This window comes from Seriola dumerili, unplaced genomic scaffold (genome assembly GCF_002260705.1).
Source record: "Seriola dumerili isolate Sdu_G_001 unplaced genomic scaffold, Sdu_1.0 BDQW01000066.1, whole genome shotgun sequence".
NCBI lineage: Eukaryota > Metazoa > Chordata > Actinopteri > Carangiformes > Carangidae > Seriola > Seriola dumerili.
In genome coordinates this window covers 3,868,785-3,976,219 of record NW_019174321.1, presented here as the reverse complement: position 1 = coordinate 3,976,219, position 107,435 = coordinate 3,868,785, and the positions used below count along the sequence as shown (strand labels likewise).

General features: G+C 40.7%; 1 protein-coding gene across 2 annotated transcripts; it reads right to left on the bottom strand.

The window, feature by feature from the left end:
* Positions 1-5,428: 5,428 nt before the first annotated feature.
* On the bottom strand, positions 5,429-96,638 carry LOC111219414 (solute carrier family 12 member 5-like). Of its 2 annotated transcripts, none has more exons than XM_022742081.1 (26): positions 96,323-96,638; positions 48,401-48,501; positions 47,739-47,876; positions 33,345-33,491; positions 23,622-23,676; positions 22,533-22,663; positions 19,333-19,580; positions 18,748-18,959; positions 17,259-17,426; positions 16,869-16,967; positions 15,505-15,562; positions 15,216-15,390; positions 14,965-15,083; positions 14,570-14,668; positions 14,351-14,470; positions 13,277-13,381; positions 12,800-12,968; positions 12,451-12,646; positions 11,739-11,908; positions 11,294-11,425; positions 10,628-10,735; positions 9,963-10,088; positions 8,802-9,034; positions 8,580-8,594; positions 8,218-8,351; positions 5,429-5,947 (listed from the first exon to the last, which is right to left on the bottom strand). In XM_022742081.1, exons 1-26 carry the CDS (start codon positions 96,375-96,377, stop codon positions 5,856-5,858), a joined length of 3,405 nt encoding a protein of 1,134 aa, XP_022597802.1. In that variant the 5' UTR covers positions 96,378-96,638; the 3' UTR covers positions 5,429-5,855. The 2 variants fall into 2 exon arrangements, with proteins under 2 accessions (XP_022597802.1, XP_022597803.1); XM_022742082.1 differs by having other exon boundaries at positions 8,802-8,995.
* Positions 96,639-107,435: the final 10,797 nt, after the last annotated feature.

Genomic DNA, 107,435 nt, shown 5'->3' with positions numbered 1-107,435 from the left:
TCATATTAGTGAAATTTTGATACACGTGTCTTTCTGTGTAAATCATCCATATCTACATCCATTACATTTTTAAAGCATCCATACAAAATGTTTCCCACGACTCCAGTGAATTAAAAACAAACCCGCACAGTGATTGGGTTCCTCTGGGGGGGGAGGAACTGGTTATTAAATAAAATAGTGAATTTACAAAGGCCATAAAGTCTTGAAGGAAAAGACATTTTGGGAAATACACTTATTTCCAAGAGTTGAATGGGAAGATCCATATAACTCATGTCTGTCAGTCAAATATGAAGCTCTAAATCTTAATAATTTATATTGATTAAAGCTGTATAAAAGGCTAACCATAAAAACGATTAATTTTTGTCCTGTGAGGGGTCACATGGCAGACCATTAGCTTCTCGTGCTGCCTGGTAAAGGTTACCATCCAAGATAAAGTCCACTTAACAGCTTTTTATATTTTGGTTTTTGTACAAATTAAACCAAATTAAACATGTCAATTAGTGAGCTTTTGGACCGTGCTAGGGCAGCTGTTTCTCGTTTCCTTTCTCTGTGCTAACTCTCAGCAATAAAGCAGAACAAGCAGCAGATTTCCCAAAATGCTTCACTTTTCCTTTTAAGGTTGACTGGATGCCTACATAAAAAATAAAAAAATAAAAATTTTGGCGATTGGAAATGTTTATATTTATAGACAGTTATAGAACCAGGGTGACTTTTCATTTAAATTGTGGATTTGCAGGCAACACTTCCAATAATTTGGCACGTCCGGACAGTTTTATCCTTTTGAATAATTTGTATCCATTAACTGATAAATGCTACAATTATTTACAGCATTTACGCGTCTGTCTAATTCACTGGAGCTCATTTTCACACGATCATTTATGTCGTTAACTGAAATATACTTTGGTAGTCAGATATTTGACACAATGAGAGGACCTTGTCAACAAATCTACCATAAAAAATAGAATATTGTACTATAATAATAATAATAATAATATTCATCTTGGATACAATGATTGGCCAGTCCTAAGGAAAGAGAAAAAAAACTATAGTGGTAGAAAGAAAAGTTTGTAACTGATATAAACAAAATACTTTTATACCACAAACACCCAATATATTTTCAATACACCTTGTTCAGGGTAATTGCATGCATGCACTGAGTTACACAACATAACTGGAACAGGGCTCTGCTTGCACTGCATGGATAGCCACTTGAGTTTTTCTCATCTGACTCCCAGAGAGATAGACTGTGTGAAATGTAGGTGCAGCTGCTGTTTTACCTCCGGCATCAGGCACCTCTGTCTGATGCTTCTGCGAAGATACTGCAGGGTACAATCTAACCTCAGCTGCAGACTGTGAGCCCTCTCTGCAATAATCTGGGATTTGTTTTGTTTTTCCTCTGTTGGTGTCTTAAAGGACAGCCTCCTCAACCCGGTAACAGATGTGTTTCAGAGCCCTTAATATCCATTTAAGGATGGAGACTGAGTAATGATCACCGGCAGGTTTGTCTCATGCTACAGTTGTGCAGGCGAAGGATCTGATCTAAATCATGGATCAGTTGGGGGGAGAGGGACATGCTGGTTTCTGAGTCGACTATCTCGTGACGTCCAAGCGGAGCCACTGCCAGATTTGGAAGCGCGAGTTTTATATTCTTTGATCATTTTTCAGAATTATACTGCAATCACATTTAAAATACAGAGCTGGGGTGGATTTAGTGGCTGGGATGGGAGAGGCCAGGGCAACTTGGGGCAGATGGGGTTGGATGGGGTTGGGGTCGGGGTGGGGGTGGGGGTGGGGGGGTGGATTCTGGGAAGGCTCACCTCACAGATTGAGTGACAAGCACTATAAATTTAACAGTTACTATTATTCTTTTAAAGAAGTTTGGCAAGAGAAAGGAAAGAACGCGATGCATGCTAATGTGTGAAGAAAATGCTCAAATGATGAGATGTAAACAAAATCAGCAGGTAGATCTCTGGGTTGTTGCAGTTCAAAACTGCAGCAAATAGTGGGATATGATTCTATTTGAGTCTGAGCTGTCAGACCTCCACAGCTGGCTGTAATACACTCCTGTGCCACCAGAGATCACTGTGGGATAGAGTCTGTACAGAGCAGGCTGGCTCTTGTTCGACCCCCACCCCCATTGCAGACTGATCCCGTCACAGAGTGCCCCCTCAGTGTAAAGTGCTTTGCTGTCTCAGCCACATTTGGGATGAACACTTTAGATCTTTAGGGTCCGTAAGACCTGGTGACAAACATTCTGATGAAATAAGTGACTGCTGACACCTCCAGTTTATAGAAAATAAAAAAGCTGTGAGAACAATATTGCACATAATCATACAAAACTCTAAGACTTCGTCCACAGTGATAGAACAGTGTACAACAAAGGACAACACTAGTAGGTTACAGTGTCTCTGACTTAAGTGATATATATTTACAAAGGTGAAATGACCATTCTCAAGGCCCATTCATTCGTAAACTCAAAATCTCCTATTACGTTACATAAGACTACTTGAGCAAGATTGAAATATAACAAGTAACAATATAGTGAACTCATACGTTTTCTTATTTTTTGCAAGAGACTTGTTTTCAAGGTCTAGCCATGTCGCTGACTGTCTGGCAAACACTCCCGAGTTCTCAAAAAGTCTAACTCAATGAGAACATTTGACGACCTTCCTCCCAGCTCTGCACCTTGAACATGTAAGTCATCACTATAGAAACCACTAAAACAAATATTGCCACATAGTACCATGCAAACAGCAATTATAAAACATTTATAATTCAATAAATAAATTCATTTCCAATAAACGTCTCCAATAAACATCAGATATCTTTTCTTTTGAATAAATTTAAAAGGCTCAGTTGATGCAGGCAATGTTGTGGAGACAATCCCAAGATAGCCATGTTCTTCAAAAACGTATGTGAGCGTTAAACAACCCCTTTGTCAGAGTTAAGTGTGACAAGCTTAATAAAGAAAATCTTCATGACTTGGCACCCTAAAATCTTTGAAAACTAGGAGTGGCTGCTTCTTAAGTATCACAGGTGTCAAAGGTAGGTGTGTTAAAAATTTGCAAACAGTAAGGTTTAGCAGATAAGCCATAAATATTCATATTGAAACATATTTTGGTATTTTCTTGAAGTAAACGATGTAAATTAATCATCTGTTACCTTAAAATTGGTTCACTTTACTCATGGGATTAAATATGAGAATAATGACGAGAGCATTTCTTTTTAAAAAGAGAATAAAAGGGTGGAAAGGATTTTGCTCTCAGACGTAATATTGCATCAAGGTATTCAGTATATTTCTCTAATAAAACAGAAAGCTAACCCTGTCCAGAGATCACAGGCCAAATGTTTACAGGTACAGCCTCGTCTTGTTAGACAGCCACCACCACTGATATGTATGTCTATACCCTTTTCACTTGATCTTTAATGTTGCTTTAGTCTTCTCTATTTACAGTACAAATAAAACTATAGATACTAGCAGCATTCACAACATATGGTCCAACATTCAAGCAACACTAAAAACATTTAATACTGCTTTTAAATAGTTCTAGAAACTAATATGTTTTGCTTTCCTATATTGTATATACTGTATATATATACGGATTTGTTTATATTCATATTTCTACTACAAGTGCAACTGACCAAAAACAGTTTTCTTTAAGAAACGAAACAGAAATAATCAAAGTAAAGTGACAGCTGTCCTTGGTCAGAGTGAGATGAATCTGGATTTTATAAGACTTACGAAATCTACATATACAAAATATATGTGTAAAAAAATAAATAACATGATCACATGAGTCCGGATTTCAACTATTGCACATTCCTTCCAAGATGCACTTTTTTTTTTTTTTTTAAACCTAAATATGATTTTGCTCACAAGTCATTCAGTCAGGGACATGTGTGGCTCAAATCTTAGCCAATCTAGAGGATATAAAATCTCACTGGAGAGTCTACTGCATAGAGTTCAGTCTTGTGGACAAAGTGAGTTTCCTAGCTACAGAAGCCATTGTCCTCTCTATTTATTTAGACTAGATCCCATAAACAATCAGTGAACAGATGTTCAGACTCTCACCTCTGTAAGAGCTGATACCCTCAACAGCTGGGTGTTGGTCGCTTTATGGAAGTCTGAACATCTGTCCCTTTATCATCTACAGGGCGACTCCAACTACAGTGTCATCACCATGCTAGTTTCATGTAGACACCTCTGTTTTTAGCACACTTTGTTCTCTCTGATTTAATCAATAGAATTTTGTTCACTATGTCTCTTTGAAAAATACTTTCATATGGCACATTTAATGTATCTAAATTTGGCAAAGCAACAATATATCTTTGAGTGACAATCAAAATGATTACAACTATTTCATCAATATGTGTAACTTCTATCTATAAACATAAATACATATTTGTTCTCTAGATGAAAAAATAACATTTAGTATTTTTCTTTTTTTAAATTGAATGATCTTGATGAATTCATCAAAATTTCACTTGTTGCACAGTGGCGGACAGTGCAGGTGCAGTGCTTGTCGAGGTTACAATGACAGTTACCATAGTGACAGGAGCCTATGCCATCCAATAAATAAATCCGATAAATAAATAAATAAATAAATTTTAAAAACAACGTTTTTGAGCTGTCCCTCTGAGCGAAGGAACGTTTTCTCTCCACTAGAAGCTTTTTAGTATGTCACAAAAATACTACACTCATACTGAACAACGCGCCAGAGCTTGTACATTATTTACAGTGATCCACACTAGGGTCGAGGGGTGCTGGCAATGATAATCTCCTCGAGGGGGGGGTTGTACTGTCTCCCCACTCCACTGTCACACCAGCCTTCTGCTAGGAAACGCACTATTCACAGTTTAATTACGTGTCAATCTCTAAAAACTAAGCTAGCCTTGTTGTATTTTTTTTTTTGGCACTAACAGTGGCCACGGGGATAAACAGCCACTAAGAGATGAGTTGAAAGGAGGATGGGTAGAAGACAGTGATGGCAGTAACAGAACGAGTGGAGTAAAAACACACACAGTTATAAGGATCTCATGCTAAGGAGTGATCAGGTTAAAGATAATACTGCAGGTTTGATCCACGTGCCATTTCAGTCTTCTTCGAATATCGATGTGAATTTCACAGTTCATACTTAACTATATTCTCTGTCTTCCAGCTGGTGGTCCAGACTGTGGGTCGCAGTGTCTTTTGCCTTGAAAGATAAATCACATCAAAGACAACAGGCTGGAACGCTGTGGGAGGTGTCTGATCACCACGAGGGAACTAAACAGAAAACCTACACTGAGCTCATTTCAGCTGGCTCTCGTTCTTTCCAAGCAGAAGCCGCTTCTATGCCACATTTGTATTTGAAAAGAAAGAAGAAGAATCTGCAGAGATTAAAACAAAGACGGACACATACATGCATGTGCGCTCACACCTCAGCTAACAACACACACCCACCACCACCACCACCTCCCTCCTCTTTACCGAGTGACTCCGACTCAATGCGAGTTACTACAGTAGAATACAGACTAGCAAAGAAAAAAAAATGTCTCTTTAAGAACAAATCTAGACAGCATCTAAATTAGTCTAGAGCCTACGATAGATATAGTAGCTTATGAGACTAAAATGAAAGGTTTACTAGCTGAGCATGTGATACTGCTCAGTGGTCTGCTGGGGATGGAGCAGAAGGAGAGGTGCTGAAGCTGAGCTGAGCTATTGGTTGAGTGTGAGAGGACTATCTTACAGAAATAAACGGTAAGGGGCAACATGATGATGAAGCAGCGTTGATGAGAGGGCGGGAGCATAGGTGACACAGGAACAGGGCTGAGGGAAGGGTGGAGGGATGGTACAGGGGGAGGGGGCTGCTCTTTCAGGAGTAGATGGTGATAACCTCGCGGCCGCCGCCGCGGACCAGGAGGACCCGGTTGAGACCCTCAGTGAGGACCTCCAGGAACTCCATGTCTGAGAGAGAAGCGTTAAAGAAACTAGAGGAAACAAATACAACACTTACATATATATTATACAGCAAGTGATTCTGGGTCCATATAATATATTTTTGTATTAACAGTGCATCATGTGACTGCTTGTATGTGACACGTATCAGTTGTGAGAAAAGTTTTCACTTCTACTTTGTCGGGTCTTTCAGCTCATTGTTGGGTTTACTCCAGACAACTTTACTGTTTTGGTTCAGTCTTCTCACAACTTTTTCTTCAGCAGCAGCAGGTAGTTGTTTTTAGCAAAAAAACAAAAAAACAAAAAAAAACTAAAACTTAGGAAACTGACTCTCTGCTCAGCCCCAAACTGTAGTCACACAAAGTTAAAACTGGCTGGTGAACATGAACACAGTGGAGCCTGAAAACTAATAGGAGATTAAATATTGGACTTCAACATGTGGCCGAAAACACGACTCCAAATGAACGATAATGTTGCTGCGTGTGTGTAAATTTCTAAAAAGACACCTGTTTGCAAACAAGTTCATCACGTCAACTTAAAAGGTGGTAACATGTCAGTGTTGTTCACAGCTTGTTTCTGCTGCCCACAAGTGGCGAAAAGTGCAGATGCACCTTTTTGCTTTTATCTATTAAACACTAATTAGCTGGATAACAGCAGTTTATTCAGCACAGTTATCAACCTCACCTCTTCATCCTGCTTTGATGCTTCAGTGTTTATTCTGCAGTAGTGGTGACAGCATTATTTGTTTGTCAGATATTATTAGTCAATAGCAATTTAGTTTGTGGTGATCTACAGTTGCAGTAAATATCATTTGCAAAACATTTCCTGTGACTAATTTAAAGCTGCATTCATTGATTTTTCAGCGACACAGCAGCAGCGGAAACGAGCTGTAAACACAACATGGAAATATCACCTTTCACAGTCGTTATGGCGAACATGTTAGCAAACAGTTGCCTATTTACATCTGACACAGACCAACATTAGCATTCACCTGGAGTCGTGTTTCTTCCATTGACAAAAGCAACTCCAATATTCACTCTCTCTTAGTTGTGTTTTGATCTCCACTAACTCCAGAGGGAATATCTGACTCTAACTGCTCGACTATGTTCCCCAGTCAGTTGCTAACTGTCGGTCTGCTGCTTGGTGTCGGACAGGTAGCACACACTGGGTTTATCAAAGCTTTTTTGCTGAATCCAAACAGTGACTGCTGGTAACAGGGTTGATTAGAGCAGAGACTGAACCAAACAGTAAAGATATAAACCATAAAACTTGAAAGACATTCAAAGCTCTGCGGAGCTGAGGAGAACTGCAGGGTTTTGTGATAATTCTCTGTGGGTTCATCACTACAAGTGACACCTTTCACATTGCACATACTAATGATACATTGTTAATATTAAAACATAGATTAGATTAGTATCACTTTAAATAAAAGATAAACTCCTTATATCATCTCCCTCTGACGGGAGATAGAGTACTACAAAATATGGACAACGTATTTCATAATGTGATTTATGTATTAAACTGTAACTGACAGAATCTATGTGAATCAAAACGCAGTGTCAAAAGAGTAATTAAAAAGAATTAACCAAAATCCTAATTACTACTTTGTCTCTGTTGCCATCTTGCACTTATCTTCTGATAACAAATCACAGTGCTTTTTTTTTTTTATTCCTGAATCCAAGTCAATTAACTTATCGTTTATTGCTGAAACACAAAATCCAAGTAAGACAGAGCCTGGAGGCTTAGACTAGAGTTGACTGTATCTACAGAGCACCACTAAAACTTTCACTGTTTTGCGCACCACCTGAATATCAATTTACTTACTCTGTTCGCCATAATTACACCTACGTGGGTCAGTATATCTGTGCCATGGGATCTTTGGCCTCCATTTTTGAGCCCCCACATTGGAGGTATCCAGAATTCCCAGTTTAGTATTGTAATGGGACCAAGCCATCATCATTCTATAGTCAGGATCAGAGTGCATCCCGGCAGACCATCACACAATCACACACACTTTTAACTTCACTGTTTCAGAAGTAATACTGATTAACCAGGAACACATAAAAAAGCTCTACGCTATAAATTCATGGGGTTATTATGAAGATCAGCTCTACGAGTGATTCCTTGGTCCAAATTCTTTTTGTCGGTTTATGGATGAGCGGTTCATTGTGACTCAACAGTGTTGCTGCTTATTACTTGTGTTTTAAAGAGGAAGGCAGCACTGTCTCCAGCATCTGTAGGACTCTCAGTCGACCCGCTTCTCTCGAGGTAAAGGATACAGTTCTCGTCACCTGTCCGGTTCTTGGGTGGCCCGGGCATGTTCAGGAGGACTAGCTTGGCCTCCGAGGACTTTTTGATGATGACTTCATTCAGCCGGAGTGCTGTGTGCATACGTCGCACGTTGGACTGGTTCCTGAGTGAGAACAAATTAAAACAAAGAACTGATTAAGACGCACTGATTGAGGCCTAGACACGTTATATTTTAAAGTGTGGTATGCAGCGTTTCGTGATACCGAGCTGGTCATGGTGACAGATGCTCATTCACACGCAAGTATTTCATCCCCATCTGCTCATGAGACCAACTCGGTCAATATGAGATGTGAATGGACTAAATGAGGTTTATAGGAACTTCAATACTTACAGGTTCTCCCACTCACTGCAGCGTGGCAAGGAGAGAAACACATGAATATCAGTACTAAGCTATAAATTCAAAGTTCTTCTTTAACAGCGTTCTGGCAGACCTCTTTGGTCGTATATTATACAGCAGAAAAGACTTTGGAGACTTGAGGCTCTTTGTCAGGAACAAGAAGGTAATTCACCTTTACAACAGGTAAAGGTTCACTGAACATTTCAAAGCACTCACGGCTTCATGTTGAAGATGTCTTTGATGCCCTCTGGTGTGGCTGCGCCAGGCGGCTTGGCGGGCTCCCCGTCACACTTCTCAGTCCAGGTCATCTGGATCTGATCCCCGGGGCTCTGAGCCCCCTCTGCGGGGGTCAGCGGGGTGGCCGGGGTTGCGGGGCTGGTCGGGGTGGTGTTGTCGTGGATGAGCTGGACCTGAGTAGGGGAGGACACAGGGGAAGAGGCCGACTTTGACTATGAGACGAGAGGAAAAGAGGACGGATGTGGATTTACATGTACATTACATGGAAGAGTCACAGTTGAGGTGGAAATGTAGGAATGCAGGTTAAGTCACAGAGAGCCACAGTTTGAGAGAGGGAGAGGAAAGAGAAGTGTTATTAAGAGCCTTGTGGTGTTTCCTTCTGTACATTACCTGCTTTCTTAGTCAGTAACAAGAGCTATTAGAACAGTGATATATAACATCATTCAACAGAAAACTGAAAATACCAGAAAGAGGACGAGTGTCAGCCTGGGCTGAATGTTTGTGTGTTGAAGGGAAAGTTCAACATTTTGGGAAAGATGCTTCCTCGCTTTTTGCTGAGAGCTAGATGAATAGCTTGATACCACTATGACTCCCATACCTTTACAGTAAATATGGAGCTACTGCCAGCAGTTGCTTGGCTTAGAAAAGAAAGAAACAAAAACAGCTGGCCTGACACATCGTCTGTGAAACAGCATCATTTTCACATTTGGTTTTTGCACAAATGAAACAACATGTTCATTATTTAGATTTAGAGATGCTGGTAGATGGAAATGGGGACAGAGCCAGGCTATCTGTTTCCTTCTGTTTCTAGTCCTCATGCTATGCTAAGCTAACCAGCAGCTGTTTACTGTACAAACATGACAGTGGTATTAATCTTCTAATCTAACTCTCTGCAAGAAGTAACTATATTTCCCAAAATGTTGAACTATTCCTTTACATCATTGGAGATATTAGTATTTCTATTTTGTCATTACACCTTCATATTGCTATTTTTAGTTGTACATTTCACAAAAAAAAAAATCTCCTGTGGGTGTTTAGTTTTATCGCATCACTCATGCTCTAATCACTTAAATCAGAGCTTGTTTAGAAACTTAACACTTCAAACTGAGGTCTCTTCTCCACTGGAGGAGCTGACCCTACCTCCTCCTCAGGTTTCTCCTCCTTGCTGGCTGCTGGTGGATCCTCGGTCACGCTCAGCTGGGTGGTAACAGCGGCCGGGTTCTTACGGCGGATAGACCCACGGGATGAATCAGTGATGCTCTGGATCTGTGATGACACAGATGAGAGAGAGGGAGAGGAGAGAAGTGATATGAGCCGAGATATTTTTGTCCAGTGTTCATGAAAAACAAAACAAGTCAGTAATATGTTTTTACAAGAGATTTGTTTACTGTATATCAACAATGATTCACTGATTCAAGTAAAGTAAAAGTGAGGATAATTTCACAGCACTCATTAACTTTATTGACCTAGAGGACCAAGCAATCTTACAGTTCAACAAAAACTATGAGGGAGGTAATAATGTAAGATCAATATCTTTCATTTTCCACATCTGTCAAAACACCATCATGCCCCACGCACAAAAGCAAAGCAGAGTCTGCAGTCAACAGTGATAGAGAGGGTAAATATGGTGTCCCATCGCTCCCATTTAAGCGTAGATATGCTTTTGTCCAGAGGGGTTTTTGTGTCACGTTAAGTCAAATCAAGTTGAGTCATGCCAAGTTGGCCCGTTGAGTCGTGAAGTTCATGTGTACATCTTTGAGTGCGTTTCAAAACAGCAAAACTTTGACATAAACAAACTTCCTTACCTCTCTCTCGCGCTCGTTCTTGGTCAGGTTGATCTGTTTAAGCATCTGCGACCGTTGTTCCATCACCAGAGTCTTCTCGTAAGTGTAGGCTGAGATGTCGCTGTCGTGCTGCGATGAAAGAAAAAAACAAAACAAGTCACTTATGAGCGGTTTCATACGCTTTCTCCCAGTGTATTTTGAAACAAAGTCCTTTATGAAACGTATCGTCTGACCAAGTCTCAAATCAAATGTGTTTATTTCTGTTCTAAATGGCCATGTTGAATGAGGAGTGAAAAACCTGCTGTCATAGAGAGGGTAAGAAACGATTCATCATTCAAACACGGGATAATGAAGCATACTTTCGGTTAGCCTCGGCGTGGAGGCGTTTACGCTATTGCCCTTGGAAAGTGACAAAAGTAATTGTGGGAATAATGAACAGCTTGAGAGATTTAATTCATTTCCTGCCCAGTTTTCCAGTTGCACACATCTGGCCACTCAGTGCGTTAAGTGGATCTGCAGGTTGAATTGTTGATTTTGGAAAGTTACAAAAAGTGTTGGACACAGCTCGCCTCAATTCCAACCTTGGAAAGGCTGAGTGGAAGTATCTTTATATAAATCTTTTTACTGATATAATTGTTGTTACAGTCAGATATTAAAAAGTCAGTCTAGTCTTGAGAAAACACTCACCATTTCTACAACTTCCACCATAGCGTCAATACGGAGGTGATAGAGGAATGTGGTCAGGTCCTTCTTCATCTGGATGCTGTTGTCGTCCATCTGGGCCACAGTGAAGATGCGCATCTTGCACTTCCTCCAAACCTGAGGAGCAAAAAACATAATTTCTGGTATAAATGTATCCACATAATTCAACTGCTCTCTGACTACTGTCTGTAGTTTTATTTACTATTAGTAAACCTCATTTTATTTCATGTTATGGACAAAACTGTGCTAAAGAAACTATGTCTGAGCTACATCTACTACAAGTTGAACTTCTTAAAATGTTTATATAATCTGTAAGAAACATGAATGTGCCTGTAGGAATCCAGGCTGTGCTTTGTCAGTTTACTGAGTTTTGTAATAATAATGCATCCCTGTTTTGTCTTTTGTTGTAGGAACGATTACTGCACAGTACCTTGTGCTGGCGGAGGAGGAAGGGCAGCAGCATCAGCATGCCTCCATCGTGGACGATCCACCACACGTCGATGTGACCCTCAGTGAAGCGCTCGCCATTGGACGGGAAGGCCGAGATGTTCTTTGGGACGAGCAGAGCCAAGTGAGCAGCTGTGGTTTCTCTCACCAACTCTGCCGAACACAAAGACAGATGCAGCGATAGAGGAAGAGCGTCAGCTGTACTACTTCTGCAAGCTCTCTTCATTACTGAAACTGTTACTGCAGTTTTCATTACACTTTTAAGTTGTTTTGACTGGTTCTGGTTGACTTCATCAGGAAGTTTTGACACTGATTAGATATGATTTTATCATAGGCATGTTTCTCTTTTCTCTTCAGAGTTTTTGTTACTGATAAATAATTCTGCTGTGCATGAGCAAATCCTCTTCTGATTCATTATGTTTCCTATTTTTTAAAACAGTGTACTGTGTGATTAGGAATTTTCTTTTGACATTTGAAAAGAAGGATCAGCTGCTCAAAAGCTGGAGCTGGTAGGGATTTTGTCTTGCTGATGTGCTTCAGAAGCAACGTTGCTGGACATAAAAAAGAGCGTGAAGCCTGCAGGAGTCTTTAAGCACCACTTCACTTGTCCACATGACAAATGAGCCTCAAAACAAAATCAGATTTCAGCCTTTTTGGATTGAATTATCAGTTTCTTTTCTTTCCCAGTGACCCACCGATGAAGTTCCTCCAGGTCTGGTGCTCGTCTCCTTGCTTCCAGTTGCGTGGCCAGGAGACCAGCAAGGCGTTATGTTTCAGGCCGCCCAGCCCACTGGCCTGGATTAGGTGGGATGTAGCATCACGCAGGTTCGAGGACACGGTCACTTGACAGAAGCCCTTCACCTTCTCTGTTTCCATCAGTTTACGCAGTGCCTACAAAGGTATGACAGAGAGAGTAACCGTTACCAAGGTGCAGATTACAACTGAAAGGGGCCAAACTGGACAACATCCTAAAGTTGTGACCTTTTGCACATTTTGAGAATTTAAACTGTTAACGTTAGTTATTGATGGTTCAAAGCTCCCTACCTGCTCTGCACGCTGGACCTGGTCATGGTTCTCCAGGTATGTGCCCTCTAGAGCTGTCCCAACAATGGTGAGACCTTTTCCCGCCTTCAGTTGGTTGGTCAGAGACAACAGACGAGGCTGCTCCACGTTCTGCTCGCCGTCTGTACTAACCAGGACCAGCAACTGAGGCCTGAAGAGAGATAAGATCAGAGGGGAGAGAGAGTGAAAATACAGTGCAGAAAAGAAGTAGGGAGAGTTAAATAAAGGCATGAAGAAAGAAATGGCTGGGTTGGCCAAGTAAAAGTCCTAGTAGGGAAAGATAGAGAAAAAACAGCATGAAAAGTTGACATGTTAATATGAATTCACAAACACTCTTTGCAATTTGACAGCTGAGATGAGGACAATCACTTATAACTGAGAGAAAATGCCTGAACATGTACAGACATGTTCATCTCTGTGTTTATTAGAACCACGATAAAACAGCTCAGTGTGTCATACCTCCAGTTCTTGGTGTGTGGGGGACCTTCCTCCAGCCGCATGAGAGCGTAACGCGCGGCACTCAGAGACAGACCTCGTATTCCATCACCCCACTCTTTCTCCGCACTGAAACACAGACAGCACCAATCAACATTTGTCACTCAAAACATGAGCAGTAGTTGTGCAGCTTCACTCTAAATTTAAAAGGGACAGTGATACAATCAGCACACTGAAGCAAACCTACTTTTAGACGACAGTTTGACATAATGCAGAGTGATTGAGGATTGGGCATCGCTGGTAAATGTCAAGTTAACATGATGTCCCTCAGCAGAGGGAATCACAGCACTTAAATACACTGCCTGAATGGCTCTGTACCACTCCATTATAAGCATGGGTGGATTACTGAAAGGGTCTTCCACTCACAGGCACAGGGGCCTGAGGGGTCAGGGGCCCCCTGGGCTAGAGCCAACATTTGTTGTTGGAAAGTTACAGAGCTCAGTTAAAAGCAGGGGCCTCCTGATAACATTTGCCAACCAAATACATTCAAAAAAATGTGTTCTTGTTTATTTGTTACAGTAACATTTCATTACTCACACTTCATATTTAGTGTGAACTAAATATTAAAGTTCAGTGGCAGGTTTTGAACCAGCAGCAGAACCTGAGAGACAAACTCTTTCACTGAAAGAGACGCAACATGACTACAGAGAGACACACTGCGACTAGGAGACACACCACGACTACCAAGAGATGCAAAATTGCAACAAAATAATAATTATTATTAATTATATAGAAGGATATAGGATGTTAGTGTAACACATGGTTGCTAGGGTCTCACATGACAGGAGGTGACAAGAGCCCAAAACAAACAGTGAAGCTATAACCCAAAAAACAATCTTCCTTTCAAACCCCCCGAACAAAAATGATTGATGGTGTGGACTTGAAAACACACATTTACAATACAGTATGCACACACACACACACACACACACACACACACACACACACACACACACACACACACACACACACACACACACCAGCCAAAACTATGGCAGCCAGCGAATCTAATCTCTCCTGGGGTTGCACTCCACTCACCCTGCAAACTCGATATACTTGTAGATAGAGCCGGCAATAACCATGGCGACAATGGCGTAGTACCAGGAGCAGAGGAACATGAGTGTGAGACACAAGCTCATCCCCAGGAAGGACAGAGCCCTGTATAGATGGACAGATACAGAGACACAGACAGTAAGATAGAGATCAAGAGAGGTAAACATGTTTGTTTGTGTTTCTCTCAGTAGCTGCTGAACGGACCAGTGGTAGAACTTGAAGCGAGGTCTCCAGTTTGGAGTCCTCAGCAGTGTCTGCAGGGCGCAGGCCAGGTTCACAAACATGTAGCACATGAGGAAAAACCTGCAGGGCGCACACAAGCACAGAAACGTAGTAAATCAGAGCTGTCCTGGTGTCCTGTGACACAACAGAGTGATTTCACTAAATGCAGTCCAAGAAGAATGCTGTCTCAAAACCTGTCACATTTACTGGTATTTACATGTATCAACAAAGCAGAAAAGCGGTCTGCCCATTCGTGTGATGGGCTAAATCCCAATCCCACAAAATTTGGCATTTGCATTGTTTAAGGAATTGTGGGGGAGTGGCTGCTCTGAAATCTCCCACTGAAATCTGGTAGAGTTTGTTGTTTCACTTCTCACATGGAGAGGATGGGAGCCACTGCATCCAGGGAGGCAATGAGGATGCCGCTCTCGCAGATACAAGCTGTCAGCAGGAGGGACCATGTGGGTTCTCCATTGGCCTTCCCATGGCCAAAGATCTGCAGGGATGACACAGAAAACACATTCACACCACCGCTATGGTTGAGGTGATTTTTCCTGCTTGTTGCGGCAGTCATTAGAAAGGATGGGAACATTATGAATATGATATGCAAATTTGAAGACAGACTGACCCGAAGGGCGGGCACGATGCCGTCCTTGGCGATGGCCTGCATGAGACGAGGAGCTCCTGTCAGACTCTGCAGCCCTGCGCCGCAGGTTGAGAAGAAGGAGCCGATCACAATCACCCACGGTGACGGCCAAGCTAATGTGCCAATCACAAGGTTCCCGTGCACCCCCTCCCCGAACCTAAAGGAGATGAGAAAAGGTTGCTTGCCATTTCCAATGCATGAAATCTGGATTTTTTTAAATTGTATAATTAATAGCACGTTGTTTGTCTCAGCTAAGGAAGAATGAACTTACTTGTCTCTGAGGACCACACCCTCGATGCAGGCACCAAACAGAATCACGCTGGACATGTCTGAACAGTTATAGATCAGGAACGTTGTCATACAGACGAGTGCTGTGTTTTCTAAATGGTGGATGTTTGATATTTGTTTAGCCAGCTTACATATTGACCTGGTTAGTGATTGGCAGGACTTAATTAACATTTATAAACCTTTGCTTTGAAAAACCACGTAATGATCTGATAAATCAATTAACTATATTTGCTGGGGAAATACATCAATCGATTTTGTTTAGGATAATATCTGATAGATCAGTGACATTGTAACTAATATCTGTCTGCTTTATTAACTTGTGATTGCATAGGCAGCTCAATGATGCGATTAGAAGTCCTAATCAAATTTGGTTAGACCCCCAAGCTCATTACTGTGAGATACATTCAACATGGCTGCTTCAGAGGCCTGTAATCACCAATGCCTTGTATGTTGCGGCACTTGTGTAGCAGCCAAATCCTGTTTCAGATCATTTAGGATACAAAAACCTTCAATTTAAAACTTTCCAAAACAGTAAAGTCATCATCCTCCACAGTATAAGACTGTGTAAGGAAAGTTTGGAGGGAGAATGCAGTCTTAGATGTGCCAGAAAAACAGTTTACCCACCACTTCACACCACTGCTTTTGTGCCATAACCATGATAGTATATTTTAGATCTGTTACAACATTACAATAGCAGCATACAAATACATAAGCAAAATATGAACATGGTGAACAGAAGTCTTTGAGTGGAAAAAAATGAGCGAACTGATTCAGACGTCACATCACCAAGATTTAAGAAAACAGTCACCTTCCATGAAATATACAGGAATACTTTGGGCCAGACAGAAAAACAATGCATTACCCCTTGTCAAAATCAGACTGGTATTGTAGCGGTTCTGGCCTGTCACCGTTTAAAACATTGACCTTTAATTATGGTGCTCCCTGCAGGCCAATCAGTGTGTTTTTGTTGCGGCAGAGCAAAACACCACGGTGCATCATTGCTTCAAGTCCTGCCAAAATTGGACCAGAGCTGTCTGACATATCGTCACTAAGCTTAAAATACCATTTGAGTGGATATCTGACTGGAACTCAAGGAGTACTTTTAGATGTCTAGTATAAAGAAGGTCAGAATTAGGGTTTTGTGTATCATTAACAGTCCTGGGGAGTTCATTCAGTTATTAACTTAAACTTGAACATATTAGTATTGTGTCCTAACTGCAACATCTTATGGAAATCAGTGCATTTATATAATATTTGTGTCAAAAATTGACACTATTTCAAATGTTTTTTTTATTTGTCTGTGCAGTTATTCCTGTTATCCTGCAGGGGGCAGTAGCGAGAGGATACAGACGGTGGAGGTGGTGGTGATGGCCGCAATGGTTCCAACGGGGATAGACTTCTGGGCATCACGCAGGTCTCCAGAGCGGTTGGAGCCGGCCATGATCCCTGAGCAGAGAGTCGAGACGCAAACATCATCAGGATCAGAGATTTACACACATGAAAACAAAGGGTGTGTTAGAGGCAGCGGAATAGTAATTAAATTCTGTACATATGTAACATGGATACAGAAGTGTTAACAACAGAAATCTTTTTTACAGTCCTTTTTTTTTTTTTTTTTTTACAGTTTTAGTCAGCATCTATTTCATCATTTTGTTTCGTCCTAGATAAACTTCACACATCAAAAACACAAGAATTCACTGGGGAGTTAAGAATTTTTTTTTTTTTTTTAAATGTCACCTGTCACAGAGGGGAAGTAGATCCCGACCAGCAGTGTGAAGAAGCTGGTGATGTCGGCCAACACGTAGCGGTTAGCGTTGGTCAGAGGATCGTCCTGCTCTTCCACTGAGTACGTGTCCTTCTTGGCAATCAGGTCCCCCTTCTCGTAGTAGGTCCCAAACAGGTTCTCTGGGTAGATGAGAGGGATGAAGGGAAGAACAGAGGAGATCAATGTTCCATGTAAAAACATGGTGTTGAAATCACAAGCATGAACTGCAGCTGATTATGTTGTTGTCTCATAAAGCCACGTCTTTTAAACACAGAGTGCTGAGAGAAAGTATTCACCTCCTCTGAAGTTGTCACGTTTTACAACACTGAATCAAACTCGATTTTAATGTGGTTTTTGTTTTACACTGCTCCGTTTCAATGTCACAGTTCGTCAGAGACTTGTGAACCAACTGCTGGTGACAGTTGTGTCCTCTTAAAGAAGGTGAATACTTATGCAAACATGTATTTTGTATTCTATAATGGTAATCAGTTTAGATCTGTATTCACTTTGACATTGAAGGGCATTTTTCTGTTGATTAGAGTCAACATGAAAACTTCCTGGGGGAGGGGGGGGGTGAACACTTTTTGTTGGCACTGTATTAACCATGGACTCTAATCTACAAATGTGAATCCTTGACACAGGCTTTACTGTCAGCCCAGCAAATAACACTTGAGTGAAACAAGGTCAAGCCAGCTCCGGACTTCCTCTGGCTAAGGGCTTTTTGTTAAGCCCAGAGCTGAGAAATGCAAAGTGCCGCTGTTACTTCCCTCTGCTTTGTCTTTGTGATACTTCATCGCTTCCTACAAATACTTTCAACAGGCACCGAAGAATGAACTTTATCTTGTTTTATCTAGTCACATATACAGAAGGAGGAATGAGCAACAGTGATGGCATCTTTTCAAATGTAAACGTGCATCACGGACTATTAAGGCAACTCTTGAATTATGAAATGACATGGATTGAAATACAGTGAAAATAGAGCATCTTAGTATAAGACATACAGTAACTAATGTATATAATGAAAACAAAATATATCAGTGGGAAGCTTTGTTATAATGTCATTATTCACTCTTTCCTCTTAATGTCCTCTGTGCTTTTCCCATAAAAATAAAAAAAAATCTGTAACCACTCCTACTGGAGACATTGTTATCTTTCCCCATTTGACAACAGACTTTTTCTACAACAGGAAAAAGCAGTATTAAAAGTTACACAGACTGAACTTGTTTTAAGTCAACTTTTGCATTTGCATTCTTGTACATAGCCAGTAATGCATTCTAAAACCAATTTGAGATGCAAACACTACAAATAAATTGTCAGTGAATCAGCAACACAGACAGATGAGATAAATAAATATTTGTGAACTGTACATGTGTGTACGCATGTGTATGGATTGTGTTCAATCAAACTGAAAATGACACATTGGTCTTCACTTGTCTGCAGATCCAAACTTTATGAACCAACCTGCCAGGATCCCGCTGGTGACCCCCGGGATGCCCTGGACCCGCGTCACATTGTTGTCGGTGAAGAACTTGTCGCAGGTAGCGTTGAGGTACGGTGAATCACAGAACATGCGCCACAGCTGCGTGGTGACTGTCCCATTAGCTGTCTCGACGGTCTTGGCACACACATCAAAGGTCTTCCACACCAAAGTGCGGTTCCCCAGGAGACAGACACTGGAGAGAAGAAAGGCACAAAATGTCTGGTGTGTCTGGTCGTAAGCAATTTGTTTTGACCCCTTTAGTAAAGATTCAAAATATCAAATGACAAAATGTCATTCTGCCTGCGATTTGATTCAATTTAATTCACTTTGATTTATTTGATCTGATTGAGCAAGCACAAAATAAACCTAAAACCACTTAATCATTGATTGTAATGTGATTTTAAATTTCAAACTTCAAAATCATTTGAATTAAGAGAAGTTTTACTCATATCCAAGCTTTCAAATCAAAGGATATGGCTGTCTAGCATTCAACCAATGTAGCAGCTGTGTATTATTGCCCAGGTGTGTTTCTCTGCGTGGCTATCAGTCTTATGTTGGCCGCTTACGGGAAGTCTGGCGCGTCGATGGCGGTCTTGATGACCCCGGCGTACACAGCCAGGATGGAGAGAATGACGCAGGCCAGAAACACCAGGGCCAACTTGTTGACGTACTTCACGCCGACAAACACCACCGTGGCCATGGAGATGAGGAGGATGGTCCCGTACACGCGCATGTTGTTAAGCAGGGCAGCCTCCGCCTCGGCACCTTCCAGTCCCTCCAGGGGAAAGATGGCCGCTTTGGGAGCTATGTATATCTGAAGTGGAGAAATTACATTACTATTTCTTTACCTTTTTGTATCCAGGGAAAACACACCTGTATTTGTCTCATAACAGCTCCATACAATCTCATTGTTGCTTAGGGGCATCTTGATGGTAGTTGTTTAGAGAGTGCAGGTGTTACTCATCCACTTTCCCTCCTCCCTTTTCCCCAGTCTGTCTGGGGATATAAACTGGCAGTTCTCAGGTCACAAGCCTGCTCTTGTAGCTCATTGTTTACTACTGAATTTAATACATTTCACCCTGGGTAAATAAAAAAAAAAAAAAAAAAGATGAAATAGAATAAAAGAGAGGTGAGAAAACCAGTGAGGGATGAGGTCAGTGAGGGGGGACAACTATGTGAAGTGTGAAAACATGTGATGCTCACATTAACAATCCTCTACTGGAGCTTGAAGCAGCACACATAGTACTGACTGCTATTTTAATTCAGCTTAATTAAAGAACTAAAGCATGGTATTAATATTTGAAATTAACTGCCATTATTACACTGTTACTACGGGTCAATCTAAGAATAGTCCCATCATATATAAAACGGTAAACCCTTAATTAGCCTGTCAGGATCTGCCATCAGCTGTAGATGATTCATGACGAGGCGGTTACATAAGCATGGGAATTTCTCTCTTTTTTAAAATAATCGTTTAGTTTCCACACAAACTGTTTAATCACCACAAAGGGCAAAGACTATTGAAGCGAACAAGCGGGGAGTCGCGGCTCATTTCGGTCATTTGGCTGGAGAAAGTGGTCTGATGCTAAGAACAGCATATCACTAGGCAAACAAATCTCCTGCTTCACCGTGAACTGTTCATGCTTCCTAAAATAGCAGCATCAGTTTGTGTTCTTGGCTTGGGTGGAAGGATGAAACATATTCAAATCAGCCTTCTCCAGATCCGCTCCTTACAATTCTGCAGGGATTGTTATTTTACAATGGAAACTAAGCCAGCTTTGACCCAGAAGACAGAATTAACCTCCAGGCATGATCAAACTCTGCATATCCATTAGAGGCATCCAGAAGGAGAGTAACGAAAGAATTAAAAAAAACAAAAACATACTCTGGTATGTTGATAACAGTGGACCAAAGTGACGAGAGCTGTTTCAAGGAATGATCTTGTTACTCCGCCAGTGTCTTGATCTCCCACTAATGCAGTATTTGCATAATTACCCAGTACTCCATGCAGCAGGGGCTGCAGTGGCAGAAGTGTGTAATAAAAGGCAGAGGAGGTGGAGGTGGTGGAGGAGGAGGAGGAGGAGAGGAATGAAGATCGAGATGAAAGATCTCTGCATTTCATCAACTTATCAGAATCCACGTTGAAGAACACACAGTTTGAGAAAAAATAGCTTCAAAGCACTGAGGAGGAAAATAAACTGAAGGAGAAGAACTGTATTTTCACTAAGACATGGCTCATGGTGGTGCTGTGCTATGCTCAGTTTCAGTTTTTATAGAGCACAGGGTTTTTGTCACATTTGCTAATTCACCAGTAATTTTACTGCACTGAAGTGTCAGCAATTAAGCGGCACAGAGTTTTGCTTTCAAAGATTACAGGAATATCACAACCTGTTCCTAGATTATATTAAAAATCTGTTAAGCATAAAAAAAGAGCATTTTCCTGATGCAGCTATAAAGGTTGTTACGGGTGCAGAAATAACAACTTTGAAAGTAACATATTCTGATCAACTTGACAAACATTAAAGGAATAATTCAACATTTTGGGGGAAACGCTAATTTACTTTTTTGTTAAAAGTTACATGAGAAGATTGGAGAGGGAGAAACAGTCAGCTTAGCTCTGTACAAAGATAACAAAATCCACCTAGCAGCCACCTACAGTACCTGCTGCTGATGGTATCTTCACATTGAACGTACTGACATGAGAGTGCTATCAATCTTCTCATTTAACACTCAGCAAGAAAGTGCGTTTCCAAAAATGTCTAACTGTTCATTTGGGTTAAATGCTCCAAGAAACAACTACTGCGGCCTCCATGTCTGCTGAAAATGACATCAGTGAGAGTGATATGGACAAAACCCAACAGAAAACTGATGACATGAACACAATATCACTTTGAATAATGAAGTGAAAGTAAAAAAAAAAATCAGGTCTCCCTGGAAGAACAGATTCTGATCTCATGAATCTTTTACCTGCTTAAATAAAGTTATAGAAAGGAAGAAATGAACATGAAGCACCGCAGGGCGATGCAGCTGTGCTCTCAGTAGACATCACTGCCTGGCTTCTGAGAACCTCTGTGTGGCTGGTTTTGTTTGGCTCCTTGCCTCTTGTCATTGAACCATTTCCAACACTGGCACCATTTTTTTTGGACCTGAGCAACCTGATAGCAAATCTTTTATGTATTCCCAACATAATTTAATCTAAGGGGTCATATTCGCTCGTGGTAATTGTGCAATCGCTGCACAATGACATCAGCTTCCTCTTGAGAGTATCCTTTGTGACACTGTTATCACCATGACAAAATTGTCAGAGTTTGATGTTTAAGAGTTCACTGCAGGGAAGGAAAAGCTGTGATTTGAGCGGTCATCCTCCGCTAACCTGGCAACCGCTGTCCTATCATTTTCCCTTTAGCTCATTGTGGATGAATTAGCTTGAAATGGATGTCATTTCAAGTGGGCTGTACAATAGAGGGTTGACAGTTCTCTCCTTTACTCACATCAACATGAACCCACTCACTGGGATGTGATCTGTCTTTGCTTTTAATTTCCTGTCTAAAAAAACAAAACAAAACATGCTAGCTGTTCTGGAAACGTGAAAAATGATAAAACCAGAATCAAACTTAAAATAAATCTGTGGTGAGAAATAAACCACGCACCTGCAGAGGAATGCATTCTTTTATATCTACAACACCTAGTGTGAATTATTTATTATCATGTAATTTTCTTTTTTTAAAGCCGATACGCTGAGAGGAGAACAGAGGATGTTTCTCACCAGGAGGAGCTCTATGGCCCCCAGGATGTACATGGCTCCAGCGAAGGTGGTCCCCAGGTAGAAACAGATCCCCACTGCTCCACCAAACTCGGGGCCCAGCGAACGGGATATCATGTAGTAGGAGCCTCCAGCTACGCAACAAACACATCAAGGTTAACAAACAATCAGAAGTATGTGTGTGGTCTGTAAGTACGTATATAATTTACACGCTACTGACAGTCTTTTATGTCCATGCAACTGTATCAACATGTGTTTCACTAAGTGTATAAGAGAAAGAAATTAGTGATTATTTAAGTTTGATATGTGTGCCACCATTTTGGAGCTGCTGTGCAACTGTCAGTCCAAAAAGTGTTAGTGTAAGAAAAACAGCTTCACACCCAGTGAATATTTATTTTCACTTGTAAAAATGACTAAAATGAATTGTCACCTGGAATTGATTACATTCTCATAGATCAATTAATAATCTGGTTTAAAACATTTGTGTAATTGCACTAATTTACATTGGTCATATTGTTTTCCAGTAGTTGTATTTTTGGTTGTGCTATTTTTGTTACTAATCTTTCCTCACTGTGTTTTACCATAGTGTTTGTATTTACTACGAGTGTGCAAATAAATTAACTGAACATAAATAAATAGACTTTAATCAGCACTTTGCAGCAGCTAAAGGCTGGAACCAGTTATAACAGAGACAGTTATAATTGATGTACAGTCCCACACTTCTCTACCAGCCTGTGTTTCTGCTGTACGCACATCAACTGGTGCGACGCAGGCCATCATTACTATGTAAAAGCACATTATAATATATAGCTATACTGTTTGATGTGTACATTAACATGTCTGCAGACAGATACACACACATATACTCAGTTTTATATTTCAGGCATTTGGCTGGTGCTTTATTTTGTGTAAATAATGTTGTGTGACAACAAGTTAAAGTGCACAAGATCCCAGACTAAAGCTTTTAATGTTTCTGGGGATATCAAGCTGCGCTGGGTGTAATGTGCCAAAAGCAATCAGTGAAAAGAGAAATTTAGAAGCGGACAGCTTCAAACAGTGATGGCTGTGTGGTGCCAGCGTCTGCTCACCCACCTGGCACTACTCCATTGGTAGCGATGGCACTCATTGAGATGGCAGTCAGCATAGTCTACACAGAGAGAAGGGAGTCGACAGGAAAAAGAAAGTTAGATCATATTTACCAGATTCCACATATACTGTAAATATGATAAGTTGAATGCTAAGCTTCTCATCCTTTAATCCTTGAAAAGTGTCATGTCAAGTATCAAGTGTCAGCATGCTAACATGCTCACAAAATGACAATGCTAACATGTTAGCAGGTATAATGTTTATCTTGTTCACAATCATAGTTTAGCATGTTAGCTTGCTCACATTTGCCAGTTAGCACTACACATGAAGTACAGCTGAGGCTGATGGGAATGTCTTTAGCTTTGCAGGTATTTGGTCATTGAACAAAGTATTTGACAAAAAGAATTTTGATGGTCAGAGAAGTCAGTGAATCACCAAAGTTATCATCCTTGAGTTCTTCCTGAGGGACACATGAATGTCTGCGTCAAAGTTCATTGTAGTCCATGCAATAGTTATCAGGACATTTGACAAAAAAACCACAAATGTGAACCTACGGAGGCAGTGGAAAAAATGTCAAGGGGATTGCTAAAGTCCATCAAATAGTTGTTGATATTCAACCAACGCTGCCATTTTAGCACAGCTAAAAATCATAAACTGTCTTGAATTTTATGTTGTCTGCCAAAGTCGTTTACTTTAAAAGTAATCTCTCCATATTTAAATGTCCTTCCAGTGATGTCCATCATAACTGCATCTGGCCTGTGGTGTGTGACATCAAAACACCCTGTACTGGAGTTTACATGGGGACAGCAGCGATTTACAGCAATGCTAAATGCTAAAGCTGCCTGGTTGTTGATTAGATAAATAATAATGCTACGGGGCCTGTCAACAGCTGTCAGAGCACATTCAGACAACCAATGACAACTCTCATGTAACTCCGATACTGAGTGGGAGAGAAAAAAAACACCGGAAGAAATGTGAGGGCATGCCAGAGTGGAGATCACTAGTTGCCTGCAACGCAAACAGCCAGCCCTCATTGCCCTGCAGAGGAAGAGAGGGAGAGATGCAGGCAGCGAGCGGAAGAACAGACCAGAAAAATAAAAAATGACAAAGTGAGAAACAGAGAGGGTGAGTGAGAAAGAGAGAGAGAGAGAGATAGTGCGTGTGACAGTACAAAGACAGCATTAAGATTTCATCATTCTTTCAAACGCTATTGTTGAATTTCTGAGTGTCTTTTTACATTGTCTTCACATGAAAGAGAGCGATGGAGAGAGAAAGAGAAGCATGAGGAGATGTAAGAGCAGGCTGGTAAAAAAAATCAGTGCCTCCTTCTGAAACAGCTCCTACTTTTACTTGTTCCCTTTTCCCAGCCTCACTGCTGTAATCACTGCTGATATTACTTGCTATTTTTTAGCAAGAATTTTTTTAGTTTTAGTCATTGTTTACATATTCAAAATACGACTTTTTATTGTCCACAATATTAATATATAGTGTCAGTGATTCAACTTCTGGCCAGTTTATAAAAGCGTTCAAACTGTTGATGTATGTATTCGGTATGGGGTAGGTATTTCCTGGCTAAAATTCTTTGTAACACATATTTCACATTTACCACAGCAGCAACAGTACAACAGAAGACAAACTGGGTAATTAACATTTCAACCGTGACACGCAGCTACTGTATGTCTACAGAAACCTTGGCAATGAAAAATCCCAGGGAAAAGACATCACATTATAACAGCACCTGTAGTATATCAAAGTATATGAGAATATGAACTCTGCAGCAGCCAGACACTATGCTCGAGCAAATCATGGCTCTACTGCAGCGCTCAAACTCTCCTCCCCAGAGAGGAGGAGATACGGTCAATATACTACTGAGAAGCTGAACCACATGGACTCAAGATAGAACTGAGCATTTCATGTTATCTGAAATCTGTGTCCCAACAACAGTGATAGTGTTATTCCTTTTAAGATTTAGTTATGTAACTGTTGTTTCTTGTTATGAATAATAGTGGGCTGTTTGTTGTTTCCCACTGCAGCACCTTCCCTCTTCAGTGAGTGCTGTCATGACATCGGCTCACAGATTGATTAACCAATAACAGACTGTTCTCTACATTTTTTTCAAATATATAACAGTAAATAACAGTAAATTATAACAGTATATTAAATGGAAAAACATTGACCAAAATACTCCTGATCTTGCAGATTATGAATCAAAAGGATACGTCTGCTGGTTTTAGCTTATCACAGATATATTGTTATCAGCGTATATGTAAGCAGATCAATAACAAAGATAAGTCGTTTATTTAATGTTCATAATACAGGCTTGCCCACATCACAGAGCATTTACTTTTCATGCTCATTGTAGTTAAAGATCCCATTTAAACATTTTTTTTTTAACATTTTAAATACTTTGCTCGAAAAAACAATTCATGTCTGAAGTGTTTTTTCAATGAAACAAAATCAATTAGCTTCCTTCTACGTCATTGAAAAATCTATAATAAGCTCTATATATAATATATGAATGTGCAAATATTTTTCAATTTATAAGCAGCATACAAACATTTTATAAATGGTTTATAAAGCACTGTAATATAATCAAACACAGCTTTAAGGAGATTTTTGCTGTGTTTAATGTACAGTATTTGTCTCCTTATAATTGTGTATAATTACAGCTGAGTTTCACTGTATTGTCATTCATTATACACTAGCCTCCAGTTATGGGTGAGGGGGAGTTAAAATTGTTGACAAATACACTAATAAATAGTTATGCTGCTTAATGCTTACAACTACATTACAGTGCATTATAATCCATTTATTACATGTTTGCATACAGTTTATAAATGCTAAATATACGGACATAAAGTAAAGTGTTACCCATATATCATTTGCTCAGCTTTAATATATTTTTGATGTTAAAAAAATAAATATTAGCAGATGAATAAACCTTTCAATAGCAATGTTAGAATCAACCTAAAAAATCCAGTGTATTTGGATTAAAAACTTTAACTTCTGACTCTGCTTTGCTTTTGTAATAATATACTAATACAACAACTACTACCATTAACAAATTAATAACATATGTATAACATACTATTATCATTCAGTGGTCATTGCTGTGGTGTTCCTGCACTGACGATGAAACATTTAAGTATCTTAGACACAGCAAGACAAAGAAGAGAGTGAATGAGACTTCTAATGGAACAAAGTGTGGTGATTCCCAGCCACAGGACGACATGCTGGTTATGTTTGACTATCATTACATCTGTCTCTGTGAAGACTGTAATGTGGTTAGTGTCACCTGAGGGCCTGGTGGACTGACGATCCGGAGTCAACAGTGAGTGGGACTGGGCTCTGTTCCTCTCTCTAATCTGGTCCTAATGAGGCCACAAGCTCTTCTCCCACCACAGCAGATAAGACAGTAATTGTTTAAGTGTTTTATCTGATGTGGGCAGCAGCCACGCAGAGGTAGTCCGTCGCATACTGAATCACTGAATCACCACGCACCCGCACAGAACAGCCACGAACAGACTCATATGACTTACACAAGCAGTACAGTCAAGCACCACATAATATCCTGTGCATTAGAAGTATGACTGCGGATTACATACGTTTCAGTAATGGTAAGGTAAAGCAGCAATATTATTAGAAAGGAGCCATTCTTTTTCCCCAAAGCCTTGATGTTGTCCTTAAAAACACGTTTAACAACTGCTACCCTGAACAGTGATTATGTTTGTGCGATTGTAATGTAGTTCGGAGAGTGCTTGATTTTTTTAGCCTTTCCAAAGGTAAAAACATGAGGGAAAGAGTGTAAGGGATGGATTTAACAGCGTGTTTATGTGGTCTAAGGTAAACTGCAAAAATTAGCATGTCCAGCTAACTTGTTTACTAATGTTTTTTACTACCTACAGTGGTAAGGCTAACGTAGCGTAGGCTGACATTCTACTAAAGTTTATAACTGGCTATACACATTATATATACTACATTATTGTAGTATATATGTAGGTTTCTATAGTTAGCATTCAAACAAGGGTCTGTTAGAATAACACAATAATACATTTTTCCTTATCATTTTGCATTGTGAATTATACTTGGGCTAATTAGCTCTACCATGCAGTACAAACATAATACTACTCCTGTTGTCTACATTGAGCATCAACTGGTGAGTGTGACTTTTTCCCTCTGACTTTATCATATCATTAACGTAGCCATTAATTGCATATGTGAGACTTTTTCACATGCTTCTCATTTCAAAACAACTCAGCTGGACATGGAGTTTTAAACCTATTCTCATGGACTTAATGATAATAAGCCACTGTAGCTAGCTACGCCTGATAAAGTATAGTAGTGACAGTTGTTATGGCAGCTGACAATATCAGGAGTGGTCAGCAAGAAATTAGATACCTGCCCATTGTGGTAAACCTGCCACCATCATAACCATGACCTCTCAGAGCTCCAGTTTGTCTCCAGTGAGATTTCACTTCTATCCTCTGGTTAGTTTCTAATGGCCTGTCTGTCATTTTGTTTTGCCTGGATTTTTTTTTTTTTTTTTGTGGTTTCCCATTTGGGCAATTTACCTTTACTTTTGGCAGTGTCCTACTTTTATTCCACATGACCCTCCGGGCGTCACTGCAGACAGGAACATTAACAAACGTCATCAATCAGCTGCTGTCACAAACTCAGTGGATTGTTCCTGGCCGTCCTGCAAAGTTTGCACTGACCTCAGAAGGTCACAACCAGTTTTTCAGCAAATGTAAATGGTCCAAAAGTCAATGTTAAAAGTCAAACACTAAAATCTAAGACTTGAATTGTTTTAGTGTTCTTTTGTCTATTTTTTTCCCTCTTCAGACAGTTGAAACCCAATAACTGTACCCGATGTACTTGTGTTTGAATTAGCAGATGATTGGTGGACTGGCACTGGAGGCAGCAGTGTTCTGCTGTAGTGGGCAGGATGAGCAACATCTTTTTTCCCACTGACCCAGAGCCTGTGGCCCGTTTAATCGTCCCACTTTCAGGCAATGCAGGTAACCTAAAACTGTGATGTTTGGAGAGTTTGTGTGATAGAGTGTGTAGCCTACTCTGGTTTGCTAACACTGTCTTTCTCTATGAAGCCTGGAGTCAGTGCCTGTACCTCCAAACTCGCACGTACCTACACACTCTCTGGCCTGTGAGCATGCCAGCAGACAACCTCAGATCATGCCGCCTGCCATCTGTCTCCTCCATATGAGGTGCAACAGCAGACAGCTTATATATCAGACAAAAGAGGTAAGGCAGTCTGAATGCTAGCAAAACTTGAATAATTGCTAAGCCTTCACAATTATGGCTGAGCCTGAGGAATGTGTTTATTGAAGAAGCTAATTTTAATTCTTAAGAAAAGTCTGCTAGCTGATATACCCCCCGACACTGACTGCAAAGGACACTTTAGGTCTGTTTCCTCCAGACAAACTCTGATTTGGCCTTTAGTCGACCTCGGAGTTGAGCAGAAATTGGTTTTGACAGGAATGGAGCTTTCGCGCTGCCCTGAGAGTGTGCTTCATTAGCATGCTTCATTACACAAATGCAGAATAGTTTTGTCAAGTACAACTTCATCAATTCACATCCAATGGTAGAGTGGAAATCTATGTTCAGCGCACTGTTTATCACTTGAAATCCCGGTGGATTGGTGCGCTGTGGAAGGCAAAAGTGTCAGGTGAAGGAGATGGAGGAGATTTTTTCAGACTGACATTGGGGAAAGAGGGTGAACACAAGAAGACGTTATGCGGTGGTGTGAGAGAGGAGGAGGTGGCAAAGCAGGACAAAAATTGGACGGTAGGTAGAGAGAGAGAGAGAGAGAGAGAGAGAGAGGGAGGAAACAAAAGAAAGGAGACGAGAGGGGAAATAATGAGACCGTAAAATGAAAAAAGGGTTTGAGAAATTGAGGAAACGAAAGAGATGAGAGTAAAAAATGAAAGAGATGGAGGGAGAAAAGCATCCTTAGCATTTAAATGAGTCACGACAGAGGGCAGACCACCCTTCCTCTTGCAGCATTTGGATTCAAGACCTGGAAGTAATGAGGAAGGCCAAACAACAGATGACTTTCCATCTAGAATATTAAACCTCATTTTATCTTGGTGACAAGCCTGAATTCATTATCTAGGCTAAAAAGACACACACACACACACGCAGCACATGTTTGAATGTACCAGCTTGGAGAACACTTGTCTGCAGAAATATACTGACTTTTAAAATGGGTGGTTGTGTGTATTCGTCGTTGTTAATGGTATAATGTGTCAGAGCTGTTCCACGTGGAGACACATTCTTCATATAATCATGATTCACAGAATGAGTGAGGGTCTGGCGGCTCGTTAATGTTCTGTCAAAATGTTGTGTGACGGAAAATAACAGTGCAGAAGTGTTGGACAGGTTCAGACATGTGCTGCTGTGACTGAGCATCTAGATGAAAAGTGCTCTGTCAATGATATACAATCATGTGAATAAAACATGGGGTCACGCTGTACATTATCGAGCTTTACAGCACGCGTAATTCCTCCGCTCTTCAAGTCCTGTGGATTTCACTAAGGCGGGGATTGCTGCATACATGTATGTACACACACACATACACACACTCCTGCGGTGTGTTGTTGGTAACCCCTGGAGGGCTGGGTGGTTATGTGTTATGTAAGGAGCTCAGGAGGAAAGAGGTGGGGGTTTCTCACCCACCGTTCACGCTCAGGCTTATCGCCCCAGGGCTCTGCAATGAGCTTGGTGTGACTGATAAGAAGTAAGTGTGTGTGTGTGTGTGTGTGTGTGTGTGTGAGAGAGAGAGAGAAAGAGACAGAAATGGCGAGAAAAAATGAGAGCGAGAAGCAAGAAGGAGCAGAATATATTTTTAAGAATTCAAACATTCACTGGTATTTGCATGTGTGGAAAGTTTAGTATCTGTGAGTGTCTGCCAGCATGAGATATTTGGATATCTGTGTTTGTGTGTGTTCGTATGGCTTCCTGTCAAACTGAGTCTGAACCAGTTTTGATCTTTAAAGCACATGACACTATTTTTAGCGTAAACGTGAGCGTGGCATATTTTTCTTTTTTTCCAGAAGCTTCAACAGAATAGTTTCTCTTTTGGGAAATTAATACATTGATATTAAAACAAATTAAATTCTTGCTGTTTTAAGATGGGAAAACAATTTCAAAGTGATCTTTTGTCCAATATAAGTACATTCAAAAACAGCTTTGGTAAAATTACCAGTCATTTTAAAATATTTATTTTTTAGAGAAGCGAATGCTAAAATAATAAGATATTTTATATAACAGCGTTGACATGTTATATCAGTTTCCATATGTGTACAACAAAAATAGTAAAAAAACATACTGCTTTCCCGCAGTCTGCCGTTTCACAGCCCTCTCTACACTGTCACACAGAAACATGATTGGGAAGCATATTGCCTGTGTGTCTGTGCAGGCAACTTTGCTATGGTTGGGATTTGAGGGGGTTGTTCTATAAATACACTCTGTGCTAGAGGAGAATCTAGGCTGCACAAACACACTGACATGCCAACATACAGTCCTGCAACAACGCACAGTGCAAACCAGGGAGAAGATTCACAACCATGACAGCTGATAGACCACACAGTTTGAATTAAACTGCGCTGTACAATAATATAGGGAGGCATCATTATACTGCTCATTGAGAAGCAAAATTCAAATTGAAACATAATGCTTCTTGATGCCTGACAGGAAGCTCTCCAGCTGAAGCGGGATATTGTCATGCTTTCAACAGAAAAGCACTGCAGGTAAAACGCTTCCACCTCCTTTCTACTGAATAGATAACATGTTAGGCATTCAGGGAAGAGGCACAATATATGTTCCCTGACAATCAAATGCATCAAACAAGTCAAACACAATCAATTTGCAACAGCCACTCAGATCACTGACAGCAGCGCTGTCGATCCTGTAGGACAGTGTCTGTTGTAATTCGAGTCTCAGGGCCACGACGGAGTGTCAGTCTTACACCAAAGTCACACTGACACATGACTACAGCTCTGTGGCATTAATGGGAACATTAAAGGGAACCAGAGAACATCACAGTGTCATCGTCCATTTTGTTCTTCCTACAGACTGAATGCGTGCCGTCTATAAAATACAACTCTATGCATACCTCAAAGAGAACCTTGTTTGGAGCAAGACAGCCTTCACAGGTATCATCATGTGACTGCAGCTGCTACATTATAGTCCACCAACGGCCAGTATGAGCAAAGTGGCTAAAATAAGATAAAAGTTAAAACCTCCTCCCTTGAAATGCTGGTGTTGAAGCAGGGTCACTATTGCCAAGTAAAAATAGATATCATGTCCCACAGGCAATAAAACTCTTAACTATGAGTATCTTATTGTGTGAGGTAAGAGGCTACCGTGTTAGTCAGATGTTGGTCCTCTTACTGTATCAAGCAGTGATAAGGAACCTTATGTACAAATCTATGTGTAGAAAGAAAGGCAACAGTCTAGTTAAAGCTTCACAGTTGCACTTTGAGCTGTGATCCTAACTAGGTTTAAATTGAATGTTTTTTTTTAACCTATGTTTATACAGTATTACAGTATGGAGGTTTTAAATGTAATAGCGGTGTAATACAGTATGTATCTGACTTTGATTTTTGATTTTTTTTAAAGGATAAGACTAGTAATAATCTCTGCTTTTTCTTCCTATCAACAAATCCCATGAAAAAAGCAAAACCTTTAGCCAAAGCCTTGTAAAGTTTACTTGGTTTCTCTGTACCTCAGAGCTCCACTGTCCAAAAACTATTAAAAACACATTAAAATGAGCTTCCCTGTTGCGCTGGCTGACATGTTCCTTCATTATGATGAACATGGCTGTGTGGTTTATTCTGAGTACATGGATGACTTGGTTAAGAACAGCCAGAGCTGACTCTACCTTCTGAGGTGACTAACGTCATTTCAAGACTCTGAAAGACAATTTATGAGTCTTTGCAGAGCTCTGTGCGCAGTTAAATCTCAGCTTCAGACGGGAAGAGACTGGGCAAAATAATTAGGAAGGCTGGCTCTGCGCTAGTGTGTTTTTTTTTTTTATTTATTATTCCACAGAGGAGGGAGTTAATTATGACCAAAATACTGCCTATCTTCACGGTAGGAGTGGATGATAATGAAATCCTCCATTGTGATATGATTTTATACTATATAATTTGTAATGTATTAGATTTTCTGGAAAATGAAGTGAGGAACTATTGATGGATAGAATAACCACTGTTTTAATTAATCCAGTGAATTAAATATCTGACAAATCGAGGAACTTCATTCCATTCATGCAAAAATCATATAAAAATACAGTTTGTTGATTAGCAGCATTGCCTTTAATGGCCAAAATCAGCCACAGCTGCAGGTGTTACAGCGATAGCTGTAGTAAAAATGACAAACTTAATTTCTCACAATAGACAAATTGCCGTTGTCTGATGGGATTTATTGTCACATTGCCCATCCCTAATCCCAGCAGCTCCTTAGATCCGTTAATCTCCACTGTAATCAGCAAAGGTAATAATGGTGAACATCTGGTATCTTTCACTACTGCACAGCTCATTACCACTGCATCTGCTGCCATGTACAGGGTGCTATAAGAATGCTGCTCTCCACTCTGAGGTCACTTTTTGGTGCCTTTTTCAAACATGTGGACTTCAGGATAAACCAGGCCAAATCCCCCCTAGTGTGTTTGAACAGACAGGCTACAGTAAAAGTAGGTAACACACTCACTGTGGCACAGCACATGAAGACGATGATGAAAGTCCCAATGACGCCTCCAATTCCCACCAACCAGGTCATCCTGAGGAAGAGGATCACTCCGAAGATGTTCTGGATGCACGGCAGATAGACACCCATCAGAGTACCGAGCTGGGGGGCCTGGATGAAGACGAGGAGAGAGGTTATTGTCATAAAAATTTTGACTTGTGGAGAATTCATGGACCAATAAGGTTAATTAATAAACTTTATTTGCAGTCATCATGATTTGTTCTGCACTGTGAGTTGGCCTGCACTGTTGAGTGATGAGTTTAAGTTTTAATATAATTCTGAATCTCAGACAGCAATCAGACTACAGACAGTAAAACGCTAATAAAGCTTAGCGTCATTTGTCTGTTGCTGTAACACCAACACACCAGATGTGAAGCATCGACTGAATGACTCCGTTTGACTGACTACATTTGAGTGTCTGTGTGAATCAGTGAAAGTCAACACAGCAGCCGTGCATGCTGGGAAAGCACAGTGTGCAGATTTGTTATAGTTTGTGAAGAAAACAGAACAATTCAAGGAAAACACACTGCAGATGGTCACACTGCCATCGAGGCAAAACAGACATTTACTAGTAGGACTTCACAGATTAGTTTGGTATTTTAATACTGTGCTTTGGGTTGAAATAGCTGCTGTTGCTTTATTACTAGCTTTGTTTATTTTCATTTGTTTTTTCTTTCTCTCTCTCTCAGCTTAATATTCATTTTAGACGGTAATGTTTGCAAATCATTCGAGCATAGCTGTAAAAAGACGCTGTATTTTGCAATTCAACATTTTGATAAAAAGGATCACGTTTCTTCCATCTACATCATGCGCCCAACTATACTTTTTAATAGCCTCTTTTTTTTTTCTTTTTAATTTAAGGGTTTCCCACATTGCTTTCTGCAAATCCTCTGTTGATTTCCACAACAATAATTACTCAGAGTCCAGTCCAGAAACAAAGAAAACTTTGAGATCAGGAGGTAGCCAGGGGACCAGTCTGTTCAATGGATGGATGGATTATTATTTTATTTCTTCATAGGCTGGGTTTTTTTTTTTTTGTGGTGGATTTGTTCTAGTTGGTTTTGCTGCAGTGCCGTCCCTGCTGTGGATCAGTGGACAAAGAGAGAGCTGCACTCTACGTCCTCACACAGTATGAAAATCAGTTTCAAGGCTGTTCCACTGAAGGCAATTACTGCCTGAAGATGTATAGGAAGTTTCTTTTCCTTAAGAGTTTTGGGATGTTCTTGATGTGTGTGTGTGTGTGTGTGTGTGTGTGTGTGTGTGTGTTTGTAAGCGTCTATTTGTTTGTGTACAGTACATGTCCTCTATGTGTGTGTCTGTGTGTGTCTGCACCATCATGATAGCATGTATTAAATCTGAAGGACACATCAGCTGACCCTGTACATAATAGAGAAATATTCATTTCCCGCTCAAGGACAGCTTGGCCAATGAAGGGTAATTATGCCGATATCCAGCCATGACCCACTTTACCAAGTGAGAGCGCAGACCTTAACTGTCACATCATGACATCACCGATAACATGGGAACAAACCTTCGCTGCTGCATCTCTGCTTTAACAAACAGCATGAATAGAGGGCTGATTAGCTGCGCTTTATGTCAGTGAAGACGGTATTACACACGAGGATTTGTCCTAAAAAGGTTTATAGTTCACTAATCAAAAACTAAATGTAGCTGTGTGATAAGAATTCATCTCAAATGAGCAATTTCAGCAAAATGGGGATTACAAGCTCCACCAGGCTCCACACACTTGAGAGCTTACTGAATCAATGTTATTTATTGGAGCTGCTTGTTAGATTACTTTAGTTCTGTCAACCAAATACTAATCTTTTTATGGATGGGATCATATATATACTGTTAAACCACTGAAGCAACAAGCGAAACACACAAACATCAGCCCAGCTGATGCCATCCTAATGCAGAACTGCAGTACCAGCAGGTTAAAGGAATAGTTTGATATTTTTGGAAATTCTTTCTGGCTGAGAGTTAGATGAGGAGATTGATACAACTTTCATGTCTGGCTGGTAAATATAAGGCTACACCCAGCTGTAGCCGTTTAGCTTAGCTTAGAATAGCATGGAGACTGGAAACAGCTACAAACAGCTGTTTTTAGATTTGGTTTTTGTTCAGATCAAACAAACAAGATATAAAATGTTAATTCGTGAGCTTTAGAGGTGCTGGTACAGGCAGGTTTAGTTACGTTCGCACACTCAGGCTAGCTGTTTCTGTCTTTTTTCAGTCTTACCATACACACATGAGAGTGGTATTGACTTTCTCATCTAACTCTTGGCAAGACAGCAAATTAACATGCTTTCCAAAATGTTCCCAAAACTATTCCATTAGAGCATTAACAGCAGCAGCAGTTTACCTGCTGAATGTGTCATCTTCAAGTAAATGAAGTAATAGCTTCGACAATTTTGACAGTCGTGTCACCTGCTGGCGTTGACTGTTACAAGCTCTTCTTTTTCCATTTCTTTTTTAATTGCTCTGTGTCTGCCTGTTTTCAACATGCACAATGTACGGGTTTTGCAAATTGAAGCAATTAAGTCAGGATAACAATAGCTGCTATGATAAGAAATTTCAACTAATTTCAAAGGATGTTTTTCAACTGTAAAACATCCTGCTCGTTTCTTGAATAAACAAATTGGCAAATACATCAATATCGGTATCAGTCAAGCTGATTTATATCTACCTTTTTATCTTCTGCCTTCAAAATGCATTGTGAAACAATGATGTTGTTTGGAGGGAATCTTGAACACTTCATGGTTATCGTTGCTGCTCACCAATATATTTCTCCAACAGTAGTTGGTTATTAAATTTGCTGTAACAGGATGGACACTACACAAGATAGAGGATTTAAAAAAGAAGCTCTGCACCGGGACGTGACAGCAGATGCTGAATTCATAAACCAGACTTATAATCACATCATCCTGACAAGTGGCTGACATCAAATGAATAATATTGTGTCTGATGCTACAGTATGTGATTTGTTTGGAGAGGCTCGCTTTCCAGCATTAATAATGTACGGTTTGCAGAGAGGAGAGAGAGCGAGCAAGAGCAGGAGAGAGAAACGGAGCGAAAGCAAGTCCAAACAGGTCTCACAAATATAATTATCTTCTAATTTTCTTTGGATAAACAACAGCGCAAGAGCTCACACTCGGAACTGTAATTAGTGAGCGTATCACTTTGAAAACCCCTGATCCAGCTGAGAACAGCAGCAAATGGCTGATAAACATTTCGAATCATATCGTATCATATATTGCATCACGTGTTTCTCATCTTTATGTGACATTACATTAACGCAGCTTGATATACAGTAGCATGACTAGTCGTAGTCTGCAGCATTTGTAAGAAACACTGTGATAAAACAGAAGGGATCAGGCACCACTTTTAAAATTTTAAATAAAATATAGTGTGTTTGCTCTCATGTGTTCTCTTGATCCTACGCAAACTGCACTTTTTATAATCGACTTAACAAGATCATAAACATAAGAAATTACTATGATTATTATACGGTCCAGAAATGTAAATCATTGAAGCTGTAAGTACTGTTCCTTTGTATTTAAAGGTGCCTTGTTGAGTTATCATGTAAACAAACAAGGTTTCTGTTTGAAATCTGCGTTCTTCTTCACTGCCTTTGTTGGCACATCCCTGCATTTCTGTCTGTAAATCATTGCTCCATAGTGCTACTAGTGTAGTGGTACAAAAACACCGCAGGAAACCTTTAAAATGACAAGAAATTGAGTTTGATGTGAAAACTGAGGCAATATGCAGAGATGTGAGGTGTGAGGTTTATGTTTTTGATGCCGTCATTAGTTTACAGATCCATCGCAGAATAAATCCTGACCTTCTCAGTAATAAGTTGCGAATTTGAATGTTCAAAATTGACGGGGCAACTTTGTCACGGTGGAGAGTGAACTCATTGGTGAGCTGCAGCTTGTCTGTCAGACATTTGTGGTAAACAAATCACACAGAAAGTTAAATCCATCACGGCAAGACAAGACCATCCTCTTTTTATGGAATTTGCCATCGTCTGGTCAGATACAGTTTTCTGAAAATTAAACACAACAGGTTCAAATTTAAAAATGCTCATGCCTTTTGGTTTCTATGCACAGCGTAGCATTTTATGCCTATTCTTATTGCTGCAGTGCTGCTTTGCTTATCACATAAACCTTGTATTGTATTCTGTATTATGTGTTTGGAGTCTGCAGTCTTAATATCCTCAATTGTCTTACTTTGCTTTTCTTTATGTTTGCTTTGTTGCGAAAATAATTTCCTCTTGTGGAACAATAAAGAACTGAAATTGAATCTAATATTCTGTATGCTGTTTAATTTTCTATTGATTGATACCTATAAACATCCTTTTCTCCTTTTGTCACATCACATTTGTCACCATTTTCGTGTGTGTGTGTGCGTGTGTGTGCGCATGCAGTTATCTTCCACAGAGCTGAAATGTAACCTACAATCTCGCCTCCTTTACAAGTTAATCTTCACAGGAGGGGATCTCTCAACCTTCAGCCTCACTGAGCTTTAATCAAAGATCCACATCGTGGCCTCCGCAGGTCGCTGGATGGAGCAGCGGAGAACAAATCTCGTCCATCTCCGTCACCTCCCCCATTATATGACACTGATTTGCACAGTTTGTCTGTTGTCTAAGCTATGCAAATCAGATTGTGACTCAGTGTGACTGTGCCCTTCAGTGTGTGGCAGAGAGGATTTTTCATCATCTGCTTGTCAAGGTCTTAATAAAGTTTTTTTTTTTATGAATACTGAAACCTTGAATGGGCTCTCACCTATTCGTATTATCTAAGAGATGTTTACATACAATATATTTACAGAATATTTATTATCTCTGTGCAGTTTTCTAAATGTTGGTGGCCCAGTATCCAGTACCAGTTATTCTAAGGTCAGTCTAAGTTACATTTACTAAAAAACCAGTCAGTCTACCTTTTTAAACTGAATTTTGTTCTGAAAGGGAAGGAGACAGATTTTAACCCACATTTACAGTAAATAATTACAAGAATAATAGTTTACGTAAAAATAAAAAAGAGAAATTGATCTGTTAAAATTAAAAAAAGACCACATGAGTCGTTTCATTTCTGACACTGTCACTTCTTTCTACCTCCAAATTCTTTGCTTTTCACACCTCTCCCCCTCAGTAGCAATGCTGTAATTAAAAAGACTGAGTTTCCATTGGCAGCTCCTTCGGGGACTTGGTGTGTAATATACATTAGCAGTCAGGTGTTGCAGGCAGAAAGGTTCCCCTGCCATCAGCACTTTGTTGCTAGACCCTAAACTGCTGCCGCTGCACAAAGTGGGCTGAGGTCAGTTTGTAATAACAGGTTATTAAAGGGAAAACCTGTGTGCATTTACATACTGTAGTGTACAATAGCAGACTTAACACCTTCAAGAGGATGAATGCTTTGTAAGTCCTTTCAAGGTGGGTGAATCTAATTAGGAAGGATTTCTAAAACTTCACCGACTTTGTTTTTGTGGCTTTTGAAGTCAAAAAGGTGAACGCATATATTTCACAGGCCCTTTTATTTGGCCAAATCCTTTGCAGTTTCCATTTCAAGTTTCACACATCAAAACAGAAACAGAAAAACTTCCCTAATTGTTGATTTTTATCAAAAATAGATAAGAAAAAAGTATGGCTTCGAAAATTCAAACAGCACATTAAGGTTAGACTGTGGGATCCAAAAAAGATAACATCTTGGCAGAATACTTTGTCAGAAAAGCTTAAAGTACAACTGTGAAAAAAATTAAGTAAGTTAGTTTTGCTCTGTTTTCATTCACTCGTGTAGACTTGGAGAAGGGCAGGTTAAAAAGCACACAGTGACTGAAAATGATAATTACAGATTATACAAATCTGCCCTTAAAAGGTGTGTATATACGATTCAGTGTTACAACAAAAAGGTTTTTATGCCCCACAACACTGCACAGGAGAGTGGAGTGTTGTGTCATGTCATGTCTCGCCTGCTCCCCAACACAATGGAGAACCACAATCAAGCAGACCTTGTATGTTGGCCCGCTGAACGAGTGTCTCGCAGCTGAGTGATAAATTATAATCCACATTCAACAACAGGCTTTGAAAAACAGTGTTTGTCTGCTAGAAATCCTGGGTGTTACATAAGATGTACAGACACAGATAATAGATACTGAGAGGGCTTACATCGAGTCTGAGGACCTAAACATGATAAAACACCTCTGCGGCTTTGGTAAACAGCCTCCGAAACAAAAACATCTGGTGAACTATTGGATGCTTCTTATGACTTTGCACTGAGAAATCGCCGGAAAGTGAAAGTGATGTACCGCTTGTGTATGCATTGAATCAGTGACCCTGTGGGGGAAAAAGGCTGAATGTTTATTGAAATGCCGCTTTTCTATTTTCATTCAATTGGCGTTTCATTTGTTCATTTGTACACAGGGATTGCGGTCCCGACCAGTGTCCGCTCTGACAGACACACATGGTCTCACACACACACACACACACACACACACACACACACACACACACACACACACACACACACTGTATGAGTGTCTGGTTAATGGGCTGGGAGCCAGCGGTGTGATGATTTCCCTGGAGAGCGAGCCACCATGAGCAAAGGGAACACTGACTGCTGCAGAGCCACAGGTAGGCCAATGTGGCACCGCTGAAACTTGGAAGGAACAGCTGCCCACCAACCCCCTGGGAGGTGCAGTCACCCCACTGAATGGATGGCTCAGGTGTGTTAGACGCACAACAGGACCTTTCACTACATCTGTCCTGGCATCTACTTCAGATTCACTGCCTCCTGCTGCCCTACCACTTACCACTAGCTTCTCACCAGACCCCGTCTCTACACCCTCTACATCTATATCAGATGCACTTCCACTGGCCGATCCACTGAACTCTGAAGCTCACTGAAGCAATATCCAAACAGGGTATTGCAGAAAGAAAAAAAAAAATCCTCCATTTCTTTCAATTCCAGGACTGTCCTCACTGTAAAAATAACAGCACGGAGTTATTCATTCAATTATTTAAACCAATCTGTGTTTAAACCTCCTGACAAGCAAATGTAGAAGTAGTGGGACCTTTGCTGTAGTGTTGGATTTGGGTGGATGACTGGGTCGACAAAGTGTGTGACTGTGACATGGGAAAAACCCAAATTCAGTCCATCAGGGTAACCAATTTCCAAGACTATCAATTTAATCAAAAATATAGTACATAATGAAAAAGTGTGGCTTTGTAAATTAAAATAGCAAAGGGAGGATAGGCTAGGTTTTATAAAAATGAAACCATTAGTTGACTAATAGACTGAATTTGAACCTCAACCAGAGAAGTGGCAGATTAGAAAACTCTCATATGAGTCACTTTGGAGCGATGCTGACAAGCATAGCTTCCTTTAAAACTGCAGTTTCATACTGTATATTATTTATCATGTATAGACTGTATTGATCATTATTTTCCTTTCCTTCTCTTTGCTCACACCCCCACAGTTTTATCTGGACCCTCCGACGGACATCTCCTGAATTGCAGAGGTTAGCAACGGTGGCACTTCCTCTCTATCAGACGTAAGAGCTTTTAGAAGAGAAGAATTAAAAAGGGAAGGTGAAAGGAACTCCATATTCTCAGCTAGCTGCAGGGGAGAGAAAATGAAAGTGAAAGAGGGCAGAGGAGGAGGGGGAGGAATGTGGGGAGACTACATATACATGTACATCTAACGTTACAGTAGAGGGGGAAGGAAGTGCCCAAGCCCTCGGGCTCTGGGACACCCTGCCAACCTGCTTAGGCTGACAAAACCAGTGTCATCTGTTAAATCGCTTCTTACAGGGATTTTTACATTTTTATGCTCAGTGGCAGGACCGGCATCCACTGCACACTGAAATCCCCAATAGCTGTGGTGTCAAATTTTTATTAATTCCCTGTTGGAGCTGCACCTTCCCTCAAAGGCCGGCTGATAGCCACGTACACATGGATCACATCATCGAATCCAACATCATGAAAGTTTTGTCTGTCTCCATTTCCAACAGGTCAGAGGATTCCCATCAATCCGTGTATATGATGATTAATTCATCAATAAGTTAATACATCAAAGTACCATGTTAGGAGGAGAGGAGAGGAGAGGAGAGGAGAGGAGACACGAAGAGAGGAATGAGAGGAGAGGAGGAAGAGGAGACGAGACAAGAGTGAGGAAGGAGGAGAGGAGATGAGACGAGATGAGACAGAAGGAGAGGAAAGGAGAAGAGAAGAAATAGAATAAGAAGAGAAGAGAGGAGAGGAGATAGAAGAAGAGGAGAGGAGACGAGACAGGAGGAGAGGAAAGTAGAAGAGAAGAGGAGAAGAGAAGATAGAAGAAGAGGAGAGGATGGACATTTGCAGTATCGTCACTGTGGAGGCAGAGACAGAGGCGTGAAGTGGAGCGGGTGAGGTGGAGGAGGTGGAGGAGGTGGAGGGGGGGGGCTGGCTAATGACAGCGAGGGAGGCAGACTGGGAGCTCGTAGCACCATTTCCACGCTCTGCTGGCCAAACAGGAGCTGATAGGGGAAATGTGTTTCTACTCAGGTGTGCTGAATTATTAAACAGACAGCGAGAGGAGAGGCCAGCGAACATCAGCCTCACTGACCGGCTGTGGACGAACCAGTCACTCAGCGGTCAATGCTCTCTCTATGTGTGTGTGTGTGTGTGTGTGTGTGTGTGTACACATGTGTGTGTAAAAACGTTATTCACTGGTTATCTGTAAAACACTGACTGCTGTAGCCAGAAGTCCTCTGTGGTGCTGAAGGCTCACCACCTCGAAATAGCATCTTACATGTGTTACTAGAATATTCTAGGTTAAAAGACTCCACAAAGCCTCATGTGTTACCACCAGTTGTGAAACCTCTATTTAGCCGCACTATCAGATTCAAGGCTAAAAGTCTCGTTATCCACTAATGGACATGTTCTTGTGAACAGTAGCTACACCGAATCTCTTGCTATCTGAGATCCAGGTCAGCAGCAGAGGACAGGTGAGCTGAAAATCTTTCCACTGCAAAAACACACAATAGTGTTTTAATCCAGTTGAAATATGAACAGTGGTATCAAACAAAAAAATCTGCCAGTAAAGTCAGGAAAAGACGCTTGATAAGACCTCAACAAAACACTATCTGAACTAAAACCCTGTAAAAACAAAACAAGAAAACAAAAGTATCAAGACTATTAACAGATTTAAGATAAATCTGGATCAGATCAATCATCAATAATTTATCTTGAAAAAAAGTTTGATGATTTTATGCAAATGGCGACAACATAATTTATCTTGAATGAGAAAAAACAAGATTAATCAACTAATTAATCAATTGATTGATAGAAAAAAGAATCTGGAACTATTTTGATGGTTGGTTAATAATTTCAGTCATTGTTCAAATGGAAATGCCAAAGAAAATGTTGGTTCAAGTTTCTCGGAGTGTATTTGCCGTTTTTCCTTCTTCACGTCATTTAAAACTGAATCTTTGGTTTTGGGACGAAACCAGACAAATAAAGATGATTGACGTTTCATAGACTAAGTGGTTAATTGATAATTATAAAAAATAATCAGCAGATTACTAACAATAATAATAATTGGACTCCTACATAGAACAAATACCTCCACTAAGCCTGTTAGCCTGGTGTCTTTGCTAAATGGCTATAAGCTGTGATATTTCTGTTTAGCACCACAATGAACTCACATGCTCGCTGCTGTGATATATAACATGAACTGACATTAATCAGGATACATCCTTCAGAAGGCTGCTGATGGGAATACTGATCCGATGCACCAAGTTTAAATGAGAGGGGGGGGGGGGGGGGGGGGGGGGGGGGGGGGGGGGGGGGGGAGGGGGGGGGGGTGCGATGGGGGGGGGGCTAAGAGCGGGGATCATAAAACACCCAGAAAGGAAACAACGTTTATGTGAGGGAACATTGCCCTGCAAAAAGCAGAGGCAGGGAGCGTATGGAATTATGTTCCTGTAATTCTCGGTGAGAGCAGTTGTCCAGAAAATGACTTGAATAAAAGTTCATGGTTTGTATTGTGTTTAGTTTGGTTGATTTGCAAGATATCATAGAGCAAATATAGTACAGTATATGTTAAGTTGAATTTTATTGGATAAACAAAATATATGAAGCTACTTCAAACTGACCATCAGTTTTCATATATTGTCATTTTGCACACTGCCACTGGAAGGTATTACATATAATATTAAACACAGTGAATGAAGACATAAATCACTACATTTGGCAACGAGGAAAGAGTCAAAGTAATTACTGAGATGAAAAGCCAAGGTAAAATTCTTGGCATTTTTATAGACCCAAAAGCAAGAATTAGAGATTTAGAGAAGCTAATTTTGTCTATTGCAAAGGTCTCTTGTCTTGTCCTCCCATAAAGATCATTTGACAACTGCAGTGCAGTCAGGACGCTGGTTTCTAATAAGAACCAGGGGAACCGAACGCGACTCCTGTTTTTAAACCATTACACTGGCTTCCATTTAGTTATGGAACAGATTTTAAAGTGCTGCTTACTTTACAAAACACTACGACCCAGAGCCTAAATATATTTCTCACGATGAAGAATATAAACATGGCAGAACCCGTGACTCTTGTTGGAAACGAACATGACGATGCTGCACACAGATGGAACCGACTTCTTGATGATCTTGAATGCGTCCCCATGTTCGCCGCTTTCAAATCTTGAATAGAAACTACTGCACTTTTATTTCTCCTATTGCATTTGGGACAATTGTATTTCTTATGTATTATTTTTTGTTTTATTTGTATTTCATTTCATTTTCCTCTTCACTGTTTTTTCTAAACCTGCACTGACATATTGTCAGCTGGAGACAAGTTTCTGTCCAGCCAGCAAATCTTAAGTCCAATATTCACTATTTGTTTTTTAGCTTTGTTTTGGTTTCCACCAAATACCTGGTTCTTTAGCAGCTACATGCTCCCACTATGTTCACCAGCTAGTCACCAACTTTGTCTACAGTATTAGTCGTTTGGTGTCTTGCAGGTAGTGTTGAGTGGATTTTGCTAGAAACAGTGCTGATGAAAGTGGTGAGGGTGAACTAAAACAGTAGAGCTCAGGGCTGAAAAAACAAAACAATGAGCTGAAATGCTGAGCAGAGCTGGGGGGAAAGTGCAGAATCAGATAATTCTCAGTGGGTTCATCATGAACAACCCCTTTCACATAAAAGAAATCATTTGATTCAGTGTTATAAAGCTTTAAATGTTGTTCTGAAACACTTTGAATCACCTCTGAGTTTAAAAGGTGCCTTCCCTTCCTGTGTTAAAGGAATAAAGTCAGAGAAGAGAAAATCGACAGCAGATTAGCAGTGACTGGTTTCCATCTTGACCTGTGCGACCTCCAGACTGCTCCCTCATGTCACACGCCAACCAAATCTCTAATCTTGGCTTTCACACTGCGACAAAGAAAGCCTGCTGCTTTGCTCTGCCTCTCTCACAACTCACTTACTCCCTCACTCGAGGGACCGATGATGAAGGAGATGGAGAGTGAGGAAGAGGGAGAGGGAGTGGAGTGAGAAATAGAAGGAAGGCGATAGGGGGAGGGGGAGGGAGAGGGGTCGTTGTGTGAGCGATAAAACGCCACAGGCTGCCTTAATGAAAAGCCTCTCATGGCGATGGAGAGATTGCCTGTGGAATGTGCTGCTGATTGGAGAAGCAGCAGCTTGGTGTAGCGTGCAGACTAATTAACGTATTGAAGGGGTTGAGGTGACAGGGGGGAGATTAGACCTGCTCCCAGGGTTAGCTGAGCCGGGGACTGAGCCAGACAAATACACCTTATGTCTGGGACAACTGGGAGAACTGGAATAATGGAGGACTGTGCAACTAGCAAACAAAGTGAAGACATGTTGGACTGATGTTGAATTCCCACAGGCACAGTTGCTGGTTAAAGCTGCTACCTGCATTTTTTTGTACAATCAGGACATAATAGAAAGAGCTTTAAAACGTGTTTGAAGGTTAGGTCAACTAAATTACATTTGCCTTCAGAAACAGTGTCCCTATTACTCTTGATAATCCCCAGAACAGTTTTCATGTATTTCTTCAGTATAAAGTTGTTCCAGTGAAAACTGTTATCTTCATAAACTGAGAAGCTGTTTCTGGAAAATATACTATCTGTTTTTCTAGATATCACCAGAAGCAAAAAGAAATATGTATTACGTAAGTGACAAGACGGGCCGGGTCTAGCTGGTTAGCGTGCTAACTCTAGTAGAATAAAATATGTGATAAGAGACAACATTAGTTGACTTATGTTATTATTAAATTATAAATTGTTGTGTAATGAATGGGGAAAAGAGCTAGTAAGAGAAGAACAACGCCTGACTCCTCTCTCACCTCCATGCAGCTGGCCAATGACAGCATCAAGTGGGTTTGAATGTCGGCTCATCTGTCTCGGGAAGTTACAGACAGACTCCCACCCACCTACCCCCATCTGATGTTGGAAAGGTGTCAGGAAGTGTCTGACACTATACGACAATCTGATATGCAGTTTGGAAGGACTATAAATCCAGTTTACAGCTGGCGGCTCTGTGGGGCAGACTTGAGAGCAACGATACTTTGAGCTAAATGTTAACATCAACATCCTAGCAATGCTCACAATGACAAAAATTAAAAACATCTCCAAGACAAACGAGCAAACTCAACCTGACGATAAGATGTGGCTGAAATCTACAGAAAAACCAAGTGGACCTTGGGATGAGATTTATTTAATTAATTTTTTTGTCAAAAATTGATTTTTCCATTTTTATGCACTTTGACTTTCTGTTTTCTTTAGATGATGCTGATTTTGCCACAGTATTTTGTGTAAGAGAGGTACACATGCAGAAATCACTACAGTCATGAGGTCAATTGTACTTATAAACCTTATCTCCACTGTCAGTATAAAATGTTTTTTTTTCCCTGAGGATCCACTGTTTATCTACAGGACTCATCTGGATTCACAGTGGATAAAGAGGACAGTGTATCAGATAGATACTCTGGCATCCAAGGTCATCATCAGTGATTTGCTTCAAGGTGAGGAAGGAGGAAGACCTGAGTGAAAGCAAAACCGCACAAGAGGAAAGGAAAGGAGTGATTTTAAAAGTGAGCGTGAAATATGTTAACATGTGAATCAGCCTTCCACAATAACTTGGCATAATGTCTTTCATTATTTGCATCATCATCATCATCGTCATCGTCTCTTCTCATTTCAGCTTTGCTGTATTACATCTTGCTGTGCGGCTAAAATCACCATTTCCCACAGGATTAATAATGTAGCTGCCTCTCTGTCGATCAAGTGCTGAGGAAAAAAAAACAGTAAACTCCTTCCTGCTGGCATCTCAACACCCAACAGCAGAAAATACCAAGGGATGATGTGGAAGGAAGTCATTAGTGAGTGGCATTTAAGATGCAATCCAGTAACACAAGCAGGGGATTTATAATATCAACAAAGAATGACTGACAAGTTCTAAACCACTGGAGTTTTTCTGGCTCTCCAGTGAGTGTGTTAACAAAACAATAAAAAAAAAAAGGATTTGTGATGTAATCTAATGGAAATCTATAAATCTATATTTGGTAACACTTAACGACCAACGCTTGGCAACAAACATAACAACCTTTCTTAGGTGAACAAGTTGTCCAGAGCACACCATAAACAAGATTACGGCAGCAACAGTGATGCATCTATGCACACAGCGTCAGACTGGTGTAAGCTAATTTTAATAATTTGTTTAAGAAGGAAACATTTTTTCAGAACTGGAAAACCTGCTCTTTTTGTGCCGACAGTTTAAACTATCATTTCATCATTATTATTTACACTGTAGCTGGTAACATCATTACTCTGAGCTGTGTCAAACTGGTACTGCAGCAACATGGAAACTGCAGCATACCGTGCATATCCCATTAAACGTGGTTAAAAGCAGCTTAAGAATATTTAAATGTTTTTACAAATAGATGATAAACACTTTAGCAGCTACATGCATTATAATCCATAACCATATAATGCTTATTATACACAATGACTCTAGAAACCCTGTTAATGTTTTTTTGTTTATTGCAACACATTTCGAGCTATGTTTGCAGTTTTTTTTTTTTTTTTTTACTGATTTTCAGAAGAAATACAAACTTTTTATTATTTTTTTTATTAAAAGGGAGATGGTCAGTGTCACCTGATTTTTACCCAGATCGTACATCCTCATGCAACCAAGATTTGTTTTCTAGTAAACAAACAGATGAGTGATAACTAAATCTATGTACTGTGAGTTAGACTGTGTTAACTTTAGTATACAATATTCCTAAATACAGTATATTTGCAAGCATGAATGCATAGATTTATGTTCTGTGACGCTTGTTGTATTTCTGTTAAATACCTTGACGGGTTTCTTGCGCGATGACTCGGCCTCGTTGTTCTCGGCCTCCTCATGCTCCTTGCTACCTTGGGGCAGGTTGGAGTAGTTGGCCAGGCTGCTGAGAAGAGACGACACCATGGGGCTGGTGTCCATCTCCTCCTGCAGAGAGACAAACACCGGCAGGAAGGCTGGAGTCAGTGTTTTCATCTTTGTTTTTAACCCCCCTCGGCATGTCATGAGTGTTTCATCAGGCCACAGAAGATCAGTAAAAATTACTTTTTTTTAAAAAGTACTTTTTTGCTAATTCCAACCCACAACCCCCAAAAAACAAAGAGCTTACACACTAAAATGTTCATTGACTGATTTTGTTTAATTTTTCTTGTTTATTGTAGAAATCCCTCTGAGAACAAAATGTAAATACACTAATGTAGATCTGTGGCAAATTGCTTTGTTGAAGTTCTCTCCTGAAGCAGTGAGAGATTTGCTTGCATTAACCTGAGGTCCCCACATGCCCTTCACACAGTAATTATCCTCATTAATCAGTGTCAGAGCCCCAATTCAATCACTGAATTGTGAGAATGAGTGTATCCTGTTTCTTACTATCATAACTGTTAACAAACCAGTGTATGTGTGTGTGTGTGTGTGTGTGTATGTGTGTGTGTGTGTAGAATATCGGACTGTACCTCAAACAAGGCCATGTTCTTGCCGTCATACTGCTGGCTCTTCTCTGCGGCAGCATCACTGCTGTTGATGAAGGGGCTGCTCTCCTTGGGGTTACTGTCGCCTGGAAGAAACACACACACACACAGTTCACTTTTAGACTGCACTGAAATAAAGCAGAGCATGCAGCAGGAGTCGTGTTACAATAACCCTTTCATGGGCTAACAACCAATTTAAGGAACAGATTAACTTTTGAAGTGTTTATTTATTAATTAATTTATTGATTGTTTAAGCAAAGAGACACACATGCACAAGGCTTGAGCAAGAGGAGCTCTGCCAGAAAAGGAGGGGGAGGCTTGTCGTCTCCATAAAGCGCCCACAGAAATGCAGAGAAACAGAACCAAAGCTAATGGAGTGTGCGTTCACAATATGTGCAGTGCTATATATTCCATATGGCCATGGGAAGAAAGCAAAACTGGAAGATCTCAATCAGTTTGTCGCTACACTGACAAACCAGATCACAAGTCTGAGCGCTAACGCAGAGAAAATAATAAGAAATGTTCAAACAGCTTTTTACCCTCAAAACACACAACAGTAGAAACAACGTGATGTTATTTAGGTGACAGCTTGCTGCAGGCATCACGCCTCCATTGAGGAGCATCTGCCCACAAGTTCACAGTCTAAGACACAGGGCACATCTCCAAAACAAACTATTTCTGTAGGACAGCATCCAACTCTTGGGATATTTATTGATTGGAAATTCTACAAGATGACTGACAAGCTCATTGATTTGAAAATAGATCACAAACAGCACCAGACTTTGGTCGATCCATTTTTACAATGTGAATGTTCAACTACAACCATATATGGAATTTTTTTTTTTTTTTTTGACAATTTAAATTAATTAAGCCTAAAGAGTTAATGAAACAAAAGTGAGCATGAAAACACAAGGACACAAGTGAGAGAAAAGAGAAAATGAGCCGACCTTGGATGTTAACAAGCTTATAATGCAAAACTTTCTGAGGCACTTTTATTTCGTTTTTTTTTTATTAAAGCCTTCCAGCGAATAAACTTCTTTATTGTGAAGTAGACACAGGAAGTGTTGAGTAATTGTCACAAGCAGTAACTAGTTCCCTTAGTTAGGATTAACAAGAAGTTGGAAGTTTTGGACCTTTAATCCTTTTTTAAACTTTTTTTTTTTTTTTTTTTTAAAAACCACAGGTGCTCATTGCAACACACACATTGAGGAAAAGAAATACCTTCACCTGTGCCGTCGCCAGAATTACAATGGTTGAATTGTGATTCTAAATGAGATACTTGTGGAGGCTCTGTGTATGTGGAGAATCCAGAAGTTGTAATGGTTGGCACCCTTCATGTACTGTTAGTACAAATGAGAGAGCTGCAGCTACACTTTAGTGGCTGATGTAAGGAAGCTATAAAAAGTGCAGCTGGTCAGTTCGGGTTGCCTCATCTGTTCACCTTCATATTTCTGGTGCAGATATGTTTGTTTACAGGGAAGAATCTCCTAGGAAGCAGATTGAAGAAAGGCTCAGCAATCTTGTTCTTCATTCTTGTTCTTTTGTGTGAATGACTTTGCGTTCTGTAATCTAGCAAAACACTTGCCAGTGCAAATCCAATCCACACTGCAAGTGTGCTTTTTGTTAGACAGAGAATAAGAAAATGTAAACATGATGACTTTTGGTATAATTATTTAAAAAAGAAAAGAAAAGCATAATACTGACTCATCTTTCACATAGTGTTGAAGCAGTGCTATGACTCTGGTGCATTTGCCCATTATTTTTGGATCATTTAGGCTGGGAGTGACCTCTAGTGCGGTATGTTTGTGGTGTGAAAGAATGTGAAACTAACTACAGGATTTTATGGTCTTGACTTGAGCTAAACCACTAAAAATAATCCGGTCTGATATATTGGCCAATATTAGTTTATTGTAGATATACTGGTATCAGTGTATATGACAGCAGATGAGTGGGAAGAAGTTGCAGCATAAAAATGCCACATTAGATTTGAGATAACTTACAGTGTATATACACTATACTACAGTTTGTATCAGAGAGCGAGAGAGATCTGAGAAGTTGATGATTCAACAGTAAAATGTCCCCCTTCCTTACGTGTTTAAACTACCACTAAATCTTTATAACGGTCTTATAATGGAGCTGTTGGAGCAGCTTATAGAAGATCCTTTATTAACTATGGTAACACATATACATGTGACTATGTGAGAGAATGTGAGATGAAATGATGTACAGGTGTGAAAGCGACTTACATCCAATTCAGAACTGTCAACAACGCAACGCTGAAAAGATCGGTTCACTGTCATCGATCACGCCTTCGAAAGTGACCAACACTGAGACAAGTCAATAAATAATCTCGCACATTCTTAATTATGTGTAGAATAGAAATAAATCTACATGGCACAACGATGAAAACAGCGACAAACCAGAACCATTGAATGAGTCTGACTTGATTTGACGCAGTAGATCACAGAGGCTGTAACCACCACTCCACCACACAAGCCTCATTTGGATTTTGTTATTTTACACCTCACTATTTAGAGCCCTAACCTTTGATTAGCCTTAGTACTTGAACTGCCTCCTGGCCAGACGTTTGCCCTTGTCAAGAAAAATAATTAAATTCAGAATCACTTTGTTCACCAAGTGCAGTGAAGGTCTTGGTGGTGAAGGCGGCGCAGAGTACGCCGTCTTATTTGCGCGTTCTCCTTCGAGCATCTCTTGAGGGAGACAGCAGATTGCTCTCCCTCTGGCTCTCGGTCCTGTCTTGGACTGAGCACCGCGAGACCAAGTTATTTATAGCCAGGATGCCGCAGCCATGTGCCATGACGTCGGGGCACTGCTAACAGCCGGCACACTGTTCTACAGAGACAGAGCAATAGGGCCACTCAGACAGGGACACTGAGAAAAGGGGCCGTGCATGAAGATTCAGAGCACGAAAAGAGCACAGAAGCAGAGCACAGAAGCAGAGAACAGAAGCAGAGAACAGAAGCAGAGAACAGAAGCAGGCAGAGGAGAGGTTAATGGAAAGAGATGAAAAGTGAGGGAATGAGGGTGCGGACGAGAAGATGGAGAGAGACGCAGATAGATGGGGCGAGAGCGAATGGTGACACGGAGAGAGATATGGGCTTGGACAGACAAAGACGAGGCAGCCAGACCTGAAATGGGAACCTGCAGCAGGAGAGAGGGAGAGGGAAGAGAGAGACACACTTATGTCTCTGGCCGCAAAATGTAAAAGCTTCTGCTGCACTTAAGGTTGAGCTCACTTTGACCTGCAGGTTAAAACACACACAGTGGTTAAAAGCGAGAGCGTCCTACAGAAGGTTTTCAGAACACGTGGATTATTTAGTTGCCTCTTCAGACCATGTGAGGATGATACGACTCTATGAAACAAGACCTGCAGGAGAATAATATCAGGCTCGCTGTATGCTGCAGAGACGAGATAAACATCCATGAACACAAATGAACAGGTGAATGCAGCGTCTGCACGAATGTGTGCATTTAAACATGGACTGATTCTGAAACCACCACCTACAATCTTCCTGTATTTACTCTCTGGCATTTTATTTGAATAAAACAAGTATAAAAATTATGGACAATAAATCAGTATGTCCATCCTCTCTGATGTGAGGATTTGCTGCTTCTCTATGTTCTATACAATTTCAGATTGAATGTTGTATGTAAGACTGTGCGTCTGGAAAAAAATAATCTATGGCCTCTTTTTCAGTATTTCCTGACATTTTACCAACTAAACAATTAATAAGTTAATTGAAAAAATAACATACAGCGCAAATCATAATGAATATTGGAATAACTGATAACACTTAAATATCTATCAAGTTAGACACATGAATTCCTCTGAGGGACGTTTAAGTTCTACTTTCTGATATTTTGAATAATATTTGTATTCATATATTTGTAATTGTTTTAACTGGTGTGTCTGTGTGTGATCTTTTTTTGCATGACTGAATCGGTCTGTTGTGATCTTGTATATATGTAATTTTTTCTCTCTTGTAAAAGATGTTGGGATCTCAGTGAGACTTTCTGGACAAATAAACCTTTAATAACTAACTCGGTACATGACATGAACAAGCAGTCACACAGTTAGATTTGGTGTAAAAAGGCTCTTAAAGAATCCAAGCAACGACGAGGATTGTGAGGGAAAACTAATCCTCAACAATAGAATAAATGCAGCACATTAAGGAGGAGGCTGGGGTGGAGAAGAAAGCCGTGGCAGCGAACAGCGTCTGTCAGGTTACAATAACCAGGCTGTAAAACCCGTCAGCTGGTAGCCAAACAGAATGAATGGGCCTGTGGTGTTGAAGCATGAATGAAACAGATGACAATCAGCTAATGCATGTGTGCCTTAAGTTCTCGACCTGAACTAACACTATGCATTATGCAACACTGCACCTGTCAGTGATGGCCGGAAATGACGAAGCCTCTGAGAGCTCATGTCTCACTACAGATGACCCTATGCAGTACTTGCTATGAAGGGAATACACACACATTAACATGCACTCAAACAGAGCACTAGTTAAGGGATCAAAGGGACAAGTTATCTGAGCGCACGCACATACACACACACTCCCACAGTTGAATATCTGAAGGGCTAATGCCCCAGAGAGAACTTCTCTATCCTATCACTTATCTCTCCACAGTCCATTTCTCCCCATCGTCTAATAATTAAAACTCCCTCATCAAAAGAATGATGGATACCCCCTTTCTGGAAAAATGACAGAGCCCAAAAGAGTTTTTGCTCCGACCGCATCCCCCAAGCAGCTTATCCTCCTTCAATCTGGTGGGATCCGTCCAACAATGGCTCTCACTATCAAAGCCTCTCGCTATCTATGGTCAAAATCCAGAGCTTTACTGCTCACTGAGCATGTGATCATCTTCTAAATCCTCAACAAAACAAAAACACGGAATCTACACTCGTCTCTCATTTTCATGTAGTTGACATTAACAGAAGCAGCAGTTTATTGTGAACATATTGAAACTCATGCTTTGTACACTCTGGTTTACAACCTAGTTACTCTTGTGCCAAGCAAGACAATGAATGGGGGTTTTTTACTATAACAGACACATTTACTGCGCTGTCCGTGATCATCATATGATTGTTTTATGTTCAAAACGACTTGCAAAGGTGCCTTGTTTGTAGCATTGGAGAGATGCTGCATTTGCACAGTGACACAGTGGAAGGCCATTCACCCCCAAATACGGCGACTACCACAACGCTCCTCTGATGACACCGACACTGAGAGCTGAAACAATCAGTCGATCTACAGAAAAATAATTTTCATAATCACTGAAGATATTTATCAACAATTCTTGCTCCAGCTTCTTAAATATACGAATTTGCTGCTTTATAAACTGAATATGTTTAAGTGTGGGAGAAAAAGAATTAACTTTTTGAAAATGTCACCTTGAGCTCTAGAAAATAATGAGGATTTTTCACTTTTTTCCACATTTTGCAGACTAAATCTTCAATTTATTATTTGACAAATTAGCCACACCGCAACTAATGATTATTTTCATAATGGATTCATTTGTAGATTATTTTCTTGATGAATCTATAAATCTATAAAATGTCAGGAAATAGTGATAAACTGTAACAACTTCAGTCCAAAAAGCAGCAGTATTTCGTTAACTGTCACACAAGATAAAGAAAAGTTAGAAGCTGGCATGAACTTTACAATGTTTGGCATTTTTGTTGGAAAAAAATGATTTAAGCTATCAATGGATAATAAAAATTGTTGTTGACCTTTGTTATTGTTATAGCTCTAATCAATAAATTAATCAATACTAAAACAGGGGTTATAATGGCACCGGTTTCACTATAGAGAAATACTGAGTTAATTTAGTCTGTTTTTGAATTCCACTGATTGACGAATGAGTGACGTGAGACTGCGATACCAAATTTTATAATACATATATTTAAAAAAATAATGTTGCTATTGTTTAGATTATATTTCAATGAGTAATACACTGTATACAGTATGTGATCGTACATTGAGTCTAAGATAAAAACATCCAGTGCACATGAAGTCAGACTTATAAACTAACTGTTGTCCCACTTGTGCGTGCGTTTCTCTCATGTCTGTATTTTCCTATTGTCTGTGTACTTCCAGTGTTTGAGTGTAAATATAACTTTTACTACAAAGGACTGGAGGCCGGGTCCACTGCTCTCACTCGGACAATTCACAGTTTTCCAACAGATCTTTGAACAGAGAAGCCACGGAGGATTACTTGGTGAGAAATATTTGACTTTGTTTTATTGATCCTTCTTGTTCTGTGTTGAGGTGGCGACAGTCACAGAAGCTGCTGTCTCTCTCTCTCTCTCTCTCTCTCTCTCTCGTTCTCTTTCTTTTTACTCTTACAGCCTGTGGTGCTCGTTCTCTCTCCCTCTTTCTTCCTGCTCTGTGTCATGCTGCCATACTGCTCTTTCTCTCTAAGGACTGACTTCAAGCCGTGCTACATGTTGATTCTTGAGGAGCTGACTCAACAGAGGCTCAGGGACCACTTGTTGATTTGGTGTGTGTGTGTGTGTGTGTGTGTGTGTGTGTGTGTGTGTGTGTGAGAATTTGTGTACATATATTATATATATATATATATATATATATATATATGATCATGCATATGTTTGGCTCAGACCCCACTATCAGTGTTGTGCAGCAGAAGAAGAACGGCTGCAGCCAATTAATCTTAGTCCGGGCAAAGATGGCTGGATTTCAACCATTTTATGTAAAACATGAAATATGATAACCACACTCCCGCACAGCTGAAAAATGAAGCTATTTATACATGCCCAAAATGTATTCACAGCAACCTCATGCATGGAAGTGTGTGTGTATACATATATATATAGGCTACACTTTTGGCTGTTAGTCAGACTCAAACTGGAGTAAACAGTGAATACATGTGCTCGCAGACACATTAAATTTGCATCCAGAGAGAAATGCTTAATGTGTCGGAAGAGTGAGGAATTTAAATGGAATCAGTGGGATGGAAACAAACAGTTAAAAAGTGACAAAGTTGGATTTTCTGGCTGTGTTCCCCGCCATTGTTCCTTGGTGCATCGCCAAAATCCGAGCAGGTCACGAGTTCAGTCGCTGATTCTGTTGTCTTTTCTGAACGCCACCACACAGACACAGTAACTCATGTTCGGCAATCAATGCTATAGGTCTCTCCCTCCCTCTCCCTCTCCCTCTCAATCTACCTCTCCCTCTCTCCCTCTCTCTCTCAGCTCGCTGACATGGCAAGGGGGATATTGGGTGGAGTCAGGTGAAGGATTAAGGTCACTTTAATCTAAATTCCAGTCAAATCAGGACTGACAGTGTATTAACGCGTACCCAAACATATCCATGTGCGATTCTGGAAATGAAAAGGGTTTGCCTAAAACCGGCCTAAATCTAAGAGCTTCCAGTTACAAGGCAGTATAATATAATATTATACAGATCACAGGGGCAGAGTTCAACTTTAGATACCAACAAATGAAAAAAATATCAGATTTAAATCAGTGCTGGTTGCCATGGCTGAGATCAATTAACAAGAATATTTTTCCAGCAATGATACATTTAAATATGTCAAATCTATATAAAATTAAATTCAACTTTTGCATGAAATTTTTCATTGCAATTTCCTTGTCTCCTCACTTTATGACCATTTTGTCTCAATACGGTTTAATGGTTAATATGTTCTCTGTTGTTGGCCCCTTTTATTTTGTGTTTATGCTGCATTTGTATAAAGGACAGTAGATCCTTACAATGTATATTGTATCTTAGTCATTTTTAAGTGTTGTTTTTTTTTTATTATCTATGCATCTGTTATTGTATTTCTGCCACTGTGACACTTAAGTTCCGCTGCATGGGATCAATAAAGTTTGTCTTACATAAATTAGTCTAGGCCTGCAACTAACCATTATTTTCATTATCAGATTACTTTCTCAATTAGTCGGTTAATTTTACAAAATAGTGTCTTCTTTTTCACCTTCAAATGTCTGTTTTTGCCCAAAGAAGAAGCCGACAAATAAAAAAAGCAAATGTTTAAATTTCAGAAACTGAAACCAGTGAATGTAATTTTTTTTTTTTTTTTTGTATCGGCTCTAAAATAGTCAACTCATTGTTCAGTGCGATTAACTGTGTCCCACTGTTTGTATTACATTAAACAGGTCAAACAAGTCTAACATGTACAATAAAATTATACATAAACTTAATTTGTGAGTTTTTAATTACAAGTTTCTTGGAGTCACTAATTTGTAAAATGATGACAAGATGTGATCTTATCATCCTAATAGATGGAAGATAATGATAATACTGAATTATTGCCCAGCCCCTTGACCTATAAATTGGCTTAACCTTTCAAACTGATTGAAACTGAATGTACTGCCTCCTTCAGCAAGAAGTCAGACTTGTCAGTTTGTTTAAATCACTGACAAACATCTATTTGCAAATACCATGTATGCCAGGTTATGAGATAATTATTGATCATGTTCTCTATCAGCCGTTGGCATCTATGTATAACAAGATAACAAGGCAAGAATAAGTGAAAATGTAACTATTAAAAAATAATAATACTGAATCTACAGGAGATATACACGTTTTCACACACATAATGTACAGAGGAAAAAATAGCAACAGCATATAGTTACATGCCCACATCTGCCCACACACATGGTCATAAATAGATATTCTCTCACTGTCTTCCCTCCTATCGTGGCTCCAGCACCACATCAGAGACACAACAGCCTTGTATAACGGGATCTCACGCTCTGTATTTCTCTCCGTCTCCCACTCTCCTCTACCTAACTCTCTTTATTCTTCTTCTCTCACGCTGCTGCTCTCACCCATGATGTGTTTATTGTGATGTGATATGTTTTTTTATATAAATATATTTATGCAGGGTACACAAGTGTGGCTACCTACTGTACGCAAAAGCCCTTTTCCCTCACTGTGCTGCAGGACAGGACCTGCACCCTCATCAGTATTCAGGCTGGTGCTTCAGCTCAGTATAAATTTTAATGTAGCCTTGCCTCACAGGGTACGACTTTGACACAGTCCCTCCGACACAGATCCTCGCTCCCGATTGGTTCCCGAGCTGATGGCAACTGATTGGCTGAGTGCAGCGGGGACACAGGAGGATGCCTGTGCATGTACATGAGAGCATATAGCAGCTCTTAGCATGTTGACCGGGATTCCACACTTGTCAATGTCTGACATCTGATGATGAATGGAAGGTTTGGTCCAATTTCCCCTCGCCGTCGCTGCCTCGCCTCTAGCCGTGCACGTCAGGATTAATTTTTGTTTAATGGCAGGCCCCTGCAACGCCTTCCCAGCAGCACCCTCTCTATCTGACATCAGGCACAGAAGGTGATTGTACACAGGAGGAGACTGACAGACAAATAAAACTAAGCCATCCCTCCCTTTATTTGTTAATCTCTGCGACAACCAGCCGACTGGAGGAATATCTTGACAGAGGAAGATACGCAGCATGTTGCTGGAAGGTGACGACTGCCAGACTCAACCTTGAAATGATGCAGAGAAAACGCAGATTGAGAATATTATTTACTGTATATCATAAGGAGTTGATACTTTTTATTCATAAACTCTTATCGTTTTACGGCAGAATTCAATTTATTCCTCTGCTTCTGTTTTCACATTATCACAGTATGCTGTTCAATAATCTCTAGAGCTAATATTTGAAAGATAAGAATCTTCTTCCAATTGACATGAAAACACAGATTACAAAACGTTTCAGTACCCTTGCTAAAGTGTCTAGAATTTCTATACATCAGATAAGAAGAAATAGAGAGCTGGCAGCCATGAAGACAGTGGCTGCTGCAATATAGAAAAGCAAGTTAGATCAGGACAGCAAACATTTCTGGCCGTAAACGCTGCCCTTAAGATAAACGCAGTCTGTTGCACCAAGGGCGTAATCTGCCGCTGGGTTTTACAGTTTCAGTTTGATTCATTCTCGAAAATGTGTCTAAACATTCTTTCACTGTCCAGCTGCCAGTGGAGAGAAGCTCTGAGATGATTAAAATGTTAATATGCTCATCTGAGTGGCCTTCATTACTGCGCACTCACAGCAATTATGCTTTAAGAGCAGCAGTGAGTGGTTTTTGAATTTTTCTGCCCTGGGTTTTGCCCCTCAGGCAACATCCAGACTGCCCTATCCTCCTATTGGAGGTTGTTTGTGGCTGAATGCAGCTTGTGAGGAGGACTGCAGACATTACTCAGGGCTGGGGGATAAAAAAGTCCTGCCACCTCCTCTGCATTTTATGTTGAAAAATAAATCATTAAAATTTGTTTTCATTTACAGATAATTCTCCTAAAAGGGTGTAAGAACTGATAATGCAGTAAATGACAGCGGTCTTTGTAGTAAATATGGAAATAGTCATTTATTCAGTTTAAAGATTAATTTAACTTTGCAAAAATATTTTTATATAACATTCTTACACACTAATCAAATAAACTGTATGTGATTATAGGGGTAGTCCACTAGTAATGTAGCAATTTACAGTGGCTGCACGTTTTTTCCATTGTTGGTTAATCTGCCAATTACTTTCTTTATTACTCAATTGTCTATAAATGCCAACAAGAAACAAAAACTGTCCATCAGTTTTCCAGAGCTCAAGGTGAAGTCTTCAGATCTTGTTTTGTCATAGTAACAGCCCAAAACCCAAAGATATTCAATACAAAAATGATATAAAACAGACAGAGGCAGCATATCCTCACATTAGAAAAGCTGGAACAGACACGTTTGACATTTTTCTTGAAAGATTACTCAATTAATCTATTATCAAAATGATAGATTAATCATTTGGTTGACAGTTTTTTAAGAACCGCATAGATACAAGAAAGACACAGGGGCAAGAAGCAGGTGGGAGCAGTGGGCGGGGGGTGTGTGACAGGACAGGAGAAACGATAGCAGCTGGGAGAGTGACATATTTTCATGAGGTCATGGATTAAAAATTCACCCCAACTTATCACATGCCAGGAAACCAATTTAACTCGGAAACATAATTTCCTTCTTGGTGCTCCGGTGCCAGGTCCAGACGTGGAGCCAAGCGCTATCACACGTTTATTACATTTGGCACATTTTGGGACAAGGGGCTCCTATAAGAGGGTTCAGTAGCCTGTGACAGGACGAGAGAGGTATCTTGGCTGAGTCAGAACATGAGAGAGCATGGGGGATAGAAGAGGAGAGGGGGGTGGGAGGTGGGGGGCATCCAATCGCCAGCAGCAAAGTCTTATAGATGGCAGGGATGGTTTATGTGATCGCTAGGTCTGATCGAAGGTGACAGGGCTATCATCTCAGGTGCCAGGTCTGCAGCTTTCTGGCTCTCTGATGGAATGCTGGAGGTGTGAATGGAGGTGCAAATTAACACCTGAGTGTCTTCTCTGCTGACCAACACCCCCCGGCTGTAACCATGTTCTCCATCCTTCCCCACCTCCACTTCCAAGTCAGAGAGAAAGCAATCTAGCCAAAGCCCAGAGGACAGCGGGGAGGAGGGCACGTCCTCCTCCCCTCTCCTCTCTCTCAGCATCTTCCCTCATTTATTTCATTCTCTGGTCACCTCCTCTCAGGTGTGTTACCACATCTCTGTGGTCCCTTCCCTCTCACACTTCTCTTCACTTTCTCATCCACACTTCCATCCCTTTTGACCTTTTTTTCTCACCCCTTAGGTCTTCTCTCCTGAACTCCTTTCTCCTCCGGAATAATAACAAAGTCAACAGGCAACACACACACACACACACACACACACACACACGAATCGCCATTCAACTGAGAGCAAAATGAAACCACAAATCGAGTGGTGAGAACTACAAAGAGATTAAATTAAAAGGAAAAGGGAGTAAGTGAATAAACAATGGGATTTATGATAATCTGCAGCCATTTTGGCACTAAATTGACTCAAATGCGATGAAATCCTGGCATCACTGACGTCCTGTAGGTGACTGGAATAAAAAATTACAATTAGAGCCAGACGGGTTAGAGCCCAGAATTTACTGTAAATATAGGTGATACAATTTCATCAAATAGATATGAGAAAACTATTTTATCTAAAGATAAAACGATTAATGAATTAATCAATTAGGCGAGCGACAGAAAAATAACTGGCAACTATTTTGATGATCAAAAATCAATGTTAGAATCACAGTCCAAGTAAAAATGCCCCAAATTCTCTATGAACTTCTCAATTGAGAGCATTTGCTGCTTTTCTGTCTCATGTGATAGTAACATGAATATCTCTGGGTACTGGACTGGACAAAACAAGCAACATAATGATTGTGAAAAAGCTGATCTGCATTTTTCACCATTTTCTCTTAACTGGGAACGTCAATGCAACTGGCAGATTAATCAATAATGCAAAAAATTGTTAGTTGGTGGTAGTTGGTCTCTATGCTCTTTCCATATCACATCTATGTAACCTTGGGGTTAAAGGAATTGCAGAGTATTTTATATAATGTTTATTAGGTGAAGTCAGGTTGTCATTTCTGAGGATGATTCATGTTTTATAGGCAGTATAATGTTAATTTGTTAAGTCTGCACCATGTTGGTTTATGAAAATAATGATCAAGGTGGCTGGTTAATCTAATGCAAATCCACTAAACAGCTTGAGACTTTATGTGTTTACTGAACGTGCTTCTGGTTCTGGTTCACAGGTCGACTTGACTGCTGGGAAAACTTCCACAACCCCAGATGGTTCGCCTGCCTCCACTGGCCTCGTAAAGCTCCGACTTTCCAGCTGCTCAGAAAGTCAGAGTAAACAGTCAGTGAGCTGTCGACGTCTTAACAATAGCTAAAGTTTTCTAGTATTCTCAGGTCTGACTGACAGCCGCTGGTTGGAGGTAAAAAATCCTTAAATATCTCTATGACACACTACTTCAGTGCTGACTGGCCTGCCAACTGTGCAGTATCATACCACTTCACGAGAAGAGACAGAGAGATAGACTTATCATGTAACGTGGCCAAAAATAACTTCAATGAAGCATTCCACCACCATCCTCTGTGAAAGTCAAGGCAAGCTGGCATGGCGGGGTGTAAGGCTGAGGGGGATAAATCTACATCAAACTAATTTGCAAGGAACTAACAGCATAAATTCAGCTGATTTGCAAGGCAATGAGCAGAGAGGGTCATAAAACTCGTGCAAACCAACTCATTGGCCTGTTCAGGTGTGTGATGAACAGCAGTTTCATCATGCCCTGCTCCGAGACTGGCACACTAAGTATCACAGTCCTGGTTGGCTAACAGATGTCTATACCACTTTACACTCACTTAACATATTTGTTTTGGCTAAGATGATTTGCCTGCTGTCCAGTGAGTGTGTATTTTCAAAATCCAAACTTCCTGGAATTAATTCTATGAATGACTAAGTGTCCAGTTTCCAGGACTGTGATATGCAGTGTAATGGTCCTGAAATACATCTTTTTAACGGTATTAATTGATAATTGAATTTTTGGCCAACAGGGGGCAGCAGAACAAGCTGTGAAGGCAATGTTGACATATTATCACATGTCAAGTAGATATGCAGATACAGAGCAGATTTAGAGCAGCATTAGTTAGTTTGTTTCTGTTCACCTGATGAATGTTAAGTCCAATATTTACTTGTTCTTTAGCTGCTAACTGCTCCACACTGTTAGCCAGCTAGCCTACTTACTAACTGTCTCTGACATTTGATAGCTTTTTAGCTTAAAAACTGCTGCGTGTTACCTGCTGGAAACAGAGTTGACAAGAGCAGCGAGAGTGAACCAACGGCTGTAAAAAACAAAACAATGATCTGGAAGATGTTAAAACACAGCACAGAGCTGAGGGGAACTTCAGAGTCGAGTGATAATTCATCACTAAGCGTGACACCTTTCATTGTCATCTGACCTGTTGTTAATACAAAAATACTGATTAGTGCACCTTTTACTTGAGCTACAACTTGAGAGGCTAGCAGCCCTGCATCAACCCAGAGCCCTGACATTTCAAGGGAAATAAAAAGCAGGCAAAGGAGCAAGAGGGAGGGAGAGATCATCCATAATGAGGAGAGTTTATAGCCTATCAACTTCAATGGGAGAAGTAATGGGGTCGGGAGAGACAGACTGCAGACTCGAGCACTGCAGCAAGCAGACAGAGAGACCGACACAAACAGCAGGACAGACAGACAGACAGACGGAGCCGCACACAAAAAAGACTGGAGCCTTGTTCTTCAATCTGGCCTGGGCAGATAAGACCACAGCATTCAGGGATTTATCAGGCGCCTCAGTACAGGTGCATTACCTGGACGGCTGAGCGCAGTCGCAGTCATTTACTGATAGTGTACAGTATATGTGCCTCAGTGTGTATGTGTATTAATCTCAGTTTCTAACACTTGTGTGCTGCATCTACCCCTTTATTTGAGTGTGAGTGTGTGTGTGTGTGTGTGACTGCTCTGCCCAGAGACCCACCGCAAGGCCGAGGCTCATCTTGTCGAAGACGGGCAGATGTTAGCGGATATTTCTAGTCTCTGGCAGATAAATAAATAATGGAACACTGGTTTGATTTAGAGAGAGATGAAAGCTTTAAGAGCTGAGCTTTTTACAGCTGTGCCCTGGGAGACAGACAGAGGGAAAGAAAGAGAAAGTGGCACCCCGCAAACATACACAACCATGTCCCATCACTCCACAAATAAGTCCATCTCGTTAAAGTGCACCGGTAGCACACCTTGAATTATTGTACATTGTATAATGTCTGTGCTAAATATGGCTTATTAAATTCTTATGGGTGCTAGTCATCTGCATTTCATAAAACATTAATGCAGTACGCAGCCCAAAAACATTTTTTTAACTTTAGATCTTTAGCACAAGCTCCCACAAAAGCCCATTTCTCTGTGGATGCACTCTAGAGAAAATGTACAGAGGAAAGAGAGGGGCAAATGAAACAGGAAGTTATAGCCAGCGAGCACGGGGAGTTTATCTGCACTCCTCTGTCTCTTTTGGTCTAGACAGAACTATTTTTTTTAAATAAAAAAGGAAGAGGAAGTTGTAAGAGAGAGCCTCTAGGCAGAGGAGGGAAGTGAGGGGGCTGTTTGAAAAATTATCCGTTCTCTCTCCACATCTTTTCCTCTTATTCACCTCCTTTTCTCTCCGTTACCCTCGGTAGACTGCTGCCTGGCTGGTAGGAACCACTGCTCACTTGAACAGAGAGAGAGTTGTGTGTGTGTGTGTGTGTGTGTGTGTGTGTGTGTGTGTGTGTGTGTGTGTGTGTGTGTGTGTGTGTGTGTGTGTGTGTGTGTGTGTCAGACTGTGTCCTGGTGGGCCCACAGACTCAAGGAGTGTGGCTTTTGTCTGCCTTTGATTACTCCTATGAATTATGCATCCTGCACCTCACTGTGTGTCCATGTGTGTTTGTGTGTGTGTGTGTGGAACCGAGCCAGACACTGCAGTGTTTAGTGACAGTGACTGATACTGCTTCGCCCTTCTCAGACTCTCTCAGCGACTCACACATACATAAAGTCACACATACTCACACAGACACACACTAGCACATACAGTTGTCAGTTTATTAGGTACACTGAACTAAAACTGATGTCGTGTATTGCAACAGTCCTGCAGTAAATCCTGATGTCATGAAGGGAGGATTTTTCATGTTTTCCAGTCTTTACTGAAACTGTGTTAAAGTGATGTTGATTCACTCTGAACACAGTGAAGGTCAAAAACCTGTATTACTATGACACATGATGTGGGTCTGTGGTGCACTCTTGTTACAGGGACATTGTTAAAATTACAATATGTCAAGTAATAGTAAAAACAATTCTCCTCACAAGTTCCCAGAGCCCAAAATAACATAATGGCAGTTGCTTCTTTTGTTCCGTCCAGACTCAATTCAAAACGATATTAACAAGGAGGAAGCACCATGACTTCACATTTCACAAGTTGAAATGAGGGATATTTGTTTGCCTGATAAAGTTTCTCTCAGTTGACTAATAGACTAAATAACCTCAGCACTAATTTTGATGTAAGATGGTGATGGTGACAAACACTAAGTTCATCTGTGATGTTTCCTTCTATTCTCAGACTCGTTTGAACAAAATGGTGTTGATGCTACACTCTGTTAACGATGATTAAAACTTTTTTGAGCACTGTTTTGTGGCTTAAAATGTTTCGTACAAAATCATCTGTTAGATGAGATGCGCAGGAGCTGCCAATGTCCATTAATCTACACAACACACAGTGTTGTAAAAATCTGGGCTAGACTGTCATTTTTGCTGCTGGACAAGTGGCAACTAGAGGATAATGGAAAATGCTTAAGTGCAGTATAACAGTAGCACAGGTATACAGGTTAATCATACCACACAGTTTGTAAGATGTGTTGTCTGACCTCAAAAGAGGACAAAAGTTTCTTAGCTGCTCACAATGGCTGCTTTCAAAGGCAGGTTGACAAACTGACCGTCACAGAGAGGGAGGAGACTCGATAAAGCTTCTAATATGGGAATAACACCACACACTTTCAGACAGTCTCTCCTGGAAGACATTTATAGTGTTGCATTCAATTGTTCACACAGAAATAGTTGAATAACAAATGAAAAAGGAGAGCTAGAGGGAGAAGTTCAATCCTTGGCTCTTTTCTCTACACAGCTGCTCAATCACAGCAGGAAGAGGGTGTGAATGTCAGATTGTTGGTTTTTAGAGAGTTAAAGTTGTTTTTTTTTCATTCCTGGGTTTCTCCTGGACCACATGAGAGTTACGACCAACTTCCAACTTCGGACTGAATGCACCATTTCGGCGCAGCACTCTTCTGGTCGTAACTTTTAATAAAGTGACCTTCTGCTGTTGCAGTTATATCACCACATCCATCCATCATGTCTGTCTCATATCTCCTGTGTCAGGCCTCCACTGCTGAGCAGGACGTCAGGGAGAGTCTGGAACATCCCCTCATTCACAGCCGAGGAAATCCCTCAAGACAGTGTCTGCTGTGCATATAGACAAATGGGGACGGCTGGGTGAAATATGCAGTGGTTTGTACTGTAGCTGCTGAGACGCAGCACAGTCATAGCTCTTACTGGCAGGCTACCAGGTGATGCATCAAGACAGCTGTCTTTTTTCTCTCTCTCTTTTTTCCTCTGTTGCAATCTGACTCTGTGTCTTACTTTCCTACAGTACCTCAGTGCCCACGGCACGATATTCAGGAGGAGATTGAGGAAAAAGAAACAAAAAAATTAAAAAAGCGGAGAGAATATTCGAGTAAAAGAAAAAAAGAAAAGAGACATAAAGGTTGGAAGGGTGACTGCGGTGTTGGTTCAGCTGTGGAAGAAAAATGGCTGCAGTCGAAGGAGAGATGGAGTGTGGGATACGACTACAGGGGAAAAAGGCAGAGCCGAGATAGAAATTGAGGAAGAGATCAACAAAGGGAATCTATTCAGTCCAGACACTGGTTTTCACACTGACATTGTGCTGCTATCGAGATCCATCCATCTCAGACACAATGCAGCAGCCTCTTCAGCACGCACCACATTTACACTGAATAAATGATACAGTCTTTAAGATACAGAGCTGTGATGTCTCCCTGCAGCTCGGCAGGGGGACAGCAAACACAATGTCGAGCCTCCTCCTCTGTTATGGGTTACATTCTCCCCACACCTCTTTTCACTCTCACCAGCTCCCATGGTTCAGTTTTTCCAGTCTCAACAGGAGGAAGAACAAGGTAAGATAAGCAACTGGAAACCTTTTTTTTTTTTTTTTTGCATTGCTTCTGCTCATACTGCAAAACAACCCTGGATTTATGTTAGTCATTCTCTATCAAACTTAAACATTCCCTGTAGACATTGTAGAGAGATAAAATTGGTCTTTTAGCTCAACTTACCATATGGCAGCAGAAACAAAATAAAGAAACCTTTAAAAAAAACAAAAAAAAAAAACGGTATTGCTCAGTATTTACATACACAGAGACTGAAATAAATGAAGCACAAGCAGGGCCACATATGTGGTTATCATCAGCAGTGAGGCAGAAGACATTCAGTGAGTTGCTGCATTAAAATGCTGCCCCTCTGCAGAGCCAACGCTTTCTCCTGGAACACTGCAAACTTTGCACTGTTGCAGAAACCAAAAATGTGGCTTGGGCTGAGTATAGGGACAAGACAAGAGGCATCCTGTGTGGGTTAAATGTTACATAACTTTTATTTGTCCTTTATTTGAACCTTTCAAGCATACAGAGGCAGACCATCTGTATCTGCAGCAGTTTGTCCCTCGGAAAAACAGTCTGCTTGTTGTGCAATCACAATTTAACCAATACAGGAGGTTTACAGGTTACACTGTCTCTAAACGTAAGGTCAAAAACTGCACAACTTGGCTCAGTACACATGACAGCTAAATGACAGCGTGATGAGGATTTATGTGAACCTGTATTTGGTACATTTACTCATTTTCTCATATCACCTCAGAGTCATGTTGTCTATTTTCTTTTCTCTTTTTACTTATCAGATCGACCTTTGAACTCTCCTTTAGTTGCTCTTATACATTCTCCATGAGGACTAAGCCCCTGTGTAATGACACAGCACGTAAGGTCATAAACACTCCTTGTGGATACTCAAAATACAGTGGAACATAAAAAGTTCACTCTTGATCTTGTAAATACTAACAAAATTGTCTTATTGATTGGTTTAGTTTTCTTCAGAAAAGGAATGAATTAAGATGATTTTATGCTAAGATGCCCATTTGCTTAACTTACTCCAGGACAGTGTTCTCGTACCCCTATATATCTTCACAACCAACAGCTTTACCCAGCACTACATGCAAATGTCAAGTATATGAGCCCATACTGTGCAATATTAAACTAAATTAACAAAAGCCAAGCTCATGTATCATGAATCCCTTTCAGCACATTCTGCATGTGCTCACCTTGAAATACTGAGAGAAACTTTGTGTATTGCTGCTGCCTAATTAAAAGAGGTGACACATCCAAACCTTTGTCCCCTACTGCAAAATAAGACACATGACCAGTCCACAAAAAGTAAAAAGAATCAGAAACAGCTACAGATGTTCATACAACTAAAAAATTACCAATTTGTGTTTTCACAAGAGAAAACTTAATTGAATTAACTGAATTTGCTCCTCTCTTGAAACTGCTGTCAGTCTCAGATTGAAATGTAAGGCCAAAATGAAAGAAGACAAGATGATGGTCAAAGTCTTGTTGGCTGCCAATATGAGTCATATACTTCCATTCAATACAATCCAGCCAGCGTGCTGCAAATCTCTCCCTGTCCTCCCTGCTTGTGCTTGTGCGTTTTGTTTAATGTTTGACAAGCCACCTCTGCCAGGCTGCAGCCTCCAGCCACAGGACTGGCAGAGCCACCTACGAGCCTCCCTCAGTGAGATTTAATGGACTCCCACCAAGAGGCAGGTAACCAAGCCGCCATTTTGGGTGGTCATTGTTGCCTCTGTGTAGTATTGTCCTTTTGGTAACCACCTTACAGCTGGTTGGATTTCACTGGTAAAAACACAGACTTCTTTAACTGGAGTGAGCCCCGTCATTCTGGTGTTTGGTTTGCAGATGTCCATAGTCAGTGACACAGAGGTCCTTAATATTTTATTGGGAACCTTTTGTCCTCTAAACTCACAGTGAGACTTTAGAGGACAAAACAGTGTGAGGTATCCCAGCATGCTCAGTAGAAATTTTTTGAAATACCAAGCAGCTGTGGGTGAGCAGTTGATGCTCCTCTGCCAGTCGGCCAGATAGAGAGGTTGAAATGTGTCAAATGCTCTGAACAATCATGGTGTTTAACGAGGTAACCTTAGATGTGATAATTGTGTTTTGGTGTCAGTCATCTCCCCATTCTTTCCCACGTGTAGAGTGGAGGGGCTGTGTGATGAGTTACTTTGTCAGTGGTTTGTCGTAACTGCTGAGTTCTTTCGCATCCCTCCGCTGCGTGCCTTATGAATACTGAGCATCCAACTGTGTGTGTGCAAGCGTCTGCGGTTCTATTCTGAATACTTAGTGTTGCACTCTGTCTCACTGTGTGTGTTGAGAGAGTGTCTTTGCCTGTGTGCATCCTTGAGTTTGAATTGGTGTGCATGCGCATGCATGTGGATTAAGTTAGGTGGTGACTGATGGCATGTCCATGCTTGGCTATCTTCTTAGCCTGCCTGAGTGACGGGAGGGAGACACACTCCAGCTGAATAAAACATGAATTCAGACACACTGTCAGCAGACACAAGCCTCCGCTGGATGACATGACAGATGTGCATGTGCATGAGAAAATAACAGCTCCTCAATAAGTTGAGGACTGATCATCTGACATCTCATCAGCCTTAACTGTATTGTGTGTTTTGTGCTAATTATCTAATGTTAGCATGCTAATACACTAAATTCAGATGATGAGCTTGGTAAATATTCTACCTGCTAAACATTAGCATTGAAATTGGAAGCAATGTTAAAATTAGCACATAAGAATGTGGCTTTAGCCTCGTTTTAGCCACGATTCTCATTTTCAGTTCAATCAAAATGTATTGTAATGTTATGTTGTGTCTGTATGTTATAAATGTTCTGTCATAAGTGGTAGTTAGTGTACTGTTTGTTTAACACCCCATAATTTTATGTTATCATCTTGTACTCAACTTGCAATAGGCAGTATTATTTTGACATTTCATGGACTAAACTTTCAGTTCAATAGTAGCAATACACTTATCAATAATTAAATCAATGGTTTATTACAGCCCCTACATACATAGTTACGCATAGATATTCTCAAAGTGAAAGTAATGATTAGAATCTGTACATTTAACATCGCAAAGAATTGTTTGGGTTCATGCAGAACACCAAAGTTCACTTAATTAAATTTTTTCTGCAACCACATCGCCTCAGGGAAGGGAACTACATATGCAGCCAAACAAAAAAATATGTAAACCCTTTAATAGACATAGACAATCTCCTCCATGTTGCACAGAGGTAAACATCACGCACGGCTGAGTCATTTATGACTAAAGTATGGTACACAGTGTTCTGTCTCTCAGCCTCGCTCAGCTTAACCTTGCCACATCCATGAGACATCATCTCGCCAATATGTTTTCTGAGTCTAATCTCCTCCGTTCCCTCTGACCCAATCCTCTTCTTTAATTCTCCTGCCGCCTCCTCCTGTCCTCACCCCTGGCCTATTTTCCTATTCACGTTTTTCTCACGTCCTTTCCCATCATTCCTCTTTCCCGCCTTTCATAAGCAGCTGGTGGTCTTCTGTTAGCCCCTGTCGGTGGATTCCCACTGATGAGACGCTGGCTCTTGACACCAGCAGCACATCTGCCGAGGCTCAGATAAGTACACTCTTCCTAAGTACACTTCAGCTTCACTTAAGTACACATCTGACAGAAGCCTTGAAAGTGCACGTTGACCGGGCCAACTGATTACTGCAGGTGCGCTGACACCAGATCAGTCTGGCTTCTTAACTAAAATGAGCTGTATACTGAAAACTTTAATCAAGCAATCAAGCCCTTTTCCTTTGAATCAAAAAGGCAATGAGCATAATTAAACGACTTGTTATCAGATTATTTAAAAGACTGGAGGGTGACAGATAATTTTATTTTAGCTTGATTAAGGAATTAAACTTGGTGTTCTTCTATATTTGTCTTATTGTCAACATACAGGCTTTATTCTCTACCCTGTCTGTGGCTCTTAGCCCCAGGACAACTTCTTCCTTCTGGAGACTTAAAACTGTAAAAAATAACAACTACTCCGAGGTTAGGTTAGGCTGAAGCACAAAACAACTTGGTAAGGCTGGAGAAAGATCACAATTTGGGTTGAAGTAACTGCTTGATTATTTGTTACTCATGTTCATGGTTCGTTAGTTAACGATCAGCAGTCTCCAATGTCAAAGTCTATAACAGTTTCTATAACAACATCTTGGTGCTTCTGTCAGACTAAAGTCACAAACACTGCTGCTCGAGGTCTTCGTCACTTCACAAATGACTGATACTGTGATACGGTAAACAATCAGTTTCATTTATATAACTGGCAAAATTTCCTAAAACAGTCAGGCACTGTAGTTTTCAGCAAATGTTAATCAAACAGGAGTAAATAGTGCATTTGCTGGTGACTATTTTCAGCAGTGTATTAACACACATTTGGTGCCCTAGTGAATGTTTACGGCTGGACGGTGTGTGGGATTGACTAAAAATAAATTACAATGCCCATGTTCATTGTACTAAAGGAACATGTCGCCTAATCAGCTTTAGGGAGCAAAGACGATACTTATTAGTCGATCAGTTTATTGGTGGCTTTGTTATTTAGCACATGACTGTTGTCAGTCTTAGCCTTGAGTTTAGAGTAAAGCAACTATTTTATAAAGCATGCTAATGATTATTAATTGGACTGGATTGATTCATTAATCATTATATTGAGCAAAAATAATATACTGACCCTGCTGTATATATTAAGGCTGTAACTAATGACTATTGGCAATATTGATTAATCTGCTGATTACTTTGTCAATTAACAGATCAATTGTTTGGTTTGCAAAATGTCAGAAAATAGTGAGATTTCTTGAATCTCAGATCCATCTTCAAATAGTTTACTGTCAACAGGCCAAAACCCCCAAAACATACAATTTACCTTTATATAAGACAGAGAAAAAGCTAATCCTCACAAGTGATGAGCTGGAACCACTGAATTTTGGGCATTTTTGTTAGAAAAATTATCTAAACAACTGATCAATTACTGATCAATTACTGAATTTATTTTTGTTTTGTATTGTTTTCTATTGGTTGGTTTGTATTGTAATGTAGTTGTGAGCAGATATAAGCATCTACTAATATATTTGTTTACAACTATAACTCTCCTATGGGCAGCCATACACGATGCTGAATAACAATATGGTAAAAAACAGTTGTAATAATAAAAAGTAATGTACATTAATAGACACAAAATATCCTTAAAGCTGCTTTACAACATTATAGTTCATTATAAACCATTAATTAAATGTTTGTATATTGCTTGTAATGCTAAATAGGGGAATTGTTACCAAAACAAACAAACTTTACATTGATTGATTAATTAATCAGTTGTTCCAGCTCCACTATGTTTAATATTAATGCATTTACTTTAAGTATTATCATGCTGGATCACATTGTCCTTGAGCTATGTTTTGTTTTCAGGGGCGCGTGAAACGACCTGAGCACGTCGAACGTTTAACTGCAGCAGCTTTTTAAACTGTGACATTAGACCTCACCACGGAGGACAGGGGCCCTTTTGATATGAACGTGCGTGTGCGACACTCCTTGCTTTCCCTGCTGCCTCTGAAGATGGATGCCGGTAAAATGCTAATTACCCCGGGCCATGAGGCTGGACGCGTGCACAGTTCAAAGGCTGGTCTGGGCACAGCCGAGCCTCAAAGTGCGCGGCTGAATCTGTTCCGCTCCGAGTCTCTTCAACTACCAACAGCCAATGCCTCAGCGGAGACACCCTCTCTACTCGCTTTCACTACATGCGTTACACAACCCCCCTCCAGAGCGTGTGGGTATGAGTGTGTGTTGTGTGTATGTGCGGAGGGGCTCTGTGCGCATATGCTTTTATAAGCATAGTAAAATGAGAGGCCCTTGTCCTCAGTGGCTGTATATTGGAAGATACTTTAGTCTCCATGATGCTGCAGATTTGAAAGTCTCTCTCTCTCTCTCTGCTGGTCTGTACGTGGTGTCCTTTTGAAAGCAATGCCTCATTCACTTCACATTCAAAATTTGTTCGTTCCCCCATCCATCTCTTTCAAGCAGATTGTCTTAGTTGAAGTGCTGGACCAATCCCTCTGGTTTTGAGCTGGTAATGTGAGCACAACTGGAATGAATAGCCATAACTTGATGCTGCATTGCACTGCAGTAACTGTGTGCATGTGTGCGTGTGTGTGTGTGTGTTGGGGGAGGTAACGATGTATGACAGGTAAATAGAGGTCACTTCCTGAAGGAGGATAACAGAGGAGGATTCACGGGCAGGGAAACAACATACACACACACACACAGTCACACACAGCAACTCTGCCTCCTCAGGTGATTTATGAAACGTGTCGGCTTTGCAAGTGTTTGTATTTGAGGGAGATTTTGATGTATCACCCTTGTATGCCCAGTTCCAACAAGTTACTGCTGGATGCATTTTCATTGCTCTTGACAAAATGTGCATGTGTCTGTTTGTGTGTACGTGTGTGTGTGTATTGACTGCATAGGATAAGGACATGTAGTATAGGAGACTCTCAACATTAGACGGAGCTTGCTGTGTCATCAATCAGTGCCGAAGAATAATTGCACCAGTTTGCTTCTACTGACAGTTTACTGTCTGTAACCGTTTAGGAAAGTCACACTACTAGAGAAAGAAAGAAAAACACACACACACACACACACACACACACACACACACACACACACACGAAAAAATCAATCAATAAAAGTAACGAATTAAGTATTTTTTCACATGATTAGAAGACTGTGATCTCATGTCTTGTATCTGCAGTGGCATCTAAATGATTCAAGGAAAAACACATGCAGGGAGGATCACAGACACACATGCAGAATGTCTGCAGAAATGACATGTCCATGACCAAGGAGCCACATGAGTATAACTGTTTAAAAATGGTAAGATGATGTGACTGTGCTATTTTTGGCTGACTCTTGTCCTGGTTTGGTGTCTGTGACTGAAGCAATAAGTGATGCTGGGATGATGAGACATCATTTCGAGTTTCATCTCTGAGCTTCGTCCCATCCAGCAGAGAGACTCTGTCCCCAACAGAGGTCTGAATGAATGTTTAATCATTTTACATTTTTTAGATACCTGTGTCAACGACGGCTCTCTAATTAAATAGAAATGCATCAACATGTCATCTCTACTTACATCTCCAAACTGGAAAGGTGACTCTAAAAGTTTCTTGGGTAAGAACAGACTACAGGGGCTTGGGAACAGCAGCAGGAGGACCTGCTATGTTAAAGAACTTTGAACATTGTATTTATTTTCACAATGTTCTGCACATCTGAGTCTACAACCCCCTTCACAGTCTGCTGCCTCTGACCAGGCTAGAGCCAGGTCAGTTCAAGCAGAGCAAATTCCTCCTGTCTGTCCCTCAGTCTGACTCTGTCAGAGGAAACATGCAGGCGAATGGAGATGAGGTGCTGCCACACTAAACAGCTTACCAAAGAACCATTTCACAGTTTGTGGTAAGAATATAGTTTACAATGGCATCCAGAGGTGCGAGACCACTTCACTCTCTCGTTAGGAAAAGTCCGACAGAAGTTAGATACTTGACTGAACGTTAAACATCCTAGATTCTTATAGTTGTTCCTCATCAAAAAGAGCTGCTCAGGCCCAGCTAGCCTGTACAGCCATTCCTCCAAAGCTAACTGTTGATTCTGGTTCTTAGGCTGAAACACTTGCCTTGACTGAATCCATCTACACATTACTGATTACACACAATGACACCCATTAATGAGATGTTGTTAGTTGACTTATGAATGTTGGACTACTAAGGCCTTTCTATTATTCATGACCTCTCAGGCAGCTAATAATCCAGATGTTTAGGGCAATAAGAGAATCCTGACCTGCAGGTAACTAGCCAAATCACAACTACCTTTTAAATCCCACGACAAGGCCAAAAACCAACAATAAGCTGATTTATTGATTGATTTGGATCACCATTGGTCACTGCCAAGGTAACTAGTGTTCCTGGGGCCCACTCATGATTCTGGTAATAAATAACATCTACGTGGCCACAGACCTCCATGGTATCGCGGTGATGGTGGTAATAAACGTCCTGAAGAGAAAAGGTGTTCCACTGCTCCGTCAACAGTCCTTCACTCGTCACCATCTTTGGCGGAGATTCAACAGGCTCAAGGCCAGAGATTAATCAAATCAGCTACAGACAGAAGAGGAGGGAAGTGAGGAGGACGGAGCAGCTGTTGCCATGACATTTTCAATCCATTGATAGATCACTGATTAAGAGTTTTTTTTTGTTACAGAACTGTATACCTTCTTATTCCTGCTGCAGTAGCTGATGCAGTACTTAGAGAGGAAAGGTGCAGGCAAGATACATGATGAGAGATGTTTCAGTGTTCAGCAGCGTCTCTGGAAAGCCCCAGTCAGATAGCTGCACACCTGCCATGACAAAAGCTGGCAGAAACCTATCCAGTCCATACTACATCCACGAAATGTGGCAGACTTCACTTGCTCTCACGCTCTCTCCTCGCTTCCTGCCCTCGTCACTCTCGCCTGATTCTGCCCCTGCTGTTAGCTGAGCGGGGGGGCTGGAGGGCTGCACAGCCTCTGCATGGCAAACAGTTCAAGGAGAAGGAGGAGGGGAGACGCAGCTCTGATGTAAGTGATTCCATTAGAGGGCGTTGACACTGGCATTACAGGCTATTGACACGGCCACAGGTATTAATAACATAATGAGGGTGTTAAACTGTCACAGTGTGCTTGGTTAACACTGTGTGTGTGTGTGTGTTCTTGAAAGGTCTTCCCTGTGGAACACTGGTCACATGTATCGCAGTGAAGATGCTCAGGACAGACGTAGTGAAAGATAGACAGGAGTAAAGAGAGAGAACTGATGTTGCACAGTCTTAATGGATCGAAGGTAGACGGTATCCACCAGAAAAGAAAAATGTCTCTGCTTATCAGACCTCACAGCTGTGTTAGTGGAGCTACAGTAAGGTCACTGTTACAGATATGCGTCTGCGTTGTTCCGATGTCCGAGAGCCGGCAGTCTGACAATCAATCTTAACACCATTTTCTCTTCTTTGGTGCCCTTGACACGGCGACGCTTATCCAGAGTCAGAAAAGTACATCATTTGTTATCTCAGCTGACATGTCTATACCTCTTTCATTCATTTTACTTTCAACAGCATCTGAAAAAAACTCAAATCTTTGTTTTCTTTCATTCATTAAAGCCACAAGATGTTCTTCCTCCTTCAAAAGCCACAAACATATTGGAATATAAAGCTACACTGCTGCACATAGTGGATGTTACTTATCAAAGCTTACATAATACATTTTCTGGTGTGCCAGCATTCAGAGGGTGCACATAAATGCCAAACTCAATATTAGTCTCAGTGCTGAAATCTATTTATGTTTTTTTATCCATGTGTATGTGGAAAGAGACCGGTTTATTTGTCAATGCTATACATCACTTCAGTTGGTGATACATTCGTGTTTTTTGTTGGTCAATGATATTTTTACTGCATATCAACATCACAGTGAGTCGATTGACACAAACAACAGCAACAATTTTGATAATCAGTTAACGAACAGTAGCCTGAATATAGGAGAGAGGGGTGAAAACACAGTGACAGCTCAAAGCCTCACAGTTCTTCCTCTAACGATGGTTAAAGATCCCAAAATGTTTGTTCCTGTGTAAATTTGTTTGTTTCACCCACACTTATTCTGACCAGACTGGAGTTACCAGTCAGAGGAGACCAGGATTATGACATATCAAAATGTTGAAAGAACAGTAACCATTTTATTTTGGGTATGTCATTTTTGGGCTTGAGACTGGTAATTCAGTTGTAAGCAAACATGCCAAAGGATCGTTGGTGACAGCCTCTTACATGTGAATATTTGCTGGTTTTCTTAGCCTTCTATTATAGTAAACTGAACATCTTTGGGGGTTGGACTGAGCAAACTATTTAGTACAAACCATTAATCTAGCAATTGTGGCAATGAAAAGAATTGCTTGTTCCAGCCTTAAACACGATGAAACAACCTCAACAATACAACACTAGATGCACTCTCGTGGGTTTAAAGGTTGTAATTTTGTACATCATTTGTGCCTGGAAATGAGCGCACAGGTTGTGGCGACTGATCGTGTGCGTCACTTAGTAAAGCCACAGAATTAGCACAGATGACTGGGCCGTGTGCTGTGTGCTTTTGACGCAGTCTGAGATGGCGTGGGAAATCTCTGTAATCCTTGCACCCAAAATTACTTTGTGAAGCTCATTTGCAAGTGACACAAAAATAACCAAATGCAGGCAAGAAAAAATGTCATCACTTGGTTTGTGAACATTACTCTTAAAGTATTGAACCAAATTCTTTCGTTTACAATGTTCACATAACATATAGCTTGGAGTTAGGAGCCTCATTTGACGATTTTTAACCAAATTAATGTTTTGGAAATTTCTGCACCATGGTACATTCTTGATGTAGCTGTCTGCCTCAAATGCACCCAGAAAACATTCTCTTAAGATTGCACACTGTTTGCTGAATAAATTGAATGGCATAACAATACAGCCTTTTTGGATGAGAACATCAGCGCGATGCGTCGGTGCAGATTGGGTGTGCATTTCATCTGCCTTGCCATCACCTTCTAAGCACGCTGCTCATCTTCTCTCAACTTGCGTTCCCTCTGCATGTCAAATTGTGCAGCAATCTTGAATTATCATTGCGTTTCTAAAAATCCACATCTATAAATCAGCCTCTCTCCTTTTGTCATTCTTCTGCCTCATTTCCAGTTAGCTGCCATCTCTCCTCAGTCAGTGCTATCAGTTCTCGTTCCCGATCTCCTGGCTCCTCCCTCGTCTTTCTCTGCTCATCTCGTTCCTTTATCTTCTGTATCGTCCTCTCTCTTAAACTCAATTTTGCCTGCCTCTCCATCTCTCTTTTCTATCTTTCATCTTTCTCTCCCCGTCTATCCCTCTCCTCCTCTTGCTCGGGAGCTAGTGTGACTGCAGTGTGACCTACTTAGCAGTACTGCTGCTGCCGCTGCTGCTGTTGCTGACGACTGGCATGGTTGAGAATTGGCATAGTGATGTAGGCACCAGAGAGGTTCCCATGATGGCCACTGCCAACAGAAACTCACCAAGCACCAAGAGACACAGAAAACGCATCAAACCCTGTATCTGTGTGTTTCCTGACCTGGTGAAAAATCTCAAGCAGAAAATACAACGTATCCACCATTTTGGATGAGAAAGGATTGCATGTAAAATACTAATACTTGAAATACATTGGTGATAATTCATTACAGGTGCATTTGAATCTTTTGGTCCATCATGGAAATGTTTCCCTGTGTGATTCAAGACTCATTACATGTCCCCCAGTTTCCTAATAATCCAAGTCATTTACTGAAATTGGATCGTTTCATTTAGGTTCACAGGGACGTAGAGGACGTAGCTTCCCAGCTGGGAAAGAAGTACGGGTCCTTACTTTTAACGCTGTATACAAAACTGTGATTGGTTGACTGTTTCTCAAACTAATAGAAAAAGCCAATAATCGGCTTCTTTATTACAAAATTATTATCCATGGTTTTGGACTGAAACCCTTCATGTTACTCCTGTTTACTGTGGCCTACCTGAACCAGATTAGTGACGACAGTTCAATTAGAGTTGAGCGAGTTGCTCATCAGTGGCCCAGTAATTAGACATGAATTTTGAAAACTCTCCAGTAACTTTCTTTCACTTACTGTTTTGTCCCTCGGGGCAACAAATTGTTAAAAACAAAAACTATCTGGCCACACTGAGGAAGTGAGAGCTCATCAGGAAGGGAAAAAAACAAGTAACACTTCGACTGTTTTGTTTTTTCCCCTGTATAATTTATCTCCTGTATCGCTCCAAACATCTACGTCCGTACTGAACGCAAGCTGCCTCTACAAAAACACCATTTAAACCCAGATGGGGATTAATGAATAACCCTCTACCATAAACACAAACACACTGCACCATTCATCCTTACCCGAATAATTGTGGGGAAACCCAGGAGTTGTGTAAATGACACACAAGATGCTGCTGAGCTGTGTTTTTCTCAGCGCTGCTCTGTACCTGCACTTGTCGGTCACAATCCACAGTCTTACATGCATCAGCGATCGAGGCACAGTTTCATTTGTTTCAATGGAAACCCGGAAGAAACTGCAGAGAGTATAGTTTCACAGAATGTTTACACGGGTGTGTCTGTGCTCATGCATGTGTATGCGTATATGATTGTGTAAGACTGTGCATGTGTGATTATATATGTGGTGACAAAAACAACTCCCCTGTGAGAGGCTGGAGTACATTTTCCTGTCACTTCCTCTGTTTGCATTCTGGCAGGATTGTGTGACCTACTCTAGATGTTGTGTTAATGAGTTGGGACATTAGTGCCACCTTGTCATACCATGTGCATTAACTTTGAATAGCAATGCTCTTTTTTTAATGTTTTTCCTCCATGTAAACACTTTTGTTTTGATTCTTATGATACCACTCTCCAGTTTTTTTTTTGTTTTTCACCATCTTTAAAATTTAGGCAACCATATTCATTAATTTCCTTATGTCTGCATTCCCTACCTCTACAATTTCCCAGTGAAATCACCTCTACGCACAGTCCTGTGCGGTGCAACTTAGTGGAACAGAACAACATGTAATAGGATCCAATTATCCATCTAAACAGCCAAGTCATCAGAGACGTTTTATGAAACAACTGCAGATCATTCCTTCACCATGCTTCATCCTAATGATCAGTTCTGCGGAAATTCATGTGTGCATTAGTGGCACTTGCATGATTAAACAGCATGCAAGGAGCAGGGTGGAGGAAGATGGGAAGGGACACATTTCATTTTGCAAATTTGAATGTGTGTGTCTGTGCCAGTGAATGAGAAAGAGAGAAGACTATACAGTCAGTTTTATGTATATTTTTTTTTATCAAATGAGAAATGCAGAGCACACACATAAATCCTGTGGACACACTGCTGTAGCTCTATGCCTATAGGTGCTCATTGTGCTTATATGTTCACTACATACAGTACATTTGAACAGAACTGTAAGCAGATATCACTATGTAGAAATGAACTTTTTAAGTGAGAGTCGAGTTATCATGCCTCAGTGCCTCCAGCTCAGGCTTTACTCCCTGCATGCCTGGTTTCCTCACGCAGGACTGACTGTCACTATCCATCTATACACCCATTATGCAGGAGCCCGCACAGAGCTCTTCTTTTCACTTGCCTGATTAAAACAGGCTAATTAGCACGATACCATTCCAGGAAAACAGCGCTCACATTATAGAAGCTGTGACACATACGCATAGTTCAAATACGTTTTAAAGGGCGTGTGTGTGGCACATAATTGGATGCATCTAACCTCTGGCTGCACAATTTCCTTATTGTTTCTCATTTTCTCTAGAGAAAAAATGATGCCAAATGATTATAATGAAGGTCCGGTCAGTTTATGTCAAACACCTCTGTAATTGATCTGTAAGCCCATGATGGACCATACTGTAATGTAGCCGAGGTGTTCCATGGACACATGGAGTCTCTTGGCCCCTAATAAATCATTAGCTTGGGGCTTGATTGGCTCTGTAGGAGTTTTGCTGCCACACACAGAGCGCTTTCTAACTTAAAAGGATTGTTTTAGTCAGCATTAGTGCAGAGATAATGATGGTGTAGCACTATGTGGGTCTTATTTTACTAAAGAGGTTTAGAGTTGGGACACTGACATTGTGCTGCACCTTAGCAGTTGGCACTGGCATGTGTGAGGATGAGGATCCAGTGCACCGTTCTGACAATCAGACTGTATTAATTGCCATATGTGAAACTGATATTAGAGGTATGAGATCAGAAAATGTGGTGGCAGTCCTCTCAAGTAAGTCAGCCGCAGTGGCGAGGCATTTCAGGACAAAGGAAGGTTGGCGAGGGAGTGGAAAGAGTGAGAATTGATCAAAAACGGCAGGTGAAAAGGAATGTGAAGTCATGTTGCTATAGCAACTAGCCATGCAGCCGAGGATAAGGGCTGGAGTTGCATGCAGTCCCTTTCTCTATCTCTCCCTCCCTCTCTCATTCCAGAAATATGAGCAGAGCTGCTGCTTGACCATCTGAGCAGCTTCCTTATGCTCTCGGTGAACAGATAACACATCAAGTATATTGTCCCATCTGACTGTGTCACCTCACATTTACTCACGAGGGGAGGGGAGAGCACTTTAATCCCGCAACAATGTTTTTTTCTTGTTGCCGAAGCTAGAGAGCGCGGTCCATTCCAGGATGGATCACATGCTAACCGTCCCATTTGTATGCATGAGACAATGTTGCTGCCTATATCATTTCTAGAGGCAACTGCCTGTGTTATTGAATAATGGAGCTGGGAAGACTGCTGGTTGCTACAGCAGCAGTGAAGCTCAGAAAAAAAAAAAATTCTCACTGCGGCAAGATGTACCTGTAGCATGGAAGATACTTACGCTTAAACTAACACTAATAATAGTTTATTCTTGGGATAAAACAGACTCTGAATGCACTTGAGTGATTTGGGGGCCTGTAAGAAGTCAAACATTTAGATTTAGTAACCCTGGAGGCTGCAGAGATGTTTGCGTAACATTTTGTTTGATGCCATCTGTGTCCATATTTATGAGTTGAAAGAGAAGCAGCCACATAAGCAGTGAGGCTGCAGTAATGACCGAGGCTGTTGGCTCCTTAATGAACAAGTATATGTTCACAGACTCGACACTTAGCTGACTGTCACCTCAACATGAAGTGTTAATGTATAGCCCCCTGCACTAAAATCCCAAATATGAATCTGATGGCCTCATTCAGTCAGACATAGTTTGGCCACCCATGTACCATTAGGCCTGTCAGGCCTTCAGGCCCAAAACATACCAAACACAGATTATTATTCCCTGTTGCTTCCTCCTCTGAAACAGAGGATGACAGCTGCCATAGAGGCAAAATAACAAAGCCATACGCATGTTTTTTAACTCTGTTTTTCTCTATCTGTCTGTTTGAAGAGTAAAAGCAGGGGGCAGTCACTCATTCACTGCCCCATCACATCAAATACTCATCTCTTTACTTCTCTCTGTGTAATCAAAAGTAGTTCAACCCATACAAATAAAATGTCTCACTCTGATTTAAAAAACTCAGGGTGAATTCAAAGATTTGAAAAAAAAAAAAAAAAAAAAAAAAAAGGTGCCAACTGCATAAAAACTCACAAAGCAGTGCATGGACCCGAGCATGCCGCATAAACACCAACCTGCTCTTATTACTCAGGTAATTGACTAAGCTGGCCTGGCAGCCATCTTGTTTAGAGACATCTGCTGAGGAATCCTTTGATGTGCCTGAGCAGTGATGGCAGCCCCCCCATCCCATGAGCCCCTCTGTTTCTTCCTCCCTGCACATTGTGCCTCCCAAATATCAAAGGCTCCTTCACTCTCTCCCTCTGCACCACTAACGATAATGAAATTATGTGAATGTGTGACAAGCTGCAGCGATCACGTCCAAGAGGAGTCCGAACCATGCCTGGGACACGGGGAAGAAGGTGGAGAATGAGAGAAGATGATTAGAACGAGTGGTAAAAAGGGAAGAGGGGCGAATTATTTCAAAATCAAAGACTTTGTTCATTGCTTTAGTGTAAATGGAGCACAATCCAATCTCATAAGGATGAGCATGTTATTTTTTTTTGTTAACCCAGCACAATAATTAGCAACTGAAAAAAAACAAAACTACGATTATTCTTAGCTGACTGGGTAGCACACAGGTCTTGAGGCTAGGCCCAGCTGTGATAAAGCGCCGCTGAGCCAAGGTCCTGAGCTGCGCTAAGCTAAAAAACTAGCGGTCTGATGACCAATCTGGGAGGCAGCTGCGGAATAGGAGGATGAGGGGATTACGACGTGTTGGGTTTAATAATCTAGACATCATGAACGAAGATGACAGGGTGGGAAAGGAAGAAGACGAAAGATAGCAAATGAGGAGGGATCAGCAGTGTGTAAGTAGAGGTCCAGGGATTACTGGATGGAGGTCACGGAGAGCTCTCACTCTCACAGATTCAAGCATACATGTAGAAATCTCTTTCTTAGAGACGGACATGGAGGATGGAGCACATGGACTGAGCTCTGAGCACAAAGACTCCACTTGACAGCCCTTAAAAAATTGAAAAAAAATATTAAATGTGAAGCGCCACCGGTGAGAGCTTTCTGTTTTAAGCATTCACAGAATGTATGGGACTACGTGAAAATCTTCAGTTGATGGATCATGAATTATAAGGCAAAATATGAGAACATAAGGGCTTCTATTTTTTAGAAGCTGGCCGCTTTTATGTTCCATAGCAGAAGTCTTGAGATGTATTATTGACTAAAAAAGACCATGAAAGCCATAAGACCAGAATAAACGCATTCATTCGGGGAGTTAAAATGGAAAGTGTCACTACCATCATCTGAATAGTGCAGCATGAACATCTACAGGAAAAGACAGCATCTATTCAAATTAGTCTTGGAGAACAGATGAGAATAGCACTGAAACACTTGAAACACTGAAAGATCTATGGTAATATTTCATTTAAAATCTGCAGACCACCATCAGTGTGATGGTTCATTTCTAATATTTCCAAACTTTGTGTTTGTCTTTGTGCACATCAAGAGGGTTGTTGAGTTTGTAGAGACGTAGACAAATCATATTACATTGTTATGCTCACAGAATCTATTTAGCTCCAGGTTTCATCAAATATCTAAATGACAGACACAGTCGAGTCAGCACTATGATCCAATAAACATCTGATCGTGTCTACGATTCTTACTGCTGGTAACATCTCAAACAAATGTCCCAATAAATTCGTGCACCCAGGGATGTAATTTGTTTGGATTAGTATGTTTCACATATATTTTTTCATCAAAATGTCAGCGAAAAAGCAGCTAAAGCAGCCACAATCAATTTTCTCTGGCAACTTTGGGGGCGGGGGAAGAAGCTGTAAACACAACATTAACATATTATCAACTTCTAATGCTGCTTTGAACATTTTAGCAAACTGCTGACAATTTAGACAACCAGCAGATATTGAGCAATATTAATGTTCATTTGGATTAATGTGTCTGGCAGATGTAAATCCAATATTTACTTTCCTTTTACCTCTGTTTTGGTCTCTTCCAACTCCTGAAGGAAATATCTGTCTCTTTATCTGCTGAATGCTCGACTGTGTTCACCAGCTAGTCACTAACTTTGACTTTTCACTGCTGGGCGTGTAGCTGACAGTGGGTTTTTATAGCCAGATTTTTGCAGAAACAGCTGCCTGTTGCACCTGGAAATGACACTAAAGTAAAGCAAAACACTTTTCAAAGCCAAAACAATGAGTTCAAAGATGCTAAAAGAGCCAGGGGTAATTATTTGTGGGTTTACTGCTATAACTGAGCTCTTTCACATTGTACACCGTCGTTTGACCTATTGTTAAAAAAAAAAACAAAAAAAAAACAAACATCCATTAGACTTTCAGACTTTCAAATCAGTCAAATAGTAAAATATCATCTTGTCAAGTAAGCAAAAATTAATAAAACTTCTGTAAATTGGGAACCCGTAAAGACAGAATATCCTCTAAACATAAAACATCAAACACTGGGAGCACCTCGAGAAATCCTCTGTATTTACACTGTGGCACACACAACACCAATCCCAGAGCTCTCCAGTTAAGTTGCTCCATTTCCTATGTGACAATAGCTAAATGGGCTCCTATTGAGTACCGAGATGGGACACAGGGCAAGTGCCACGTCTTTCTTATGCCTGTGGAAGAGCCCGACTGACAGATGGTTTATTTCCATTTGCTGAGGATGCTGATAGGCTCTCGGGGCCGTGGCAAAATGGGAAATACTATTCATACAGTCATATCAGCCCCAGACACTCGTCTGACTGAGAGTTATGCAGACATGTCAACTAAGCTGTCGTCAAAGAGAAAGAGAGAGACAGATAGACAGAGAGAGAGAGACAGAGAGAGTGTCATAGAGAGGTGTTGTAGCACTGTGAGCTAAGTGGTCAGCCTAGCCAAAGGCGACACTATACTCAGGGGAATGGTGCATGAAATTCATACCCAGAGACATAAATATTTGATTGTGAGATTATACTTTACATCTATATGTCCACTTAGCTTGTGATCTGGAAGGCAATGACTGAGTAAAATGGAAGAGAGTGGCTGCTGTAAGGGTGGGTGAGTGGCATTTGATTGCTTTGTGTAAGAGCGGGAGTTAAAGTGATGTAAACTGTTTAGAAATGCACCTGAAATATGAATGTAAGTGGTTATAAGTATCATTAATTATCAAATTAACTTAAATCATATGCAGCACGCTAAGTTATTTGTGCAATCATTCTACCATCCCCATGAAAAAACATACAGTAGAGCAGTTTGTGTGTGTTAAGTTCAGGCAACAATCACAGAGGCTATTAGCCAATAACACAGGTTTCAGTCACAATCTGTCTACCTCTGCATTTCTCTGTCACGTCTGTTTGATACCGAACAAAAGACACTGTCACCAAATGGCATGAAAGACTCTATGGATACGTTACAGCTGTGAAGACATCAAACAGCCGTATGGGCATATACTGCACCTAGCAAATTGGACCATTTAGTTGACAATAAGTAATCAGGTTCTTTTGTGTGTGTGCGTGTGTGTGTGTGTGTGTGTTTTATGGAATTAGCTGTTTACAGTTTGTTCTGGTAAAAGGGAGAAAAAGGGCCTTCTTTCTTCAATGAATGACTATTTTCCCAAACAACTCCACTGATAGCCCTGCCATTGAAAATGCTCAAATTACAGTGTTGCTCTGTGTGTCCCGGTCATAATGGCCCTAATCCAGTAATGTCCTTGTACATTTATCTGTCACTTCAAGCAATGTGTGAAGGGGAGACTGCATAAAGCAGTATGTTATTAACTACTACAACAGTTTATCTGACTCTAAATATTGATTAATATTGATATACCTGTTCATAAACATATGAAATCTGAATTAGGAATAAAGAAGATATTGGTTGGTCTTGCAACGCAAGTCTCAAATCACCCCGTGGATGTTTAAAATTAAGTGAAAAACAAAACAAGGGAGGCTGATGATAAAAGTGCTGCTGAGACTCCCCACTGTTCTCTGCATTATAAGCCATGGAAAAGACATTTCATTATGCTTCCACCCACACACACACCCCCCCCCCCCCCCCCCCCCCCCCACCCCCCCCAAAAACTTTCCCCCTAAAAAAAAAAAAAAAAAAAAGAAAAAAAACCTTAATATCCTCTAATGACATTCTGGGCACTCTAATGGCCAGGAACTAACAGGAAAACTGGAGAGACAGCAAAAGCTCAAACTTTCTCACCAGTTGTGGCCATTTCACCATTAAAGCCAAAATTACAAACGGACCATTGGGCTTTAATGTGGTCAATCACACAAATGGGGAGATTTATAATCGTTGCCGGTCTTTACAGGACACTGGCATCTGGACAGCAGGTTGTGGAAATGAATGAGAGGCACTGTGTCCGTGAGATATTAATTTTCATCAGTGGAATCATCCCTATCAATTTTGATAACAGTGGTTAACAGGCCGAAAGCTGAAACGGATAAATAATAGCCTATATACCAGCCTTTATAAACGGCACATGTGCAGCCATTATGCCCAACTAAATTTTGTTAATGAAGTGGATTTTTACTTCCCAATTCTTATTACATAATCCAATGATTTTGCCCCAACAAGTGAATACTGTTCCCATTTCACAAATAGTTACATACAGTTCACATAGGCCAGTTACAGCTGATGTGGTACCAGATCTTAGTGAAATTATATTACAGTATGTTGCATTACAATACATTTTCCGAAACCAATAGAGATTTGTTAATGGATAAAATAACCAGGTAGGAACAGCTGGTTCAAAGTAAAGAAGAAAAATATCAAAGCATTTTATCACATTGGTGCAAAAATCACAGAAAAATCCATGATGTGTCCAGTACCATGCATGACGATATGATAAAGTTACTATGGTAAATGGGAATGGCAACTGAAATAAAATGATCTGGAAGTCATTTTGATAATCTATCAATTATTAAAGTTGTTTTGTCAAGTAAAATGTCAAATATTTGCTCCTTTCAGCCTCTCAGATGTGAGGATTTTCCATTCCTTTTTTCAGTTTTTTTAAATATAATTTTAATATCTTTTTTGACTGAATGCTTAATAATTCTAACTGATAATTGTTACAGCCCTAATGGTATGTATCATCACACCCCCTTCTCCGAGTCTGTTTTACCTTGTTAGCATTAAAAGTCTAACTAAAGTCATTTTAATGTCTAATAGTTTGAAGTGGACATGACGAATATCAGGAGTTATTCATTAGTTATTAGTTATTCATTGATGAAGAGAATCCAGTTTTAATGGAGAGAATCTAATGAAAGGAAGACAGAATCATTTGAATTTGCTTTTATTTCTCATCCAGTGTCTCCCACTGCCTCTCTGAGTAGCCTCATTACTTTAACTTGTTCACTGCACTGTATCAGTAATTAATCAGTTGGAACTTTTTTCATCATCTGAGCTGCATCATTTGCATGATCTGAACTTCAATCTGTGCATTGAAGTTCTTATGCAAACGCACGATTTTGGTGCCGAGCCCATCTGCCTCATTAGCAATTCCAGTGCGTCGCAAACATTATGTCCTGTGTGCGTGTGTAGAGAGAGACCACTGGTATACTGCTGGCCAGAATGAGAGTCCTGGCAATGAAGCCGACTGTGAGGGATTGATCCCCCTCTGTGCCCCTCCCTCCCCTGTCCAATTACAAGGCTGCGTGTTTGATTTTTGTCCAAAGCAGCCAGGCGCTGTTTTTCTTGGTTCTATAGAAAACCTCCAACACTGGCCTCAGAGTCGCCTCGCAGTCCCTCTGCCCACTCATACCCACCAATTAAGCCACTTTCTAGTTTAAAGATACAGCAATCCCACAATGCCATGCTGTACAACAGAGGATCCTCCCACGCACACACGCATACAGAGGGGTTTCCACAGCTGAAACTGTACATCCACATTGCTCCACCCCTCACTCCCTCTCCTAACACACACACACACACACACAACCAGTCATGAGTTTCTCCACTGCTGCCGGCTGACTTCATCATCAGGGGCCAGATGTATTAACTCCGCATTCGCACAACACCTATGCATGCACAATTCCCACACGTAAGACTGGTATTTATAAAAAATGAATGTGAGGTAAGAATATGTGCACCTCACACAGACTTCAGACCAGGCGTACACAGCTGGAGAGTGAAATGATGAGTAGATTAAACATAAAATCAGACGTATGTTAGGTGTAAAAAAAATTTTTTTTTTTTTTTTTAAATGTATACAGCAAACTGTAAACTTTGCAGAAATACATTTGATAAATTAAGGGTATTGGCGCTTTCAGTGATGTGTGGTCTAACGGGTGGTGGAGATGGCAGAAGTATCAATATGGCGATCTTATAAATCTGACAAATACAAAATGTATACATATTTCTGTCTTTATGCAGACACAGTTTTAGTCATTAATCCACATAATGTTTTAAGCATCTGGCCTCGGCAGAAGAGCTGATTTTATTTGTTTTGCCAATATTAGCATGCACATACATTAAAAGACACGACAAACATATGCACAAGAGTCACAATGTACACACGCATGCTGTAGAACAACTTCTCTTTAAGATGAAAGAAACAAAAACAGTTTTTCAGTTGGCTGGTGGTTACCTAGACAATTAAAGCTGAGAGCTGAGAGAATTGTTGGCCTTCCTCAGAGACGGAGAGAGAGACAGAGAGAGAGACAGAGAGTGTGCTGTGACGCAGGCCTAACGTGTGAGCTTGAAAAGAGAAAAACGTGACTTCTCTCTGCACTTTATGAAATGCTAATGATTTAACCACCAGGGAAATTCCCCAACTGGAATACTGTATATTCTGTATGTATGCATGCGAATGTATCACAGCAGCAGTTTGCTTGTAGAAACCAATGAATGGCAGGAGAGAAGCAATTTGTACTGTATTGTGTTTGTCATGTTTAACCTCAGTGTAAAGGTTTCATATTTAGCAAATATATGGATCATTTCCAACAGCCCAGACTGTAACCATGGCAATCCACATTACCTACTTGGTTATTTTTCTCTCTTGAGCCAATGAAAACAGCTTGATAAAATCGGATGAAGCCAGGCTCTGACACTAAAACACAGAGAGAGAGAGAGAGGAGGCCGAGGAGGAGGAGAGAGAGGAGCAGAGATGGAGAGAGAGAGAGAGAGAGAGGAAGACCAAGAGAGAGGAGCAGAGAGAGAGAAGAAGAGAGGAGAGGAGAGGAGAGATGAGGAGCAGAGGAGAGAGTGAGTTTCAGCAGAGAGAGAGAGAGAGAGAGAGAGAGAGAGAGAGAGAGCGCGAGAGAGATCTAGTAACAGGGGTTATCTGGCGTTTGTTTTGTCTCAAGTGACAGAACAGACTAAAGTCTATGTGTACAGAGTTGATGCACCAACTGATTGTTGTGCTGTCGGCCCCAGTGGGTATCACGGTTCTGAGGCCGGTCTCAACCACACACCAGCTAAATCACTGCAAATAGGTATATGAGTGAGAGCAAATCAATATGTGGCTTTTCATTATGGTTCCATCTCCTGGCACAGGTCAGTTCGCAGTAATGTCAGATAGGGTGGAAATTGAGAGACTCTTCAAGGACTTGGGTCTCTTCAATAAGGATCCGGAGGAAAGCGAGGATGTGTCACTCCCCCATCGATGTGGAGCGTGCGCTGTCAGCTTTTGATTTACTTTATCTGCTGCGTGCAGATTCGCACACGGTGGTGCACCTGAACCAAATGGATTCCTTTTGATGAGAAAACCGCAAACACTCAGGGAAACCTCACGTCTTTAAGACCATTAAAGGAAAATTCCTGCTGCAGACAAAGCGTTTAATCATTGGTTTATAACAATGTAATGTATGGAATGCATTCAAAACAGTTGTGTTTTGTTGCAATTTGCTTTTCTGTTGCATCCACTTCACCCCAGTCTGTCTCATCTCTCAGACTTCTAATGATTTCCTACATTTCCCAGCATGCATTTTGACAATCCCAACAGAGCATCGCTAAACATACTGCTTTCATCATCAAGTATAGCTGGAGAAAGCAAGTGATAAGCAGTTGTTCCACCCAAGAAAAATGAACCCCCCCCCAATGCATTTCTACCTCCTCTTTGATTTATTTCTAACTGTATTATTGTTAAAAGTCAAATTGATGACCTAGAAAAAAAAAAAAAAAAAAAAAAAGACCTTTGACTAAGCATGACGCCAAAAGCCCTCTGTCTAACACTGATATTGCTATGACCTACAGTAGCCACAACTCAATTACTCACATGTTGTTGGACAGTTATCCAATAAAAGGGAGGGAGAGGGACACATCACCAGCAAACAAACTGCACGGTAAATAACAATCCAGGCTGTGATCATGGACACTTCTTGCTGTGAAGGGCTGCAGATGTATATATTAGGGCAGTCTGGACATGGTTCCAGTCTACGAGAGGGGATTTTGTATTAATAAGACTGTAACCTTGATTAACTTTCAACTTACATGTTGGCTAAGAGTAATGTATGTAAAGATAGACTATAAAAACCCTGAAACTATCCTTTAAACAGACAGGAAAGTAATATTACTTAGATGAATGTTTAAAAGTATAATCATTTTAAAATTGCCTATTTTTTTCCCTTTGCAATTGAGCTATGTGATGAGAAATAAGAAGATCGACTATAAAACTACTTCATAGTAAATTCTTCCTTAATTAGTCAGGTTTCAAGTATGTTGGTAATGCAAGAAGATAATTTACATTACATTGATTTGGCAGACCATTTTGTCCAAAGTCGAGTCAAATGTTACTTTAGCGCATTATCACAAATCACAAATTTACATTAATAATCTGTACAGCCTACAACACCCTCTGTCCTGTGACCATCGAATCAGAAGAGGGAAAAACTCCACAAGAAACCCTTTAACAGAGAAGTGACTTACAATAAGAGCATTCAAACCCAAAGGTATCATCACAAACTGACAGTGTAACCCTCCCAAATAAACAGCCAAAAGCTACTTTTAAAAGCTGCTTTTCTTTCTTCATTTCTAAGCACTTGTTATTTCTTTAAAAGTATTCATAACCATACAGGTTTACATTGAACCTGTGGCTGAAAACACGCCGGCAATGATGCTTCGATGAAACAAGCCTTCTTCCTAATCATTATTTGCGTCAATAAAAATAAGTCTCACATTATTCTCATGTACTGATATTAACAGAAATGTTTGGACTTGCGTGTTGTGTCCAACAGTGGTGATAATGCATTGACAACCACAAAGGAAACAATTTTCAGTAGATTTCTATGAAAGGGGTGAGAGAGAGGTTCCTGTGTTCAGCTTGGTTGAGCTTCTTCTAGCATGATTCATCTTTTTCCTTCACTTCCACTGACCTTCTCTTTCCCTCCATAAAACCGCCCATCTATTTCTCTGAGACCATTCATCCAGTTGAAATCTTTCACCTAAGAAAACCTTGGTGCCTGTATTTTCCTGCCCTGTAGCTGAACCGTGTTGTGCTCCTGTAATGTAACAATTAAATTAATTTAGTGAATATAAGTCATGTAAACAATTTCTATTTTCATTCAATTACATGTGAAGTCAAACACTTAAACACCACTAAAGATGATGGCAGTGAAATGTTGAATATATATTTCTTAGACAAGGGAGGGGAAATATATAGTAAAATAGAACTTATATGAGCATTGGTGGTCTCTTAAGTTGTGGGGGTGTGTGTGTGTGCGTGTGTGTGTATATATATATATATATATAGATACATGAGCGCCCTGTTTGTACATGCTTTTGTCTGAGCTTTTTATCAGAACAGCATGAGTCAACAGCGAGCTTTGGGGAGGTGGAGCCCTTCACCGCTGATTATACTCTCCTGCTTTTTAATTGACAAACCAATGAATGAATACCCATCCATTATATCTGGACACCCACTACTGATACTCTAATTAGCAAGAACATCCATTCATCTGCCCCATCCTTATGTAAGCTATTGTATCTGTGTTTCATTAATACCTACCTTTATTAAATTCAATTAAGTGATACATAATTACAATCTATATTTGGTCTTGAGGAGCCATTTGTATAATGGTGGTTGAAAAAAAAAATACAACTGACTCTTAAGCAGGTGATTTTTTTTGAGTGCGGTTGTGGGTGAGACTGGCTGGAGAGTGCTAAGAGGCAAAATAGTGGCTTTAACTTTCTGCAGTAATTAATTGATCAATATGGAGTGTCTCCTTCTCTGGATTGTCTAATGAAGATTGCATTGTACAGCATTGTGCTGCTACATAATTCATTTGGTTGGCATGGCAATAAACCTTTACAATACCATAACATATACACTACAAAAGGCCTATGTGTCCGTCTACTCATGTGGAGATGATACACTTAAGCACTAAGCTACTGAGATGCATCTTGTCTGTGCAGCCGGAGAGCTACCTTTCCAAGTAACAAGTGCCTGTGGTTCTGTATTAGCCAGCAATCTCTCTCACTTACTGTGCGTTTCTGCTCTCTCCCTCTCTCTCTCTCTCTTTTCCATTCACAGTAGATAAGTTGCAGAGCGGGTAGACAGAGAATAATGACGTTGAGCATGTACAACAACTGCCTCCCTAGGAGAGGGCCCTAGGGAGCATTTTGCAGTATTACGCAGTCAGCCATAACTAAAACATCATTATAACCCCATTCACAGCCCTGACCAGGAGACGGGATTGGCTGGAGAGAGGGGATGGATGGACAGTTGGATGGATGGACAGATGGATGGAGGGCTAATCAAATTAATTATATTTTCTTGTTTAATCTGTTGTCAAAAAAAATTGTGAAAAATGCCAGTTTTAATTTCTTATTTTTTGCTCATTTGACCAACAGTCCAAATTCCAAAGATGTTCAAGAGAAGCATAAATTACTCACAACCAGAGAGTCTGGCATTTTTGCTTGAAAAATGGCTAAGAAAATTAATTGATTACTAAATTTTCTATCGATTGACGAATCACTTAATCAACTAATCGTTGCAACCATGGATGGGTGACACTGTTGGGGTGACATTTGAACGGTTACCATGGTTGGATGTATTTAACACCAATATCTCCAAATTCAATTTAGTTGTATATTATGCCCATTAATGGCATGTACCATCATCACAGTAACAGAGGCCATTGCCCTGGTTGCTTCCTCCTGTATATCATCCAGTCATAAATATATGAACAAGGAGAAATTTAAAGGTCCCCATGAGTGGATACAGACAGTTTGAGAGATTCAAGAGATTCACAGAAAACGATGCATGTGTGGAATCCATTGTCACTGTTTGTAAATCTCATCGATATAAGCCTTTCACTTTTTGACAGTCATATCAGAGCTATGAACTTAGTGCTGATACAAACCCAATATTTTGTACTCCAGTCATATGTAACATGAAATTAGCTGCAATTACTGATGACCGACTTCTTCATTATGACAATATACGCTGCACTGTAAACAGATACAACAGTTGCTCAAAGAAACTTCAGGATTACAATAATTTCATCCCAATTTTAATAACTTTGTCCTCAGTTATTTGTGACTATGTTGGTCTCAAAACCCTTTTAGATAGTATTTAAGTTGGTGTATACAGCAGTTAGTACCTTTTTTTACTTTATTTTGTGTATAGTAGACACTCATCATGTATAGTATATACAGCAGTATTCTAGTTACCTGCAGTATCTATACGATGCACCTGTTCTTGTATGATACTGCAACACTTCAGTTTCCCTGTATGGCATCAATGAAATTTATCTTATCAAACAGATGAAATAATGTTTAGGATATTTCTAAATGAGCCTCCAGAGAAGAGAGTGTGATCTCTGTGGAGTGAGCCATCTATCAGTCGTCAGCTGACCTGGTGAGCCAAAGACTTTGTCCAGCAGACCTCATGAGCAATATTCAATTATGCACATGTAACAGAAAGTACTCGCTCATTAAACTGGAGCGAATAAACTGAACTGACACATTAATGAGCGACTGAATACATAGATGAAAAACTGCAGACAGTAACAAACATTTGGAGAAGTAGCATGAAATTGCTTTTGCTTGCTAACAAGAACCCAGGCAGCTGAACACTCACAGCTCCTCTTAATAAAGCTCCATAAACAATGAGCACTCCCAACTGTCCGAGCAAACATCATTTAGACTGTAGCTTGTCATTGTAATGATGACAGAATCAAAGCTTTACATGATTCAGAAGATGCAGCATATTTGTTACAATACTGAAAATATGTTAAATTGTACTGTCCACATTTTAACACCAGAAAACAAGAAAAAAACATGACTCTCTCATCTCAATGTGAGCTAAAAAAAAAAAACACCTCTAAAACACAGCACACCACATCATTCTCCACCTGCCAGGAAGAAAATGAACAACTCTTCAACCCCCTCCTCCCTTTGCCATCCGTCTCTCTGCATCACTTCATCTTTCAGACAGTAGCAGCTACCCTCTTGTGCTTCAAAAACAAGACATGCCGTCATTAAACCCTTTCTGTGCTGCAAAATGATCACTAAAACTTCACCTTCCCTTCAACTCCTGATTGCATCCCACCTAATTACACCACTGACACTCCACCTCTCCACTGCAGATAATTAACAGTATGGTGGGAGAGCAATGACAACTTATGAATATGTAAATCTGACCGTGATTGAACATGCATCCACTTCTCTTTTAGTTTCCTTACAACCTTTTTTTTTTTTTTTTTTTTAATTTCCCTGAGAATTATGCCTTTCATCTTTGCATACTCATAAGGTGCGCAGTGTAATAATACACCCATACAAACAAACAAAAACACACACACACACACACACACACACACCCCTCCACCCTGATGCCGTATACAACTCCCTGTGCTGTCCTCTCCCAGGCTGTAACCCAGCCATGTAATGAAGGCTATAAATCAGCACCTTGGACAGCACTAGGCAGCCCTGAGCTCCTCAATATACATACTACTGGAGTCCGGAAGGAGGGGGGGGGGTTTCAGCACCGAGGAGAGTGGACAGCGACAGCCTCTGACATTCCTACTGTAAAGAGGCGAAAAGCCCTCCCTATCTGGAGCTGCCCTGCATAGTACTGATGACTAAACAGAGTTATTCAGGTTGTTGCACAGCTAGCTTAGCAAAACTGTGATTCAGATGAAAGGGATGTGTGTGCGTGTGTATGTGTATGCGAGTGTGCGTTTGTAAGTGAGGTCTTATCCTGATAGATGCTGCTACTGCAGAGTGACAAAAAGACAGAGATAGGGAGAGAGTGACACAGGGAGAGAAACATAGAGAGCCTCTAAAATGTGTTGGGGGGGAGGTGGTGGGGGTGGGGTCGGTACTTATCCACCTCACTGAGGGTCCCAACACGGCTCTGTGCACATTACATGCATAGGTTATATGTACGCATTACCCCGGAACGGATAAAAAGGGACGGCCTGACAAATGAAACAGTCTGACGTCTATATAAAGCTGCAGAGACAATGAGTTACAGCCACACAGTTTTCAGCACGTTAACATGTGCTCAGTATGAACATGTGTGCGAACTTTAAAACACTGCTCTGCACACATGGATGCGTACAGATACATGTAAATCAGACAGTGAATATGAGCACACACGCAGACAGCCATGCATATTAGCTCGACACTTCTGCATGCGCAGTTTTGTGGCTTTATGTCATGCACGGTAACCTGCCCTTGATGGTTCCAATTCGTCGCACTTATAAACGGGGTCATGCTTCAAACCCGCCGCCAACCTCTTACAACTGCTGTCCATGCTCTTAGCGCACCATTGTAATCCCCCCCGCAAAAAAAGAGATGCCCGCATTAAGTTAAATATTCATGTTCCCAGCGCTGGTCTATTTTTATCATTAAGCCCTCACAGGTAGGAGAAGCAGCATAGTGACTGTTCTCTCATCCGCAACCTGTCTCTCCAGTGCATCCCTGAGAGCCCAGGACTGACGACAACGGGGAGATTTGTGCATGACAAAGAATGGGAGACATGAAAGAGTAAGAAAAAAAAAGCTGAGACAAATGTGAAGAGCAAACGGGGGGAAAAAAAAAAGAGGCCAGTGAGGGAGAGAGCTGAACCTTAAGAAACAGAGAGAGAGAGAGAGAGATGTGTGCAGAGCTACAACAATCCCTAACATATGGCGGAGAGGAAAAAGAAATACTGCCGGTTTGCAGCTTCTGCACAGGCAAGTGAAGAATCCTCAGTTCTAATGAACCAATGGGTATGAAAACAGTAGCCAAACTAAAGTTAGGGACTTTCACTGCATTCATGACCCTAATGCTGTTCCAAAATGTGCAGTGCTTGGCACTAGAAAGATCGGTTCAATTTCCACTGTGGCCTGAGAAGATACGTGCTCCCTGCTGAACACTCGCATCACGGCTCTGCACAAACCAGCGACCTACAGGTTCTTTCAAGAAAGCCTGCAGAGACTGAGGACTGGGCTGAGCGATGGGGATTGGATGGAGGGCTGATTTTGACAGCTGGGGGCGATGGGATTACCAGCAATGCTGGTTTGGTATCTGTAATTATGAGTAGCTATGTGTGTCTGTGTGTGTCCATGTGTGTGTGTATTATTGCGTTTGCGTGTACACATGCCCATACCGCCTGGCCACAGAGTGCCATATGTGGTGGGAGTATTTACCCTGCCATGAAGAATGGATGAACCATAGGACAGCTGCACCAGAAAACGCTCTGTACTGTGTGTGCACATATGTGTGATTGTATGGTTGTGTGTGTGTGTGTGTTACTGCAAGTGAGTGTATGGACAAAGCTGTAATGCCCTTACGCTCACCATCCATCGTACGGAGTGAGCCCATTACTATTCCTGTCACAACAGCCTTGCAGTAAGAGCAGCAGAGGAGGCAAGCAGGCCGACCACCGTACGATGCTGTAACACACACACACACACACACACACACACACACACACACCAACTCAATGACCGCTCACTGCCATCAGGCTGTGTGTGTAAACCTCAGTCATGCATGTTGTGTGTTTTATGAGCTATATCTCCGCTATATGTATTTTCTCCCCCTCACTATGTATTTACGTGGGCTGATGTACAGTATCTGTGTCTCTTGCATTGCCATGTGAACATCCCTGTACATGCATATCTTCCTGTGTGTGTGTGTGTGTGTGTGTGTGTGTGTGTGTGTGTGAGAGAGAGAGAGAGAGAGAGAGAGAGACTGCATGACACAACCCATCACTCACCCTGGCTTTGCGCTCCCCCGTCCCCCTCCTCTGTGTCGGTCAGGTTGTTAAGCATCCCGGCTCCTCTACGGTCCTCCTCTTCTGCTGCGGAGCGATGTCACCGATCAAGCTCTCGGCGGCTCTCCCTGCGCTCCACGCACTGTGATACAGCCACAGAAATCGCAGGGAAGCAGCGTAGAAAATATGCCAGCCGGATCCTCCTCACTCCTCTTCGCTCCTCGCTGCCCGTAGGACGCACGAAGAGAGGCAGCAGAAGAGAGAGAAGGATTTTTTTTCCCTTTGTAGATCCTCCTCTTGACGTCTCTTCTCCGCTGGCTTGTAAGCGTGACTCTCTCGCTCTCTCTCTGTTGCTCACCCACTCTCTCTCTCTTCCTTGTTCTTCCTCTCTGTTGCTCTCTCTCTCTCTCTCTCTCTCCCCAGGAGGTGGGGGGGGGGTCGGAGGAGGAGGGGGAGGGAAGAGGGAAGCTGCAGGAGTTTGGTGGATGATGGAATGCCTCAAAGCTGCACACTTGCTCTCTCCCTCCTTCTCTCTTTCCTTCTGTCTCTTTTTTGCCTCTCACACCTGATCTCGATCTCACCCACTCACAGATACAAAAAAAAAAAAAAACTCACTCTCCGCTGCTCAGATGATGCTGCTCAGTCATTGTAGCCGCCAAACTGATTGCACATTCAAACAGTAGTGTGATTTCTTCTGTATCTATCCCTCCCCTCCCCTCCCTCCCTCCCTGCCTCCCTGCCTCTCTCTTCTCATCGCAGCTGTCAGACAGAGAGGTGATTGGGGAAGCAGAATTGATGCTGTTAGAAGAGCGAGCAGGCGGTAGCCTCACTGCTCTGATGTTTTCTGTCCACAGAGGTGCATTATGCATCGGCTTCTCCTCCTGTCGGCTTTGTAATAAGCCGCTGCGCTCACTCCCTACTTTAATGTCAGATGCAAATAGAGCCTCTGTTTCCTTCAAGGGATGAACAAGCCCTATCAGCATCATCTGTATGCAGTTATGATAAACATGGAGAGCCATGTACTCAGATGCACAAGCACATGGAACGACGCACCGTCTCAGCATTCAGGTGCAAGAGCAAGTGTCTGGTTTTGTGAATGCACAATTGCACACACACACTTGCTTCTCTGCTCTCTGTGTATATGCAGCAAACAAGTGTGGTTCTTTATCTTTTAAATTTATTTTTTCTTTTAATCTACCGTTAACGTGCAGAGATGTTTGGTTCCAACTCAGAGGACCTGCATGCTGTATGGCGGCGGCACAGCGTTGAAGCCTCACTGTCAATTAAACCAGTCTCATTTTGATCCATGCAGATTCATTTTGATCTGGTACACTGTGTACCGTGAGCAAAAATGTGCATAGTATGAAGACACTCTGCTCGTGTAGGTGTGTGTGTGTGTGTGTGTCTATGTCCCAGCGGTTGTGATCCCACACCAGAGATATGAAAGCAATTAATCTTGGTTTTAGTCATGGTAGTGCTGATGCACAGAATAGATTTCAACAAAAAAGAGAAGGAGAAAAAATATAACTACACGCTCGGCTCCAGCGAATAAATTTATTACCAATGTCTGAAACAAAACCGGTTTTGTCAAGGTACAATTACCTTGACAAAGAACCAATACCTTGAAGCTTGGCAATAAATTTCTTCGCTGAGCTGTGTGTACAGATACATTTCTCTCTCTGTTCATTAGTACTCGCACCATAAACAGCTTGTTCGTAACAACAAAAGACATGACGACACAAATGAAACTATAATATCCACTGGAGAAGAGTTTCTCCATTTACAGAGCTCAAACATTCAGGTGGTTCAGCTGTGTAATGAATGACCTACTCAACACTGTTTATGCAGATAATAGGTGTAATTTCAAGCAAGCAATCTGATGTTTAAATGTGCAGGGTCTGACATCAAATCTGATCATTTTCACTGGTTGATATTAAGAATGTCACAAGAACCGATACTTAGGTCAAGGCCAAAATTCTGAAAATTCTGCTGGTACTTGTTTTTCTACAGTGCCGTATGTACCAAAGGTACCGTAGATGTTGTAGGTAATGGAGATGTGATTCTTCCAGGACGGATGAGGGCAGCACAATAACCCTACAACCACTCTAGTCTGATATCCAACTCAAAGAGAAGGAGGCAGGCTCAGTAAACAATAACGGCAACACGTGGAATGGCGGCAGCAAGTGCAGGTGCAGCAACAGGTCTGCTTAGACCGCTAGACTGTGTATGGAGATATTTTGTATTTGAACACCTCAAACTTAACTACAGGCATTGGGATCTGTACGCAGAATTCAGGGTGAGTGAGTTTCCGTTGTTAACTTTATATTAACATGTCATCAAAATGTTCATGTCCTGAAATGTTTCCATTATTGTTTGTGAATTGCGACAGCTGGCATCTAGCATTAATCATTTTTGAATCGCAACCTCGATTCACACCCATCTTCAACTTCATTTTCACATGACAACAACTCTGCTATGTTCGCATCAGCAGGAAGATCCGTTGCATCAAACCAATCGCTCCCTTTTCTCCCCACGCCGACACAACGAATGACAGAACTGTGTTACATCACGTGATGATCTATTCACAGGAAGACGGGGAAGATTTAAAAACATTTCTAATGTGTGTATCTTGGTAAAAAGCTAAATGAGTCAGATAGATTATGAAATGCTTCAGCTGTCTGAAACTTAAACAGTTTGTTTCCTGTTTTACTGTCACCGGCATATTGTTGGTTGCGGCGCAGTATGTGTAGTCTGGGGGAGGAATAAATGAACATGCCTCTGCTCCTGTTTGAAGCCTCACAGGGTTGAATTATTAGACCGTGCCTACTGAAAAAGGATTATGATGAAGGTTTACACCATCCTTGGTTTGCACTGCCGTGTTAGATCATACAGCATAGTGCTCCGTCCTCAGCCCGGCGTCAATCCCCACCGGACGTGTTACGGCAGCGCAGCGCTGCCTTGCGAGCCAGCCATATTCACGCAAGAATACGGAACGTACGCGAGATCGTTGCTCTTGATACAGTACAGAGCGGTTCATATTAACAGAGTGGCGACAGCTTTTGATGTCGCCACTCTGTTATATCAACCGCTCTGATACATAATGTTGATGTGAAGTTAGATGACGAGCGTGTTGTGTTTTATTTTGAAAGGGGGTGGATTTAGCAACGGGAGCGTCAAAAATGGAACTGCTACGGATTGATAGCGCTGCGGTGCGGTGAGCCGCTGCTGGGACGCTGCTGGCACGTTATGCCCCACATAACAAAATACCTCAATCTTTTGCAGTTACTTTTTTATTGTTTGTTTTCAAAGATGTTTACTAAAAAAGTTGTGCTTTTTGCACTATAGCCTACCTCTGTTAGATTGGCAATAATAAGAAGAACTCTGGTACTGAGGGGGCATGTGAAAGTAAATGTCTTAATTCATACAGATAGAGGTTTACTGCCTTTTTGCACATCATATTTTTGATTTATTTTATGTTCAAATTGTTCATATGCTGCTTGTTCTACACACTTTCTGATAATAAAAGCATTTGAAAATAGTAAAATGTTCTCCCTTCAATTTATATCTTTGTAACAAGTGTTTGGAACTATATTCAAACCATCAAAGACAGGTATTTCGTCTTTTTTTAAATTGAAAAATTTAAAAATTTAATCCATTAAAATCCATCCAAATCCATATCGGTCGGGCCCTACAGCATAGTATATAATCTTTTGTTTACATTGTGAGAAGTGGATACCCTGGTTGTGCAAAGCTGATGGCTCATCAATTTCAGAAATGATCATACTCTTTTCCATCATCCTAAAGAAAATATGTAATGCAATTATAATAAATAGAGAGAGAATATCATAATTCACATTTTACCGCGCAGCCCTAGTTGTAGCAACGCTCAACGTTAACACAGGCAACATTATCCTGTTGAGGACAACATAGCGACAGCTCACAACATTAGCAGGCTACTGTCTTCCACGTCTGTCAAAATACAACCTTGACCTTTTAAATGAACATTTTCACACCATGGGTCTGTGACCTTGATGGTCAAATTAAACTACTGCTGGCACACTGACTATACAGAGGTGTGTGCATGTGTGTGTATATGTTAGCACATTGAGTGTGCAGCAGCCTCTGTTGTTTTTTGTTTTTTTTGCTGTGGTATCTTGGTATTGAGAATTGTGGAATTTCATCAATATTGGTATCGACCACAAATTTCTAGTATCATGGCATCCCTAGTTGCTACACCAGTTCTTGCAATGACCAGAAAAGCAGAGACTTCTCTTAGATATCTCTCATAGAGATCTCTCTTTGATAAACAACTCTGAAGAAAACAGGATACTGTATTGTTACCAACAAGGGCATTATTTACTGTAATAATGGGTACACTACTGATTTGGGCACACTACACTGTCCCAACTACCCTGGCAAAGCACTTCATGTCGCACATTTCTGATGTAACACCAGCTGCAGTATGTACAGTGTCCATGGACAACATTCAGACCCCTTTGTGTTTGCACTTTGTTGTGTAGTACATTTAATTTTAAATGGGCAACAATTTTATCCAACAGTCTAAACTCAATAACCCATAAAGTCAATCTGAAAACATGTTTTTAAAAATGTTTGTGAGTGTAACTCTTTTACAGAGATCTCCTTTACAATAGCCTTTAAACCCCTTAATTCAGTAGTTTGTAGAAGCCCCTTTGGCGGCAATTACAGCTTTGAGTCTTCTTGAGTAAGACTCTATAAGCTTTGCACACCTGGATTTGGGCAGTTTATCCCATTCTTCTTGACAGATCCTCTCAAGCTGTGTCAGATTGGATGGGAAGCCTCTGTGAACCTTCATCTTCATGTCTCTCCACAGATGTTCTTTGGACTTTAAGTCTGGGCTTTAGCTCGGCCACTCAAGGACACTCACAGACTGTTGTGATGAAATGTGATGTGTTGCCCCAGTCTAAGGTCACATGCACTCTGGAGCAGGTTTTATGGCCAACTCTAGGAAGATTCCTGGGGTTTTCTTCTTCCATTTTAGAACTGAGGCCAGGAAGCTCCTGGGAACACTCAGAGCTTTAAATATGGTTTTATACACTTGACTAGATGCCTTGCAACAAAATTTTATCGCAACAGTCTACAGAGGGCTCCTTGGACCTCATAGCTTGGTGTCTGTACTGACATGCAATGTGAATTGTGGGACCGTATACACACAGTTGTGTGCCTTTCTAAAATATGTCCAGTCAATTTGCCACAGGTCTACTGCAGTCAAGTTCTAGACACATCTAAAAGAATATTAAAGCAAACAGGACGCAACTGACAATAACTTGGAATGCCATAAGGGTCTGAATACTTTTAGAAATTAGAGATTTCAGTTTTTAATTTTTAATAAATGTGCAAAAATGTCTAAGAACATGTTTTCACTGTCACAATGGGTAACTGAGTGTAGATTAATGGACAAAAAAGTGAGTTTATTCATTTAAATAAAAATATACAACACAAAATGTGCAAAAAGTGAAGAGGTCTGAACACTTTCTGAAGCCACTGTGAATGTAGTCCTGATACTAAACATCCACTTTAAATGAGAGTCCTGCCCTGCAACAGTCACTGTTGGCTAGTAATTTACTAAATAACGACTGGCCATTACTGCTGTCATTTGCATCGAAGACTAATAAATGCTTAACTTAATTTTGTACTGTGGATACCAAGCCTCCATTAAAGCTACATCAAGGACAACAACAGTGTAAAGTCTACTCAGATATTTAGTCCTTTAGCTTAGGTTTCTTGTGATGTATTTTTAAATACACCCATTTAGGGACAGACATAGCAAACTATCTTAGGCTTCAAATGCATGGACCTATACTCAACCAAAAGTCCAAAACCTATAAATATTGAGTTTACAATAATATACTGTACGTCAAAGAAATGCAGGAAATCTAGAATCAGAACACTTGGCAGTGTCTTACTATTTTTCCTTGAAAAATGACTGAACTGATTAACCAATTATCAAAATAGCTGCAGATTATTTTTATGTCTAATTGACAGCTCTACTACATATTTGTTCCTTTAAAGTAAATATTAAATAAAGAAGGGGCAATGGGTTGAAAGAGATATGAACCATGCTGTTTCAGTAAAATTAAGTTTTGTCCCCATTTTCCACCAGTAGCACGAGAGGTCCCACTGATATTTTAATTGATAACATGGTTGGCTACTGTGATAAATAAAATTATTTAGGTTTGGAAATTGGTTTATGCACAGTAATTACTGTATCGTTTACTGACATACTGTTTGTTGCCTGTTAAAATTAATGTACCAAACATATTGCTATGCCGATTTAAAAAAGGGGGTTGTGTAAGCAGCTAGTTCACATCCTCCATATTCCAGATAACGGTGAATCATTTGGTGCCACTGATATGTGTTAAACTTGATGAACAAGGCAGCTGATTTGCCAGAAACTGAGCAAAACCTGCCAGCCTTTTCAGACAGACAGCACAGGTAGGGCTGCTACACTCACTTGTCAAACACTTGACTCTGCAACACACATCGAACACATCCTTTTAAAATCGGGTGATCTATTTAAGATCGCAACACTCAGCTCACTCCACTGATCTGCCTGAGGTGCTGCTGCTACAGTACAACACTGTATCGTCACTGCAGCTGCAGCTACATTTAGCATTTCATTAGCCCACATAAAATCCCGCACCTGTAAACGCAAATTTCCCCCAAAGAGAGATGCTGTGCGGTTATCACCACTATATATTCTCTCTGTGCAGGTTTAAATGTCACAGCATAGACACCAAATGTTAACTATACAAACGCTGAACTCACATATTGATAAACTGTTCCACGTGAGACAGCTGACCAAAATGAAAAGTTATTTTGCTCACAACGAAAGCAGCTGACATAAGCTAACAGTCTGCCAAATCCCTGCAATATTTTTGATTGAGACAGAAACAAGGTAGGCAAAGAGCCAACTGTAAATTTGAGTAATTTGTTGTTTTACATTGTTGAGCAATGTAGCGTCTTGTTTGACAACCCAGACTTTGAAATGGTGCTTTGTCACTGATGTGCATTTTCCAAACCAACAGGTGAAAATGCACTGAAAAACAGAAATAAATAAAAATATATATAAATAGCAAAAATAAATAGCTTTTTGAAAAGCTGCTGCATGCCACCCATGTAACTCAATATTTTTGCTGCTGACTCATATATGGTCTCATCAAGTAATGAAAGTATGAATTATTGACATACAATGCTAGAGCATAGCATAAATGGTGAAATAGTCCCCAAGCTCTCAGCCCTAAAATTACTCATAGAAAATTTCAGTTTCTCCGTTGTATATCACTTTCCTGGTCTAGTCGTGCTTTGTTTACAGCAAGCACAAAAAAGATAGTTCGGAAAGGGAGGAAATGTTGAGGTTTGTGGAGAAGAAGAGGAGGGAGGGCAAGAAGGGGGTCGATAAACCATCTAAATGAAACAAGGGACAGGTGAGAACACGTACTTGTCAAGCAGATGATGGAAGAGAAATATGTTTACCTTAGGATGTCTGTTAACCACTATGAGGGAGTGGTCCACTGCATTAATCTGCCAGTCACCAGCACATTTACACCAGTCTGCTGAATGTATAAAAGGAACTTGCCATTCACCCTCTGTATTCTCACCAGGTAAGATTTCCAGAAACCCCCCAAAACAAAGCTGCTACGGAAAACATTATGGGATCTGCAAGATTTCATAATAGATTTGACAATAAAACTAGTTTTTATACCACTTATGTTCAAATATATGTTGCATGACAAGAATATATTGTGCTTCAGGGAAAAGAGAGGTAGAAATGTACGAGTAAGTCAGATGACATGCACTGAGTGTGCTGGAGCAAAGGGACCTGCTGGCACAGCAGCTGTTTCCCAATAGAGAATCAAATCAAATTCAAAGACAATGCATTCATGACTTGATGCGGTGTCATCAAAGAGAAAACTGTTATGAAAGTTGATGTTAGAATGCAATTCAGTAACAGAATAATGTCAAAAAAAAAGTTGTTAAAAAGTAACTTCAATACTTACAATACAAATTTAGTTTTCCGTCCAGGGATTTTCAAACAGCTCAAATTCAATCAAGTAGATCTGAGGTGAACGTGGCTGGTTTAAAGATTGTTTCCAATAAAGCTGAATCAAATTTAACTTTATTATCCAAAGAAGAAAAAGGAAATTCATTGGTCAGATGTACGAATGGTGGTAAAAGAGGGTGCTGTTCTCCTGTTTTCTACAGTTCTGTGACACTGGTGCGTTTCACTCACAACTCGTATACCCAGGGTTTCTGGAGATCATTCAAATTCTGCAATTCACTTTTTTTTCTAATTCTGTTCAATTCAAGCTATCGGAAAATCTAATTAATGCAATTTAATTTTCTGTGGACACTATTCTGTGCATGTACTGCTGACTCACTCGGGCATCTGAAGGCTTTCTTATTTCTTAAGCAGCATGGCTTGCTGACAACTTAACAGTGTCTTGTCTACAAACGGGGGCCTGTTATTGGATTAGCCCAAACCCTTACAACAATCAGACACTGCCAAAAGCAACTCTCTGGCTACAGTATGGGAGGTAGAGAGTTGTGAAAAATACAAAGACAATAGATGCATGGAACACTACAGCGATACTAAAATTGGGACCCTTCCTCTGAGTGCTTGTATGTGTGAGAGTGAGTGTAAAAATACATGCGCATGAGCCTTGGGGCGTTGTAGTCAAAAGGCAGAGTTTTGAGGAAAAAGAAAATGTAGCTACTACAAGATTGTGGGTTTGGCAGTGGTGTGTGTGGTAACTGTATACAGAGAGAAGGACAGAAACAAAGAGAGAAGTTGAGGGGGGTGGGTCATAAGCAGTGTTTATGCCTAAATGCAGATGTGTGAGTCACACATTTTCCTGGAGTTATTATCTGTGCCTGATTACATGTGTGAGAGCTGACATTAATACGTGAACATACTTGTCTCGTCACGTTTTCTGCAGAGGAGTACTCCCTTCAACAATCACTTCTGACAGAACAATTTTCAAAAGGGGTTTTTGAAACAGAAAGGCTAAATTTACATTTTCAAGGGTTTGATTACAGGCTCATTTAAATGTCATGAACTTAGAGCTGGCCTCCAAACAGCAGCTGGAACTGAGCAATCTTTGCTGAGCAATGTTTTACTACATAGAGCTTTGGTCATATTGACCTGGTACACTCTACTCAAGAGCCTACTAATGAAGAAGAGGAACTTACACACTTCCAATACCTCTAATGATGACAGGCCATGGTCAAAAGAAATTCAATTATGTTCCTGAGCAGGACTTGCTGACCTCTGCTGACCTTGTGTCATCAAAAGGAGCAGGAGAGAGGGAGGTGAGAAGGAGGGTGCTGGCCTTTAAGAGATACAAGCAGTAAATGGATGTGAGCTGAGTCATAAAAAGAGGCAGAAAGGACCCACGTACATTTTTTGGCAAAAACTGTTAGTTATCTAATCAACTTAGTCAAGCAATTAACAGCAATTAGTGTGCGATGGTGCATAGGCCCAGTGCATCAGAGATAAACTAGCCTGTACCATTCAATACTTTGTTACACTATGTAATAAAGTAGGGCATGTACTGTAGCAAAATAAATAAAAGAGTTTATAGACAGTGATCCAGCTTATTGATTGTGCTTCTAGTCAAATTCTAGTACACAAAAGACACTAAAGTACTACGTGTTGAAATCAAAACCATCTTTGTTTTTAAAGGAATAGTTTGACATTTGGGGAAATACGCTTATTATTTCTCTTAGATGAGAAGTCTGATACCATTCCTGTATGGTAAATATGAAGCTAGTGCCAGCAGCAGGTTAGCTTAGCTTAGCATAACTACTGGAAACTGCGGGAATGTTCAAAAGGTAAAAAAATATGCCTACCAGCACCTCTAAAGCCACAATTATACTTGAATGCAAGTGTGCACGGGGGTTGCTTGGATACATTTATGTGCGGGTTTCTTTTATCCCATGTTCGTTTGTTTGTGTGTGTTTGTTGTTGCCGAGGTCTGACAGGAACTGAATCAATCAATCAGCTTAACTCACATTCAGATACACAAGACTTTAGATTTAGGAGGAATGCATTCTGTGGCTCCACTGTGACCTAAAGTTACCTATAACACTCTTCTTTGCTCATCAATTCATTATATGTTGATTGCCGTGTCGTAAAATCATCAAGATATGGTATTATGGATGTTATGTCCCCGACTATTTCTCGGCCAAGTGCAGCAACTTGTGAAATTTCAACTGATGGCCTGTGAACTTCACAGTGATAACAAGATCCAGTCCAGTCCAAGTTTAGCATGAAGCTTTCTGAGCAGGGATTTTTTTTTTTTTAAACACCATGTGTACGTTTTTCACTGTGTGTGCAGAATGAGCCACGTCAGAAACACATTTCCATTGCCTTGTGACAAACCATGAGGTTTTCATGATTCTTAATCTGATAGCATTATACCACACTTCTGAGGACATTCAAAGGTTAAACTGCTGCACATATTCTCACTGCATAATGGTGAGCGGCTCAAGGGACTTGGGTTGTTATAAGATGAGATAAAGCGAAGGCACAACCACTTCCAACCTACAGTATCAGTAGCAGTGCCTTGTCTCCTTACGTGTGGTGTTGTCCTGGACTCCTGCCAGATCATTATGGTCTGTCTGAGCACCTCCAAACGTTGACAAGGGCATGCAGCATTTTACAGCATCCAGCAGCCAAAAAGACAAAAGCCCTGGACACAGAGTTAAACTTCCACTGGACAGACAACAAAAGACACAAAGACAAAAAAAAACAAAAAAAAACAAGAAACTAAAATTGTGAGGAAACTTAAGCTGGTTTCTTGCTACTCATCTGCAAGTGTACAGCTAAATGAGGCGTCCAAACTTTTGAAATGAAACAGCATCTGTAATATTCTCTCTGAATTCCCTCAGTGTGTGAAATTAAAAAATATTTTGAGTGCGGGAAGGCATTTGTGCTTAAATAATGCAATACAAAGGCTTTCTTGATCTGTCAAAAATCTCAGAAAGAAAAGTCTCAGACAGCATTCGTGTTAGATCCATCTAAGTCGCCAGTTTGACGTTCGCAACAGGTTTGTGTTTGCCTCACAAAAAAAAC

Coding starts and splice junctions, on each gene's coding strand:
- LOC111219414 (XM_022742081.1), bottom strand. CDS start 96,377: ATGCTTAACAACCTGACCGACACAGAGGAGGGGGACGGGGGAGCGCAA. Junction 15,563..16,868: donor CACCACCACCTCCACCGTCT/GTATCCTCTCGC, acceptor ATAACTGTTCAG/ACATGTCCAGCGTGATTCTG. Junction 14,669..14,964: donor GTGGCTCCCATCCTCTCCAT/GTGAGAAGTGAA, acceptor TGCGCCCTGCAG/GTTTTTCCTCATGTGCTACA.